The following is a 144179-nucleotide window of genomic DNA, read 5'->3' as shown; positions in this document are numbered from 1 at the left end:
GCTATTGAGTTTGGTTGTATGAAATATCCCCTAACAACCGCCTTCCCAGCATCCCACACTGTTTTAACATCTGTCCCTTTCCTCCAATTGTTTTCAAAATATTCCTTCATCAACTTCCTGGCTCCTTGTATTACTTTTTCGTTTTTTAATAAGAAAACATTCATTCTCCACATTTTTTCCCCTTTCTCCTCTTTTCCTTTAAGAGTTAATGATACTGGATTGTGATCTGTAAGTGTTTTTGGCAATATTTCGGCATTCTCTGCTTCAATTGTCATATCCTTAGTAATCCATATACTGTCGATTCGACTATACGAGTTTTTTGGTTCTGAGAAATATGTGAACTCCTTTTCAACAGGATGTTTATATCTCCATATATCCACTAAATCAAAAATCTTTACCATTTCCATAAAGCTTTTTGGCAGCTTCCCTTCATTCCCCCCCCCCCAAAAGACCCACCATTACCCTCCCCACCGAAAGCAGCGACAAATGGCTGTATTTGCAAAAGACAAAATTCCTCGCTGGACTCAATAACAGAACTAGAATGACTAAATGCTGTTAACCAGCCACCAACTCAAAAACGGATTCTACGCTTACTGTCCTGGAATATTGCAGGGTGGGGAAACAAAGGCGGAGACCCAGACCTAATGAACTTCTTCAAAGATTTTGAATTAATACTTCTACAAGAAACATGGTCAACTAGAGATATTAAAATTAATGGATTCACCTCCTATACGAAACCCGCTTTGAAAACAAACACGAAGGGCCGGCCGAAAGCAGGGTTCTGTTGTATGATCAAAGACAACTCAGGGTTTGAGATCAAGCAGCTAGAAAAATGCTTTCCACTTGCACAAGCTCTACTTTTAACACAAAAAGACGATACCTTGCTACTTGTAAACGTCTACATCCCCCCAACCAAAAACAACAGCAGCAGTGAAAATTGGTCACAGCTAACCTTCTATATAGAAAATTTGACCGATAAATACCCAAATGCTTCACTGATAATAGCAGGTGATTTTAATGCAAGAGTGGGAACCAACAATGAACAACTATGTAGCAAATTAAATTGGAATACTGATAATGATATCGCACATGCCCTGAAAATAGGACGTTTCTCCAGAGATAGGGTTGTAAACAACGAAGGCTTACGCCTACTCGAATTATGTAACAACTTTAATTTGCAGATTGTGAACGGCTCAACAGAAGGCGATAGAAGCGGGGAGTTTACATACTTCTCCCCCCGAGGATGCAGTGTCATTGACTATATTCTTGCCCCTTATAATATTATAAATTCGATCATGGACCTCAAAATTGGAACGCGTACTGAAAGCGACCATCAGCCACTATCGCTGTCTATAAACTTAAAGAACGAAACCAAAATAACTAAGTACAATATCATAGAACCTTCTCAATACAAACAAATGACTCAATTAAAATGGTCTCAGGAAATGAGTGCAGCAGTGGGGCAAAAACTCACAGCCAACCTGAGAAAACAAGTATTATCCAATTTAAAGACCACTAATCCCTGCAGTGATATTCTGAAAACTTATAATGAAATCTTCCAAATGTTTGTAGAGCTTAGTACTCCACTTAAAGGTTGGATACTTAAACATAGCGCTAGCCCCTGGTTTGACGATGAATGTTTCCAGCTAAAAAGAAAACTGCGTCAAACATTTAAAAATAATCGCATTAAACTAGAGCCCTCTTATCTCGATGAAAAAAGAAAATATCATTACATTCTGGCCGAAAAGAAACAGAAATATGCAACCCAAAAATGGCTACAACTATTTGACTCAATTCAGAGTAAAAACAACAAAGCGTTCTGGAACCTAGTGTACGGAGGACTGAAAGCCGAAAATCAACTAACCCAACCACCAATTGCAGAATCCAAATGGTCCCAATACTTTACATCTGTATTTAACAATCTACACAGTGAACTTAAAGGAAATGAGACCGCTATAAATAAAATCAATAAACTCCAGGAGTGGCCAAGGGTAGAAGAAGTGGAAATTAGAGAGATAGTTAAAAATTTCAAATCGGGGAAATCGCCTGGGCCAGACGGTCTACCAATAGAATTATTTAAGACCTATATAGATTGGTGGGCAGAACCCCTAGCTCAATTGTTTACTCTCATAGACAAAGATGGGATCATACCGGAGATATGGTTAAGATCAATAATTATCCCAATCTTTAAAAATGGCGACCCAAAAGAACCAAAGAATTACAGACCGATAAGCTTACTATCAGTGATAGGGAAAATCTACGCTAAGCACCTCCTATCCAAACTCCTTATATGGATGAAAAATTTAAATTTACCAGGGAAAGAACAAATAGGTTTCTCTAAAGGTTGCTCTACATTAGACCACTGCCTTATACTTATGCATTTGGTTGAAAAATATAGATCTCAAAGGCAATCTAAGATATATGCTGCTTTTGTAGATTTTCGTGGTGCATTCGACTCAATTGACCGCCCAAAGCTGTGGAGGAAACTCGCAGAACTAAAAATTGATCAGCGCTTATTGATTCTAATACAAAATCTATACTCTTCCAATGTCTGTCAAGTCAAACTTAACACCATAGGTCATCTTTCATCAGACATCCCAATCTCGAAATGGGTAAAACAAGGATGTATTCTTGCCCCCTTTCTATTTAACTTATTCTTATCAGACTTGCCAGATCACCTTCAAAAAATAGAATCACATGCCCCTAAACTTAATCAGAAACCAGTTCCTCTCTTATTATACGCAGACGATGCAGTCCTACTATCATTAACGAGCTTGGGTCTGAAACGTCTTATATCTTCTCTGACCCTTTACTGCGAATGTAATAAACTCTCTATAAATTACGAGAAGACAAAAATTTTGGTCTTCTCAAATGGTTGGAAACTAGAGAAATGGAAAATAAGAGGGCAAGAAATCCAACAAGTAAAAATCTATAGGTATCTGGGAATCTTATTCCAGAGCAATCTAGGGTGGGCAAGTCATCGCACAAATGCCATAAAACAGGCAAAGTGCACCTCATCAGCAGTTGCCCGTTTTTATTATCAGAAAGGTAATCAATTTATTCCTGCGGCCAATCAGATTTTCCAAACAAAAGTGCAAGCCCAGATATTCTATGGAATCCCGCTATGGATTCAAGCATATAACAGTGATTTAAATAAGATTCACTCCAGCTTTCTGAGACGTATTCTTGGACTCCCAGCTGCGATCAAATATGAAACAATGTGTGCAGAAATAGGCATACACACAATGGAATACTGGGCCTGGTCCACCTCAATAAAGTACTGGTTACGCTGCCATTTTCGCTGCTCTCCATCAAGCCTGCTCGCTGATCTGCTCAAAGACTCCTATAAATCAAGATGGTATCAGTACCTCGAAAAAAAGATTGAATCTTTAGGCATCGAGCTGGAGCCCCTGTATAATTCTAATGAGCAATACATTTTCCATAATATCCTAGCTAGACTAAAGGATGTGGAGAGACAAAATATTATGGCAGCTGTAAACAAAACTTGCTCCCCCATATTCTATGATTTAAATATCTTAGATAGCAGAGTCAATTACGTCACTAAATTAATAATCCCAGCCCAACGTAGGGCTTTTATGCTGGCCCGGTTGAACGTCTTTCCCTCAGCATTTGTCTGGGGAAGATATCAAAACATCCCTAGAAACAAGAGATTCTGCAGATGCTCTATGAATGTCCCGGACACTGTAGAGCATATTCTCTTTCATTGCCCATTGTACAGTACGCTCCGTCAACGCGTGCTGTCCCCTCTTTTGGGTGGTCTGGAACCCCAGCAAGGTGAATGTGTGGGATTCTGCCTATCCGACGTTGACCAAAGGGTAACGGCGGGGGTAGCCGAGTTTTTGGCTGCAGTCCTCCAAGGAGCAGGTTAACAAGGAAAACCACTGATTTTATATGTATATATATATATATATATATATATGATTGTAACCAACTGCTGCCTTTTTATATATATTTCAAGGCTTTTACATGTTATTTTCTTTCTTACGGTTTTTATTTGCATAATGCCTAATAAAGGTTTGATTTCAACATTTTGACTATTATAATCCTCCCCTCTTTGTCTTCATATATCAATTCCGGTTCATATTTGCTTTTAACATACATTACAACCCCCCTCTTTTTTCTTACATCAGATGCGATGAATTCTTCCCCTAACTTTGGTTTTACCAATAGTCTTTTATGCTTAGTATTGATGTGGGTTTCTTGTAAGCAAGCAAGGTCCCACTTCTGCCTCTCTAAGATACGTTCTATTTTCTGCCTCTTCCTCCTATTATTTAGACCATTCACGTTCCATGATAACAATTTAAATTTCATTATTTATTAGTTAAAAAATTCTAAAGTTAATGGAAAGAGTTTACGTTATCTGCAGTGGTAAAGGAGAGGGGTTTTGTAATAGTTATTGGTCTGATTGCCAATATCAAACCACTGGCGTAGTTCTTTATCCTTCCACCCTTTGCTGAGCTTTTTCTTCTTCTTCCGCCTCATCCGATAGCTCTCCCTTTCTTCCTTCCTCATTTCTTACTTCACTTTTCCCACCTCCTAATTCTCCTCGATACTTCCTCCAAAACATATCTGCTTCCTCAAATGTCTCAAATCGTCTTCTTTTTCCTTTGAAGTTGAAGGAAATCCCCACTGGGTATTCCCATCTGAAAGATATTGCTTTGGCCTTTAATGCTTTTGTTAGAAATTGGAATTGCTGTCTCTTTTTTATCAGCCTAGGTGGGACTTCTCGTAAAATTATTATTTCCTTTCCATCTATGGTTAATTTGTTCTTACTCTTTAGTTGGAGGATCTTATCTCTCATCCAATTCGATGTGAATACAATGATGCAGTCTGCCGGCCATTTGTTCATTTTTGCTTTTCTTGAGTTCACTCTGAAGATTTTCTCTGTCTGTTCTATTATGTCTTTTTCCTGTAAATGTAGCCACTTTGCTAAAGTTTCAATCATCTTCTTCCAAATATCCTCCTTCTCCTCTTCTGGAACATTTCTGAATCTCAAAGTCTTCTCTTTAATCTGCATCTGTATCATTGCTAGCGCGTCCCTTCCTTTCTTCAATAGAAAATTCTATTGTCTCCTTTAATGTAAACACCTCTGTAGACAAAATACTATTTCAGTTTTGCAGCTTTCCCAGAAGATAACAAGTCCTGTACGAATCCAAGAGTATTTTTCCACTTACGACCGTTTTTGTAATGTCCCGAAACCCCTCTAGGGGAATTGTAATAACTTTGTATCCTCTAATCCAAAAGTCAAATTGTTGTTCCTTATTTTCCGACAGTTTATATCCATATTGTATCAAATTGTAACAAAATTAACCAGCAAAGTCCTCCTAACAAAGTCCTCTTTATATTCTCCAACTTTGACAGCTACTTTGACAGCTGTCAAAGTCTCCGTCTCTCTTCGCCAGGCTCTGCGAATCGCCCCGGTTCCCAGGGGGGGTTACATTTTCCTTCTCACCCTCCACTCTTCTCCTCCAGCACAGTTCTTGTAATTTCCCATCGTGGAATTAATGATTTTTGTCAAGAGTATGCTTCTCTTTCGACCTTGGTTACCCAGTCCTTGTTTTAGAATGTTTACAGTAGGGGGGGGGACTGACTTCCTTTTTAGATCACCCCCGCTCGTGCCGAATCCGAAAAAAAATTCTTTTTTTCTCCTTTTGAACCCGGTTTCCCAATTACTCACGGGTTGTTGTTAATAGTCCGAATTTCCAATGGAAGAAGTCAGCGCTCTCCGTCGAATGGCATGCGGCTTCGCTCGGCAGGGAAAGCAGAGGACTCAAAGCACCACGCCGCTCCCCGGCACCCGATCCGAAGCCTTTAAAAAGGCTCCTTCACGAGTCGGGAGGGCGCTAACGGTGCCAGCCGAGTCACCCATGTCCACGGGCTCCGTGCCCGTGGTTTTTAAGGGTCCCCGCGTCGCCGGCGCGGTAGGACCCAGCCCCTGCCGAGCAGACCCCCTCCGGAGCTCGGAGGGAGTCCGCCATGCGGCGATGGCGACAACCCGGAAGTCTATAGGTGTCATCATTTTTAACGCTCCAAAGGATGACGGTTTGACATTTCTGACACAGGTCACCTATGTTTTGGCTACCCCCTTGTCTCTCACACCTCTCCCCTCTGCATTGACCCTTTTCGCAGATGGAACAAGAAGTAGAGGGGGTAGTGACATGGGAGGAGGGAGGACAATGGAAATGTTTATTTACCCCCCCCCCACAGTCTTCTGCTCAGCAAGCTGAGCTAGCGGCTGTGATTCTTGCATTTCAATCCTTTCCTACTCAACCTTTCAATCTTATTGTGGATACTCAGTATGTATATCACCTTTTTGCTATTTTACCAATATCTTATATAACTCCTTCCTTGGATTCTGACTTGTTTTCCTTGTTTCTTGCCCTGCAGGCCTTACTTCAGCACAGAGAGTTCCCTTATTATGTTGCACATCTTCGCTCCCACACATCGCACCCATGGTATTTAGCAGAGGGCAATGCAAGAGCAGATGCGGCTTTGGGGGACATTTCTGCCTTTTCTCTCTTTTCTGATCCTATACTATGTCATAACACCTTTCACCTTCCTGCGAAAGCATTGGCAAAACAGTTTTCTATTCCCTTGGCCCAAGCAAGGGATATAGTTTCCCAATGTGCTTCTTGTTCTAAATCTCAGCTGGCCATTCATAGAATCATAGAATCATAGAGTTGGAAGAGACCACAAAGGCCATCGAGTCCAACCCCCTGCCAAGCAGGAAACACCATCAGAGCACTCCTGACATATGGTTGTCAAGCCTCTGCTTAAAGACCTCCAAAGAAGGAGACTCCACCACACTCCTTGGCAGCAAATTCCACTGTTGAACAGCTCTTACTGTCATTCCTTTTGATGCTGTCTGGGGGCTGCAGCAGGTTGCTCCGCCACTCACTGTGGGTGAGGACCAGGTCCAAGATAGATGATTCCCTTGTTGCTTCTTCCAACTTCTGGGAAATGAAATTGTCAGCTAGATAATGGAGGAATACAGTGGTGCCTCGCAAGACGAAAATAATCCGTTCTGCGAGTCTCTTCGTCTAGCGGTTTTTTCGTCTTGCGAAGCAACCCTATTAGCGGCTTAGCGGATTAGCGCTATTAGCGGTTTAGCGGCTATTAAAGGCTTAGCGGCTTAGCGGCTAAAAGGCTATTAGCGGCTTAGCGGCTTAGGAAAAGGGGGGGGAGTGAAAAAAATTGCAAGACTCGCAAGACGTTTTCGTCTTGCGAAGCAAGCCCATAGGGAAATTCGTCTTGCGAAGCGCATTGAAAAACGGAAAACCCTTTCGTCTAGCGGGTTTTTCGTCTTGCGAGGCATTCGTCTTGCGGGGCACCACTGTATGTTGGACCTTACATGAAACCCATCTGCAATCCATTTTCCCCAAGCTCACAAACTTCAAATGCAGAAAACAACACCTTAAACTTTTTCAGACCTGGAACCCATGCTTATTTCTTTATAAGAATATTTTTAAACTACCAACTCATTTTTAGAAATTGATGTGGTATAGCTTCCATTCAAACATGAATTTGTGGACTCTCCTCTTAGCTGGTCCCAGGACAGTTGTTGTGAGCCACCTTCTGTCAGCTGTGGCCGCAGACCCACCCACTGAAGATCCAAGCTTTGGCCCAAGTCTTCTGGAAAGCCATTTCCGAGCTAGAGAGGAGAGGGGGTTGCGGGCTAACCCCTCCCACACACTCCACTCGCGTGGGCTGGCCTTCTGCCCCCACGAGAGCAGGGGAATCCCCGGGCGTGCCGGCAACCCTGCCCGCCAATCGGCGGGGCTGGGGGGGGGCATGGCCTAGCCCATTTAAGGCCAGGCACGTCCGGGGACCGCCCTCTTTTGCCCCATTCAGCTGAAGGTATTGGCGGCGAGCTTTGCTCAAGTGGCGGTTAGGCATTGGCAGGGGTTATTGTTAGGCAAATGAATGGGGGGGGAAGGGAGCGCCATCACCTTCCCCCAATGAAAATGGGTAGTCCGGTAGAGGACTCCGGGGGGCATTGCCTTGTCCGAAACCTAGGGAGGTAAGGGCCTCCGGCACGGCCCCGAGCAGTGACACCCGTGGGATCCTAGTTGGCGTACTCCAACAGGACCCCCCCATGGCTTGTGGTTAACCCTTCCCAGTCTCCATGCCGGGTAGTCGATAGGAGCCAATGCCTAAGGCCAATACCTTCCAATTCTGTAATCAATACAGTTGTGGCCTTTTTATGCCCATTAACCTTAAATAATGTGTCACGTGTCTTTATTTCAATTGGGGGAGGGGACTTGCCACGCAAAGCCATTTCCGAGCTAGAGAGGAGAGGGGGTTGCGGGCTAACCCCTCCCACACACTCCACTCGCGGGGGCTGGCCTTCTGCCCCCGCGAGAGCAGGGGAATCCCCGGGCGTGCCGGCAACCCTGCCCACCAATCGGCGGGGCCGGGGGGCGTGGCCTAGCCCATTTAAGGCCAGGCACGTCCGGGGGCCGCCCTCTTTTGCCCCGTTCAGCTGACCGGTTTTCCCACCCCACCCACCCTTTAGGTTTAGGTAGGTTTGACCTTGCTATGGACTTCGGTTGGTCGCCGCAAGGGGCCTGGTAGGAATTTTTGCAACTTGGTGCACTTCCAGCCTTTTGGTTTTTTCGCCTACCTCATAGCAAACGTCACAACTTCTCGGTTTTGGCGGTTAGGCATTGGCAGGGGTTATTGTTAGGCAAATGAATGGGGGGGGGAAGGGAGCGCCATCACCTTCCCCCAATGAAAATGGGTAGTCCGGTAGAGGACTCCGGTGTTGTAATTGCAGAGTCCTGTACACAGCGGAATGATGAGCAGTACGTGCCACATGCTTAACTTTGCTTTATTTTCATTTCAATGTTGAGAGATTACAAACATGCAATCATCCTTTTCCTCGGAACAAAGAACACCGAGAGAAACAGTGAAAAACAGGAAACCAGTGTACATCACATCCAGTCTCCCATTCCCGTGGGAAACCCAACAGTACTCTGACCGTGGAATGCAAAACATTGTCCCGTGACTAGCACTTCGCTGCACAGTGAAGAAAGCAGAAACCAACATCCTCCCCCTTTCTGTGAACATCACTGGGCAGCGTGTTCGTACAATATCAGTACAAACCCAACTTCTGTACATAGGTACAGTGTTGATCCCTTGATACAATCTTGGACAATACATCAGCAGGAATTTCATTACCTGGCATATAGGACACCGTTACGAGTCCCTTCTGAATATGTTCCCTAGCATGTTGCAACTTCAATTGCAAGTGCTTCGTGCTTTGCTTACAACCTTCCGAATTCAGCAAAGCCAAACATGCTTTGCTGTCCTGGTAAACCTGGATTGGACATTTGACAGGAATTCTCATGTCTTTGCACAATTGTAACAACCATTCACAATCCTTAAGTGAATAAGACAGTGCATTCAGTTCAGCTTCACAAGTACTTAAGCTAATTGTTGTTTGCTTCTTGCATGACCAATCAAATAGACCCTGATTGTACATGTAGCAAACTCCAGACGTACTTTTCCTGTCTGTTGTGTCACTTCCCAAACTTGCATCTGCAAAAATCTCAAGACCACCAGACTTCTGATTGTTAAATCTCAGTCTGTAATGCATAGTGCCTTTCAAATAGCGTGCTATGCATTTCAGAGCTTTCCAATCCTTAACGGTGGGATTGTTAACTTGTCTGCTTAGCAAATTACAGCTAACAGCAATGTCAGGTCTTGAACATCTGGCAATGAAGTTTAGCTTGCCTAGCACACTTCTGTACAGTGTAGTGTCAGAAAATGCTTCTTCAGTGTCTTCTACCTGATAACCTGTTGTCATCGGTGTGTCTACAGGGTTAGCATCCATCAGGTTTAGTTTGCTTAACACATCAGCAATTTTTCGTGACTGGTGTACTAGAATGTTACCACTTTGATCTCTCTCTATTTCCAGAGATAGGTAGTTGTTTACCTCACCAAGATCTTTCATGTCAAAGTGCTCTTTCAGTTGAGCTAGGGCGTTATTGTACATTGTGACATCTTTCCAAAAGAATAAAATATCATCAACATAAAACAAACAATACAGCTTCTTTTGCCCCTCCTCTTTGACAAATACACATGGATCAGCTTTCCCTTGCTGAAAACCTAGAGAAAACAATGTCTCAGTGAGTTTTGTGTGCCAACACCGTGCACTTTGTTTGAGACCATAAAGGGACTTCTTTAGAGCACAAACAAATCCCTGTTTTACCTGTACACCATCAGGTGGAAGCATATAAAGTGATTCACCTAGAGATCCGTACAAAAATGCTGTATTCACATCGTGGTGACTAACGTGTAGATTCTCCTCTGCAGCTAGCTTGAGCATAAGCCTAATGCTCTCATATCTCACTGTGGGTGAGTAGGTCTGGTGATAGTCTTCACCTGGTACCTGTGCAAAACCTCTGGCTACCAATCTGGCTTTGTGTCTGACTATCTTGCCATTTTGATCAGTCTTCACTTTGAAGACCCATTTGCTTCCAAGCAGTTTCATTCCTGGAACTAGAATCATAGAATCATAGAATCATAGAATCCAACCAAGCAGTCTTTAAGCAGAGGTTTGACAACCATATGTCAGGAGTGCTCTGATGGTGTTTCCTGCTTGGCAGGGGGTTGGACTGGATGGCCCTTGTGGTCTCTTCCAACTCTATGATTCTGAACGGGGCAAAAGAGGGCGGTCCCCGGACGTGCCTGGCCTTAAATGGGCTAGGCCACGCCCCCCGGCCCCGCCGATTGGCGGGCAGGGTTGCCGGCACGCCCGGGGATTCCCCTGCTCTCGCGGGGGCAGAAGGCCAGCCCCCGTGAGTGGAGTGTGTGGGAGGGGTTAGCCCGCAACCCCCTCTCCTCTCTAGCTCGGAAATGGCTTTGCGTGGCAAGTCCCCTCCCCCAATTGAAATAAAGACACGTGACACATTATTTAAGGTTAATGGGCATAAAAAGGCCACAACTGTATTGATTACAGAATTGGAAGGTATTGGCCTTAGGCATTGGCTCCTATCGACTACCCGGCATGGAGACTGGGAAGGGTTAACCACAAGCCATGGGGGGGTCCTGTTGGAGTACGCCAACTAGGATCCCACGGGTGTCACTGCTCGGGGCCGTGCCGGAGGCCCTTACCTCCCTAGGTTTCGGACAAGGCAATGCCCCCCGGAGTCCTCTACCGGACTACCCATTTTCATTGGGGGAAGGTGATGGCGCTCCCTTCCCCCCCATTCATTTGCCTAACAATAACCCCTGCCAATGCCTAACCGCCACTTGAGCAAAGCTCGCCGCCAATACCTTCAGCTGAATGGGGCAAAAGAGGGCGGTCCCCGGACGTGCCTGGCCTTAAATGGGCTAGGCCATGCCCCCCCCAGCCCCGCCGATTGGCGGGCAGGGTTGCCGGCACGCCCGGGGATTCCCCTGCTCTCGTGGGGGCAGAAGGCCAGCCCCCGCGAGTGGAGTGTGTGGGAGGGGTTAGCCCGCAACCCCCTCTCCTCTCTAGCTCGGAAATGGCTTTCCAGAAGACTTGGGCCAAAGCTTGGATCTTCAGTGGGTGGGTCTGCGGCCACAGCTGACAGAAGGTGGCTCACAACAACTGTCCTGGGACCAGCTAAGAGGAGAGTCCACAAATTCATGTTTGAATGGAAGCTATACCACATCAATTTCTAAAAATGAGTTGGTAGTTTAAAAATATTCTTATAAAGAAATAAGCATGGGTTCCAGGTCTGAAAAAGTTTAAGGTGTTGTTTTCTGCATTTGAAGTTTGTGAGCTTGGGGAAAATGGATTGCAGATGGGTTTCATGTAAGGTCCAACATACAGTGGTGCCCCGCAAGACGAATGCCTCGCAAGACGAAAAACCCGCTAGACGAAAGGGTTTTCCGTTTTTCAATGCGCTTCGCAAGACGAATTTCCCTATGGGCTTGCTTCGCAAGACGAAAACGTCTTGCGAGTCTTGCAATTTTTTTCACTCCCCCCCCTTTTCCTAAGCCGCTAAGCCGCTAATAGCCTTTTAGCCGCTAAGCCGCTAAGCCTTTAATAGCCGCTAAACCGCTAATAGCGCTAATCCGCTAAGCCGCTAATAGGGTTGCTTCGCAAGACGAAAAAACCGCTAGACGAAGAGACTCGCAGAACGGATTATTTTCGTCTTGCGAGGCACCACTGTATTCCTCCATTATCTAGCTGACAATTTCATTTCCCAGAAGTTGGAAGAAGCAACAAGGGAATCATCTATCTTGGACCTGGTCCTCACCCACAGTGAGTGGCGGAGCAACCTGCTGCAGCCCCCAGACAGCATCAAAAGGAATGACAGTAAGAGCTGTTCAACAGTGGAATTTGCTGCCAAGGAGTGTGGTGGAGTCTCCTTCTTTGGAGGTCTTTAAGCAGAGGCTTGACAACCATATGTCAGGAGTGCTCTGATGGTGTTTCCTGCTTGGCAGGGGGTTGGACTCGATGGCCTTTGTGGTCTCTTCCAACTCTATGATTCTATGATTCTATGAATGGCCAGCTGAGATTTAGAACAAGAAGCACATTGGGAAACTATATCCCTTGCTTGGGCCAAGGGAATAGAAAACTGTTTTGCCAATGCTTTCGCAGGAAGGTGAAAGGTGTTATGACATAGTATAGGATCAGAAAAGAGAGAAAAGGCAGAAATGTCCCCCAAAGCCGCATCTGCTCTTGCATTGCCCTCTGCTAAATACCATGGGTGCGATGTGTGGGAGCGAAGATGTGCAACATAATAAGGGAACTCTCTGTGCTGAAGTAAGGCCTGCAGGGCAAGAAACAAGGAAAACAAGTCAGAATCCAAGGAAGGAGTTATATAAGATATTGGTAAAATAGCAAAAAGGTGATATACATACTGAGTATCCACAATAAGATTGAAAGGTTGAGTAGGAAAGGATTGAAATGCAAGAATCACAGCCGCTAGCTCAGCTTGCTGAGCAGAAGACTGTGGGGGGGGGGTAAATAAACATTTCCATTGTCCTCCCTCCTCCCATGTCACTACCCCCTCTACTTCTTGTTCCATCTGCGAAAAGGGTCAATGCAGAGGGGAGAGGTGTGAGAGACAAGGGGGTAGCCAAAACATAGGTGACCTGTGTCAGAAATGTCAAACCGTCATCCTTTGGAGCGTTAAAAATGATGACACCTATAGACTTCCGGGTTGTCGCCATCGCCGCATGGCGGACTCCCTCCGAGCTCCGGAGGGGGTCTGCTCGGCAGGGGCTGGGTCCTACCGCGCCGGCGACGCGGGGACCCTTAAAAACCACGGGCACGGAGCCCGTGGACATGGGTGACTCGGCTGGCACCGTTAGCGCCCTCCCGACTCGTGAAGGAGCCTTTTTAAAGGCTTCGGATCGGGTGCCGGGGAGCGGCGTGGTGCTTTGAGTCCTCTGCTTTCCCTGCCGAGCGAAGCCGCATGCCATTCGACGGAGAGCGCTGACTTCTTCCATTGGAAATTCGGACTATTAACAACAACCCGTGAGTAATTGGGAAACCGGGTTCAAAAGGAGAAAAAAAGAATTTTTTTTCGGATTCGGCACGAGCGGGGGTGATCTAAAAAGGAAGTCAGTCCCCCCCCCTACTGTAAACATTCTAAAACAAGGACTGGGTAACCAAGGTCGAAAGAGAAGCATACTCTTGACAAAAATCATTAATTCCACGATGGGAAATTACAAGAACTGTGCTGGAGGAGAAGAGTGGAGGGTGAGAAGGAAAATGTAACCCCCCCTGGGAACCGGGGCGATTCGCAGAGCCTGGCGAAGAGAGACGGAGACTTTGACAGCTGTCAAAGTAGCTGTCAAAGTTGGAGAATATAAAGAGGACTTTGTTAGGAGGACTTTGCTGGTTAATTTTGTTACAATTTGATACAATATGGATATAAACTGTCGGAAAATAAGGAACAACAATTTGACTTTTGGATTAGAGGATACAAAGTTATTACAATTCCCCTAGAGGGGTTTCGGGACATTACAAAAACGGTCGTAAGTGGAAAAATACTCTTGGATTCGTACAGGACTTGTTATCTTCTGGGAAAGCTGCAAAACTGAAATAGTATTTTGTCTACAGAGGTGTTTACATTAAAGGAGACAATAGAATTTTCTATTGAAGAAAGGAAGGGACGCGCTAGCAATGATACAGATGCAGATTAAAGAGAAGACTTTGAGATTCAGAAATGTTCCAGAAGAGGAGAAGGAGGATATTTGGAAGAAGATGATTGAAACTTTAGCAAAGTGGCTACATTTACAGGAAAAAGACATAATAGAACAGACAGAGAAAATCTTCAGAGTGAACTCAAGAAAAGCAAAAATGAACAAATGGCCGGCAGACTGCATCATTGTATTCACATCGAATTGGATGAGAGATAAGATCCTCCAACTAAAGAGTAAGAACAAATTAACCATAGATGGAAAGGAAATAATAATTTTACGAGAAGTCCCACCTAGGCTGATAAAAAAGAGACAGCAATTCCAATTTCTAACAAAAGCATTAAAGGCCAAAGCAATATCTTTCAGATGGGAATACCCAGTGGGGATTTCCTTCAACTTCAAAGGAAAAAGAAGACGATTTGAGACATTTGAGGAAGCAGATATGTTTTGGAGGAAGTATCGAGGAGAATTAGGAGGTGGGAAAAGTGAAGTAAGAAATGAGGAAGGAAGAAAGGGAGAGCTATCGGATGAGGCGGAAGAAGAAGAAAAAGCTCAGCAAAGGGTGGAAGGATAAAGAACTACGCCAGTGGTTTGATATTGGCAATCAGACCAATAACTATTACAAAACCCCTCTCCTTTACCACTGCAGATAACGTAAACTCTTTCCATTAACTTTAGAATTTTTTAACTAATAAATAATGAAATTTAAATTGTTATCATGGAACGTGAATGGTCTAAATAATAGGAGGAAGAGGCAGAAAATAGAACGTATCTTAGAGAGGCAGAAGTGGGACCTTGCTTGCTTACAAGAAACCCACATCAATACTAAGCATAAAAGACTATTGGTAAAACCAAAGTTAGGGGAAGAATTCATCGCATCTGATGTAAGAAAAAAGAGGGGGGTTGTAATGTATGTTAAAAGCAAATATGAACCGGAATTGATATATGAAGACAAAGAGGGGAGGATTATAATAGTCAAAATGTTGAAATCAAACCTTTATTAGGCATTATGCAAATAAAAACCGTAAGAAAGAAAATAACATGTAAAAGCCTTGAAATATATATAAAAAGGCAGCAGTTGGTTACAATCATATATATATATATATATATATATACATATAAAATCAGTGGTTTTCCTTGTTAACCTGCTCCTTGGAGGACTGCAGCCAAAAACTCGGCTACCCCCGCCGTTACCCTTTGGTCAACGTCGGATAGGCAGAATCCCACACATTCACCTTGCTGGGGTTCCAGACCACCCAAAAGAGGGGACAGCACGCGTTGACGGAGCGTACTGTACAATGGGCAATGAAAGAGAATATGCTCTACAGTGTCCGGGACATTCATAGAGCATCTGCAGAATCTCTTGTTTCTAGGGATGTTTTGATATCTTCCCCAGACAAATGCTGAGGGAAAGACGTTCAACCGGGCCAGCATAAAAGCCCTACGTTGGGCTGGGATTATTAATTTAGTGACGTAATTGACTCTGCTATCTAAGATATTTAAATCATAGAATATGGGGGAGCAAGTTTTGTTTACAGCTGCCATAATATTTTGTCTCTCCACATCCTTTAGTCTAGCTAGGATATTATGGAAAATGTATTGCTCATTAGAATTATACAGGGGCTCCAGCTCGATGCCTAAAGATTCAATCTTTTTTTCGAGGTACTGATACCATCTTGATTTATAGGAGTCTTTGAGCAGATCAGCGAGCAGGCTTGATGGAGAGCAGCGAAAATGGCAGCGTAACCAGTACTTTATTGAGGTGGACCAGGCCCAGTATTCCATTGTGTGTATGCCTATTTCTGCACACATTGTTTCATATTTGATCGCAGCTGGGAGTCCAAGAATACGTCTCAGAAAGCTGGAGTGAATCTTATTTAAATCACTGTTATATGCTTGAATCCATAGCGGGATTCCATAGAATATCTGGGCTTGCACTTTTGTTTGGAAAATCTGATTGGCCGCAGGAATAAATTGATTACCTTTCTGATAATAAAAACGGGCAACTGCTGATGAGGTGCACTTTGCCTGTTTTATGGCATTTGTGCGATGACTTGCCCACCCTAGATTGCTCTGGAATAAGATTCCCAGATACCTATAGATTTTTACTTGTTGGATTTCTTGCCCTCTTATTTTCCATTTCTCTAGTTTCCAACCATTTGAGAAGACCAAAATTTTTGTCTTCTCGTAATTTATAGAGAGTTTATTACATTCGCAGTAAAGGGTCAGAGAAGATATAAGACGTTTCAGACCCAAGCTCGTTAATGATAGTAGGACTGCATCGTCTGCGTATAATAAGAGAGGAACTGGTTTCTGATTAAGTTTAGGGGCATGTGATTCTATTTTTTGAAGGTGATCTGGCAAGTCTGATAAGAATAAGTTAAATAGAAAGGGGGCAAGAATACATCCTTGTTTTACCCATTTCGAGATTGGGATGTCTGATGAAAGATGACCTATGGTGTTAAGTTTGACTTGACAGACATTGGAAGAGTATAGATTTTGTATTAGAATCAATAAGCGCTGATCAATTTTTAGTTCTGCGAGTTTCCTCCACAGCTTTGGGCGGTCAATTGAGTCGAATGCACCACGAAAATCTACAAAAGCAGCATATATCTTAGATTGCCTTTGAGATCTATATTTTTCAACCAAATGCATAAGTATAAGGCAGTGGTCTAATGTAGAGCAACCTTTAGAGAAACCTATTTGTTCTTTCCCTGGTAAATTTAAATTTTTCATCCATATAAGGAGTTTGGATAGGAGGTGCTTAGCGTAGATTTTCCCTATCACTGATAGTAAGCTTATCGGTCTGTAATTCTTTGGTTCTTTTGGGTCGCCATTTTTAAAGATTGGGATAATTATTGATCTTAACCATATCTCCGGTATGATCCCATCTTTGTCTATGAGAGTAAACAATTGAGCTAGGGGTTCTGCCCACCAATCTATATAGGTCTTAAATAATTCTATTGGTAGACCGTCTGGCCCAGGCGATTTCCCCGATTTGAAATTTTTAACTATCTCTCTAATTTCCACTTCTTCTACCCTTGGCCACTCCTGGAGTTTATTGATTTTATTTATAGCGGTCTCATTTCCTTTAAGTTCACTGTGTAGATTGTTAAATACAGATGTAAAGTATTGGGACCATTTGGATTCTGCAATTGGTGGTTGGGTTAGTTGATTTTCGGCTTTCAGTCCTCCGTACACTAGGTTCCAGAACGCTTTGTTGTTTTTACTCTGAATTGAGTCAAATAGTTGTAGCCATTTTTGGGTTGCATATTTCTGTTTCTTTTCGGCCAGAATGTAATGATATTTTCTTTTTTCATCGAGATAAGAGGGCTCTAGTTTAATGCGATTATTTTTAAATGTTTGACGCAGTTTTCTTTTTAGCTGGAAACATTCATCGTCAAACCAGGGGCTAGCGCTATGTTTAAGTATCCAACCTTTAAGTGGAGTACTAAGCTCTACAAACATTTGGAAGATTTCATTATAAGTTTTCAGAATATCACTGCAGGGATTAGTGGTCTTTAAATTGGATAATACTTGTTTTCTCAGGTTGGCTGTGAGTTTTTGCCCCACTGCTGCACTCATTTCCTGAGACCATTTTAATTGAGTCATTTGTTTGTATTGAGAAGGTTCTATGATATTGTACTTAGTTATTTTGGTTTCGTTCTTTAAGTTTATAGACAGCGATAGTGGCTGATGGTCGCTTTCAGTACGCGTTCCAATTTTGAGGTCCATGATCGAATTTATAATATTATAAGGGGCAAGAATATAGTCAATGACACTGCATCCTCGGGGGGAGAAGTATGTAAACTCCCCGCTTCTATCGCCTTCTGTTGAGCCGTTCACAATCTGCAAATTAAAGTTGTTACATAATTCGAGTAGGCGTAAGCCTTCGTTGTTTACAACCCTATCTCTGGAGAAACGTCCTATTTTCAGGGCATGTGCGATATCATTATCAGTATTCCAATTTAATTTGCTACATAGTTGTTCATTGTTGGTTCCCACTCTTGCATTAAAATCACCTGCTATTATCAGTGAAGCATTTGGGTATTTATCGGTCAAATTTTCTATATAGAAGGTTAGCTGTGACCAATTTTCACTGCTGCTGTTGTTTTTGGTTGGGGGGATGTAGACGTTTACAAGTAGCAAGGTATCGTCTTTTTGTGTTAAAAGTAGAGCTTGTGCAAGTGGAAAGCATTTTTCTAGCTGCTTGATCTCAAACCCTGAGTTGTCTTTGATCATACAACAGAACCCTGCTTTCGGCCGGCCCTTCGTGTTTGTTTTCAAAGCGGGTTTCGTATAGGAGGTGAATCCATTAATTTTAATATCTCTAGTTGACCATGTTTCTTGTAGAAGTATTAATTCAAAATCTTTGAAGAAGTTCATTAGGTCTGGGTCTCCGCCTTTGTTTCCCCACCCTGCAATATTCCAGGACAGTAAGCGTAGAATCCGTTTTTGAGTTGGTGGCTGGTTAACAGCATTTAGTCATTCTAGTTCTGTTATTGAGTCCAGCGAGGAATTTTGTCTTTTGCAAATACAGCCATTTGTCGCTGCTTTCGGTGGGGAGGGTAATGGTGGGTCTTTTAGGGGGGGGGGAATGAAGGGAAGCTGCCAAAAAGCTTTATGGAAATGGTAAAGATTTTTGATTTAGTGGATATATGGAGATATAAACTTCCTGTTGAAAAGGAGTTCACATATTTCTCAGAACCAAAAAACTCGTATAGTCGAATCAACAGTATATGGATTACTAAGGATATGACAATTGAAGCAGAGAATGCCGAAATATTGCCAAAAACACTTACAGATCACAATCCAGTATCATTAACTCTTAAAGGAAAAGAGGAGAAAGGGGAAAAAATGTGGAGAATGAATGTTTTCTTATTAAAAAACGAAAAAGTAATACAAGGAGCCAGGAAGTTGATGAAGGAATATTTTGAAAACAATTGGAGGAAAGGGACAGATGTTAAAACAGTGTGGGATGCTGGGAAGGCGGTTGTTAGGGGATATTTCATACAACCAAACTCAATAGCATATAAGAATAAAGAAAAAAAGAAAAGGGGGCTTTTAGAAGAAATTAAAAGGAAGGAAAAATTGGCCTATGCAAGCAAAAATAAAGAGAGATTAAATCAAGAAATTAAATTACTGAGAGTAGAATATAATAAAATTATAGAACAGGAGGTAGAACAAGAAATCAAATTTTGGAAATATAAAAATTTTGAATGGGCAAATAAGCCAGGCAAGATCCTTGCCTGGCAGCTAAAGAAACAAAGAAATGAAAAATTAATAAATAAAATAAAAGTAGAAGAGAGGACAATAAGGGATATGACAGAAATTAAAAAAGAATTTGAAAAATATTACAAAAAATTATATCAAAAAGATGAAGTGCCAATAGAAGAAATAGAGGAATATATAAAGAAAAATAAATTAATAGAGATAGCAGAAGAAGACCATAAATTATTAAATGAACCAATATCAACCGTAGAAATTAAGGAATCAATTCAAAAATTAAAAATAGGGAAATCCCCAGGTCCAGATGGCATACCAGCAGAATATTACAAAGAAATGTTAAATGAATTAATTGACCCACTAAAAGAAGTAATAGAGGAAGCAGTAGAGAAGGGGAATATTCCAGACTCTTGGACTCAAGGGTATATAACGCTCCTGCCAAAACAAGGTACGGATTTGGAATCGGTCTCAAATTATAGACCCATTTCATTGTTAAATTCCGATTATAAAATTTACGCAGGATTATTGGCTAATAGGTTGAAAAAAATTATAGGAAAAATAGTACATAAAAATCAGGCTGGATTTGTGGAAGGTAGACAAATAAAGGATAATATCAGAAATATAATAGACATAATGGAATATCTACAAGTAAGAAGAGACAAACAAGCAGCCCTGATTTCAATCGATGCGGAGAAGGCTTTCGACAAAATCTCATGGGAATTTATGAAAAAACTATTAAAAGAATTGTGTCTAGGTGAAAAATTCCAAAAAGGTATAAATGCAATATATAACCAACAGAAAGCAAAAATTATTATTAATGGAGAGTTTGGAGAAGAAATCAACATCTTTAAAGGTACAAGACAAGGATGCCCCCTATCCCCAATGTTATTTATAATAGTATTAGAGGTTCTATTAAAGAAAATAAGGCAGGACAACCAAATAAGAGGAATAGCAGTTGGTGAAAAAAGATATAAGTTAAGAGCCTTTGCAGACGATGTTATGATCACAACAGAAAATCCCCTACAATGTACACCTAGAATATTGGAATGCATAAACGAATATGGCAGATTAGCAGGATTCAAATTAAACTATGGGAAAACCAAAATACTAGTGAAAAATATGGAAGAAAAGGATAAAGTGAAATTACAAGAAATTACAGGATTGGAAATTAAAAAGAAAATAAGGTATCTTGGAATAAATTTAACAACAAATACTATAGACTTAAGTAATGAGAACTATGGGAAAACATGGAATGAAATAAAAAATGACTTGCAAGTATGGGGAAAATTAAATCTTTCCTTACTAGGGAAAATGTCGGTAATAAAGATGAACATATTACCAAGGATGATGTTTTTATTTCAAAGTATCCCAATACTAGGAGGAGATAAATGTTTTAATAACTGGAAAAGAGATTTGGCTAAATTCATATGGTCAGGGAAAAAGCCAAGAATAAAACACAAAATAATGATAGATAAGAAGGAGAGAGGAGGATTTGGTCTCCCAGATATGGAGTTATATCACGATGCGGTGGGTCTGACCTGGCTAAAGGAATGGATCAAATTAGATGACTCGGATGTATTGGATTTAGAGGGAGTAGAGACGAGATTTGGATGGCATGCCTATTTAATAGATGAAAAAGTGAGAGTACATAAAGGCTTCCTAGGGCATATAATCAGAAAATCTATATATAAAATATGGGAGAAATATAAGAGACTCTTAGAACTGAAAACTCCCTGGTGGGCATCGCCAGCAGAAATTGTCGCAGTGAAAAAATTAAATATGAAAGAAAATTGGGCTACCTATAAAACTGTATTAAAGGAAGAAAACGGAGAATTGGAATTAAAGGACTACACAGAGATTAAAGCTCATATTAGTGATTGGTTCCAATATATTCAAATTAAGTATAGATTAGCAAAAGACAAAAAGTTAGGATTTGAAAAAGAAATATCAAAATTCGATAAATATTTAATACAAGAAAAATCAAAAAATATATCTAAATTGTATAATCTGATTTTAGAGTGGGAAACAAAGGATGAATTGGTTAAAGCATCAATGATTAAATGGGCGCAAGATATTGGGAAAAATATTATGTTTGAACAATGGGAAAAATTGTGGAAAGAAGATATGAAATTCACCATGTGTTATATACTGAAAGAAAATTACCTTAAAATGCAACATAGATGGTATTTAACACCTGAAAGAATAGCAAAAATGAATAAAAACTGTAGCGATATCTGCTGGCGATGTAACACGGGAAAAGGTACCATGATACATATATGGTGGAATTGTTTAAACATCAAACAATTTTGGGAAATAATATATAATGAAATGAAAAAAATGTTTAGATACTCATTTAGGAAAACGCCAGAAGGTTTTCTATTGGGAATTGTACCAGGAAGCCTAAGGGAAGAAGGTAAGACCTTATATTTATACGCAACAGTAGCAGCAAGGCTATTGATTGCGAAAAACTGGAAAAGTGGTATAATACCGACAAAAACAGAGTGGCTTGCCAAATTATTGGAGTATTACAATATATCCAAAACAATGGAAGAAATTGGAAGGATTTCAAAAGAAAAGATAGATAGGGACTGGAAGGTGTTTAAAAGATACTTGCAAAATCATATCGAAAAATCAGAACTCCTATTAGAATAAACAAGTTCCGTTTCAAATACTGATATATCAAATAAGATGGAAAACAATGTGTAATAGAAAAAGAAGTATGAAATTAGGGTAAAGGTGTGTGAAAGAAAGTAATAGAAGTGGAAAGAAATTGTAATTGAGTAGATTGGAAGTCAAACACAAAGGTGGGGTGAAGGGTTGGTGGATGGTGATGGGGAAAGGAACTATTTGTGGGATTGAGTGTAAGTATGTTTGAACATTTTTAAGGATTGTAAGAAATGTATGTTTGTATGCTTGTATATGTATATTAATGATGAATTTAAATTAAAAAAAAAAAGGAAGGGACTGGACGTAAGTTTTTGTTCCTGAACAACAAACCTCTGTAGAGATACCAGATTTCCGAATTAGAACGTTTTCGCAGCTGAACAGGACAAGAAACCTGAGAAAGTGAGGAATAAAAAGAACAAAGGACTGATTACGACATGGAAAGAAAAAAGGGAGGAGCGGTAAAGACCAAGGAAATTAAAGGCCTTTTTTAGATTGGACGTTTGAAGTTAAACATTATTAAAATAAATAAATTAAAAGAAAACCGGCAAGGTGGAACTGGGGAGAAATCTGGCCATGGATTTCGAGACCTCCAGGCTGACAACATACAGACTGATGGACATAGGGAATCTAAACCGGGGAAGGGGGGGGGGAGATTTGGAATCCAAAGGCTGTGCAACTATTTTTTGAATCTTTTTATATCTTTTATCTTTTATATCTTTATATAACTCTTGTATATCATTTCATTTTGATTGGACATGTTTTTTTAAAAAAAAGGGAATTCGTGGAAGGAAACTGGGGTGGATCTGGGGGAAAAATCTTTTTTTTCTATTTTTGTAAATGATATGGGAGGGAGGTAAGATTGTGTAATTTAAATTGGATAGTGGGTTAAACAAATTAAGTTTTAAATGGGGAGTGAGAGATTGTAGAACTAAATTCATGAAAGGGGAATACAGCTGGGAGGGGGAAGGGGGAGTCCCAGAAAGTTGGTATTGAAAGTAAGGCTTTAAGTGTATTTTATCTTTGTATTTCTATATTTTTTGGAAACTTTAATAAATATGATTTTTTTTTTAAAGTGATGACACCTATAAAATCAGCCAAGGCAATTTGCACGGCAGCATTTGTTATGAATAAATGCTGCTGTTCAGTCTGTGAGAAGGGCAGATATATTGATGCAACATCAGAACCGCTCAAAGCTATAGCACGTGAACGTCCTTTGATAACAATGTCTGATGTGGATTCAACAACGGAATAAATGTTTTTAGGTGGGGTGTGTGGTAAATGTAGCCATTCTATAATGCAGATTGTCTTCTTCTTTTCTGTCTGAGCATATAAATTCCTGTTGGCAACAATGGTGTAGCAAACACTGCCAGATGCAGCTTGTGTGCAGCACCTCTAGGTGGTGCATGCGGAAAGGTTTCAATGCTTCACCCACAAAATGTTGACAAAGTGTAGGGGAGTTCCGCATGCCTTGAGGCAGGACAACCCACTGATATCACTGGGTGGGCTGCGAATTGTTATATACTGGCAATGTAAAAGCAAACCGTTCCCTGTCTGCTGGAGCCAGTGGGATGAAGATGGTTCAATGTGGCCGAAAGTCAATTGTTCAGAAATAAGCTGTTCAGAAACAGCTGGTGCCGCTGCTGCTGATTTTTCTTTTGGTAGAGGCCACTGTTCTACCCCCACTGGGGTATCAGTGATCCTGGTTTGCCACACTGGAAACAAGTTGTATCGGTGGCTACAGGCTGGTTTTCATTTAGCGCTGCTGCCAGCAGATGAGCCTTGTGGGTGGTTGTACCAACAGACTGACAAATGCGAAGCATGGCTGCTGTGTCTGTGGCAGGATTGTGTATCATCGGTTGTAACGCAACCTTACAATCCTCATTGGCATTTTCAAAGGCCAATTGTTTGATAATTATTTGTTTGGCTTCAGGATTTTCAATTTGACGACTCACTGCTGTAAGCAGCCTGTCCATAAAGGAAGAATATGATTCTCTTGCCTCTTGCCTGATTGAACCCCACCTTGATTGAATACTGGTGGGTTCTGGGATTTTTCTCATTGCTTGTTTAGCAGCAAGAGCAGTGTCCCTCAATAAGATTTGCAGCAGTGTGGCTTGCACTGAAGCTTGAGTGAAAGGACCACGCCCCATCATGGCATCTATGACGTCTGCAAGGGTAATATTTGGATTATTTCCCCTGATTTGTTGAAACAAAGCTGGAGCATAAGCACGGCAGGCAGTTTCCCATTCGTGGGCAAACAAAACACCTGCTGATTGGGGTAACACTGTACGTGCCAAAAGCTTGATGTCATCTGGAACCAAAAGCTGGGCTAATGTGGCTTCCAAAAGAGCCTGTGTAAATGGGGCTTGAAGTCCATTTGTCCTTACTGACAATTGCAGCTCTTTCAAGATTTTAAAGTCAAAAGGTTGGTGTGTCACTGAAAGTAGCTGGAGTGAGTGCCAAGCCAGGAATCATGCTTCTTTTCAAACCATGTTCTGAAGTTTGTTTCATGATCAGAACAATCCTCTCAAGTGATTGTTTTCACCCTGCTTTAAAAGCAACACTTCAAAGAACGGCTCAAAAAAATAAATACACAAAAAAAACCTTAGCAAAACAGGATTCCCAATGAAATGGTCTGCCTCACAGCCAGAGGCTCTACTCCAAGGAAGCACTGAGGAGGAGTGTGACAGTTTGGAGCTTTGCTGTGTGTTCTCTGATCTGGTGACACATGCTGTCTGTTGAAGTTGAATGGGGAGGGGCCCTTAGATGTCTGAAAGAGTTCTGGGACTTGCTGGTTAATGGGATTTTCTGCCGTCCTCAGCGGATGCTCAGCCCTTCTGTCTATTCCAGCTGTAGTGTTTCAGAAAGTTGCTTTGAGCCAAACACACTCCCCTTTGAAAGTTTCAAGATCTCAAGTCTCAAATGTTTGGTAGCCAAGAGCATGGCTTAATTAGAATTGGAAACACTATTGAAAAGGTTTACTTTTCAAATACATTTAAGTAGGAATTACTCAGCCTTGGAGAAGCCCCTTCCTTGGGTCTCTGTCACTCACCTGTCAGTCACTCATCCATTCTGAATGGGTAGAAAGAAGCACAGAGCTATGACATACAGAGAGGCGTCAGGCAACCTCACTGGAGGAGGACTGGTGATTCTGGCCATGTATCTGAGTCAGTAATCACAACGCAGAGAATTGCCAGAGTTAGAATTAATCATCCTAGCAGAGACTGCTTAGAAGTATGGAATTCAACAACAATCAATCATGCAGAGATGCAACGGAGAACATTTTCTGAAATTAGAAAAAGCTGCCCAGTGCTGGGGAATGACCCCAGTCATGTCCAGTGTGGGAGAGACATGGCAGGATTAACCACCCTGTGCTCTTTCAGCAACTTTCTCTGTGGTCAAGAGCTGTAGGTGCTCATCAAATGGAAGCCCTACTTCCATCTACTGCTCTGAAGTAGGGTCATCTCTGCCTCCAGGTTTTCAACTTTTATGTACATCTTCTGAAAATGCACAAACCTTTTCTCTTGTATGAATGATGCCAGGTTTTAGCTCACTGGTTCCTTTATTTTATCCAGTTTTCTGTTTGGAATCTTAATGGCTCCCCCTTTGTATTTTTTTTAAAATAATTTTTATTAACTGGCTAATCACATCAAATTAAATCACATCATATAAATTCCAAATTACAAAGCCAAATTTTTAAATTTTGTTGGGGGAACCCATACTTCAAGATCCAAAGGGGGATTCAGATCATCTTCTTTACTGCGTTAATGTCCAAATCAGTCCCAATCAGTCCAAACAAAGTTCATAATTCTATCCAGTCTTATCTTGGTGTTTCCACATCATATCTTATTCATATAATTTCTCTTTTTCCTTTACGATCTCTTCTGTTGGTCTCCTTAAGCCGATAGCAAGTATAATAATCCTGTGTGGATTTCCCGTTCCTCCACTAAGTCCAGATGGTTTCCATATATCTCCTTAGTAGATAACCTCGTTCTTTCCATCATAAATTTTGGCATTTGTCGCTCTTAAGTCCCACCGAGGAGTTGATCCACGATATGTAAACAACTCTATTTCTCTCTTTCTCCTCCCAGACCCAAGAGCTCCAACAATGCCTCCCAAAATGGCGACGGCATTTTTAACTGCGTCATTCCAGAACTCTTAGCTTTCCAGCTTCATCTTGAAACATTGCTTTGGATCGAAAGTTTATCTCCACACAGCCTTAAATCCACAGCTTAAGTCCTTAGTTTCTGACTCATTAGGGGAGGGGATTCTTGTTAAATCACATAAAAAAAGGAAGGCAGGTTTTCTCCCCCCTCCCCCATTTGTCATACCATATCTTGACGTATCTTCTCATATTTTATTCTTGTCTTGTTATCAGAGATCTCTTCTGTCAGCAGTCTTTACTCCCCTTTTTCCTTGAAGCATGTGCAATTAATCTTGTCCAAATTGTTTCTTTTAAAGATCATTTGCAACTAGCGGCGCGAATCAGGAACGGCGTCCAGGAGAGCCGGAAATCCCACAGGAGGGCTTTGTGCCTAGTGCCCCCACCCCCATAAATTCGGGGGTGGTATAGGGCACAGCAGGCAAGGGCCGTCCCCCGCACAATTCTGCACCTCCTCCCAATTGCTTAGCCCAGCCATACTGAATTCTGTCTGTTGATCACACTCAAACACAACAAGGGACTAGGGATGGAGGAGAAATGTGATTCAATTTGCATTTAAAGGCAAACCTACTTAATTTGCACTTCCCAAAACAAAATGAGTACTGAAGTGCAGCCATTGTTTGAAATCCACACTTGCTGAATTTTGCAAGGTTGTCCTCCAGTCAAGCCATGTGTCCAGAAATGCATGTATTAGGGAAATAACATACAGAAATGTATTACATTAATTTAAATTGTTTTACAAAAATACATTAGGCAAGTTATACATACAAACTATGTGCATGTTATGAGAAATTTGCACTAAAAATGCTGGTGATTTTTTCTTTTAATTGCAAACTGATGTGGGAATGTGGCAAAATATTTTTAAGGTGACATGGAAATGAGGAGAGCTAAGCTTAAGACATGGGTATAGCCAAGGAGGGGCAGATCCAAAAATATTATTGAAAAGCATTGAAAGTACTCAATTATCTGAGGTTCTGCTCCCCCTCAGCAGAAGCCTGGCCCCCACAATGTCTTATTTATGGTGTATTTTTGCCTGTGACTTAAGAAACTGAAACTGAAAGATTCTACCGTCCTTACAAGGGAAGTAACCTAGGCACTATCTCTCATTCAGTTCTGTAGCTTGGGGGTTCCTTCTACTGGACCCTTCGCCAACCTGGGGCTGGAAGCTTGAGCTTGGGTCCTGCTTATGGGTTTCCCTTTGGGGCATTCACTGTGGGAGCAGGATCCTGAATTAGATGGGCCATTGGCCTGACCCAGCAGGTTTTTCTTAGTTTCCTATGTTCACATGCTGGTTTAAGAATAATCAATGTAGGTGATGTATTTTGGAGAGGTTCTGGCCCTATCGGGTTCTTTATAAGGGTGCTTTGTATGCTGCCATTCTTTCTGAAGGCACCTTGGTATCTCTGGTCCCAGCCCATGCCCTCATGCCATAGACCTGGCTGTTCCTTTCTCTCCTTGCAGGCTGAAGAGAAGCAGAAGGCCTCAGCTGCATTTGCTCAGCTCCACACTGCCATGGAGATCCTGGGAATTGTGGTGGAGGAGCAGAAGGCCATCTGGCGAGTTTTGGCCGCCATCTGCCACCTGGGTGCTGCAGGGGCTTGCAAAGGTAAGACTAACGGCTGGCAAAGGTGGCATTTTGGGCTGGGTGGTTCTACAAGGAGACTGCTGTGCTGGATCCATCTGCTGCAGCCTGAGAAAGGAGATGATGGAGATGTCCCTGCTTTGCAGGCTGCATGGTGCAGCATTTCAGAAAATCAAGCCATCTGCTTGGGCTCATTTGTCTGAATTCCCTGCCCCCTTTTAGCCTATCCTTCTAGGAGCATTACAGAAAGTCAATGGATCTCAGTTCAGCCTCTCTGCTTGAGAGGCTGCTGTTTTCATATAATGCTGGTCTTGCACAAGGCCTGCTCTTGGAGATCCCTGGAGTGGGAGGAGAGCCAGAGAAAGTGCAAGACCCTCCAATATGTGTTCTGTCTGAGCCAGCAAGCAGAGTGTGCCACCCACTGCAGAGTTGGCAAAATGTTAAGCCACTTGCTATCTTACATAGAACCATAGAATTGTAGAGGGCTGCCTCATGGAAACAAGCCTGTTTTTTGCTGCTCCAGAGAGTGGTACCCAAACCAACAGATTCAAATAACAAAAGAGGAGATTCTGATTAAACTGGGAAGAACGTTCTGAAGATAAGAGCCATTTAACGGTGGAACAGACTCCTTGGAGGCTTTTAAGCAGAGGTTGGATGGCCATCTGGCATGGATACTTCAGTTGAGATTCCTGCATTGCAGGGGGTTGGACTAGATGACCCTTGGGGAGGCCCTTCCAACTTTACAATGCTATGATTTCCTCAACACCCCTCAGCCTCCCGGGCTGCTCACACGTCCTGATCTGAATATGCCTCCTAGTAGGAGTTGCCTTATTGTGGCGTTCCCTGGGCTTTGAAGAGTGGTTGCCTAGGAAAGCTGCAGAATGCAAATCCCTGGGGTGATAATTTTAGAATGAGACAAGGGACTCTCACAGCCACCCCTTGGCTCCCTTAAAATTAAAATGTGGGCTAAATGTTCAGCACAACAGTAGTCCAAGAGGATAGCAAAATCATACAAGGATCATGAAAGTGTATTATCAGAGATGGCTACAAGCAATGCTTCTGTTCCAGAGTCATAGAATCATAGAATCATAGAGTTGTTATAGACCACAAGGGCCATCGAGTCCAACCCCCTGCCAAGCAGGAAACACCATCAGAGCACTCCTGACATATGGTTGTCAAGCCTCTGCTTAAAGACCTCCAAAGTAGGAGACTCCACCACACTCCCTGGCAGCAAATTCCACTGTCAAACAGCTCTTACTGTCAGGAAGTTCTTCCTAATGTTTAGGTGGAATCTTCTTTCTTGTAGTTTGGATCCATTGCTCCGTGTCCGCTTCTCTGGAGCAGCAGAAAACAACCTTTCTCCCTCCTCTATGTGACATCCTTTTATATATTTGAACATTGCTATCATATCACCCCTTAACCTCCTCTTCTCCAGGCTAAACATGCCCAGCTCCCTTAACCGTTCCTCATAAGGCATCGTTTCCAGGCCTTTGACCATTTTGGTTGCCCTCCTCTGGACACGTTCCAGTTTGTCAGTGTCCTTCTTGAACTGACATGTGCTGCCTATGCACTGGTGGAGGAAGAGGGGACGGGCGGAGCGCACCACCCCCGGCAGAGCAATCCCAGTGGGGTTCCATCGTGGTTGCCCCCCCCCCCGCCCACACTGGGCGTCCCACCCCCACAGGCGGCATACCGCGCCCCCAGGACGCGTGCCAGCCCTGCCCCCGCCTGCTCTCTGCCCTCAGTGCCGGAGCATGAAGCTCTGCCACTGTGCCTATGCACTTGTTTATCCATCTGGCTCCATTTTGAATTTGCACCCTCAGCCTTCATTACCATTTTATTATGGTAATGAACAGAGTTGAGTCTGATACTGCTGGCTCCTCTATCAGCTCCTACCCATCAGTCTCCCAGGTGCCATCAACACTGCCTGGCTTTGCAACTGTATTTTATTTTCTTCTGATTATGATTTGGTGTTGCTGTGTCTGAATTATAGCAAGAAGAATCTTCATCTCTGTAGCATGTCACAGCACCATTAATCAACTATAATTATTTTAAAATTTGGAAAGTTCACTGCTTAGGATGATGTCCTTCACCTGCCAAATGCTTAATACCAGAGTTTCCTGTAGATAGTATGAAATATCCAGGAATTTTAGTGAGGCTCTGGGTTCAGTTCTGGAATCAAGCCTTTGATACCCTGTCTAAGGCAACATCCCTCCCTTTTGACAGCAGTGGCTTGTTGATTTCTAAACAGAGGATCACTTCATTGCCCTGTAATGCTTCATTCCAGATTTTTGAAGATTACTTGGGAATTGCAAAGAGTGTGATTGCATCCCCATGTTCCTGCTTTTTTATTGCTGCAATTGTCACATGATAGTTTGGTGATTATGGGTGACACACTGCATGGAGATTTCCCTTGCATTTTGAATAGTTGGAGCTTGGTTTCCAATAGTAAAATTACCACTAAAGTTCATGGGTTATTACTAAGGTGGTGGTTGCTACTGCGGCTTCTGCTTCTTCTCCAGCTCATTGCACACAGCTCTTTACAACAAAAGTCTTATCAGTGGCAACCTGCCCATTCTGTCCATGGCCAATGCTTAGGCCACATTCAAGTCATACCTTTAAAGCACTATGATACCTCTTTAAACAGTCATGTTTTCCCCAAAGGATTATGGGAGCTGTAGTCTGTTAAGGGTGCTGAGCATTGTTAGGAGCCCCCTATACCCCTCCCAGAACTACAGTTCTCAGAGTTTCCTGGGAAGAGGGATTGATTGTATAGCTACTCTGGGAACTGTAGCTCTGGGAGGGTAGGGGAGGAAGTTTCAGACATACGTAGGTGAGTTCATCTCTGTTATAATCTTTTCCAGCAAGGTCACATCAGGAAAAGTTTGGTTCTCACGAAAGTAGCTTGACTAGGCCAGATACTTCCTAGTTTATATCTTCACCATATTGCGGGCAACGGAAGGGTGTTGTCTCTGCAAACTAATGAAGTTCTGTGAGGGGGCTACGAATCTCCTGACAGCTCTCAGCATCCTCAACAAACTACAGCTCCCAGGAAGCCATGACTGTCTGGAGTGGTGTCATAGTGCTTTATAAGTGTATGCCGTGGGCACAGGAGCTGAGTAGACCTTTGCTCCCCAAAAGATTCCTTGTGATTGTGCCTTCTGGCAGCCAAGCAAGTACCTGTGTTGCAGCTCTGAGCTTCCCATCAGGGTCCACTGCCATCTCCTGAGGTCCGGAGAGGGAGCATCAGGGATCAAAAGAGGGCTCAGAATGTGGTCAGGGTGGTTTTCGGTGGTGGTAAGAACAGCCAAGGCGGTTCAGGTTGCCTTGTGGGGCTTCTGAAGGTTCTTCCAGGTCCTCATTTGTTCTCTGTGGGGTTTCTTGCCTCTTTCATATAGGAGGTCTCCATGAGATCTGGGCTAGGCAGAATCTTGGCCTGTTTGGAAGAACTGAATACCAGGCTGCTTCAAGACCAGCTATTTAGTGAGGCACATCCTGCTTCATTCAATCACTTTACAGGGCATCCACATGTCTGCACAAAATCTGACATTTTTCAGGGGTTTGGGAGTGGAAAAATAAATAGCTCTCCTTTCAGCAGCTCACCCTTTGCTCCAAAAATCGATTCTGTTGCCAAAGGGAATCAAAGGACTCACAGATTTAAAAATGGATCAAAGTAAAATAGAAGTGGACTAAGAAAGAAAAAGATGAATTAGTTCCTATAACTCCAGTCCTCTGCTCTTCCTGCATTCAGTGGTAGGGGGAGGAATCCGAAGGTAAAATGAGCGATGACAGCGGCCCGAGATCTCCGAGTCTTTCCAGTGAGTCGGAAGATTCACAGAAAGGGGCGCCAGTGGTCAGAGCAAGGGGGGCGCCTAGGGGGACACCCCAGGTAGAAGGGACCAGAGGGGACTCAGAGAGCAGCAGTTGGAAATCGGGACCAGCTTCCCCACCAGAGCGCAGTAGGGGGGAGGGGTCCCAGGTATCGGGATCTGGCGGCTCACCGCAAGCGGGAGGGCAGGAGTCAGGATTGGCCACACCTCCATCGGGGAGCGAGGAAACGGTCAAGAGGAAGGTTGAAGGCTGCGCGCGCGCGCCAAGTTCAAATTCACAGGAAAGCGGCACAGTAAGCAGCCCGGATAGGGAGCCAGGTCCTAAAGCCCGCCGCAAGGAGGGAGAAGAGTCGGGGGGGTCAGCGTCAGAAGAGTCCAGGAAGGAAGAGACCACGGGGGGTAGAGGGACCCAGAGGAGAAAGGAAAGACGGAAGAGGTGGAGTAAGGCTAGAGTATTAAGTTGGTGTACAGGAGGCGGAGACTCAGACGGAGCTTCGCCGGTCTAGCTTCTAAGACGTAGAGCTGCGCGCTGCGGCTTGAAAATGGAAACTGTAACTCAATAAAGAAGTTTGTACAATACTGCCGGCTAGCGTGGTCCTCTGTGAGCTGGGACCTGGAAGCGGCTCTGACAGTAAGCTCCGTCCCAAGATTTTGCACCAAAAGCCTCGCAGCGTGAGTGGGCGCAGCGAGGGGTGGAGATTGGTGCTTCGCAAGCTCACGAAAGTCGGAAGAGATGAATACTGAACAGCAGATAGCAGCCCTGCAAAATGCAGTGTCACATCTAAACACCGAGATACTAGCCTCCAGGAAGAGGGAGGAGGAAGCGGCTGCCGCCTACAAGGATCTCCAAGTCAGGTTGGAAGTGCTTACTAAGCAGGGGCAACCGGGACCCAAATCAGAGGGAATTGGGCTGGGGAGAAGAGGAGGCAGCCTTGTATCTCATTTCGATGGGAATTTACAGCAGTACCCCAACTTCCGAGCAGATGTGCAGTTTGCGCTGCAACTGCTGGATAAAGACTTTAGAGATGAGCAAGAGAAGGTGGGGTTTATTTTATCCCATCTGCATGGAGACGCTAAAGCGTGGCTGCGCAATCTATGGAGAGATAAGGATCCGGCGCTCCGAAGTGCGGATGCCTTCATTAAAGCGATGGATTCGTGTTTTCTATCAAATATAGACGTTGATATCGCCAGAAAAGAGATACATGGGCTGAAACAAGGGAGGGCCAGTGTGAGGCAGTATCATTCCCGCTTTTTTGCACTGGTCAGTGCCCTGGAATGGGACAAGGATTCAGCTCCAGTCAGAGACCTGTTCTGGGAAGGGTTGAACAGTGCGGTAAAAGACGAAATTGCGAGGGGGGAGAGGCCCCGGAGCACTCAGGAGATCGTTCAGAGGGCGCTGACGATTGGAGTGCGTCTAGAAGAACGTCCATGGAGCAGAGATGAAGGGCGTGGAGGACGCGAGTCGGCGAGAGCGCCTTCCTTCTTTCCCAGGGATGCAGCGCGTGCGCTCTCCACGCCTCCGCCAGGAGGAGGAGGGGAACCTATGGAGGTTGGAGGTGCCAGGGCTCAGTCAGCAACCAGAGCCCTAGCACCGGGAGCAGTCAAGGCGAAGCCTCCTAGAGGGAACAGGAAGTGCTACCTCTGTGACAGTCCTCAGCACATGGCGAAAGAGTGTCCCCAGAGGCTCCACAAGCACACTGCAGCCTCCGCGACGGTAACAGAAGCAACTCAGCAGAGAGAACCACAGCAGGGAAACGACGGAGTCTGGCTGGAAACAGAGGCACTGGGGCCCAGCCAGACGAGTCAGTGAAGCAGTCCCCAGGGATGTTGCAGCCCACAGACCCCCTCCCGCCCAAACCAGTAGTGCAGCTCACCGCATCGCTTCAGCTACCCAACGGACTTACAATGGAAGTGCCAATTACCATTGACTCTGGTAGCAACGCGGATTTTATAGGGCAGGATTTCATCGAGCAGCACAAGATAACGCTACTGCCAGCCACGCTGCCCCTGAAGGTTGTCACGGTGGATGGCAGAGAATTGCTAGGGGGGCAAGTGGTGAAGCAAACGCCACCGATGGTGATGCAAATTGGAAATCACAGGGAAGTCATCAGCTTTAATGTCACCCAACTGTCGGACACGCCTGTAGTATTGGGCATGAGTTGGCTGGACAGGCACAGTCCGACGTTGGCTTGGTACCAGCGGCAACTAACTTTCGGCTCCTCTTACTGTGCAGAACACTGCATCCTACCCAGACTGGAGGGGGAAGAAGAGGACGCACAGCTGCAATTGGGCACGCTGCAAGCAGTGCCCCACAAGTACGCAGAATTTTTGGAGGTTTTCTGCGAGAAGGAAGCGGACAAGCTACCTCCACACAGGCCCTATGACTGCAAGATTGACCTTCTGCCAGGGGCGACGCTGCCGACAGGGAACCTATATTCCATGTCTGAAGATGAACTACAGGAACTCAGGGAGTTCATAGATCATAATTTGAAGCGCGGGTTCATCCGGGAGTCCCAGGCAGTGGGGGGCAGTCCCGTATTCTTTGTGAAGAAGAAGGACACGCCCCAAAAAAGGCTGGTGGTGGACTATCGCATTTTGAACTCGAAAACCAAGCCCACGGCTTTCCCCATGCCCAAGATCGACGACCTCCTCACGACGATGCGCAAAGGACGCGTGTTCACCAAGTTGGATCTGCAAGGGGCGTACAATCTTATTCGCATACGGGAGGGCGACGAGTGGAAGACAGCCATGTTCACGCCCCTGGGCACCTACGAATACAGAGTTATGCCCTTTGGATTACAAAATGGCTCCCACTGTTTTCAAGCTTTCATGCATCACGTGTTAGCGGGGCTCCTCTATAAGAAGTGTGTCTGCTTCCTGGACGACATCCTGATATTTTCAGAATCGCAGGAGGTTAACGACAGAGACGTCAAGGAAGTTCTGCAAAGGCTACAGGAGCATAGACTGTACGCCAAGCTGGAGAAGTGTCAGTTCGACATGACGGAGGTGGATTTCCTGGGCTACAAATTGTCGGACAAGGGGCTCGCCATGGACAGCGCCAAGGTTCGCGCAGTGTTGGACTGGAAGAGCCCGCGCAACCGGAAGGAGGTCCAGCGGTTTGTCGGCTTTGCTAACTTCTATCGAAAGTTCATCAAGGGGTTCGCGATGCAGACGGCGGCCATTACCGACACGCTCAGCTCCAAGAAGAAGAAGTTCATCTGGACGGAGCAGGCGGAGCAGTCCTTTCAGAAACTCAAGCGTCTCTTCTCGTCCGAAGAGCAGCTGCTGCATGTAAATCCTAGCAAACCGATGAGGGTTGAGACAGACGCCTCAGACAGGGCCGTGGGAGCAGTCCCGTTGCAGCAAGATCCGCATGGGGATTGGAGGCCGTGCGCCTTCTACTCCAGGAAGCTCAGCAAGTCGGAGCAGAACTACACCATCTGGGACAGGGAGTTGCTTGCCATTCACGCAGCATTCAAGGCGTGGAGGCACTTCCTGATCGGAGCCAAACAGACAGTGCAGGTCCGCACGGACCATAAGAATCTGGAGTACTGGTGCACGGCGAGGTTCCTGAACCAGAGGCACTTACGTTGGGCGGAGTTCTTTGCGGACTTCAACTTCAGGATAGAGTACGTCCCAGGTGACACCAACATCATGGCGGATGCACTGTCCAGGAAGCCGCAATACCTCGAGGAGGCAACGCCAGCGGCGGTCAAGCACATTTTCGCACCAGAAGCGTGGGCGTGCGCTTCGGCAACCGTCGACCTGGATGCGGTACGTCGCGCGCTGCAGGACGACTCTTTCGCACGAGCGAAGATGGAGGAGGTGCACAGGGGCACGGCGAAGGGCGGCGAGTTCCAGATACGCAAAGGGTTGCTCATGCGCAAAGGGGCCCTCTACGTGCCGGGAGACGAACTCCGCGCTAAGGTACTGCAGCAGTTGCACGACGCACCCACCGCCGGGCACTTTGGCACAGAGAAGACGATAGAATTAGTCGCCAGAGACTTCTGGTGGCCCAAGATGCGGGGGGAAGTCGCGGATTACGTCGCGAGGTGCGACACCTGCCAGAGGGCTAAGCCAGTGCACAAACCGCCGGCGGGACTGCTGGAACCGCTGCAAACTCCGCTCGAACCGTGGGAGAGAGTGGCCCTGGACTTTGTCACGGATCTGCCCAGCTCGAGGGGCAAGACAGCAGTGCTAGTGGTGGTGGACTTGTTAACCAAAATGGCACATTTCATTCCGTGTGCGAAGGTGGCCACGGCGGAACAGACAGCCAAACTGTTCATAGATCACGTGTTCAAGGTTCACGGTCTGCCACGGTCTATACTGTCCGACCGGGGGCGGCAGTTCATCTCGAACTTCTGGCAGAAGCTGATGGGCATCCTGAACGTCAAGATCAACCTAGCGTCGGCGAGACACCCGCAGACCAACGGGCAAGCGGAGCAGGTCAATGCCATCATGCAGCAGTACCTGAGATGTTACGCAAATCAGCAGCCTGCAACGTGGGTGGACTACCTGCCACTCGCCGAGTTCGTCTACAACAACACGAAGCACGTGTCCACGGGGGTGACGCCGTTCTTCGCCAACAATGGGAGGCATCCCAGAACCTTCCCGGGATTAGAGAGAGTGGGGGAGGGGGAGCCACAGACAGCGGACGCCTTCGCGTCAGAGTTGCAGGAGGTCCACGAACAGCTTCGAAGGCAGTTAGAGCTAGCTAAGCACGCATACAAACTGCAGGCTGACAGACACAGGAGGGTTGGGGAAGAAATACAGGTGGGAGACTGGGTTTGGTTGGCAGCCCAGGCAGTGCCGGCCAGATCGTTAGCGCAAAAGAAGCTCGGCCATAAGCAGCTAGGGCCCTACCAAGTCGAGGCACAGGTCAACCCGGTGGCTTTCCGGCTGACACTTCCGGAGGGATCCAGGATGCATCCGGTTTTCCATAGATCAGTGCTCACTCCCTACAAGGCACCGCACAGATTTCAGGAGCCAGGGACGGCACCAAGCCCGCTCAGGGAAAGGACCACGCAGGGGGGGTCACCAGAGGGGGAGCCCATCAACGAGGTCACAGAGATTTTAGACTCAAGATGGGGGGAAGACGGAGTGGAATACCTTCTCGCCAGAGAAGGCACCCCAGTCAGTGCCAACAGCTGGGTGCCGGGCTACGCTTTGGAAGAACGTCTGCTAAAAGACGAGTTTCATGCCCTCTTCCCACACAGGCCCATGCCAGCCGAGTTTTTCGACGACTGGCTTTTCACACCCACGCTTTCAGCCAGCACGTTCCAGGGGTTCGACTCGGATGAGGAACCGACACTGAACACACGTTCCCCAGAGGGGTCACCCTCGGGATCTGCCTCAGAACCCTCGTATTGGTGGGATGACCGACCAGAGGAGCAGTGGCGCAGGAAGTGGCTGGAGGGTCCCGGGCGAGCAACGTCCCCAGAAGGGACCGAGGGAGAGATGGACATGGACGTGTTCGGGGAGGACCTTGGGTTCGAGCACGGCGGCACAGAGATGGAAGCAGAGGAGATCGATGTCGGCGAGTGCAAGGAGGAAGAGCCAGACTTATCCAGTTGGATGTACGCCACGGGGAATGAACTGTATCCGGCACTCACCCCCATATCAACGGAGCACCCAGCACCCACGCCTGAAGGAGGGGAGGGGGAAGGGGGGGCTTCGAGGGGGGGATGGATGTCAGGGGTTCAGGAGCAGAGGCACAGGAAAGGGAGGAAACAGAGAGCGAGGGGGGGGGGAATCCGAAGGTAAAATGAGCGATGACAGCGGCCCGAGATCTCCGAGTCTTTCCAGTGAGTCGGAAGATTCACAGAAAGGGGCGCCAGTGGTCAGAGCAAGGGGGGCGCCTAGGGGGACACCCCAGGTAGAAGGGACCAGAGGGGACTCAGAGAGCAGCAGTTGGAAATCGGGACCAGCTTCCCCACCAGAGCGCAGTAGGGGGGAGGGGTCCCAGGTATCGGGATCTGGCGGCTCGCCGCAAGCGGGAGGGCAGGAGTTAGGATTGGCCACACCTCCATCGGGGAGCGAGGAAACGGTCAAGAGGAAGGTTGAAGGCTGCGCGCGCGCGCCAAGTTCAAATGCACAGGAAGGCGGCACAGTAAGCAGCCCGGATAGGGAGCCAGGTCCTAAAGCCCGCCGCAAGGAGGGAGAAGAGTCGGGGGGGTCAGCGTCAGAAGAGTCCAGGAAGGAAGAGACCACGGGGGGTAGAGGGACCCAGAGGAGAAAGGAAAGACGGAAGAGGTGGAGTAAGGCTAGAGTATTAAGTTGGTGTACAGGAGGCGGAGACTCAGACGGAGCTTCGCCGGTCTAGCTTCTAAGACGTAGAGCTGCGCGCTGCGGCTTGAAAATGGAAACTGTAACTCAATAAAGAAGTTTGTACAATACTGCCGGCTAGCGTGGTCCTCTGTGAGCTGGGACCTGGAAGCGGCTCTGACACTTGGGTATTTGGATCACCCCCAAGAACATAAACTTATTTCAGGATAATTACGCCAAAACTTGGTTAGAGATTAGAAAAAACTTTGTAACCTGGAGTAAACTAAAATTAACATTTCTGGGTAGGATTTCCATTATAAAGATGAATGTGCTTCCAAAATTCATCTTTTTATTTCAAATGATTCCAATACTGGGCGAAGCAGGTTGTCTCAAGATATGGCAAAGAGAAATTTCCAAATTCCTGTGGGAAGGGAAGAAACCTAGGATTAAACACCTGATCTTAATAGACATAAAAGAGAGAGGAGGCTTTTCTCTACCCGACCTAAAACTTTACTACGAGGCAGCCTGTTTCACCTGGCTAAAAGATTGGTGCACGTTGCAGGATTCGGACCTCCTGGAAGGTTTTGACAACTGTTGGGGATGGCACGCCTACCTGATATATGGAAAAGCGAAAATTCATTAAAAAATTACCAACCATATAATAAGAAAGTCACTCTTTGCTGTATGGGAAAAATATAAAGACCTGATGGAGCCTAAAGTCCCGTGGTGGACTTCTCCAATAGAAGCCATAGCAGTAAAACGGAAAAAAAAACCAGGAAAGCTGGCCAACATATAAAACACTTCTAAAAAATGGAGATTACCAAATAAAATTTAAAAACTTTGAGGAAATAAGAGAACACATCTCAGACTGGTTTCAATACCATCAGTTATTTGAAAAAATTAAATCTGACAAACAAAAGGGGTTCTCAACAGAAATTTCCCGATTCGAATCTGATCTGGTAAATTCTAAAAGAAAAACTCTTTCCAAAACTTATCGACTCCTCCTTGACTGGACAGTCAAGGAGGAGGAGGTAACAGTGGCAATGGTGAGGTGGTCCCAGAATTTTGGCCATTCAATAACCATGGCACAATGGGAAAATTTATGGAAGATCAATTGGAAATTCACAAATTGTTACACGATTAGAGAGAACTTTCAAAAAATGCAACATCGATGGTATTCTAACACCATGGAAACTTTCAAAAATGTATAAAAATGTGTCAAGTAATTGTTGGCAATGCGGGGACTCAGGAACATTCTACCATATGTGGTGGATATGTAGGAAAATACAGGTATTCTGGGAGAGTATACATGCAGAACTGCAAAAAATGATAAAGATCTCTTTCAATAAAAAAACAGAGGCCTACCTCCTGGGAATAACAGATTTAGATATTCCACAAAAGAGGAAGGGTATCTTTTTATATGTGACAGCAGCAGCAAGAGTTTTGATCGCAGCAAAATGGAAGAGTAATGAAATCCCCTCTATACAAGATTGGATTCAAAAGCTGACAGAATATGCCGAATTAGATGGTTTATCAGAAAAAATAAAGAATAAATCAAAACAGGAATTTGTTTCAAAATGGAAGGTTTTCAAAGAATATCTGAAAAATAAATATAGTAGTTTAAATTCTGTTGCAGCATTCGAGTAATAGTTGCAAGGTAGATATAAGAAATTATATTTACCGTATTTTTCGCCCCATAGGACGCACCGGCCCATAGGACGCATCAAGTTTTTTTTGGGGGGGGAAATAAAGGGGGGGAAAATTATTTCCCCCCCAGGCGCTTGTGGGGCCGGCAGCAGGGAGAAGCGCTCTTCTCCCCGCTGCCCGCCTTCAGATCAGGTCCGGGGACAGCGGGATGACGCGCTGCGCCTCCCCGCTGTCCCCGGAGCTTGCGGGGCTGGCGGCGGGGTCTCCCCGCCGTCAGCCTCCAAACCACTTCGGGAGACAGCAGGATGGCGGCGTTCCGCCTCCCTCTGTCCCCCGACCTTGTGGGGCTGGCGCTGGGGCTCTCCTGAAGTCTGGAGAGCGAGAGGGGTCGGCGCGCACCGACCCCTCTCGCTCTCCAGGCTTCAGCGAAAGCCTGCATTCGCCCCATAGGACGCACACACATTTCCCCTTCATTTTTGGAGGGGAAAAAGTGCATCCTATAGGGCAAAAAATACGGTATTAAGAATAAGTTTAATTATGATAAAAGTGTGTATTGGCAATAAGTAATATGAATTTGAAATATGGAATAGAAGGGAGGTTGGTTCTTTAGTGTTAAGACCAATAGATGTTTTATTATTTGCTAAGAAAATTATGTGTCTATGGTTATTCTTGTGCGTAATTTGGTACTTGTGTTCTTTTTCTTTTTTCTTGTTGTACCAATAAACTTTATTAAAAAAGAAAAGAAAAGAAAAGAAGTAGAAATGTGAGAAGCAGAAGAAATACCACCAGAAACCCCCGACAAGAGGGGAAAAGTAAATTGCGCAGAAACCCCAAAGCCAGTTAAACCTTAGTTTTGCATGGTGTGGGGGTGATTTCGCTTTTGCGTGGCTATTCCCCCCCCCCCCACAGGTGGAATAAAGACAGACTATGGACACAGCGTTTTAGGTTAATGGGCGAAAATGGCCACAACTTTATTGATTACAGGAAATGAAGGGTATTGGCTTTAGGCATTGGCCCCTAACCGACTATCCGGTCTGACCGGGAAGGGTTAAACACCAACAGGGGGAGCCACCCGAGATGCGTATCCCTAGGCGCTCCCCGAGGGGTTACCGCTCGGGGGCGCGCTTTAGGCCCTAGCCTCCATAGGTTTCGGACGAGGCGTCGCCCCTCGGAGTCCTTTAACGAACTACCCTTCAAGCATTGGGGGAGGTGATGGCGTTCCTCCCCCCCAACCTCATCTGCATGACAATACCCCGCGCAATGCCTACCGCCAAAACCGAGGGAGTTGTGACGATTTGCTACGAGGTAGGCGAAAAAACCAAGTGGCTCACAAAACCAGCCAATTAGCCAAATGGAAAAACTCCTACCAGGCCCCTTGCGGCGACCAGCCAAAGCCCATAGCAAGGTCAGTGGCAAAACCTAGAGGGCGGGTGGGTGGGAAACCGCGTCGTCTCCAGGGTGAAAAGGGGCAAGCCGAGGGCTGCCCCGACCTTAAGTGGCCTTTCTAAGGCCCGCCCCTGCCACCAGCCGATTGGCTGGCGCCACAGGGGATGCTAATTGGGGGAATCCCTGTCTCCCGCGAGGCTGGCGCCAGCCTCGCGAGAGCGAGTGTGGGCGGGGTCGTGATCCCGCAACCCCGCCTCCTCCTGACGATCGGAAGGGGCATTGTGTGGCTATTCCCTCCCCCCCCACAGGTGGAATAAATAAAGACAACGGACACAGCGTTTTAGGTTAATGGGCGAAAATGGCCACAACTTTATTGATTACAGGAAATGAAGGGTATTGGCTTTAGGCATTGGCCCCTAACCGACTATCCGGTCTGACCGGGAAGGGTTAAACACCAACAGGGGGAGCCACCTGAGATGCGTATCCCTAGGCGCTCCCCGAGGGGTTACCGCTCGGGGGCGCGCTTTAGGCCCTAGCCTCCGTAGGTTTCGGACGAGGCGTCGCCCCTCGGAGTCCTTTAACGAACTACCCTTCAAGCATTGGGGGAGGTGATGGCGTTCCTCCCCCCCCAACCTCATCTGCATGACAATACCCCGGCCAATGCCTACCGCCACCGAGCCTCAAGCCGGCTCGCCGCCAATACCCTCAGACCTGTAACCAATCCCTAACACCTTGAAAAATATCAGCCAACCAAATATCATTTCCCGCATCAGATAGATGCACGCCATCCCAGCGATAAAGCATTTCCTTGTCAAACCGTATGCATGGGTGCTGAATGACCCGACCGCCCCATGCGGCCACTCTACGTGCCACCGTGCGCTCCACAATCCTCCTAGCTTTATTCACAGCAATGGGTTTCTCTGCATCCCGCCAACATCGCCTTTCCAGCAAAGATGACCAAATTATTGTAATGTTTTCATGGGATGCCCTCAACAATTCCAAGTCATTGATAATGTTCCACATCAAGTTCACCCCTTTCCTATACGCCAAGTCGTTCTCGCCCAGCTGGACGACCAAGGCACTGGGTGGGCCCTCGGCAGCGATTTTTTTGGATACAACTGGGAAAAACTCTTCCCAACGCATACCCCTCCTAGTGATCCATGATAGTTTGACCCAGCTGGGTAGCCGTAGCTCTTTAACCCAGCCCCTTTGTTCGGCGCGCCGCTTTGCCCAATATACGATGCTGTGGCCGAGGATCCACAGTCGAACCACACCAGTACCTGAAAAGAGAGAATCGGAGAACCGGATCAGGAGGAGTGCCCAGGGGGAAAGCTGAGGGGAATTTAGAAGGTCTACCGTATATAACCCTGGAATGCGTTGGATTTCCAGCGCCCCATGTCCATAATTCTTTCAGCCGGTAAGCCCATATGGGCGGCGGTGGTCGCCGCCCCAATGGGAAAGGAGTGCACGGCATACTCCTCTTGGGGAAGCCCGATGGCGGCAATTGCTTTGCGCATGACCCTCGTGAACTGCTGCTTTGAGAGGGAGGAACCGTCGGAATGCAAGAAAAAGGGGCCACTAGATTCTGGTCTTACACACAGGTATTTTCTAGCATCCTTTACAGGGCAAGGGCCCGCCTTTTGAGTCGCCTGGAGGCGAACCAAGGCTCCCTTGCCAAGCTGATCAGTCTTCGAACTACGGATTCTTAACATTACATGCGCACTGCCCACAGTTACGTCCTCAAGTAGTAGCCCCCTGGACGCTGCGCGGTCCTCACAAACCACTTCGCCTATGCGTAGGGCGCCAAAAAATGCGAAAGAAAACGCTGCTGAAAATAATCTGGCTTCATATCTTGACCAACACAGGGCCCTCAGCTTCCTACGGATTTGGGTGAGTATATCTAAAGTTATTGGCCTTCTCCTGTCCCGGCCGTGAGGCCTGGACCTGTGCCAGCCCTCAAGCATCTTACACACAACGAAATGCGAACAGGGATCCACAGAAAATAAAGTTTTAGAAAAGAAGGATATAGCTGCTGAATGAATATTGAGGGTTTTGGGGGCCCGGCCAAGATCTCTAAGGTAGACCGGGCCCTCGGTCTTCTCGCTTGCCAGAGGGACACCCAGTTCCCTAGCTAAGGACTCGAAGGCCAGGAGGAGGGACCTGCACTCCCCAGCGTCACTTGCCACCAAAATAAAATCATCGAGATAATGACCCACCCCCAGAGAGCCAGTTCTAAACTTTAGGGCCCATTCCAAGAATGTGCTGAAGGTCTCGAACGCAGCACAGGCAACAGAACAACCCATGGGCATAGCTTTGTCAATGAAGTAAGCTCCCTGGAATTTGAAACCCAACCAGTGGTAGTCTTCCGGATGAACCGGGAGTAGGCGAAATGCTGACTCGATGTCGCATTTTGCCAAAAAGGCGCCCCTGCCGAAGCTCCGCACCAACCGCACAGCTTGATCGAAAGACGAATACTTCACCGTGCACATCTCTTGGGGAATGGCGTCATTAACCGAGGATCCTTTGGGATAGGACAGGTTGTGTATCATTCTAAATTCACCGGGGGCCTTCTTTGGGACAATACCAAGGGGGGAGATATGAAGCCCTTCGATAGGCGGAGTTGCGAATGGACCGGCCACCCTGCCGGCTGTAATCTCCTTCTGTATCTTTTTAAACGCGATGTCGGGCCTTTCTAATACTGATTTCTGGTTAGGGGGGCAACTGGAATTGGGTGTGAAGGCAACCGGAATTCTAAAACCTTCAGAAAACCCTTCATCCAGTAGGTGGGCTGCACGTCTATTTGGATAGAACTTTAACAATGCTCTCAAGGGCTCCAATTTTATCGGAGAGCACGCAAGGCCTAGGGAGATGTTAGTAACGAGCCCCAGTTGGCCCTTGGGAGGGGGCTGCAGGTCCGGCGGGGCCACCCCTGTTTCCCCGGGAGAGGTGACCCCTGCCTCCCCGAAAGGGCTGCTGCCTCCCTTTGAAGCAGTTGACTGCTGGGTGGCTGCCTAGGCACCTATCGCATTCGTGCAAGTACTTTCAAGTAACGCGCTGACAGGTACCCTTGTTGAAGTCCCAGCACTGCCTACGGCGTTGGGTCTCCACCTTGCCAGATTTTGGCTGTTGAGCGGCTTTCTTCTCAATATTGGGCCCCACATGTTCAAACCAGCAATTGTTGTCCTTTTGGTCCCAGCGCGTTGAAGACAGCAGCGAGGCATTCCTCCGAAAGTCTTCATCATACGCCAAAGCAGCTTCATCTCCTGCCATCTCCCGTGCCCTCCTGACGTGTGCCAGGTAGGACACGAGGTGCGCGCCCCTCTTGGGATAGCAACTTGACACCACAGCCATAAACACTTGATAGCCATTAAGCCAATTCTCGAACGTTCGCTCTACCCGGGGTACCCTGTACCTCCTTTTCCCATAGTACTTAATTTTTTCCCCTTTTCCCTTGACCTGAGCTGGGGGCAGCAAGGAAAACATATCTACATAATTGCCATTCAATATCTTATTCCTCTTCCTCTTAGAGAGGTGGTTCCCCAGAATAAAGTCAGTGGCAGCGTTGGTTGAGACTTTAACGTCTGGAACCAGAGCCCCATCCTTCCAATCAAGCGTGCCGTTAAATGTCTTCCTGTGTGAGTTTGCCCTCCGCTCATGCACCCACTGGGGTGCTCCAGTGTCCTCCCCCTCCCCCAATATGCCTCCATTGGGGCGTCACTATCCCCATCTGATGAAGAGGTACCTGTTTCCTCCTCGGAGTCCGAAGTGTCCCTCTTCTTGCTTTTCTTCGACCGGTGTTTCTTCTTCGCCTTCCGCTTTCCGCCCCGTGGAGCATCGTCATGGGGGGCCGGGTCGCTGGCAGCGGCCACCTGCTGAGGGGGCAGCTCCTCCTCAGAAGATGACTCCTCCGATGTGCTTGGTTGCCTAGGGTTATCCTGGAAAACACTGGGAACATCAATCACCTCCTGGCGCGGGGCTGATGTAGAGGCCACCGCCGGCCTGGCCTTTTGTCCGCTCGCCCTAGGTTTTTTAGCTGGTGCCTTGCCTTTCAGTGGACCTGACTTAGATTTTTGAGTTCTAGCAGCTTGTAGGCGCGTCCGTGGCCTGCTGGGGGCCTGCTCAACCACGTTAGCTGCACTAGTGGAGGGACCATCCTGACCCTGCTGACTGGGGGGGGGTGTCTGGTATGCAATCTTGTGACACCTCGACAATGTTCGGAGAGGGAGTGATAGGTGCCCTGCACTGCGCGTAGAATGATTGCAGCGCGGAAAAAAGCTGGGCCAAGGCCTGAGGGTTACAAGGGCCTGTTGGCATTAGGGCGTTGCCACGCTGAGATTGTTGGGGGTTGCTGCTGCCCTCCATGACCAAGCTGAAAGCAGTGCCTCGGGGGGGTGGGCGCAAGTCAAGTCAAGTTAGTAAGCAAATCGAGTGTCTATTTTATTTATTTATTGTTTACCTATTTGTTTATTTATATGTTTGCTTGTTTTTTAATTTAATTTTATTTATTTTATTATTATTATTTATTTATTTATTTATTTATTATTTATTTATTTATACTTGTTTTTCTATTTATTTATTTATTTATGTATATATATATGTGATTACTTATTTATAATTATTTATGTAACTGGGGCTATATCACTATCAGTCTAACCTGCTAAATGAATTTCCAGGCAGAGGCGGCCTGGATAAGCAACGAAACACAGCAGGAATTGCGGTCAATGGGGTCAGGTAGCCCTTGTCAACCAAGCAAGATATTCTGTATTAATATATTAGCAACCAGTACAATTGACAACCACTTTGGGAATAGCCTTATAAACCACCAAATGTCCTTTTAAATACAACGCGTAAGGCTATCAAATACAAAATCAGCTCAAATTAATTTAGCGCCAACCACCAAATAATTATAAATAATTGTAAATGCTGGGAAAGCGGCCGGAAAAACCGGCTAGGTTATAGCCTATACAACCTCAAATATAATTCAGTACCAGCTAAATCACTATGACTGCGAATGCTTTCCTCAAACCAGGCTAGGTAGCAGATCTAGTTTAAAAAGGCCGCCCCCAGGCCACGTGGGCGGAGGCAAATTAAATTAAATTAAAGAGGGACTTCTCAGCCAGGTAAGAAGGGAAGCACTAAGCCTCTATGCACTCCCAACTAGAGATGCCTCTACTAAAATGGCCGCTTCTAAAGCCACGTGGTTCAATCAAAATGGCGACCGTTGGCTAGGCAACCAGGACGCTGCAATCTGCAACAGTCGCTGCAAAAGCCCCCCGCGTACCCGCAAAAGGACTCTCCGGCCCTGAGGCTTCGTGGCCGCTACCCCTCACCACGCTCCCCAATAGCCTCCCATTCCCCCTTGTAACCTTCAGTGAGCGCTGCAGCTGCTCACTATGGCGATCCGTCCAGGGAGGGTCAAACAAAGCGGCGCGGCACCAGCGATGTGCCAATGGCTCGTGGGTAAGATGCGGACAGTGGCGCTTCGGCGGCGTGGCTCGTAAGCCTTGAGCGCGGTGGCTGCTCGCACCCGAGAGACCAGCACGGAGGTAGATTCAAGCAGGGGCGCGTCGCTCCGATCCGCTGCCGGAGGATCAGCTGATGGGCGGCCGCTTGCTGGCAGGCTGCTGAGAGGCTGAAGGCGCTCCCTTTCGCTGCCGCAGCTCAGCTGATGAGCGGCCGCTTGTTGGCGAGCTGCTGATCGGCTGCCGGCACGACGATCCCGGGCGCAGCTGACGAGCGGTAGCTGGCGATCCGAAGCTCAGCTGATGAGCGGGCGCTTGCTTGCGAGCTGCTGGGATGCTGCCGGCACGGCGATCTAGTGCACAGCTGAAGAGCGGTAGATCCGATCAGCTGATGAGCGCTGCCAGCGCGGCGATCCGAGCGCTGAAATCCGAACCACGAGGAGCGGCAAGTCTGGAAGACGACGAACCTCACGGCGACCCAGCAAACCGCGTCGTCTCCAGGGTGAAAAGGGGCAAGCCGAGGGCTGCCCCGACCTTAAGTGGCCTTTCTAAGGCCCGCCCCTGCCGCCAGCCGATTGGCTGGCGCCACAGGGGATGCTAATTGGGGGAATCCCTGCCTCCCGCGAGGCTGGCGCCAGCCTCGCGAGAGCGAGTGTGGGCGGGGTCGTGATCCCGCAACCCCCCCTTCTCCTGACGATCGGAAGGGGCATTCCCTGAGATGTTTACTGTGTGGGTTTCTTGTGGTTCTATTCCATTGGTTTTCTCATCTTTGGTGGATGTGGTTTGTTTCTGTTGTTTCTGGTTCGTTTTTGGGCTTATGTTGAATTTGTTTCTTTTAGGGCGGTTTTCGTTTCATGGGTTCTTTTATATAAATTACGATTGTGAGATATACTTGGGGTCCTGTATGTATTTCATGCTCTTTATTGCCCCCCCCCAACAACCTCAGGCTTTTATATACATTATTTACACAATGAGTCCCGTCTGACTGGCTAATTCTGGTTTTTTTAAAAAAAATATATTTTTTATTGGTTTTACAAATTTTTTTATAGACAATACAAACAAATAAAGAAACAAACAAACATGTATAATTTCATATCCTTTTTTTCATAAACCTCACTTCTCTGACTCCCCCAAACCTCCCCTTTCTACATCCCAATTTCCAAAATTATTTCAGCAAATCCTAAACTTAGTTTTATCAAATTTGTCCCTTATTTATTCTTTTCTTTTACTTAATCTTATGTCGCTGTAATCTCATTTTCTTTCTAAAAACCTCAACATTTTAGCATTCATCAATTTTGTAATATTTCTTGAGATAAATTTTAAATTTCTTCCAATCTTCATCCGCCGTCTCTTTCCCCTGATCACGGATTCTGCCGGTCATTTCAGCCAATGTCATATAGTCTATCACCTTCATCTGCCATTCTTCCAGGGTGGGTAGATCTTGAGTCTTCCAATGCTTTGCAATGAGTATTCTTGCTGCTGTAGTAGCATACATAAAAAAGTTCTGTCTTTCTTTGACACCAATTGGCCGACAATGCCCAAGAGAAAGGCCTCTGGTTTCTTAGGGAAAGCTGACTGGCTAATTCTGCTTCCCTCCTGGCGCCTGAATGGCCGGGAGGAAAAGACCAATCAGTTGTTGCATTCTAGGATCCTACTTGCCTATTTTTCTAGGATCCAAGGTTAGTACATAACAGATTGCTTCATTTCTAGGTTTTTGGGGGTTTGCACCTTTGAGTATATTAATTTTTATGAGATCTGATAATCCCCCCCCCCCAAGAAAGGAAAACCACCAGAAATGAAGCAAAACCACCAGAAATGTCTAATGACCATTCCAACAATGAAGTCAACCACTAAAAACACAAGAACCTATTGAAAAGAAGCAGAAGAAACATGTAAAAGCAACATCAATGGAAACTGACAAAGAAGCCAACCAACCCCAAGCAAAGCAGATTCACCAGAAACCCCCAAAGCATTCAAAAGTATTACCACCAGAATGCAAAAACAAGAAAACTTCTCAAAGGAAGCAATAAAGCAAAAGTCCAAAAAACAAGCCAAACCAATGGAAAAGAAATGAAGCCAGCCGCAAATGAAGCACATTCACCAGAAACCCAAGACTAAGTGAAAACTACCGTATTTTTGGCCCTATAGGACGCACTTTTTCCCTTTCAAAAATGAAGGGGAAATGCGTGTGCGTCCTCTGGGGCGAATGCAGGCTTTCGCTGAAGCCTGGAGAGCGAGAGGGACGAACTGGCCGCCACAGGAGACAGGAAAGTGTTTTCTCCTCGTGTATCTTGTCGTGCCAGAAATGGGGTGGCCATGTTACACGGAAACCAAATTCCCTGCTGGGTCTGAGCCCACCCAGGGGCAGCAGCCTGTGCAGCACTAAAATCCAGCACCCTCTGCTTTGAGCATGTCCTGCTTTACAACGTCACAGAATGATAGCATGGTAGAGCTGGATGGCACACCCAGGGTCATCTAATAATAATAATAATAATAAATTTTATTTATATCCCGCCCTCCCCAGCCGAAGCCGGGCTCAGGGCGGCTAACAACAATAAAACAGTACAAAAGTACAACATAAACAACATTCTAAAATCATTCATTATAAAAATTAATTAATTCAAGCCACTGGCAACCATTGGGCCAGAGCTCTGCGAAGATTGCCGAGGGAGGGAGTCAGGCTGTGCCCTGGCCAAAGGCCTGGTGGAACAGCTCTGTCTTGCAGGCCCTGCGGAAAGATGTCAAGTCCCGCAAGGCCCTGGTCTCTTGTGACAGAGCGTTCCACCAGATCGGAGCCACAGCCGAAAAAGCCCTGGCTCTAGTTGAGGCCAGCCTAACCTCTCTGAGGCCTGGGACCTTCAAGATGTTTTTATTTGAAGACCGTAGGTTTCTCTGTGGGGCATACCAGGAGAGGCGGTCCCGTAGGTACGAGGGTCCTAGGCCATATAGGGCTTTAAAGGTTAAAACCAGCACCTTAAACCTGATCCTGTACTCCACCGGGAGCCAGTGCAGCTGGTATAGCACCGGGTGAATGTGATCTCGCAGCGAAGACCTCGTAAGGAGTCTCGCTGCAGCATTCTGCACCCGCTGGAGTTTCTGGGTCAGTCTCAAGGGCAGCCCCACGTAGAGCGAGTTACAATAATCCAGTCTGGAGGTGACCGTCGCGTGGATCACAGTGGCTAGGTCAGGGCGAGAGAGGTAAGGAGCCAACTGCTTAGCTTGGCGGAGATGGAAAAATGCCGCCTTTGTTATAGCTGCAATCTGCGCCTCCATAGAGAGGGAGGTGTCGAAGATTACACCCAAACTCTTAACGGACGGTGCTGGCACTAATTGCGCCCCCGCAAGAGATGGGAGTTGCCCCCCCAATCCCATATCGCCCCGTCCCAGCCACAGGACCTCTGTCTTCGAAGGATTTAGCTTCAACCGGCTCCCACGTAACCATCCAGCCACAGCTTCCAAACATCTGGTCAGTGTGTCTGGGGCCGAGTCAGGATGGCCATCCATCAACAGATAGAGTTGGGTGTCATCGGCATACTGATGACAACCCAGCCCAAAACTCCGAACAAGCTGGGCGAGGGGGCGCATAAAGATGTTGAAAAGCATCGGGGAGAGTATCGCACCCTGAGGTACTCCACACACCAAGGAGTGGCGCGGTGGGTGCTGGGAGTCAAGGAACGGCTCCAGATCCCACCAGCCCTTGTCCTTTCCTAGGAGCTGGCCCCACCAGGTGGGCGTGGCGGGGTGGCACCTTGGAACAAGGTCTGCTTGACGACCACACCCTGGGCACACCGGAGGGTGAGTGGTGCCTTGCGGCAGGTTGGACTGGATGACCCCCAGGGTTTCCAATCCAGAAGAAGATCTAACTGGAACACATCTCTTCCCTTCCCCATGGCACTACATGGTTGCCGACACCAGCACTGGCTCTCTGGTGTCAGGTCAAGCAGCGGCACTGCGGATGGGGATATACCCGCTGCTTGGGGGCACCCAATGCATCGGCTTCTGGTACTACCTGAGCTCAGGGTGGGCTGGACGGCCCACAGAGTTCCCTCTTGCCTCCAAGCTAGAGGACCCCAGTGACTTCCACCGCCCCAAGTCCTTCATCCATTCAGCTGAGAGTCCCAAATGCATTGCTGTGCTGGTGGCCCCAATCCGAAAGGAGTTGGCCGCGAATTCAGCTGGGGGTAAACCACAGGCAGCAATCGCCCTTCGCATAGCGCGCATGAACTGATGCCGTGCAAGGTAGGAGCCATCCAAATGTATGAGGAATGGGCCTGAGACGGTTGGTCTCACGTACATGAAATGTCTAGTACTCTTTACTGGGCATGGCCCATTGTGACTAGTTGCTCGGAGCCGAATAAGGGCCCCCTTTCCCTGCTGATCAGTTTTGGAACATCGGACATGCAGGACTAAATTGGATCTGGACAAGGTCAGGTCTCTCAAACTTCCCCAAGCAGCGGAATCTTGTTGGCCCTCACAAACCACTTCGCCAATGCGCAGAGCGCCAAAGGAGGCAATGGTGTAGCCTTATTAGACTTTACTGATTGGTGGGCTCTGCGTTGCTCCTGGACAGGAGGAAGGAAGTCAAATGACACCAAGGTTGGTTCAAAGAAAGAGTTTATTCTGCTCTCCAGATAGCAGAAGGCACTTGTGTGGTGAGTCCACAGCAAGTCCAAAGAAATGAGAAATTTCATGCAGTATATATATCCTCCAGGCACCCTCTCCCTCCTTCCCCAGGAATCCAACCACATCAGCCTATACACGCAGGTTGACATCACATGTGTTCCTGCTCCGGTATTCTTAACCATAAAAGGATATTCGTTCCTGCACTTCTGACCATAAAAGGGTATTCCTGTTCCTACTCTTATCTTGGAGCAAGAGGTCACCAACTCCAAGAACACACTCTGGCACTGTTCCCGGACTAGGTCTATGCGTCAGGACGTAAGATAAGACCTAGACATTGTTGGGATACTGCCAGGGAGAAAAAGGCCATGATGACCCCACGTCGATTCCGGACGATCCATCGATCTCCCGTAGACATGCAGTATCATTCAATTAGTGACACGAGCTCCAGAAATAGCTTGCCACATTCCAGAGCTGGTGCACGCTCTATCAGCAGAATTTGCACAGCGAAAGATGCACGCAGGAGAGCATTATTTACAACTTTATTCAGTGTTGGTCAGAACAAAGAAAACATGACTGCCTGTGTTGATGTCTCGGGCACATAGAGAGAAACGAAAGCAATAGACAAACAGAAACTTCCTGTGAGCAGGAAATACATAGGCTGTGACTCACAACAGCCTGTCCCCTTTTTAAGGTGGAACGGAAATATCCTAACACCCTCCCCCTTTCCGTGTAACCTGTAGTACCTGTGGTTCAACCCAACTGCAACCTCTGTACATAAACCTTAGGTTGTTCTCTGTTAACAACCTTAGACAACAGATCAGCAGGAATTTCATTTCCTGGCATGTAGGACACCTAAATGAGTCCTTTCTGAATACACTCTCTTGCACGATGTAGCTTAATCTGCAAGTACCATATTTTTCGCTCTATAGGACGCACTTTTCCCCCTTCAAAAATGAAGGGGAAATGTGTGTGCGTCCTATGGAGCGAAGACGCCATAGCCCCGCGACCCTCTCCCGGCTGGAGAGGTGATGCGCGGCTATGGCAGGAACCTCTACAGCCCCGTGTCACCTCTCCAGCCGGGAGAGCACGCGCGGGCGGGGCTAAAGAAGCACCCCGCGACCCCCTCCCGGCTGGAGAGGTGACACGCGGCTATGGCAGGAGCCTCTATAGCCACGCGTCACCTCTCCAGCCGGGAGAGCACGCGCGGGACTAAAGCAGCCCCCCGTGACCCTCTCCCGGCTGGAGAGGTGACGCGCAGCTATGGCAGGAGCCTCTCCCTGCGCCTTTCCGTTGCTCCCTGACCTGCTCTTTGGGACTGGTGGTGGGCTTCCCCGTGCCAGCCCCAAAGAGCAGGTCAAAAGGAACCTGAAGCCTGGAGAGCGAGAGGGGTCAGTGCACACCGACCCCTCTCGCTCTCCAGGCTTCCAAGGTAGCCGCCTGAACGCACCTTAAATGGCACCTTGTTTTAGAGCGGGAAAACAAGAGGGGGAAAGTTCTCCCCCTCTCTGTGCAGCGCCTCCTGCCGCTTCACTGAAGGGGTGCTGGGCAGAGAGGGGGAGAATTTTTTTTTCTTGTTCTCCCCCCTCTAAAACAAAGTGCGTCCTATTGTCCGGTGTGTCCTATGGTGAGAAAAATACGGTACTTGGTTCTTTGCTTGCAACTCTGAGTTCACCAAAACCAAACAGGATCTATTGTCTTGATACACTTGTATAGGACATTTCACAGAAACTCTGATGTCCTTAAACAGTTGCATCAACCATTCACAATCCATGAGTGAAAATGACAGAGCATTGAGTTCTGCTTCACAGGAACTTAGGCTCACTGTTGTCTGCTGCTTGCACAGCCAGTCAAACAGACAGTGGTTGTACATGTAGCATACTCCAGAAGTGCTTGTACCATCTGTGGTGTCACTTCCAAAACTAGCATCTGCAAAGATTTCAAGACCTCCAGTCTTCTGACTGGTGAACCTCAGCCTGTAGTGCAAAGTCCCTTTCAAATAGCAGGCTATGCGTTTCAGAGCTTTCCAATCCTGAACAGTAGGATTGTTGGCATGTCTGCTAAGCAGGTTACAGCTTACAGCTATGTCAGGTCTTGAACATCTAGCAATGAAATTCAGCTTGCCTAGAATGCATCTGTACAGCGTAGTGTCAGAAAACGCTTCAGCAGTACTATCTACCTGGTAACCTGTCACCATCGGTGTGCCTGCTGGGTTTGCATCAACCAAATTCAACCTAGTTAATACATCAGCAATTTTCTGTGTTTGGTGTACCAGAAAATTACCTGCTTGGTCCCTCTCCACCTGCAGAGAAAGATAGTTGGATACCTCACCAAGATCCTTCATGTCAAAGTGCTCCTTCAGCTGAGCTAGGGTGCTTTGGTACAAAGCCTGATTCTTCCAAAACATCAGAAGATCATCAACAAAACATAAACAATACAGTTTGTTTTGCCCCTCCTCCTTGACAAACACACATGGATCAGCTTTGCCCTGGTGAAAACCTAGAGAAAGCAATGTCTCAGTGAGTTTTGTGTTCCAACACCTGGCACTCTGCTTGAGACCATATAAGGATTTCCGAAGTTTACAGACCATTCCCTTCTGTATCTGCATCCTGTCAGGTGGAAGCATAAACAGCTCCTCCCCAAAACCCCGTACAAAAAAGCTGTATTAATGTCGTGATGGGAAACATGCAGTTTCTCCTCTGCAGCAATCTTGAGCATTAGCCGAATGCTCTCATACGTGACGGTGGGTGAGTAGGTCTCGTGGTAATGCTGTCCTGGTACCTGTGAAAAACCTCTGGCATCCAGTCTGGCTTTGTGTCTGACAACCTTGCCATTCTGGTCTGTCTTGGCCTTGAAGACCCATTTGCTGCCAACCAGTCTCATTCCTGGGACTACTGGTACCAGCTCCCAAGTTTGGTTCCTGTTCAAGGAATCAACTTCAGCCTTCATGGCATTAAGCCAAGGCTCAGCATCTTTAGAGGTTAACTCCTGAACCTCTTTGAAGCTTGAAGGTTCCCACACCTTCTCTGAGCTACTAAGAACAGCAGTTGCTATCTTAGCAAACTCATCAGCAAATCTCTTTGGAGCTTTGCCTTTCGTGGCCCTTTCAGATCTGCGTACTAGACGCAAGTCTTCTGCACTCACCTCCTCCTTCTTAGGAGAAAAGTGACCAATGGTGAACAGTGGTTCTTCCAGTTCATTGTCAGACGCATCAGATGGTCTGACTGAGGCCTTTGCGCTCTTGTAGTCTGCTGTGTCATCACTGTCGCTGACATCAGCAGCAGCGCTGCCCACTGAGCTGGAATCCGAACTCTGATCATCATCATCATCCTCAGCTTCCTCTTCTACCTCAACATTATCTGCTTTTTTCACATCACCTTCATCTTCCTCTGGGTAACTCTGGAAAATCCCCACATTCCCCCCCCCCCCACTTAGGATTGTACGCAACACTCTTTGTGAACTTAATGGACTTAGAATCAGTCATCCATACCCTGTATGCACCTTTTTCTTACCCCATGAACAAACCATGTGCCCCACGCTTCCCAAGCTTGTTGCTCTGTGGGGTGTGTACCCACATGTCAGAACCAAAGATTCTCATGTGCTTGACGTAAGGTTTCTTACCAAACATCTTTTCATAGGGAGTACAACCAATAGGTGATGACAGTCTCCTGTTATAGGAATAAACCAACGTTGATAAAGCCTCCCCCCAATACTTCCCAGGGAGATTGGCATCATGCAACAAGGTTTTTAGGCCTTGAAGCAATGTCTGGTTTGCTCGCTCCGCAAGTCCATTCATCCATGGCAATCTAAACATTTACAAGTCATGCTGTATTCCCTTCTCAGTCAGGAAAGCTTCAAACTGCTGAGAAATGAATTCCCCGCCCTGATCAGTAAAGAGACAGCCAATACGTTTACTGTGAACATTCTCCAACCAAGCACAGAATGCCTTGAACCTAGGAAACGCTTCCGATTTCTGCTGCAGCATAAACACATGAATGTACCTGGAAAAAGAATCAATTAGAATCATGAAGTACCTTGCTCCACCCAAAGAGGGCGCAAGTGGACCAACCAGGTCTGCGTGGACTAGCTGGTAGGGTTTGGAAGCCTGCCTGCTAGACTCCTTGCCTTTTGGAGCAACCTTCACCTTGTTCTCTGCACAAGATACACATTTCATGTGATACTTACAGGGCTTGATGTTCAAACCCTGAACCAACTCCGGCATCTTGGCCAGTGCCTGCCAAGACATGTGAGCAAACCTTCTGTGTGCCTTGTGAATGCATCCTGCATGAAGAACTTTGTTAGTTTGTGCAACACAACAAGAATCAACATTTGACACAGCAGCACCATTGTCATCATAAGTTATACAGAATAAGCCATCCATAAACTTTGCATGCAAAATGTCCTATTTGCCTTTCCTGATGACACAGATGCTCCTCTTGAAGGAAATCTCAAAGCCACACCCAGTCAGCTGTGGGACACTGAGCAAATTGTCTGCAGCACCTGGAACATAAAGTACATCTTTGATGGTAGTGTGCAGACTTGCAAGTCTCACAGTCCCTTCTCCTGCGATTCACAACGTCTTTCCATCAGCCTGGTGGATCTCTCCGTCTTGAGGTGTGAAGGAGATAAACAGATGCTTATCTTTTGCCAGATGGTGGGTGCATCCCGAATCAACAATAAATCTGGCTTTGGCCTTTGGAGCAGCTTTTACAGCAAGCAAAACCTTGTTTTCCACCGGCGTGGGCTTTTGCTGCTTGCCCCCCTGCTCCTGGCCATCAAACAGGCATCTGTCTCTGTTTACTTCTGGCCTTCTGGCCTCTGCAAAGACGATGACCTTGGCTCTCATGGGAATCAGAGCTCTCAGCTGCTGACTCCTTGGCTCCCCCTGGAGGCTGGAATGCTGCCTGGGATGACATCACAGTCAGCTCCCCCTGCAGCTTGCAACCGGTGCCCTCAGCATCCCTGCATTCACTCGCATTCTGGGAAACAGCCAGGACCTCCGATGCAGTCAAACTCTGGGCTGGGATGACCGGCAGATGAGCTACTTTCAAAGCATTCCACATCTGACGTGCTGTCGTATTGCCAGCTAGCGTAGCAATTTCCTCCAGAGAGACGGACAAGACAATTACGTCTATGGCCCTTGAATCTTGGGCCCTCCATCTATCTGTCAGAGGAACTAGTGGGGCTTCACACACAGTATGCCACACTCCAAACTGATGAAGTAGACTCTCACAGCAACTTGCCCAAGTCTCATAATTGTGCCTGTAACTTTGGGCACTCAGTGCCTTCAGAGGCTTGGAAAAACTCCATTCCAGGCTTTTACTTGAGCCGTGAGCCTTTATGCCTTCAAAAACTTCTTATCTCGGCAGCTCATAAATCATGAAGTGCGGCTCCCAGGTCAATTAAGCCAGCCGGACATCAAAGTCACTCTGCCTCGGCAATTTTTCCACATAACTCACAGCAGTCTGTCGCAGTCTTACTCTCCTGTAAGTGCTGTGAATCTGGAACCATAACCTGTTGTTGGGATACTGCCAGGGAGACAAAGGCCATCATGACCCCACGTTGATTCCGGACGATCCATCGATCTCCCGTAGACACGCAGTATCATTCAATTAGCAACACGAGCTCCAGAAATAGCTTGCCACATTCCAGAGCTGGTGCACGCTCTATCAGCAGAATTTGCACAGCGAAAGATGCACGCAGGAGAGCATTATTTACAACTTTATTCAGCATTGGTCAGAACAAAGAAAACATGACTGCCTGCGTTGATGTCTCGGGCACATAGAGAGAAACGAAAGCAATAGACAAACAGAAACTTCCTGTGAGCAGGAAATACGTAGGTTGTGAATCACAACAGCCTGTCCCCTTTTTAAGGTGGAACAGAAATATCCTAACAGACATGTCATCCCTACTCCACTAGAACAGCCAAGGTCATCCTTGCCGTCACAAACTGATAAAGGAGAGGGCTCTGAGCACTTGTTTATACAGCTGGGTTTTGGCTCAAGAGCTCAAGTTAAAGCATTCTAGAAATGCTCCCTTGGAAACAGAAAAAAGTGGATTTTGGGTCCCTGCACAGAAACCCATTCCTTCAATGGCGTATGCAGCCAAAAAATAACCGGGCCTTGTACTTGGACCAACAGATACTTCTTAACTTTTATTTTTGTTGTTGTTGTTGTTTGGATTTGGCATAGAATGTCATATGTTATGGGCCTTCTACCATCACTGCTGGGAGGCAGCAGCCTGCGCCAGCCCCCCAGTGCCCTTCACACTAAGAAATCCGCACAAGGGTCTATGGAGTAAATAGCCTTACAGAAGGAGGAGATTGCAGCTGACTGGATGTTATAGAGTCTTTGCTGCGCGACCCAGCTCCCTAAAATGTACCAAGTATTGCAGAACCTCAGCCTTGGTAGGGGGTGTGTCAAGCCTAGCATTTTTTAATTTGCCTTGAAACTCCATAAAGTCCAACCAAGCCTTTTTATGATGTCTAAGCGTGGATGGGACTACTAAAGCCAATACTCACTTCAGGACATCATGTTCCAAAGGTGCTCCAGGAATGGCTGTGGCAATTGCTGCGCCTCTGGTGCTAATGAGCGGAAACAGTCCATCTGAAAACGAGACAGAGCATGCGCGATGTCATTGTTAACCCTAGGTGTAAATTTGGCAGAGAAATAGGTGATTAATTCTAAGCACAAAAGGACAAAGCACCGGAGCACGTTTGCCACCCTAGGAGAGTGTGATGATTGTTTAGACAGGACACTGACAACCGCTTGATTGTCAGTCCAGAAGCATACCTGGTGATTCCTGAACTCATCAGCCCACAAGTGCACCAGAACTACGATAGGAAAATTCTAAGAAGGTGAGGTCACGCGTGATAGGTTTTCCTTGCCAGCTGGTAGGCCAACGCTGAGCACACCAGCATCCCCTAAAGTAGACACCAAACCCCAGGGAACCAACTGCATCAGACTGTACCTGAAAGTCTGAACGCAGCATCAAATTGTCCTGCCACAAAGAATTCCCCTGTACTTATCCAGGAACTTTAACCAAACCTCCAGGCCTTACTTGATCACTTTAGAGAGGCGCACTCTGTGTTGAGGAGCATGCAGTCCCGCTGACAGCTTAGCCAATTTCCTACAAAAGGGGCAGCCAGGGGGCACTACCCGGCATGCAAAGTTGAGGTGACCCAAGAGTGATCGACTCTGCCTAAGGGTGACCTTCTTGAGAGGAAGAAGTTACAGAATTAATTCCTTAAGTGCTGCTAGCTTCTCCCTTGGTAGGCTGATGTCTGTGCGATTGTGTCCAATTCAATACCCAAAATAGGTTATGGTCGAAACTGGACCCTCTGTTTTGTCTGCCACCAAAGGTACCCCAAGCTCCTCAGCCAGGGAGGTGAAAGCCTCTAAAGAGAAGCGCAATCAGGGCTATTACTAGTGATGAGAGAAAAGTTATCGAGGTAATGGGTCACCCTTTCAGAACCAGTTCTAAAACAAAGGGCCCAGTCTAAAATTGTACTAAATGACTCAAAAGCTGCACAAGCTACTGAGCACCCTATTGGCATAAATTTGTCTATGAATAAGCCCTAAACCTAAAACCTAGCCACAGAAAGTCCTCTGGGTGAATTGGCAGGAGGCAAAAGGCTGACTCAATGACACACTTAGCCAAGAGTGCTCCCCTGCTGAACCTGCGAATAAGCTTTTATAGCCTGATCAAAGGAGGCATATTTCACAGAACAAGGCTCCTGTGGATCATTGACTGAGCCACCTCTAGGGTAGGATGGGTTGTGGCTCATACGATACTCTCCTGGAGTCTTTTTAGGGACGATGCCTAAAGGTGAAATGTGTAAAGCCAGTATAGGCGGCTCCCTGAAGGGGCCAGCCACCCTCCCAGCCAGAATTTATTTGTTTATTTTCTTTTTGCAATAGCTAGCATTTCCCTAACTGGTTTGTTTGTTTGTTTGTTTGGTTGGTTGGTTTAGGGGGTCCCCTGAGTTAGGAGGGATCTAAGAGGTGAGAGCTTAACAGAAGAGAACGCCAAAACCATGGGCCAAATTAATACCGGTTTGCGGCTGAATTAATACCGGTTTGTGGCTGTTCTTTGGGCTGGTCTGTGAGCATTTCAAGACCCCTGGTGGAAATGCCCCCTACCGCCCAGAAAGGGCTGTTTACCTTTAAAACATGAGGACGCCGGGTAGTTACCTAGGCACTTTTCACATTCATGTGCATACTTACAATTTGGCCCCTGGCACACACCCAGCAAACCTCACGGTGAGGGACTCGCTTAGCTTTGAATTTCCAAACTTAGAGGGATCTGGCTGCTTCTTTTCCACATAGGGACCCACGTGCTCCATCCAGTAATTCTGGTAGCTCAGGTCCCAGCAGGTGGTGGGCAGCAGGGAAGCATTTCTGAATTGTCCTCGGAATCAGAAGGCTTACTTCTCTTGCTCTTCTTGGCCGAATGCTTCTTCTTACTTAGACTTCTTTCTCCCTTGCCCATCATTGGAGACTGGTGCTGTTCTGCAGCCGCTGACACTTCCTGTTGCCCCTGCATCTCTTCCTCCGATGATGTTTCGGAGCCCCCTTCCGTAGTAAGGTTGTGAATCCTGTAGAATACTGGGAAAGTCTGGGGTATAGTGAGAGGCAGAAAGGTTATAATTGGTGGGTTTCTGGATGAAAAATCGGCTCTGGATCCATTCCAGTCCGGCTTCCGCGCTGGTCATGGGACCGAGACGGCTTTGGTCGCCCTAACAGATGATCTCCGCAGGCAGCTGGATCGAGGCGGGTCGGGGATGCTGATTCTTCTAGACCTGTCAGCAGCCTTCGACATGGTTGATCATGAACTTCTGGACCACCGCCTTGCCGACGTGGGGGTCCAGGGCACAGTCCTTCAATGGCTGCGCTCATTTCCCTCCGGTCGGGGACAGAGGGTGGCGCTTGGGGGGGAATTGTCATCGCGCCACTCCTTGGTGTGTGCGATTCTCTCCCCGATGCTTTTTAACATCTTTATGCGCCCCCTCGCCCAGCTTGTCCGGAGTTTTGGGCTGGGCTGCCATCAGTATGCTGATGACACCCAACTCTATCTGTTGATGGATGGCCATCCTGACTCGGCCCCAGACACACTGATCAGATGTTTGGAAGCTGTGGCTGGATGGTTACGTGGGAGCCGGTTGAAGTTAAATCCTTCGAAGACAGAGGTCCTCTGGCTGGGACGGAGCGATATGGGATTGAGGGGGCAACTCCCATCTCTTGCGGGGGTGCAATTAGTGCCAGCACCGTCCGTTAAGAGTTTGGGTGTAATCTTTGACACCTCCCTTTCCATGGAGGTCAGATTGCATAACAAAGGCGGCATTTTTTCATCTCCGGCAAGCTAAGCAGTTGGCTCCTTACCTCTCTCGCCCTGACCTAGCCACTGTGATCCACACAACGGTCACCTCCAGACTGGATTATTGTAACTCACTCTACATGGGGCTCTGGTCCATGGGGTCACGAAGAGTCGGACACGACTAAACGACTAAACAACAACAAGCACAACTGGGAAAGGAAACATCTATGCTCCTATCATGTACTAAGGAAGAGGAAAATAAAAATACCCAACTTTACACAGAACCCTTTTAGCAGATCTTGAGATAGTTTGAGTGAGTTTGCTTCCTTAGACTAAAGAATGCAAGTTCCTAGAGAAATGATCTTTAAAGGAAAATTGAAGTGAACAGTTTTTTCCTAAGATAGGGAGAGGATCTTTTATTAAGCATAGTTAATTCAATTGACATAATCACTCACAAATGATTAAAAGAGCCATAGAATTAATCAATTAAAATAAAATTAAAATTAAAAGGAATACAAAAGTGAACATTTTTTCTGAACTTGCCTAGGAACAGTAAGCCTAATTAAGATTTTTTAAAACAACCACACATAGGAAAGTGAGATTCAAGGTACCTTTAGAAAAGATTGCCCCCCCTCCCCGTAGTTTCCTTTTAAAGGAAGCTTACTCAGGAGTAAATTTACCTGGCACAGAAGTAAGAAGGGGGAAAAAACTGAAAGAGACTGATACAGGGGGGGGGGGCATTTTCCAAGAAAAGAGGCCAGGAAGTCTTATAGAGGCTGGTATCAGGGCTCAGATAGACAATTGCTGGCTATGGAAGCTTCTCCCTTTTAATAACAATTTTCTTAGAAGGAACACCATATTTTCATAGGCATATGCTTAATGAAATACGTACACTGCATATTAGCTTGAGAGAGCAGTTGGCTCAACTAGGCTTTTGCAGCAGAAACATTAGTTTCTTCACAGCACATTTCAAAATACTGGAAAAAAAGACTGGAACACGGATGTAGGCTCACAAACTCAAAAGTTGCAACAAAACATCATTTACCGTCAACTTAAAATCATAATCCTCACTTAAGCTACTCGGAGGAAGACTCTTTGGAGCCTCTCTCAAATAACAAACATTTGCACGTTTCATTCTCATTTTTGTCCTGTTTAAGATTGCTAAGGCCCTTATATTTAAAAATTTTGAAGCAAGCTTGCAATTTTAAAACTATGTGCATTTAAGAACAGTCTGTGGATGCCAAAGCCAATGTAAACACAAACCCTTTAAATATTTCTAAATCTTTGAGTACATCTCTTATTCATTTTTTTTAGAGAAACTAAGATCTCTAATGCGTGGGCTCTCAGGCTGGGCTGTTATTATATCTACTGCCTTCTGAGCACCATTAAGTTTACGGTTTCACATTCTAGCTTTAGGTTATAGTTTATAGTTTAACAACACAAATTTGATGTGTTCAGCTCTCCCTAAGGGTTCACACCCTGATTTTGTTGAAGGATCTCTGAGGTGGCCGCTGTGCCCTGGGTTCCAGGTGGTGGGCCTAAGCCACCCACTAAAAGTTACAACGGTCTCGCAATTTGTACTTGGAAAGACCATTTTGCCCCTTTATTTTATTTCATTTTATTTTTCCCAGTTGCAGATGACAAACTGGAGGGGCGTATCAGAATCCTCTCTGGGGCAAAAAGGCTTCATGGAAGCTTTGTTGCCAGGAGGAGTCCAGCTAGGGTGTTTAGAAGAGTGAGCTCCCATTTTCCCTCTAATACTGAGGGGGGGTTGCTCAGTAGATTACACTAGGAGATAGAAAAACAAGCACAAGAAAGGGACAGAGAAGGGGGGGGGTAGAGAGAAGAATATTCTATCAGTACTTGATTTTTTTTTTCTTCAACTAAAAGGCAATCCCTGCCTACCAGAAAACCACAGGCACTAGCCTGGAAACCACGGGTCTCTCTAACCCGGTAAAAACCATGGATTCGGAATTTATTCAGCGCTGCTTACAAGACTAATACTCCGAGGGAAGACGTGGGGGAAAGAGGAAAGGAGACTTTCCACGGTTTCCCCGGTCAGGCTCCGAGAGGGAAATCGGGAAAGAGAAAAGGAGAGAAAGAGTTTAGGACGTTTCTGGGCGACTCCGAGGAAAAACGTCAGAAAAACAGCAAAAGTTCTGCGGTTTCCCCGGTCCGAGAGGGAAATCGGGGGAGGGAAGGATAGAGTTTAGGACGCTTCCAGGCGACTCCGAGGGAAGACGTCAGAGATGGAAAGAAGAAAAGCCCAGCTGTCGTGGAGACGTTACTTTCCCACCCCCTCCCAATGTATTAACTTCAAACCATACTCACATTCGTAGATGTCCCTCGTGGATCCCGGGATCCTTTCTCTTTAGCCAGCTTGACCTTGCCTTTGCTCCCCCTGGCTGGGCTTTTGGTGACGATTGATTACCGCCCGCAAAGAGGAGGTAGGGAGAGGAAAAGGGGATCCCTGGGCTAAGGTTGCCCAGTGGCACCCGATCCCCTCCATCTCCCCCCTCACCTTCACAGGAGGACCAAGTGTCCCTGAGCATGGTCGCCAAACTGTTACCGGAAAAATCTGAGGGCTCCCTTGGACAAAACAAAGACACCAACCAGGATAACTTGGAGCAAAACAGCAGCCTGTAGGGTTGGCCTTTATTGAACTGTTGCAACAGGGTGTTCCCCTCACTTGCAAGAGAGAGAAAAGACACAGAAAAATGGTGTGCAAGGCCTTATAAAAACTTTTGAAATTCTCATCCTGTAGGTCAAGCCCACCCCCAGAAACATCATGCATACATCACAGAAAGGAGGGGTTGAGGGAGGGGTGGTGGTGGTAATCTGAGTGTCCTGTCACCTGGCTGGTTCCCTTCTCCCCCTCCCCATGAGTCATTAACCAGGTGACAGAGGGGACTTTGCAGTTTCCTGCCCCCAGAGGGAAGAGCTGATTATTGTCCTTTGTTCCAGTCTGTGCCAAATCCACTCCCATATGCAAGTTCTTGTGATCTTGATTGTCTTCTGTCTGGGACCATCAGGGTTATAGAATCATAGAATCATAGAGCTGGAAGAGACCAAAAGGGCCATCGAGTCCAACCCCCTGCCAAGCAGGAAACACCATCAGAGCACTCCTGACATATGGTTGTCAAGCCTCTGCTTAAAGACCTCCAAAGTAGGAGACTCCACCACACTCCTTGGAAGCAAATTCCACTGTCGAACAGCTCTTACTGTCAGGAAGTTCTTCCTAATGTTTAGGTGGAATCTTCTTTCTTGTAGTTTGGATCCATTGCTCCGTATCTGCTTCTCTGGAGCAGCAGAAAACAACCTTTCTCCCTCCTCTATGTGACATCCTTTTATATATTTGAACATGGCTATCATATCACCCCTTAACCTCCTCTTCTCCAGGCTAAACATGCCCAGCTCCCTTAGCCGTTCCTCATAAGGCATCGTTTCCAGGCCTTTGACCATTTTGGTTGCCCTCCTCTGGACACGTTCCAGTTTGTCAGTGTCCTTCTTGAATTGTGGTGCCCGGAACTGGACACAGTACTCCAGGTGAGGTCTGACCAGAGCAGAATACAGTGGCACTATTACTTCCCTTGATCTAGATGTTATACTCCTATTGATGCAGCCCAGAATTGCATTGGCTTTTTTAGCTGCCGCGTCACACTGTTGGCTCATGTCAAGTTTATGGTCAACCAAGACTCCTAGATCCTTTTCACATGTACTGCTCTCAAGCCAGGTGTCCCTCATCTTGTATTTGTGCCTCTCATTTTTTTTGCCCAAGTGCAATACTTTACATTTCTCCCTGTTAAAATTCATCTTGTTTGTTTTTGCCCAGTTCTCTAATCTGTCAAGATCGTTTTGAAGTGTGATCCTGTCCTCTGGGGTGTTAGCCACCCCTCCCAGTTTGGTGTCATCTGCAAATTTGATCAGGATGCCCTTGAGTCCATCATCCAAGTCGTTGATAAAGATGTTGAATAAGACCAGGCCCAAGACAGAACCCTGTGGCACCCCACTAGTCACTCTTCCCCAGGATGAAGAGGAACCATTGATGAGCACCCTTTGGGTTCGGTCAGTCAGCCAGTTACAAATCCACTGAGTGGTAGCAGAGTCAAGACCGCATTTTACCAGCTTCTTTACAAGAATATCATGGGGCACCTTGTCGAATGCCTTGCTGAAATCAAGGTAGGCTACATCCACTGCGTTCCCTTCATCTACCAGGCTTGTAATTCTGTCAAAAAACGAGATCAGGTTAGTCTGACATGACTTATTTTTAAGAAATCCATGCTGACTATTGGTGATCACAGCATTCCTTTCTAGGTGCTCACAGACTGTTTGCTTCATGATCTGCTCCAGAATCTTCCCTGCTATTGATGTCAGACTGACTGGGCGGTAATTATTTGGGTCCTCTCTTTTCCCCTTTTTGAAAATAGGGACAACATTTGCCCTCCTCCAGTCTGCCGGGACTTCGCCTGTTCTCCAGGAATTCTCAAAGATGACTGCCAGTGGTTCTGAGATCACATCTGCCAGTTCTTTTAATACTCTTGGATGCAGTTCATCTGGCCCTGGAGACTTGAATACATCTAAACTAGCCAAGTATTCTTGTACTATCTCCTTAGTTATTCTGGGCTGTGTTTCCTTTGCTGAATCATTTGCTCCAAATTCTTCAGGTCGGGCATTGTTTTCTTTATCGGAGAAGACTGAGGCAAAGAAGGCATTGAGGAGTTCAGCCCTTTCTGTGTCCCCTGTTTGCATTTCACCATCTTCTCCTCTGAGTGGCCCCACTGTTTCTTTGTTCTTCCTTTTGCTACGAACATACCCATAAAAGCCTTTTTTGTTGCTTTTAACCTCTCTAGCCAGCCTGAGTTCATTCTGTGCTTTTGCTTTTCTGACTTTGTGTCTACACGTGCTGGCTATTTGTTTGAATTCCTCTTTGGTGGTTTCCCCCCTTTTCCATTTTTTGTACACATCCTTTTTTAATCTTAACTCAGTTAAAAGTTCTTTAGATAGCCACCCTGGCTTCTTTAAGCACCTTCCATGTTTCCGTCTCATTGGTATTGCCTGACGTTGTGCTTTTACTATCTCCCTCTTAACAAACTCCCAGCCATCATGAACTCCCTTTCCTTTTAGTATTACTGTCCATGGGATCTCACCCAGCACTCCCCTAAGTTTTATGAAGTCGGCTTTCTTAAAGTCAAGAAATTGAGTCCTAGTATGCTTGGCTGCTCCTTTCCGCTGTATGGTAAACTTCAGAAGAGCATGATCACTCGCGCCTAATGATCCTTCCACTTCTACCCCACTAACCAGGTCATCAACATTGGTTAGGACCAGATCTAAAATGGCTGTTCCTCTTGTTGCTTCTCCCACTTTCTGGACAATGAAGTTGTCTGCAAGGCCAGTGAGGAATCTGTTTGATCTTATGCTCTTGGCTGAGTTTGACATCCAACAAATATCCGGGTAATTGAAGTCCCCCATTACTACTATCTCCCTTCCTTTTGCATGCTTGGCCATCTGTTCCAGGAAGGCATCATCTATGTCCTCCGTTTGGCTTGGGGATCTATAGTAAACTCCCACAATGAGATCTCTGTTATTCTTCTCTCCCTTAATTTTGACCCAAATGCTCTCACTTTGGCTTTGAGGTTCTAAATCTTGGATCTCTTCACAGGTATACACATCCCTGACATATAACGCCACTCCTCCTCCTTTCTTGTCTGGTCTGTTTCTCTGAAATAGATTGTATCCCCCCATTATTACATTCCAATCGTGGGACTTATCCCACCAGGTTTCAGTGATGCCTATTATGTCATATGTAGTTTGCTGTACCAAGAGCTCAAGCTCATCTTGTTTATTTCCCATGCTTTGCGCATTAGTGTACAGACATTGAAGTCCATTAATCATTCCCCCGTGTCTCTTATTTAAGGATTTTTTCCTCCCACCACTAGGTCTGCGTGCTGTTTGCTCCATTTGGTCTATGACATTTGGATGATCATCTTCATCAATTGATAGACTCCTACCTTCAGGAGCACTGTCTCCCTCCCCCACATTAGTCAGTTTAAAGCCCTCCTGATGAGGTTTCTGAGATTTTTGGCAAAAACATTTCTCCCAACCGTTGTGAGGTGCAGCCCATCGCTTGCCAGAAGTCCATCTTCAAGAAACTGCAGTCCGTGATCTAAGAATCCAAACCGTTCCTGTTTTCACCATTTGCGAAGCCAGCTGTTCACTTCCACGATTTTTCCCTCTCTCCCTGGGCCACGTCGTTCAACTGGGAGGACAGATGAGATGACAATTTGTGCATTTAGTTGCTTCAATTTCCTGCCGAGAGCCTCGTAGTCTCTTTTGATCTTCTGGAGGCTATTGCTTGCAGTGTCATTGGTTCCCACATGAACCAAGAGGAAGGGGTATTTGTCAGTGGGTTTTATAATTCCTTGCAGTCGTTCAGTTACATCTTGGATCTTAGCCCCGGGGAGACAGCACACTTCCCGAGACATCTTGTCAGGCCCACAGATCACTGCTTCTGTTCCCCTCAGTAGGGAATCCCCTATCACCACTACACGCCTCCTCTTAGGTTTGGTCGGGGTTCTTCCGTGAGCTGTCCGTTCCAAGGTCGCCTGCACATTCCCTGAGGACTGACTTTGCTGCTCGTCTTCATATACCTGATCGACTGTAATGAGGGAGAGATCCTCAAATGGAGTCTGCTCTTCGTCTTCCATGCTAGGGGAGAGGACTAGGGGAGAAATATGCCTCGATGCCGGAATTGGAGGCTTCCATTATTCTAAGCCCAATACGCAATCAAGATCCACAGCTTTTGTCAAATTTTGACCCGCTAGCAGTACCGACGCAAGATGCAGCTGTTGACCTGCTACCTGTACAGCCTATACGGGTCTGCAAAACCCTTGCTCTGCAAAAACCAGCTGAACATCATGATACAGCAGCTGAACAACATGATATTTGTAACAGTGTCATTGAAGATCCTCTGGGCCAAATCAACCTATTGGCCCCTCAGTTAAAGCTATCACACCTACCTAGGGACCAGCGACCTCAAACCTGGAACCACCAAGCAGGGCAGAAAGAGGAGGAGCCCAGCTCAGGAGCCTCAAACCACCGGAAAAGAGATTGACTGCCACTATTTCCACCATCACCCTATTTCCACATCCTTTCTTGGAATGTGGCGGGATGGCTATCTAAGCAGGGTGATGTCGACCTTCTGGATTTCCTTACAAAATTTCAGATTATATGTCTACAGGAGACATGGTGTCTAGATCTCCATGTCCCTTCTTTACAGGGATACGAAGCCTTTGCTACCCCTGCGATAAAACCAAATTCCCGAGGCCGACCTAGTGGTGGTTTAGTCACTTTTGTTTCTACCAAGCTAAAGTGCAAGGCCCGGCAACAGCAGTGGGTGAAGAGCAACAATTTACAAATCTTACTTATTTCTAGCAGTGAAGGAGGAGATTTCCTTTGCTTTAATATATATATCCCTCCCATAGGCACCCCTCCCCAGTCGTTACAAATCTGGGAAGATTTAGAGCTATGTTTGGAGAAGGCTGAATTAGAATTCCCTGGCATGGATATCCTGCTGGCAGGTGATTTCAACGCCAGGATAGGAAATGACATTAATACGTACTGCTCTAAATCCCAGTTCCTGCCAGAGGCAGATTGGTTTATTCCCTGGTCCTCTGACGATAAGGTCTTGAATAAGGCAGGCATTACATTAATGGAGACTGCCTTCAAACATAATTTGTATAATTTGCATGGTACCCATATGGACAGGTCAGGGGGTTTCTTTTCTTTTCTTGGACCTAGAGGTGCGAGCGTTATTGATTATATCCTGGTCTCCCCAAAACTCTTGGAGAGGTCACAGGGCTTCAGGACTTTCAATAGAATTGAGAGTGATCATCTTCCTATATCAGTTTCACTAATTCCCCGTGGTTTGGAGGATCCGCAATACCGCAATCACTGTGCAGACCCACCTCCAACTCTGGCCCTTCGTAGGCGTAAATGGAACAGCGACCTGGAATCTAAAATCAAACTACACCTGCATTCATCAGACTTACTGGCCTTGAGAGACCAGTGTATCTCATCTAATTCTGACCCCTTTTCAACATTTCAGCAGGTCTCAGAGTCGCTCTTCCCACTACTCACGAATTCCAACCCTCCCAAACAACAAAACAACTCGAGGGCCTGGTTCAACAAAGACTGTAGGAATCTAAGATCTTTGCTTAGGAAATTACAAAATAAGGTAAAACAGGAAGGGACCCTGTCCTCAGTGGAAAACCTGCACAGGTGGCGTTCTCATTATAAAAATACTCTAAAATTTAAGAAATCCCTCTACAGAAAGGAACAATGGGAGGCACTTGACAAAGCGATCAAATTGTGGGACGACAAAAAGTTCTGGGAAATAATTGCTCAGGGAGTTTCACCCAAAGGGAAAATTGTAACCAACAGTATTTCATCTAACTTATGGTACCAACATTTTTCCCGGCTATATACAGCTCCAAACATTGCTAAACCGAGCCAGTTTCCTCCTCTTAAAAACGATCTATTAATGGGCTGGGATCCTGTTACCAAATCAGAATGTTTACAGCTAATTAAAGCACTCAAGAATGGCAAAGCTCCCGGTGAAGATATGATTCCTCCTGAGGTGCTTAAATTAAATGCCTAGTGGTGGGCTGCTATTTTGGCCCAACTTTTTACAGCAATAAATGATACATGCAAAATCCCAGAAAACTGGAAACTGAGCCTGGTAGCCCCCATCTATAAGAAGGGAGACCCCCAAGACCCCTCAAACTATCGCCCCATAAGTCTCCCGGACATTGTGTATAAACTTTATACTCGATACCTGCTAAATAAACTGGTTGACTGGGCTGACCACTCTAACTTGCTTAATCCGGAACAGGCAGGGTTTAGAAAGGGCCATAGTACAACAGGCCATTGTTTGGTACTACAGACAATGATAGATAAGTATACAAAGGTACAGAAGAGCAAACTTTTTGTGGCTTTTGTAGATCTCACATCCGCTTTAGATTCAATCTGTAGGGACAAATTATGGCAAAAACTATATGAAACAGATATTGATAGACGACTTCTTATCAGAGTTTGCAGGGCAGCGGCGCGCGAAGTTATACGCATCTTTTAGAATTAGGGGAGCTAGTCTCAAACGTTTGTTGGGGGAGACCTAGGGTTTTTTTGTGGGGGAAGTTATTTGTCCTGTCTTCAAGCTTTTTATGATGGAGGACCTCTGTAGCCACCCCCAACGACACGATCTCAAGATGGAAGGGGAGGGAACAGCTGCAGTCACCTGCGATTCCTGCGCAATGTTTGCCATCTTGCCAAAGGTTGCAGAGGACAGGGTCACACTTCAAAACGACCTTGACAGATTAGAGAACTGGGCAAAAACAAACAAAATGAATTTTAACAGGGAGAAATGTAAAGTATTGCACTTGGGCAAAAAAAATGAGAGGCACAAATACAAGATGGGTGACACCTGGCTTGAGAGCAGTACATGTGAAAAGGATCTAGGAGTCTTGGTTGACCACAAACTTGACATGAGCCAACAGTGTGACGCGGCAGCTAAAAAAGCCAATGCAATTCTGGGCTGCATCAATAGGAGTATAGCATCTAGATCAAGGGAAGTAATAGTGCCACTGTATTCTGCTCTGGTCAGACCACACCTGGAGTACTGTGTCCAGTTCTGGGCACCACAATTCAAGAAGGACACTGACAAACTGGAACGTGTCCAGAGGAGGGCAACCAAAATGGTCAAAGGCCTGGAAACGATGCCTTATGAGGAACGGCTAAGGGAGCTGGGCATGTTTAGCCTGGAGAAGAGGAGGTTAAGGGGTGATATGATAGCCATGTTCAAATATATAAAAGGATGTCACATAGAGGAGGGAGAAAGGTTGTTTACTGCTGCTCCGAGAAGCGGACACGGAGCAATGGATCCAAACTACAAGAAAGAAGATTCCACCTAAACATTAGGAAGAACTTCCTGACAGTAAGAGCTGTTCGACAGTGGAATTTGCTGCCAAGGAGTGTGGTGGAGTCTCCTACTTTGGAGGTCTTCAAGCAGAGGCTTGACAACCATATGTCAGGAGTGCTCTGATGGTGTTTCCTGCTTGGCAGGGGGTTGGACTCGATGGCCCTTGTGGTCTCTTCCAACTCTATGATTCTATGATTCTATGATTCTATGATTCTCAAAATACTTAGAGAGTTACATTCAGACACCACAGTTAAAATCAGAACTGGGATGTCAGGCAACTATACTGACCCATGTGGTAGCGGTTTTTGTGATGAAGGCCATGAAAGCCAGGGAAAGATTTATGGATGACAATGTAAAGACCCCTTCATCGTCTGTTTAACTCATTGCTGGTTTTCCCTCTCTTTCTATTTTGTGGGATGAAGGTTTTGTTGGCATAGTATGTAATGAATTTTAATATTTTTAACTATTGTTGTGTTGATGTTTGTGTACAGGCATGGTCCTCACAATAAACGGATTTGTTGTTGTTGTTGTTGGTTTAGGGTTACGGTTAGGATTATGGTTAGGGTTTGGGTTGGGGTTAGCATTAGGGTTAGGGTTAGGGTTGGGGTTGGGGTGAATGACCACCGAAAGAACAATCCAAGCTTATTCGTCCTCTTCCTATTCAGATGGAACCCAAACACCTATGCTTGATTTGGGCTGATAAAAAACATTTCACTCTGCGATTTTTGAGTGAATGTGCATTCTAACCCCCAAAACAGCAATTTGAAATAAGCCCAATCAGGCCTTTCTCATCTTCTTTTTATGCAGATGGAACCCAAAGCACCTTTTTGCTGTGGTTGGGGGTGATTCTGGTCCACACCCCAAAAACACCATGCGAATTGAAATAAGACCAATCAAAGCTTATTCGTCTTCTGTATACACATATGGAAGCCAGGAGACTGTGTTGTTTTATTTTGGTCTCATTACACACACTTTGCGATTTCAGGGTCAATGTGCATTAACACCAAAGAACACGACATGAAATAAGCGAAATCCAAGATTCTTCTTTCTATGTAGCTGGAACCCAAAACAACCTGTTTGGCATTGTTTAGGCTTATTTTACTTCGCTTTGCTATTGTTAGTGTTAGTGTTAGTGTTAGTGTTAGTGTTAGTGTTAGGGTTAGGGTTAGGGTTAGGGTTAGGGTTAGGGTTAGGGTTAGGGTTAGGGTTAGGGTCAGGGTGAATGACCACTGAAAGAACAACCCAAGCTTATTTGTCCTCCTTCAATAGAGATGGAACCAAAACACCTATCCTTGATTTCTGCTGATAAGAAACATGTCATTCTGCGATCTTTGGGTGAATGTGCATTCTAACCCCAAAAACACCAATTTGAAATAACCCAATCACAGCTTTATCATCTTCTTTTTATGTAGATGGAACCCAAAGGACCTTTTTGCTTTGGTTGGGGGTGATTCTGGTGCACACCCAAAAAACACCATGTGAATTGAAATAAGACCAATCAAAGCTTATTCGTCTTCTCTCTACGCATATTGAAGCAAAAAGACGGTGTTGTGTTATTTTGGTTTCATTACACACACTTTGCGATTTCTGGGTCAATGTGCATTAACACCAAAGAAAACGACTTGAAATAAGCGAAATCCAAGATTCTTCTTTCTATGTAGTTGGAACACAAAACAACCTGTTTGGCTTTGTTTAGGTTTATTACACTTCGCTTTCCTAGGGTTAGTGTTAGTGTTAGTGTTAGGGTTACGTTTAGGTTTAGGGTTGGGGTTGGGGTTGGGGTTGGGGTTGGGGTTGGGGTTAGGGTTAGGGTTAGGGTTAGGGTTAGGGTTAGGGTTAGGGTTAGGGTTAGGGTCAGGGTGAATGACCACCGAAAGAACAATCCAAGTTTATTCGTCCTCCTTCTATTGAGATAGAACCGAAACACCTATGGTTGATTTCGGCTGATAACAAACATGTCACTCTGCGATTTTTGAGTGAATGTGCATTCTAACCCTAAAAACACCAATTTGAAATAAGCCCAATAAGGACTTTATCATCTTCTTTTTATGTAGGTGGAACCCAAAACACCTTTTTGCTTTGGTTGGGGGTGATTCTGGTGCACACCCAAAAAACACCATGCGAATTGTAATAAGCCCAATCAAAGCTTATTCGTCTTCTCTCTACGCATAGTGAAGCAAAAAGACAGTGTTGTGTTATTTTGGGCTCATTACACACACTTTGCGATTTCTAGGTAAATGTGCAGTAACACCAAAGAAAACGCCTTGAAATAAGCGAAATCCAAGATTCTTCTTTCTATGTAGGTGTAACACACAACAACCTGTTTGGCTTTGTTTAGGCTTATTACACTTCGCTTTGCTAGGGTTAGTGTTAGTGTTAGGGTTAGGGTTACGTTTAGGTTTAGGGTTGGGGTTGGGGTTGGGGTTGGGGTTGGGGTTGGGGTTGGGGTTGGGGTTAGGGTTAGGGTTAGGTTCGGGGTGAATGACCACCGAAAGAACAATCCAAGCTTATTCGTCCTCTTTCTGTTCAGATGGAACCAAAACACCTATACTTGATTTGGGCTGATAAAAAACATGTCACTCTGCAATTTTTGGGTGAATGTGCATTCCAACCCCAAAAACACCAATTTGAAATAAGCCCAATCAGAGCTATATCATCTTCTTTTTATGTAGATTGAACCCAAAACACCTTTTAGCTTTGGTCGGGGGTGATTCTGGTACACACCCAAAAAACACCATGCGAATTGAAATAAGCCCAATCAAAGCTTATTCGTCTTCTTAATACGCATATGGAAGCGGAAAGACGGTGTTGTGTTATTTTGGTCTCATTACACACACTTTGCGATTTCTGGGTCAATGTGCATTAACACCAAAGAACACGACTCGAAATAACCGAATTCCAATATTATTCTTTCTATGTAGCTGGAACCCAAAACAACCTGTTTGGCTTTTTTTGCCTTATTGATAAAGCTCTGATTGGGCTAATTTCAAATCCAAGATTCTTCTTTCTATGTAGCTGGAACCCAAAACAACCTGTTTGGCTTTGTTTAGCCTTATTACATTTCTCTTTGCTAGGGTTGGGGTTATGCTTAGGGTTAGGGTTACTGTTAGGGTTAGGGTTAAGGTTAAGGTTAAGGTTAAGGTTAAGGTTAAGGTTCGGGTTCGGGTTCGGGTTCGGGTTCGGGTGAATAACCACCGAAAGAACAATCCAAGTTTATTCGTCCTCCTTCTTTTTTATATATATAAATTTTTTATTGGTTTTACAAAATTTTTCAAACAATACAAACAAATAAAAAGACATACAAACATGTATAATTTCATAGCCCTTTTTTCATATCCCTTACTTCTCGGACTCCCCCATACCTCCCCTTCGTGCATCCCAATGTCCAAATTTCTTTCAGCAACTTCTAAATAATTTTATCAAATATATGTCTTGCTAATCTTTTCTTCAACTTAATCTTATGTCGCTGTAAAGAAAGGAGGAGGAGTGGCGTTATATGTCAGGGATGTGTATACCTGTGAAGAGATCCAAGATTTAGAACCTCAAAGCCAAAGTGAGAGCATTTGGGTCAAAATTAAGGAAAAGAAGAATAACAGAGACCTCATTGTGGGAGTTTACTATAGATCCCCAAGCCAAACGGAGGACATAGATGATGCCTTCCTGGAACAGATGGCCAAGCATGCAAAAGGAAGGGAGATAGTAGTAATGGGGGACTTCAATTACCCGGATATTTGTTGGACGTCAAACTCAGCCAAGAGCATAAGGTCAAACAGATTCCTCACTGGCCTTGCAGACAACTTCATTGTCCAGAAAGTGGGAGAAGCAACAAGAGGAACCGTCATTTTAGATCTGGTCCTAACCAATGTTGATGACCTGGTTAGTGGGGTAGATGTGGATGGATCATTAGGCGCGAGTGATCATGCTCTTCTGAAGTTTACTATACAGCGGAAAGGAGCAGCCAAGCATACTAGGACTCAATTTCTTGACTTTAAGAAAGCCGACTTCATAAAACTTAGGGAAGTGCTGAGTGAGATCCCATGGACAGCAATACTAAAAAGAAAGGGAGTTCATGGTGGCTGGGAGTTTGTTAAGAGGGAGATAGTAAAAGCACAACGTCAGGCAATACCAATGAGACGGAAACATGGAAGGTGCCTAAAGAAGCCAGGGTGGCTATCTAAAGAACTTTTAACTGAGTTAAGATTAAAAAAGGATGTGTACAAAAAATGGAAAAGGGGGGAAACCACCAAAGAGGAATTCAAACAAATAGCCAGCACGTGTAGACACAAAGTCAGAAAAGCTAAAGCACAGAATGAACTCAGGCTTGCTAGAGAGGTTAAAAGCAACAAAAAAGGCTTTTATGGGTATGTTCGTAGCAAAAGGAAGAACAAAGAAACAGTGGGGTCACTCAGAGGAGAAGATGGTGAAATGCAAACAGGGGACACAGAAAGGGCTGAACTCCTCAATGCCTTCTTTGCCTCAGTCTTCTCCGATAAAGAAAACAATGCCCAACCTGAAGAATTTGAAGCAAATGATTCAGCAAAGGAAACACAGCCCAGAATAACTAAGGAGATAGTACAAGAATACTTGGCTAGTTTAGATGTATTCAAGTCTCCAGGGCCAGATGAACTGCATCCAAGAGTATTAAAAGAACTGGCAGATGTGATCTCAGAACCACTGGCAGTCATCTTTGAGAATTCCTGGAGAACAGGCGAAGTCCCGGCAGACTGGAGGAGGGCAAATGTTGTCCCTATTTTCAAAAAGGGGAAAGGAGAGGACCCAAATAATTACCGCCCAGTCAGTCTGACATCAATAGCAGGGAAGATTCTGGAGCAGATCATTAAGCAAACAGTCTGTGAGCACCTAGAAAGGAATGCTGTGATCACCAATAGTCAGCATGGATTTCTTAAAAATAAGTCATGTCAGACTAACCTGATCTCGTTTTTTGACAGAATTACAAGCCTGGTAGATGAAGGGAACACAGTGGATGTAGCCTACCTTGATTTCAGCAAGGCATTTGACAAGGTGCCCCATGATATTCTTGTAAAGAAGCTGGTAAAATGCGGTCTTGACTATGCTACCACTCAGTGGATTTGTAACTGGCTGACTGACCGAACCCAAAGGGTTCTCATCAATGGTTCCTCTTCATCCTGGAGAAGAGTGACTAGTGGGGTGCCACAGGGTTCTGTCTTGGGCCCGGTCTTATTCAACATCTTTATCAACGACTTGGATGATGGACTCAAGGGCATCCTGATCAAATTTGCAGATGACACCAAACTGGGAGGGGTGGCTAACACCCCAGAGGACAGGATCACACTTCAAAACGACCTTGACAGATTAGAGAACTGGGCCAAAACAAACAAGATGAACTTTAACAGGGAGAAATGTAAAGTATTGCACTTGGGCAAAAAAAATGAGAGGCACAAATACAAGATGGGTGACACCTGGCTTGAGAGCAGTACATGTGAAAAGGATCTAGGAGTCTTGGTTGACCACAAACTTGACATGAGCCAACAGTGTGACGCGGCAGCTAAAAAAGCCAATGCAATTCTGGGCTGCATCAATAGGAGTATAGCATCTAGATCAAGGGAAGTAATAGTGCCACTGTATTCTGCTCTGGTCAGACCACACCTGGAGTACTGTGTCCAGTTCTGGGCACCACAATTCAAGAAGGACACTGACAAACTGGAACGTGTCCAGAGGAGGGCAACCAAAATGGTCAAAGGCCTGGAAACGATGCCTTATGAGGAACGGCTAAGGGAGCTGGGCATGTTTAGCCTGGAGAAGAGGAGGTTAAGGGGTGATATGATAGCCATGTTCAAATATATAAAAGGATGTCACATAGAGGAGGGAGAAAGGTTGTTTTCTGCTGCTCCAGAGAAGCGGACACGGAGCAATGGATCCAAACTACAAGAAAGAAGATTCCACCTAAACATTAGGAAGAACTTCCTGACAGTAAGAGCTGTTCGACAGTGGAATTTGCTGCCAAGGAGTGTGGTGGAGTCTCCTACTTTGGAGGTCTTTAAACAGAGGCTTGACAACCATATGTCAGGAGTGCTCTGATGGTGTTTCCTGCTTGGCAGGGGGTTGGACTCGATGGCCCTTGTGGTCTCTTCCAACTCTATGATTCTATGATTCTATGATTCTATGATTCTATGATTCTATGATTCTTTTTCTTTCTCAAAACCTCGCCATTTTAGCATTCATCTATTTTATAATAGTTCTTAAGATAGATTTTAAATTTCTTCCAATCCTTTTCCGCCGTCTCTTTCCCCTGGTCACGGATTCTGCCAGCCATCTCAGCCAGTGTCATGTAGTCCATCACTTTCATCTGCCATTCTTCCAGAGTGGGTAGATCTTGTGTCTTCCAATACTTTGCGATGAGTATTCTTGCTGCTGTCGTAGCATACATAAAGAAAGTTCTATCTTTTTTTAACACCAATTGGCCGACAATGCCCAAGAGAAAGGCCTCTGGTTTCTTAGGGAAGGTACATTTAAGTACCTTTTTCATTTCGTTATATATCATCTCCCAAAAGGCCTTAATCTTCGGGCACGTCCACCAAAGGTGATAGAAAGTACCTTCAGTTTCTTTACATTTCCAACACTTAAAGTGTTGGTGTTGACCTTTAAAGCCCTAAACGGCTTCGGCCCAGTATACCTGAAGGAGCGTCTCCACCCCCATCGTTCTGCCCGGACACTGAGGTCCAGCGCCGAGGGCCTTCTGGCGGTTCCCTCATTGCGAGAAGCGAAGCTACAGGGAACCAGGCAGAGGGCCTTTTCGGTGGTGGCGCCCGCCCTGTGGAATGCCCTCCCATCGGATGTCAAGGTGATGGACAACTACCTGACATTCAGAAAACATCTGAAGCTTTTAATGTATGATATTTTAGTGTTTTTTGGTTTCTGTGGAAGCCGCCCAGAGTGGCTGGGGAGGCCCAGCCAGATGGGCGGGGTACAAATAATAAATTATTATTATTATTATTATTATTATTATCAGGCAAATGGTAAATTTTTGCTAGCTTGACTGGGGTCGTGTACCACCTGTAAATCATTTTCATAATATTTTCCTTTAAGGCATTACATGCCGTGAATTTTATCCCGGTGTTCCACAACCATTCCCAGCCAGCAAACATAATGTTATAACCAATGTCCTGTGGCCACTTAATCATAGCTGATTTAACTGTTTCATCTTGTGTATTCCATTTCAGCAGCAAATTATACATTCTTGACAGATTCTTAGTATTGGGTTCTAACAGTTCAATTTCTAATTTTGATTTCTCCACCTGGTAGCCAATTTTCCTGTCTTGTTTATACACCTCCATTATTTGATAATAATGGAGCCAGTCTCGTACTTTGGGTTTCAATTTCTCGTGACTCTGTAACTTCAACTTATCTCTATCTTGTTCCAAAATTTCCCAATACTTTGGCCATTCCGCTTCCATATTAAGTTTTTTCAACGCCTTAGCCTCCAAGGGTGACAACCATCTAGGGGTTTTGTTTTCCAACAGATCTTTATATCTTATCCAAACATTATATAAAGCTTTTCTGACAATATGATTTTTAAAGGCCTTATGCACCTTAATTTTATCATACCATAGATATGCGTGCCAACCAAATGCATTATTAAAACCTTCCAAATCCAAGATGTCTGTATTCTAGAGGAGCATCCACTCTTTCAGCCAGCAAAACGCAGCTGCTTCGTAGTACAGTTTTAAGTCCGGCAGGGCAAATCCCCCTCTTTCTTTTGCGTCCGTCAGTATTTTAAATTTTATTCTGGGCTTTTTGCCCTGCCAGACAAATTTCGAGATATCCTTCTGCCACCTCTTGAAACAATCCATCTTGTCAAGAATTTGCAATGTTTGAAACAGAAATAACATTCTGGGCAATACATTCATCTTAATAACTGCAATTCGGCCTAACATGGACAATTTCAAATTTGACCATATTTCTAGATCTTTTTTAATTTCTGACCAGCATTTTTCATAGTTATCTTTATACAAGTTCAAATTCTTAGATGTCAAATGAACCCCTAGATATTTCACCTTCTTAACCACTGTCAAACCTGTTTCATTCTGGAACCTCTCCCTCTCCATGACTGTTAAATTTTTTTCCCAAAACTTTAGTCTTTTGTTTGTTCAGTTTAAATCCGGCTACTTGACCAAATTCTTGAATTAACTCCAACACCCTTTTTGTACTAGCATCTGGCTCTTGTAAAGTAAGTACTAAATCATCTGCAAAGGCCCTTAACTTATAATGTACACCTTTAACCTGCTGGTCATCTCTAATCATATTTAGCAACACCTCCAGAACAGAAATAAAAAGTAATGGGGAAATTGGGCACCCCTGTCGTGTCCCTTTTTCTATCTTAAATTCTTCAGTTATCACATTATTTACAATCAACTTGGCTTTTTGTTCAGAGTATATCGCACCCATACCATTCTCAAATCCTTGGCCTACCCCCATCCCATGAAGATTCTTTTTCATAAAACTCCAAGAAATATTGTCAAAGGCTTTCTCCGCATCTACAAAGATCAGAACTGCTTTAGTGTTTATATTCACCTCCAATAGTTCCAAAATGTCAATTATGTTCCTCACGTTATCTGATAAATGCCTTTTTGGGAGAAAGCCTGCTTGGTCCCTATGAATCTTCTCCATCAACACTCTTTTCAGTCTTTTTGCCAAAATGTCTGCAAAAATTTTGTAATCCACATTAAGTAATGATATTGGGCGGTAGTTCTTAAGTTGAGTCTTTTCAGTCTCTGTCTTTGGTATGAGTGTAATATACGCTTCCTTCCACGATTCTGGCGCCCTTTTCCCCTTTAAGATCTCATTGCAGACTTCCTTTAACGGTTGTACCAAGCACTCCTTTAAAGCTTTATAGTATCTGGAAGTCAGTCCATCTGGTCCTGGAGATTTGCCCAGTTGCATGTTCTGAATGGCACCCTCTATCTCTTGTTCTGTTATTCTCTGGTTTAGATCCACCTTACTTTGATGAGAGATTTTTTGTAATCCATATTTTTTAAGGAATTCATCTATATCCTCTTCCTTCTGCGGTCCTTGTGAATATAATTTTTTAAAATAACTCAAAAAACAGTTTCTAATCTCATTGGGTTTAGATATATTCTTTCCATCCACTTCTAGGTTTGTAACTGTATTTAGTTTCTGTCTTTTCTTCAATTGCCAAGCCAGAAGCTTACCACATTTGTCTGCAGATTCGAATGTCTTTTGTCTCATTTGCTTTATCTTCCATTCAATCTCTTGGTTCATCAGTTCCATATATTGTGTCTGATATAGCTTAATCTCTCTCAAAATCTCCTGGGACTTTGGTTTTGATCTCAATTTCTTCTCTCCTTCTTTTATCTTTTCCAGGATCTTTTCCTTCTTCTCATTTTGCTTTCTCTTTTTTACTGAATTTTGTTGAATTAAAAATCCTCGCATCACAGCTTTACTTGCGTCCCAGATCACTCTTTTTTCTACATCATTTTTTAAATTTATTTCGAAATAGTCCTTTAAAGTTTTTTGGGCCTTTCTGTGGATCTCCTCATCTCGAAACAGGGTGTCATTCATCCTCCATCTAAATTGACCAGTTGTTGTAGGTTTCATCTCCATCTTCACGGCGTTATGGTCGGAGCAAGTCTTTGGGCAGATTTCCACTTTCTTGATCTTCGGAGCCAGCCCACTAGTAATCCAAATTTGGTCAATTCTGGTCCAAGTCATCATTGCTTGAGAGAAAAAAGTTCCCTCTCGAGAGAGAGGGTTCCTTGTTCTCCAAATATCTATTAAGTCCATATTTTCAGTCATTTCAAAAAAGGTCTTTGGAAGTCTCCCTTCCTTGGAGATTGTCTGTCTTTGTGCCTTGTCCATATTTGTAGAAACCACACCATTCATGTCTCCCATGATTACCACATTGTAGTCCAAATAGTCCATCAGAGTTTCATGCAACTTCTTAAAAAATTCCGCCTTCCCTTCATTTGGTGCATAGATTCCAACTATTAACAGTTTTTCTCCTTGTATTTGTATTTCAATTGCCAGGTATCTTCCTTGTTCATCTTTAAACATCATTTTTGGGGCCAATTTCTCCTTTGCATAAATCACCACTCCTCTTTTCTTAACTTTATCCGATGAGATGAATTCCTGTCCTAATCTTTTGTTTATAAGTAGTTTCCTGTGTACCCTGGTCACATGAGTTTCTTGTAAACAGATCAAATCCAATTGTTCTCTTTTCAAAATATGAAAAACTTGGCGTCTTTTCGTAGGAATGTTCAGCCCATTACAATTCCAACTAAGGAATTGCAGGGCCATCTTGTTATTTGTCTTCTACTCCTCCAACCGCTCCAAGTTGCTGCTCTTCCTCTGACGGTGGTTTAAGTCCAAACGATAAATTCAGAATGTCCACTGCTCCTTTTACCTCTAAAATTGGGTCTACCGTTCCCTTCTGCAAATCCTCGTGGTTTCTCTCCAAAAACTTCTCTTTGTCTTGAACTGTTTTTATTTTCACCTTCTTTCCCTTGTAGTTGAAGGACAGTCCTTGTGGAAACTCCCACCTAAAAGGTATGTTGTTCCTTTTCAGCAGGTAGACCAGGGGCAGAGGGGAGAAAAAGTGACTTTATTAACCTGCATGACTTATTGAGAGAAAAAAGTTTTCCGCTGCCTTAATCTCCTGAAACGGACTGCCAAAGTAAAGTACCAGGACAGTGATCTGCATTTAGAAACTTGTTACAAAGTTACATAGTTGGAGTGCTACTTGATACAAAGTTTTGGGGCTTTGCTGCAACAATTTATTGGACAGTGTTGATAGAGAAACTATATAGAAAAAGTGTTGCAGCATTTATACAGAGGATTCCTGGTTTCTTTGTTCTTTATTCTTTGTCTTTTTCAGTTGGACATTTTGGATTGCTCCCTCTAGAGGGTTGAGGAGTAACAATTGCAGAGCAACGGAATAGGACAGTGGGATTTTCCATCAGGAAACTGCTCCTGTGAGAAAGTCCTTGGGATATGAGTGGCCCAGCAGACGAGATAACAACTAGAGCTAAAGCAAAACAAGCACAAAAGAAAAGGGGCTCAATATCAAGTGTAACACCAGCAGGAGCAGCCGGGCAAGAAAAAGTGACAGCTGCTTCCATGGATTCAATGACACAGGCGTTACTCAAGATAAACCAATCTTTAGAAGCCTTGACAAAGCAGAGTACAGAAAACTCACAAAAATTAACCGAATTAACATCAAGGCTGGACTTGAATACGAAAAGTGTGACATCTAACACAGAATCTATAAATAAGTTGATTGAAGAAAATTCTGCAACACTCAAGATTGCAGAGGACGCCAGAAATATTGCTGAAGAGACACAGGGAAAATTAGAACCGATCTCCAAAAAAGTGAATGAACATGATGCGGCCTTGTCTTTGCTGGAATTACAGAGAAAGGAGAGAAATTTGAAATTAAGATTAGTTCCTGAAAGTGAAGGGGACAGCCTTGTGGAGTTCCTTACACAAGAGTTTTCTGACTTTTGGCAGGAAGAATTGGAGGAAGAATTCAAGATAACAACAGCATTCAGACTGGGCAGGAGACAGAATAGAAAGACCCCGAGGGATTGTCTGATTACTTTCAGATCCAAGGAAGAAAGAGACAAAATACTAAACCTACATTACCAAAAGGCCTTGGAAATTGAAAATTCTCATATACAAATCTTTAAGGACATCCCTAAATACATCCTGGAGGTGAGAGCCTTCTATAAAGATCTGGTCTACCTGCTGAAAAGGAACAACATACCTTTTAGGTGGGAGTTTCCACAAGGACTGTCCTTCAACTACAAGGGAAAGAAGGTGAAAATAAAAACAGTTCAAGAAAGGGAGCGCCTTCAGCCTCTCAGCAGCCTGCCAGCAAGCGGCCGCCCATCAGCTGATCCTCCGGCAGCGGATCGGAGCGACGCGCCCCTGCCTGAATCTACCTCCGTGCTGGTCTCTCGGGTGCGAGCAGCCACCGCGCTCAAGGCTTACGAGCCGCGCCGCCGAAGCGCCACTGTCCGCATCTTCCCCACGAGCCATCGGCACATCGCTGGTGCCGCGCCGCTTTGTTTGACCCTCCCTGGACGGATCGCCATAGTGAGCAGCTGCAGCGCTCACTGAAGGTTACAAGGGGGAACGGGAGGCTATTGGGGAGCGTGGTGAGGGGTAGCGGCCACGAAGCCTCAGGGCCGGAGAGTCCTTTTGCGGGTACGCGGGGGGCTTTTGCAGCGACTGTTGCAGATTGCAGCGTCCTGGTTGCCTAGCCAACGGTCGCCATTTTGATTGAACCACGTGGCTTTAGAAGCGGCCATTTTAGTAGAGGCATCTCTAGTTGGGAGCGCATAGAGGCTTAGTGCTTCCCTTCTTACCTGGCTGAGAAGTCCCTCTTTAATTTAATTTAATTTGCCTCCGCCCACGTGGCCTGGGGGCGGCCTTTTTAAACTAGATCTGCTACCTAGCCTGGTTTGAGGAAAGCATTCGCAGTCATAGTGATTTAGCTGGTACTGAATTATATTTGAGGTTGTATAGGCTATAACCTAGCCGGTTTTTCCGGCCGCTTTCCCAGCATTTACAATTATTTATAATTATTTGGTGGTTGGCGCTAAATTAATTTGAGCTGATTTAGTATTTGATAGCCTTACGCGTTGTATTTAAAAGGACATTTGGTGGTTTATAAGGCTATTCCCAAAGTGGTTGTCAATTGTACTGGTTGCTAATATATTAATACAGAATATCTTGCTTGGTTGACAAGGGCTACCTGACCCCATTGACCGCAATTCCTGCTGTGTTTCGTTGCTTATCCAGGCCGCCTCTGCCTGGAAATTCATTTAGCAGGTTAGACTGATAGTGATATAGCCCCAGTTACATAAATAATTATAAATAAGTAATCACATATATATATACATAAATAAATAAATAAATAGAAATCAAGCATAAATAAATAAATAATAAATAAATAAATAAATAATAATAATAAAATAAATAAAATTAAATTAAAAAACAAGCAAACATATAAATAAACAAATAGGTAAACAATAAATAAATAAAATAGACACTCGATTTGCTTACTAACTTGACTTGACTTGCGCCCCCCCCCCGAGGCACTGCTTTCAGCTTGGTCATGGAGGGCAGCAGCAACCCCCAACAATCTCAGCGTGGCAACGCCCTAATGCCAACAGGCCCTTGTAACCCTCAGGCCTTGGCCCAGCTTTTTTCCGCGCTGCAATCATTCTACGCGCAGTGCAGGGCACCTATCACTCCCTCTCCGAACATTGTCGAGGTGTCACAAGATTGCATACCAGACACCCCCCCAGTCAGCAGGGTCAGGATGGTCCCTCCACTAGTGCAGCTAACGTGGTTGAGCAGGCCCCCAGCAGGCCACGGACGCGCCTACAAGCTGCTAGAACTGAAATATCTAAGTCAGGTCCACTGAAAGGCAAGGCACCAGCTAAAAAACCTAGGGCGAGCAGACAAAAGGCCAGGCCGGCGGTGGCCTCTACATCAGCCCCGCGCCAGGAGGTGATTGATGTTCCCAGTGTTTTCCAGGATAACCCTAGGCAACCAAGCACATCGGAGGAGTCATCTTCTGAGGAGGAGCTGCCCCCTCAGCAGGTGGCCGCTGCCAGCGACCCGGCCCCCCGTGACAACGCTCCACGGGGCGGAAAGCGGAAGGCGAAGAAGAAACACCGGTCGAAGAAAAGCAAGAAGAGGGACACTTCGGACTCCGAGGAGGAAACAGGTACCTCTTCATCAGATGGGGATAGTGACGCCCCAATGGAGGCATATTGGGGGGAGGGGGAGGACACTGGAGCACCCCAGTGGGTGCATGAGCGGAGGGCAAACTCACACAGGAAGACATTTAACGGCACGCTTGATTGGAAGGATGGGGCTCTGGTTCCAGACGTTAAAGTCTCAACCAACGCTGCCACTGACTTTATTCTGGGGAACCACCTCTCTAAGAGGAAGAGGAATAAGATATTGAATGGCAATTATGTAGATATGTTTTCCTTGCTGCCCCCAGCTCAGGTCAAGGGAAAAGGGGAAAAAATTAAGTACTATGGGAAAAGGAGGTACAGGGTACCCCGGGTAGAGCGAACGTTCGAGAATTGGCTTAATGGCTATCAAGTGTTTATGGCTGTGGTGTCAAGTTGCTATCCCAAGAGGGGCGCGCACCTCGTGTCCTACCTGGCACACGTCAGGAGGGCACGGGAGATGGCAGGAGCTGCTTTGGCGTATGATGAAGACTTTCGGAGGAATGCCTCGCTGCTGTCTTCAACGCGCTGGGACCAAAAGGACAACAATTGCTGGTTTGAACATGTGGGGCCCAATATTGAGAAGAAAGCCGCTCAACAGCCAAAATCTGGTAAGGTGGAGACCCAACGCCGTAGGCAGTGCTGGGACTTCAACAAGGGTACCTGTCAGTGCGTTACTTGTAAGTACTTGCACGAATGCGATAGGTGCCTAGGCAGCCACCCAGCAGTCAACTGCTTCAAAGGGAGGCAGCAGCCCTTTCGGGGAGGCAGGGGTCACCTCTCCTGGGGAAACAGGGGTGGCCCCGCCGGACCTGCAGCCCCCTCCCAAGGGCCAACTGGGGCTCGTTACTAACATCTCCCTAGGCCTTGCGTGCTCTCCGATAAAATTGGAGCCCTTGAGAGCATTGTTAAAGTTCTATCCAAATAGACGTGCAGCCCACCTACTGGATGAAGGGTTTTCTGAAGGTTTTAGAATTCCGGTTGCCTTCACACCCAATTCCAGTTGCCCCCCTAACCAGAAATCAGTATTAGAAAGGCCCGACATCGCGTTTAAAAAGATACAGAAGGAGATTACAGCCGGCAGGGTGGCCGGTCCATTCGCAACTCCGCCTATCGAAGGGCTTCATATCTCCCCCCTTGGTATTGTCCCAAAGAAGGCCCCCGGTGAATTTAGAATGATACACAACCTGTCCTATCCCAAAGGATCCTCGGTTAATGACGCCATTCCCCAAGAGATTTGCACGGTGAAGTATTCGTCTTTCGATCAAGCTGTGCGGTTGGTGCGGAGCTTCGGCAGGGGCGCCTTTTTGGCAAAATGCGACATCGAGTCAGCATTTCGCCTACTCCCGGTTCATCCGGAAGACTACCACTGGTTGGGTTTCAAATTCCAGGGAGCTTACTTCATTGACAAAGCTATGCCCATGGGTTGTTCTGTTGCCTGTGCTGCGTTCGAGACCTTCAGCACATTCTTGGAATGGGCCCTAAAGTTTAGAACTGGCTCTCTGGGGGTGGGTCATTATCTCGATGATTTTATTTTGGTGGCAAGTGACGCTGGGGAGTGCAGGTCCCTCCTCCTGGCCTTCGAGTCCTTAGCTAGGGAACTGGGTGTCCCTCTGGCAAGCGAGAAGACCGAGGGCCCGGTCACTACCATGACCTACCTGGGCATTGAACTTGACACCGTTGCCCAAACCTCGCGATTACCGGCTAAAAAATTGGTTGCCTTAAGAGAGCTTATCGGCCAAATACTGCCCCTAAAGAAGGTCACCTTGAGGCAAATTCAATCCCTCCTGGGGCACCTCAACTTCGCCTGCCGTGTAATTTCCCCCGGTCGTCCGTTCTGTGGCCGCCTAGCAAAGCTGTCCACGGGCTTACGGTCACCCCATCATAGGGTACGCTTATCCAAGGCAGTAAAGGCGGACCTCCTTGTTTGGTTGCAATTCCTGGGTGGTTTCAACGGCATATCGCTTTGGCAGGATAGTTTGGTGCTGCAGTCTGATTTCCAAGTACATTCGGATGCGGCCGGGTCCTTAGGTTTTGGGGTCTACTTCAGGGGCCAGTGGTGTGCCCAGCACTGGCCTCCCTCCTGGCAAGGTAAACCAATACTACGTGACTTGACATTCTTAGAATTCTTTCCCATCGTGGTTGCAATTCACTTATGGGAAGACCAGTTCAAGAACCATAGGGTCTGTTTCTGGACGGACAATCTAGCGGTCGTGTCAGTTTTGAATAAACAATCGTCACGCTCACCCAGAGTAGCGTCCCTTTTACGGTACTTTGTCCTCTCCTGCCTGCGGTTGAACCTTCACGCTTCAGCCAAGTTCGTCCCTGGTATTGATAATAACATCGCGGATGCTCTATCTCGTTTCCAGATGGAACGCTTTCGCTCATTGGCGCTGGATGCGCAGCAGCAGCCGCAACCATTCCCGGAGCACCTCTGGAATATTGGCAACGAGAAGCAATAAAGGAGTATTGTCTGCGCTAGCGCCTTCTACCCTGAGATCGTATAATAAGGCGTGGCTAGACTTCACATCCTTCCGCATCAAAAAGGGACGGTCCAAGCCAGGCAGGCCACCGTCCAAGTCTGAAGTCATAGAGTACTTGGTCCACCTTAGAGATCTTGGCCGGGCCCCCAAAACCCTCAATATTCATTCAGCAGCTATATCCTTCTTTTCTAAAACTTTATTTTCTGTGGATCCCTGTTCGCATTTCGTTGTGTGTAAGATGCTTGAGGGCTGGCGCAGGTCCAGGCCTCATGGCCGGGACAGGAGAAGGCCAATAACTTTAGATATACTCACCCAAATCCGTAGGAAGCTGAGGGCCCTGTGTTGGTCAAGATATGAAGCCAGATTATTTTCAGCAGCGTTTTCTTTCGCATTTTTTGGCGCCCTACGCATAGGCGAAGTGGTTTGTGAGGACCGCGCAGCGTCCAGGGGGCTACTACTTGAGGACGTAACTGTGGGCAGTGCTCATGTAATGTTAAGAATCCGTAGTTCGAAGACTGATCAGCTTGGCAAGGGAGCCTTGGTTCGCCTCCAGGCGACTCAAAAGGCGGGCCCTTGCCCTGTAAAGGATGCTAGAAAATACCTGTGTGTAAGACCAGAATCTAGTGGCCCCTTTTTCTTGCATTCCGACGGTTCCTCCCTCTCAAAGCAGCAGTTCACGAGGGTCATGCGCAAAGCAATTGCCGCCATCGGGCTTCCCCAAGAGGAGTACGCCGCGCACTCCTTTTGCATTGGGGCGGTGACCACCGCCGCCCATATGGGCTTACCGGCTGAAAGAATTATGGACATGGGGCGCTGGAAATCCAACGCATTCCAGGGTTATATACGGTAGACCTTCTAAATTCCCCTCAGCTTTCCCCCCGGGCACTCCTCCTGATCCGGTTCTCCGATTCTCTCTTTTCAGGTACTGGTGTGGTTCGACTGTGGATCCTCGGCCACAGCATCGTATATTGGGCAAAGCGGCGCGCCGAACAAAGGGGCTGGGTTAAAGAGCTACGGCTACCCAGCTGGGTCAAACTATCATGGATCACTAGGAGGGGTATGCGTTGGGAAGAGTTTTTCCCAGTTGTATCCAAAAAAATCGCTGCCGAGGGCCCACCCAGTGCCTTGGTCGTCCAGCTGGGCGAGAACGACTTGGCGTATAGGAAAGGGGTGAACTTGATGTGGAACATTATCAATGACTTGGAATTGTTGAGGGCATCCCATGAAAACATTACAATAATTTGGTCATCTTTGCTGGAAAGGCGATGTTGGCGGGATGCAGAGAAACCCGTGGCTGTGAATAAAGCTAGGAGGATTGTGGAGCGCACGGTGGCACGTAGAGTGGCCGCATGGGGCGGTCGGGTCATTCAGCACCCATGCATACGGTTTGACAAGGAAATGCTTTATCGCTGGGATGGCGTGCATCTATCTGATGCGGGAAATGATATTTGGTTGGCTGATATTTTTCAAGGTGTTAGGGATTGGTTACAGGTCTGAGGGTATTGGCGGCGAGCCGGCTTGAGGCTCGGTGGCGGTAGGCATTGGCCGGGGTATTGTCATGCAGATGAGGTTGGGGGGGAGGAACGCCATCACCCCCCCAATGCTTGAAGGGTAGTTCGTTAAAGGACTCCGAGGGGCGACGCCTCGTCCGAAACCTACGGAGGCTAGGGCCTAAAGCGCGCCCCCGAGCGGTAACCCCTCGGGGAGCGCCTAGGGATACGCATCTCAGGTGGCTCCCCCTGTTGGTGTTTAACCCTTCCCGGTCAGACCGGATAGTCGGTTAGGGGCCAATGCCTAAAGCCAATACCCTTCATTTCCTGTAATCAATAAAGTTGTGGCCATTTTCGCCCATTAACCTAAAACGCTGTGTCCGTTGTCTTTATTTATTCCACCTGTGGGGGGGGGGGAGGGAATAGCCACGCAATGCCCCTTCCGATCGTCAGGAGGAGGGGGGGTTGCGGGATCACGACCCCGCCCACACTCGCTCTCGCGAGGCTGGCGCCAGCCTCGCGGGAGACAGGGATTCCCCCAATTAGCATCCCCTGTGGCGCCAGCCAATCGGCTGGCGGCAGGGGCGGGCCTTAGAAAGGCCACTTAAGGTCGGGGCAGCCCTCGGCTTGCCCCTTTTCACCCTGGAGACGACGCGGTTTCCCACCCACCCGCCCTCTAGGTTTTGCCACTGACCTTGCTATGGGCTTTGGCTGGTCGCCGCAAGGGGCCTGGTAGGAGTTTTTCCATTTGGCTAATTGGCTGGTTTTGTGAGCCACTTGGTTTTTTCGCCTACCTCATAGCAAATCGTCACAACTCCCTCGGTTTTGGCGGTAGGCATTGGCCGGGGTATTGTCATGCAGATGAGGTTGGGGGGGAGGAACGCCATCACCTCCCCCAATGCCCCAAAGCCAATACCCTTCATTTCCGGTAATCAATAAAGTTGTGGCCATTTTCGCCCATTAACCTAAAACGCTGTGTCCGTTGTCTTTATTTATTCCACCTGTGGGGGGGGGGGAGGGAATAGCCACGCAAAAGCGAAATCACCCCCACACCATGCAAAACTAAGGTTTAACTGGCTTTGGGGTTTCTGCGCAATTTACTTTTCCCCTCTTGTCGGGGGTTTCTGGTGGTATTTCTTCTGCTTCTCACATTTCTACTTCTTTTCTTTTCTTTTCTTTTTTAATAAAGTTTATTGGTACAACAAGAAAAAAGAAAAAGAACACAAGTACCAAATTACGCACAAGAATAACCATAGACACATAATTTTCTTAGCAAATAATAAAACATCTATTGGTCTTAACACTAAAGAACCAACCTCCCTTCTATTCCATATTTCAAATTCATATTACTTATTGCCAATACACACTTTTATCATAATTAAACTTATTCTTAATACCGTATTTTTTGCCCTATAGGATGCACTTTTTCCCCTCCAAAAATGAAGGGGAAATGTGTGTGCGTCCTATGGGGCGAATGCAGGCTTTCGCTGAAGCCTGGAGAGCGAGAGGGGGTCGGTGCGCGCCGACCCCTCTCGCTCTCCAGACTTCAGGAGAGCCCCAGCGCCAGCCCCACAAGGTTGGGGGACAGAGGGAGGCGGAACGCCGCCATCCTGCTGTCTCCCGAAGTGGTTTGGAGGCTGACAGCGGGGAGACCCCACTGCCAGCCCCGCAAGCTCCGGGGACAGCGGGGAGGCGCAGCGCGTCATCCCGCTGTCCCCGGACCTGATCTGAAGGCGGGCAGCGGGGAGAAGAGCGCTTCTCCCTGCTGCCGGCCCCACAAGCGCCTGGGGGAAAAATAATTTCCCCCCCCTTTATTTCCCCCCCAAAAAAACTTGATGCGTCCTATGGGCCGGTGCGTCCTATGGGGCGAAAAATACGGTAAATATAATTTCTTATATCTACCTTGCAACTATTACTCGAATGCTGCAACAGAATTTAAACTACTATATTTATTTTTCAGATATTCTTTGAAAACCTTCCATTTTGAAACAAATTCCTGTTTTGATTTATTCTTTATTTTTTCTGATAAACCATCTAATTCGGCATATTCTGTCAGCTTTTGAATCCAATCTTGTATAGAGAGGATTTCATTACTCTTCCATTTTGCTGCGATCAAAACTCTTGCTGCTGCTGTCACATATAAAAAGATACCCTTCCTCTTTTGTGGAATATCTAAATCTGTTATTCCCAGGAGGTAGGCCTCTGTTTTTTTATTGAAAGAGATCTTTATCATTTTTTTGCAGTTCTGCATGTATACTCTCCCAGAATACCTGTATTTTCCTACATATCCACCACATATGGTAGAATGTTCCTGAGTCCCCGCATTGCCAACAATTACTTGACACATTTTTATACATTTTTGAAAGTTTCCATGGTGTTAGAATACCATCGATGTTGCATTTTTTGAAAGTTCTCTCTAATCGTGTAACAATTTGTGAATTTCCAATTGATCTTCCATAAATTTTCCCATTGTGCCATGGTTATTGAATGGCCAAAATTCTGGAACCACCTCACCATTGCCACTGTTACCTCCTCCTCCTTGACTGTCCAGTCAAGGAGGAGTCGATAAGTTTTGGAAAGAGTTTTTCTTTTAGAATTTACCAGATCAGATTCGAATCGGGAAATTTCTGTTGAGAACCCCTTTTGTTTGTCAGATTTAATTTTTTCAAATAACTGATGGTATTGAAACCAGTCTGAGATGTGTTCTCTTATTTCCTCAAAGTTTTTAAATTTTATTTGGTAATCTCCATTTTTTAGAAGTGTTTTATATGTTGGCCAGCTTTCCTGGTTTTTTTTTCCGTTTTACTGCTATGGCTTCTATTGGAGAAGTCCACCACGGGACTTTAGGCTCCATCAGGTCTTTATATTTTTCCCATACAGCAAAGAGTGACTTTCTTATTATATGGTTGGTAATTTTTTAATGAATTTTCGCTTTTCCATATATCAGGTAGGCGTGCCATCCCCAACAGTTGTCAAAACCTTCCAGGAGGTCCGAATCCTGCAACGTGCACCAATCTTTTAGCCAGGTGAAACAGGCTGCCTCGTAGTAAAGTTTTAGGTCGGGTAGAGAAAAGCCTCCTCTCTCTTTTATGTCTATTAAGATCAGGTGTTTAATCCTAGGTTTCTTCCCTTCCCACAGGAATTTGGAAATTTCTCTTTGCCATATCTTGAGACAACCTGCTTCGCCCAGTATTGGAATCATTTGAAATAAAAAGATGAATTTTGGAAGCACATTCATCTTTATAATGGAAATCCTACCCAGAAATGTTAATTTTAGTTTACTCCAGGTTACAAAGTTTTTTCTAATCTCTAACCAAGTTTTGGTGTAATTATCCTGAAATAAGTTTATGTTCTTGGGGGTGATCCAAATACCCAAGTGTCAGAGCCGCTTCCAGGTCCCAGCTCACAGAGGACCACGCTAGCCGGCAGTATTGTACAAACTTCTTTATTGAGTTACAGTTTCCATTTTCAAGCCGCAGCGCGCAGCTCTACGTCTTAGAAGCTAGACCGGCAAAGCTCCGTCTGAGTCTCCGCCTCCTGTACACCAACTTAATACTCTAGCCTTACTCCACCTCTTCCGTCTTTCCTTTCTCCTCTGGGTCCCTCTACCCCCCGTGGTCTCTTCCTTCCTGGACTCTTCTGACGCTGACCCCCCCGACTCTTCTCCCTCCTTGCGGCGGGCTTTAGGACCTGGCTCCCTGTCCGGGCTGCTTACTGTGCCGCCTTCCTGTGCATTTGAACTTGGCGCGCGCGCGCAGCCTTCAACCTTCCTCTTGACTGTTTCCTCGCTCCCCGATGGAGGTGTGGCCAATCCTAACTCCTGCCCTCCCGCTTGCGGCGAGCCGCCAGATCCCGATACCTGGGACCCCTCCCCCCTACTGCGCTCTGGTGGGGAAGCTGGTCCCGATTTCCAACTGCTGCTCTCTGAGTCCCCTCTGGTCCCTTCTACCTGGGGTGTCCCCCTAGGCGCCCCCCTTGCTCTGACCACTGGCGCCCCTTTCTGTGAATCTTCCGACTCACTGGAAAGACTTGGAGATCTCGGGCCGCTGTCATCGCTCATTTTACCTTCGGATTCCTCCCCCTCGCTCTCTGTTTCCTCCCTTTCCTGTGCCTCTGCTCCTGAACCCCTGACATCCATCCCCCCTCGAAGCCCCCCCTTCCCCCTCCCCTCCTTCAGGCGTGGGTGCTGGGTGCTCCGTTGATATGGGGGTGAGTGCCGGATACAGTTCATTCCCCGTGGCGTACATCCAACTGGATAAGTCCGGCTCTTCCTCCTTGCACTCGCCGACATCGATCTCCTCTGCTTCCATCTCTGTGCCGCCGTGCTCGAACCCAAGGTCCTCCCCGAACACGTCCATGTCCGTCTCTCCCTCGGTCCCTTCTGGGGACGTTGCTCGCCCGGGACCCTCCAGCCACTTCCTGCGCCACTGCTCCTCTGGTCGGTCATCCCACCAATACGAGGGTTCTGAGGCAGATCCCGAGGGTGACCCCTCCGGGGAACGTGTGTTCAGTGTCGGTTCCTCGTCCGAGTCGAACCCCTGGAACGTGCTGGCTGAAAGCGTGGGTGTGAAAAGCCAGTCGTCGAAAAACTCGGCTGGCATGGGCCTGTGTGGGAAGAGGGCATGAAACTCGTCTTTTAGCAGAGGTTCTTCCAAAGCGTAGCCCAGCACCCAGCTGTTGGCACTGACTGGGGTGCCTTCTCTGGCGAGAAGGTATTCCACTCCGTCTTCCCCCCATCTTGAGTCTAAAATCTCTGTGACCTCGTTGATGGGCTCCCCCTCTGGTGACCCCCCCTGCGTGGTCCTTTCCCTGAGCGGGCTTGGTGCCGTCCCTGGCTCCTGAAATCTGTGCGGTGCCTTGTAGGGAGTGAGCACTGATCTATGGAAAACCGGATGCATCCTGGATCCCTCCGGAAGTGTCAGCCGGAAAGCCACCGGGTTGACCTGTGCCTCGACTTGGTAGGGCCCTAGCTGCTTATGGCCGAGCTTCTTTTTCGCTAACGATCTGGCCGGCACTGCCTGGGCTGCCAACCAAACCCAGTCTCCCACCTGTATTTCTTCCCCAACCCTCCTGTGTCTGTCAGCCTGCAGTTTGTATGCGTGCTTAGCTAGCTCTAACTGCCTTCGAAGCTGTTCGTGGACCTCCTGCAACTCTGACGCGAAGGCGTCCGCTGTCTGTGGCTCCCCCTCCCCCACTCTCTCTAATCCTGGGAAGGTTCTGGGATGCCTCCCATTGTTGGCGAAGAACGGCGTCACCCCCGTGGACACGTGCTTCGTGTTGTTGTAGACGAACTCGGCGAGTGGCAGGTAGTCCACCCACGTTGCAGGCTGCTGATTTGCGTAACATCTCAGGTACTGCTGCATGATGGCATTGACCCGCTCCGCTTGCCCGTTGGTCTGCGGGTGTCTCGCCGACGCTAGGTTGATCTTGACGTTCAGGATGCCCATCAGCTTCTGCCAGAAGTTCGAGATGAACTGCCGCCCCCGGTCGGACAGTATAGACCGTGGCAGACCGTGAACCTTGAACACGTGATCTATGAACAGTTTGGCTGTCTGTTCCGCCGTGGCCACCTTCGCACACGGAATGAAATGTGCCATTTTGGTTAACAAGTCCACCACCACTAGCACTGCTGTCTTGCCCCTCGAGCTGGGCAGATCCGTGACAAAGTCCAGGGCCACTCTCTCCCACGGTTCGAGCGGAGTTTGCAGCGGTTCCAGCAGTCCCGCCGGCGGTTTGTGCACTGGCTTAGCCCTCTGGCAGGTGTCGCACCTCGCGACGTAATCCGCGACTTCCCCCTGCATCTTGGGCCACCAGAAGTCTCTGGCGACTAATTCTATCGTCTTCTCTGTGCCAAAGTGCCCGGCGGTGGGTGCGTCGTGCAACTGCTGCAGTACCTTAGCGCGGAGTTCGTCTCCCGGCACGTAGAGGGCCCCTTTGCGCATGAGCAACCCTTCGCGTATCTGGAACTCGCCGCCCTTCGCCGTGCCCCTGTGCACCTCCTCCATCTTCGCTCGTGCGAAAGAGTCGTCCTGCAGCGCGCGACATACCACATCCAGGTCGACGGTTGCGGAAGCGCACGCCCACGTTTCTGGTGCGAAAATGTGCTTGGCCGCCGCTGGCGTTGCCTCCTCGAGGTATTGCGGCTTCCTGGACAGTGCATCCGCCATGATGTTGGTGTCACCTGGGACGTACTCTATCCTGAAGTTGAAGTCCGCAAAGAACTCCGCCCAACGTAAGTGCCTCTGGTTCAGGAACCTCGCCGTGCGCCAGTACTCCAGATTCTTATGGTCCGTGCGGACCTGCACTGTCTGTTTGGCTCCGATCAGGAAGTGCCTCCACGCCTTGAATGCTGCATGAATGGCAAGCAACTCCCTGTCACAGATGGTGTAGTTCTGCTCCGAATTGCTGAGCTTCCTGGAGTAGAAGGCGCACGGCCTCCAATCCCCATGTGGATCTTGCTGCAACAGGACTGCTCCCACGGCCCTGTCTGAGGCGTCTGTCTCAACCCTCATCGGTTTGCTAGGATTTACATGCAGCAGCTGCTCTTCGGACGAGAAGAGACACTTGAGTTTCTGAAAGGACTGCTCCGCCTGCTCCGTCCAGATGAACTTCTTCTTCTTGGAGCTGAGCGTGTCGGTAATGGCCGCCGTCTGCATCGCGAACCCCTTGATGAACTTTCGATAGAAGTTAGCAAAGCCGACAAACCGCTGGACCTCCTTCCGGTTGCGCGGGCTCTTCCAGTCCAACACTGCGCGAACCTTGGCGCTGTCCATGGCGAGCCCCTTGTCCGACAATTTGTAGCCCAGGAAATCCACCTCCGTCATGTCGAACTGACACTTCTCCAGCTTGGCGTACAGTCTATGCTCCTGTAGCCTTTGCAGAACTTCCTTGACGTCTCTGTCGTGAACCTCCTGCGATTCTGAAAATATCAGGATGTCGTCCAGGAAGCAGACACACTTCTTGTAAAGGAGCCCCGCTAACACGTGATGCATGAAAGCTTGAAAACAGTGGGAGCCATTTTGTAATCCAAAGGGCATAACTCTGTATTCGTAGGTGCCCAGGGGCATGAACATGGCCGTCTTCCACTCGTCGCCCTCCCGTATGCGAATAAGATTGTACGCCCCTTGCAGATCCAACTTGGTGAACACGCGTCCTTTGCGCACCGTCGCGAGGAGGTCGTCGATCTTGGGCATGGGGAAAGCCGTGGGCTTGGTTTTCGAGTTCAAAATGCGATAGTCCACCACCAGCCTTTTTGGGGGCGTGTCCTTCTTCTTCACAAAGAATACGGGACTGCCCCCCACTGCCTGGGACTCCCGGATGAACCCGCGCTTCAAATTATGATCTATGAACTCCCTGAGTTCCTGTAGTTCATCTTCAGACATGGAATACAGGTTCCCTGTCGGCAGCGTCGCCCCTGGCAGAAGGTCAATCTTGCAGTCATAGGGCCTGTGTGGAGGTAGCTTGTCCGCTTCCTTCTCGCAGAAAACCTCCAAAAATTCTGCGTACTTGTGGGGCACTGCTTGCAGCATGCCCAATTGCAGCTGTGTGTCCTCTTCTTCCCCCTCCAGTCTGGGTAGGATGCAGTGTTCTGCACAGTAAGAGGAGCCGAAAGTTAGTTGCTGCTGGTACCAAGCCAACGTCGGACTGTGCCTGTCCAGCCAACTCATGCCCAATACTACAGGCGTGTCCGACAGTTGGGTGACATTAAAGCTGATGACTTCCCTGTGATTTCCAATTTGCATCACCATCGGTGGCGTTTGCTTCACCACTTGCCCCCCTAGCAATTCTCTGCCATCCACCGTGACAACCTTCAGGGGCAGCGTGGCTGGCAGTAGCGTTATCTTGTGCTGCTCGATGAAATCCTGCCCTATAAAATCCGCGTTGCTACCAGAGTCAATGGTAATTGGCACTTCCATTGTAAGTCCGTTGGGTAGCTGAAGCGATGCGGTGAGCTGCACTACTGGTTTGGGCGGGAGGGGGTCTGTGGGCTGCAACATCCCTGGGGACTGCTTCACTGACTCGTCTGGCTGGGCCCCAGTGCCTCTGTTTCCAGCCAGACTCCGTCGTTTCCCTGCTGTGGTTCTCTCTGCTGAGTTGCTTCTGTTACCGTCGCGGAGGCTGCAGTGTGCTTGTGGAGCCTCTGGGGACACTCTTTCGCCATGTGCTGAGGACTGTCACAGAGGTAGCACTTCCTGTTCCCTCTAGGAGGCTTCGCCTTGACTGCTCCCGGTGCTAGGGCTCTGGTTGCTGACTGAGCCCTGGCACCTCCAACCTCCATAGGTTCCCCTCCTCCTCCTGGCGGAGGCGTGGAGAGCGCACGCGCTGCATCCCTGGGAAAGAAGGAAGGCGCTCTCGCCGACTCGCGTCCTCCACGCCCTTCATCTCTGCTCCATGGACGTTCTTCTAGACGCACTCCAATCGTCAGCGCCCTCTGAACGATCTCCTGAGTGCTCCGGGGCCTCTCCCCCCTCGCAATTTCGTCTTTTACCGCACTGTTCAACCCTTCCCAGAACAGGTCTCTGACTGGAGCTGAATCCTTGTCCCATTCCAGGGCACTGACCAGTGCAAAAAAGCGGGAATGATACTGCCTCACACTGGCCCTCCCTTGTTTCAGCCCATGTATCTCTTTTCTGGTGATATCAACGTCTATATTTGATAGAAAACACGAATCCATCGCTTTAATGAAGGCATCCGCACTTCGGAGCGCCGGATCCTTATCTCTCCATAGATTGCGCAGCCACGCTTTAGCGTCTCCATGCAGATGGGATAAAATAAACCCCACCTTCTCTTGCTCATCTCTAAAGTCTTTATCCAGCAGTTGCAGCGCAAACTGCACATCTGCTCGGAAGTTGGGGTACTGCTGTAAATTCCCATCGAAATGAGATACAAGGCTGCCTCCTCTTCTCCCCAGCCCAATTCCCTCCGATTTGGGTCCCGGTTGCCCCTGCTTAGTAAGCACTTCCAACCTGACTTGGAGATCCTTGTAGGCGGCAGCCGCTTCCTCCTCCCTCTTCCTGGAGGCTAGTATCTCGGTGTTTAGATGTGACACTGTATTTTGCAGGGCTGCTATCTGCTGTTCAGTATTCATCTCTTCCGACTTTCGTGAGCTTGTGAAGCACCAATCTCCACGCCTCGCTGCGCCCACTCACGCTGCGAGGCTTTTGGTGCAAAATCTTGGGACGGAGCTTACTGTCAGAGCCGCTTCCAGGTCCCAGCTCACAGAGGACCACGCTAGCCGGCAGTATTGTACAAACTTCTTTATTGAGTTACAGTTTCCATTTTCAAGCCGCAGCGCGCAGCTCTACGTCTTAGAAGCTAGACCGGCGAAGCTCCGTCTGAGTCTCCGCCTCCTGTACACCAACTTAATACTCTAGCCTTACTCCACCTCTTCCGTCTTTCCTTTCTCCTCTGGGTCCCTCTACCCCCCGTGGTCTCTTCCTTCCTGGACTCTTCTGACGCTGACCCCCCCGACTCTTCTCCCTCCTTGCGGCGGGCTTTAGGACCTGGCTCCCTATCCGGGCTGCTTACTGTGCCGCCTTCCTGTGCATTTGAACTTGGCGCGCGCGCGCAGCCTTCAACCTTCCTCTTGACCGTTTCCTCGCTCCCCGATGGAGGTGTGGCCAATCCTAACTCCTGCCCTCCCGCTTGCGGCGAGCCGCCAGATCCCGATACCTGGGACCCCTCCCCCCTACTGCGCTCTGGTGGGGAAGCTGGTCCCGATTTCCAACTGCTGCTCTCTGAGTCCCCTCTGGTCCCTTCTACCTGGGGTGTCCCCCTAGGCGCCCCCTTGCTCTGACCACTGGCGCCCCTTTCTGTGAATCTTCCGACTCACTGGAAAGACTCGGAGATCTCGGGCCGCTGTCATCGCTCATTTTACCTTCGGATTCCTCCCCCTCGCTCTCTGTTTCCTCCCTTTCCTGTGCCTCTGCTCCTGAACCCCTGACACCAAGTATTTCACTTTTGAGGAGATTTTAAGGCCCAATATTTTTTCTAAGTCATCCTTTTCTTCCGTGGTTACATTTTTAACAAGCATTTTTGTTTTTGTTACCGTATTTTTCGCACTATAGGACGCACTTTTTCCCCTCCAAAAATGAAGGGGAAATGTGTGTGCGTCCTATGGTGCGAATGCAGGCTTTTGCTGAAGCCTGGAGAGCGAGAGAGGTCCGTGCGCACCGACCCCTCTCGCTCTCCAGGCTTCAGGAAGCTATCCCAAGTCTTGCAAGCCCCGCGGTATGTCCCGCGGGCTTGCAAGGCTTGCGGGCAGCAGCCTGCACCCAAAAGCTGGGGACAGCGGGGAGGCGCAGAGCCGCCACCCCGCTATTCCCCGACCTGATCTGGAGGCTGGCGGGGGGAGAAGCAAGCCTGCTTCTCCCCCCCACCATCCCCACAACCTCCAGATCAGGTCGGGGGAAAGCGGGATGGCGGCGCTCCGCCATCCCGCTTTTCCCCGACCTGATCTGGAGGCTGGGGGAGGGAGAAGCAAGCCTGCTTCTCCCCCCCACCAGCCCCACAACCTCCAGATCAGGTCGGGGAAAAGCGGGATGGCGGCGCTCCGCCATCCCGCTTTTTCCCGACCTGATCTGGAGGCTGGGGGAGGGAGAAGCAAGCCTGCTTCTCCCCCCCACCATCCCCACAACCTCCAGATCAGGTCGGGGGAAAGCGGGATGGCGGCGCTCCGCCATCCCGCTTTTCCCCGACCTGATCTGGAGGCTGGGGGAGGGAGAAGCAAGCCCCACAACCTCCAGATCAGGTCGGGGAAAAGCGGGATGGCGGCGCTCCGCCATCCCGCTTTTCCCCGACCTGATCTGGAGGCTGGGGGAGGGAGAAGCAAGCCTGCTTCTCCCCCCCACCATCCCCACAACCTCCAGATCAGGTCGGGGGAAAGCGGGATGGCGGCGCTCCGCCATCCCGCTTTTCCCCGACCTGATCTGGAGGCTGGGGGAGGGAGAAGCAAGCCTGCTTCTCCCCCCCACCAGCCCCACAACCTCCAGGCTTCAGGAGAGCCTCACCGCCAGCCCCACAAGCTCGGGGGACAGCGGGAGAGGCGCAGCGCGCCATCCCGCTGTCTCCCGACATGGTTTGGAGGCTGGCGGAAGGCTTCCTCCTCCCCCAGCCCCGCAAGTTCCCAGAGCGATGCCAAAGTTGCGCGCAGCTTTGGCATGGCTCTGGGTCCCGTTCTGGGGGAGGGGGAAGCTCGGGCTTCCCCGCCCCAGCCCCGCGCCTGGCAGGGGGGGATAAATTTTTTTTTGCCTCTATTTCCCCCCCCCCCCAAATCTAGGTGCGTCCTATGGACCGGTGCGTCCAATAGTCCGAAAAATACGGTATATTCAGCTTAAAGCCTGCCACTTCTCCAAATTCTTTAATCAATTCCAGCACTCTTTTCAGACTTTCTTTAGGGTTTTCAGTCATAACAAGTAAATCATCCGCAAAAGCTTTAATTTTATATGTTTTGTTTCCCAGAGTGATGCCTTTAACAAGCTGATCCTTTCTTACCTGATTGTTCAAGACTTCCATCACCAAGATAAATATCAGTGGTGACAGTGGGCAGCCCTGTCTGGTTCCCTTGTTTATTTTGCACTCCTCAGTAATTCTTCCGTTGATGATTAATTTTGCATATTGTTCTGAATAGATGGCATTTATTCCTTTACAAATATTTTCTCCTGATTTCTTCCATTAATTTTTTCATAAACTTTCAGGACACGTTGTCAAAAGCTTTTTCAGCGTCCACCAACATAATAGCTGCTGGTTTATCAATGTTAATATCCAAATATTCTAATACATTAATCACACATTGTCAGCTTGCCAGCTGCACACGTTGCTGCACTTAGCAGAAAAACACTCCCGGCAGCCAGCCATAAATTCCTTTCTTTATTTTCTTCAGACAAGATTACATGCCGAATAAACAAAGTGACCCCTCCCTCGAGACCAACAGAGCCAACGGCTCAGCCCCTTCCGTTTCCCCCTGTGACGTGGATCCCCATCTCTCTGAAGCACCCCTTCCTCCCCAGACTCATCCTCTTCTCTGTCTTCTGAGGAGGACTCAGTACTGAGCAGTGGAGATCGTTCCCTGTATCCTCTAATTCTTTCCTCCCTCGCTGCCTGCAGTTCCCTGACACACATCTAATATTGGATTGCATAAATCGTCCGGGAAGAAATCTGGTTTGATCTTTATGAATTATCTCTTTCGGCACCATTTTTAATCTATTTGCAAGAATGTCTGCAAATATCTTGTAATCGTTATTTAGCAGTGCAATGGGTCTGTAATTGGCCATGTTTGAGGCATCTGTTCCCTGTTGGTGGATAAGAGTAATAAAGCTGTCCTTCCAGGTTTTCGGTAGCTTTCATTAGGTCTTTCATGGGAAGAAATAATGCTTGTTCTAACTTTTTATAGTAATTAGCTGGGAGACCATCTGGGCCTTTCCTAATTTTGATCTCTGTATAGCTTGTTGCACCTCCATAGCTGTTATTGGTGAGTTCAAAATTTCAATTTTTTCCTTAGGTTAGGTAGTTTATTTTTGCCCAAATAATCAATTATTTTCTCTAGAGTCTCTGGACCTTCTTTATATAGTTTTCCCAAAAAAACTAGCAAAGTTTTTACTAATTTCCTTCGGTTCTTGGATCCATTTGTCTTCAGTTTTAATTTTATTGATAATTCTATCTTCCTTTTTCTTCTTTAATTGCCGGGCCAGAAGTTTGCCAGGTTTATTTGCAAACTCAAAATTTCTATGTCTCAACCATTTTATCTTCCATTCTATCTCTTCGTTTATTATCATGGAGAATTGCATCTGTAAAATTTTTATACTTTGCTTAATTAGTTCATCATCTGGTTTTTGGGAAAGGGTCCTTTCCTTTTTTCTAATTTCCTCCCAGATCTCCATTTTCTTCTCCTCCTTTATTTTCCTTTGGAATGCGTTTTGTTGGATAAAGAAGCCTCTTATGACGGCTTTACCCGCGTCCCAAACTTTCTCTAGATCTACTCCTTGATTTAAATAAACTTAAAATATTATTCTAAGATTTGCTTGGCCTTCTGTACAGTTTTTTCATCATTTAACATACTCTCATTAAGTTGCCACCTTTTAACCTTTTCTTCTTTTCCTTTAAAGAGTTAAAAGAGACTAAACAGTCAGCCGGACAGTTATTTGCTTTTGCTGCATTAGATTTGACTCTGAATGCTTTTTCTATTTTTTGTGCTACTTCTGCTTCTTCTAGGTCTAACCAAGCTGCTAGCTCTTTTGAGTTTTTTTCCCCAGTTATTTCTTCTGCGTCCTCTGTTAGTCCTCTGAATCTTAGGGTATTCTCCCTTCTCTGCATTTGCAACATCGCAACAGAGTCCAGAGTTGAATCCTGCTGCGCTTTCAGATCTGCTGTTTCTTTCCTTATCTTATCACATTCCCTTTTCGACTCTCTATTTTCATTTTGTAATTTTTTCTGAGCTTCCTCTAGGTTCTGTGTTTTACCTTTAAGGTCTAGCACTATTTTCGTCAGTTCTGAATTTTTTTGTACTAAATTGTTGACCTAAGTTGATAACTCAGCTGTTGTTTTCACATTTTCATCTATTTTAACACCCATTGAAATAAATTTTTCTTCTGTTGCTTTTGCCTTTTCATTTACATTATTTTTTAAATCTTGGATATCTTTCTTCAAACTTAAAATTAATTCTCTCATAATGAAGCAACGGATAAGGATCAGCCAGACGCAGCAATGGAGAATAAGAAGGTGAAGTTTATTGCCAGGCAATAAGGACCCAGTTGGAATCTCTTCCAAAGAACTGGGACCCCGATTGACAGAAATACAGGGGTCTTTATACCTGAGCAAATCACAGCAAATCATAGATCATAAGACAATCATGAAGGACTCATAACTTGGTCAGCAAAATATCAGCCAATCAGCAAGCAGTTGTCACGCTCCTAGCTACTGGTATAGCACTGGTCCAGCACAGGGTTCAAGTTCCGCTTTCCAATGCTCCCAGTGACGCTCAGTCTAACCTTTCCCCTAATTATGACAGGACAGGGAGCTTGGACATTCTGCGGTTTTGCTCTTCCTGTTCTGAGGATTAATTTAGCCCGTTCCTGATGGGGAATTTGTACCAGAATCTCTGATTCATGTCTTGTCCGGGGTTCACAGATGTTTCTAGGGGAAAGGTCGGTTCCTACTTGCTGTTCCAAGCAGTTTGCATTTTTAGCTAAGGCACAGCTTCCCTTTTTGATTCAAGTGGATTTATAAAATACTGTAATCCTTGATTCGTGTAAGCATATATATTGAATATATTGATTATTGATAACTGGTTATATGAATAATATAGGGGTAGCCCTTCCTTCCTTGCCTCATTCCCCCCTTTTCAAGCTCAGAGAGAAGATTCATCTGACTCCTGAGCTTGAACACCACTCAGGACATCAGAGTAAACCGTTGCTTCCTGCAATGGGGCTTGTTCCTGCACTGGGACTTGTTCCTGCACTGGGACCTGTTCCCCAGGCATTGGGACGCGTTCCCTATGCATTCGCTCGTAACCATCGTCTTCCTCTGGCTCCTCTGGCACTGGGGGCAAAGCTCTGTATATTGCCATAATGTGAGGGTCAGTGAGATGCTTAACATTGCGGGCTATCATTCCCCTAAGCAAAGACAAACAACAAGGAATTACAGAAAGAAACAACAGAAAAACCATTCCTCCTATGGCTAGGACAGTCAGAATGCCATGCACCCACCCCTCTCCTGGTATCCACGACCATACCTTTTCCCAGGGATTCTGGGTGGGTGTGTTGTCAGCTACCAGAGACTGCAGTTTTTGCAATTGGTCCTCAATTGTTTTGTTGAGGTCGTGGAATTTAACCTGGCACCGACCTTTTGGGACAATTTTACAAAACCCGCCTGCTCGTGCAAGGAGGTAGTCCAAAACCATTCTATGGGTCATTGTCAGCTGGTTCAAATCCTCAACCTCTGACTGTAAGGAGCGCAAGACATGGGTGGTGGCATTGATAGTTTTCTCCAGCCTGCATGTAAGAGCAAACAGTGCCTTTCTATTTTGCTCAGCAACTATTCCTGGGTAAATCCCCATTGAGAGGAATCCTATAAATCCACCCCCAACGCTCCCTACAGAATTTGTCAGATAAATTTCATCTTCACAGTGGTCGCCCAGGGCCCCCCTTTTCCGTCTGCTTGCAAGGTGAGGTACCTTGTGATTGATCTCCACTGCAACCGGAAAGGTAAATGCCCCTACGCCAACACACTGGTATTTTCCTGGGTGGAAATTTGTTGCCAATCCATCATATAAAAACCAGAGGTTAGGATCTTTAATCATCCAACCAGAACAAATGGACCCTTGTCCAGTGAAATTAACCGAGTATTGAGGAAAGTATGGGTATAGATCTGAAGAGGTAGTATTGCCCTGGTAGGAGGCATTGTGGGATCCCCAAAGCCAAAATTTATCTGAGCATTGGGTATAATTTCCCAGCCATCCTTTGTCCATGTGGTACTTAACTTGGGGCCAATACTTCCATTTAGAATTCCATACTCCGGTGGCATGACAGCAAAAACATAGACCTTTTGTGGTTCTGGTATACCTGAGATATCTGTAGGGGATGTCATTCATTTCAATAGGTGGGGCTGCAAAGAGACCACTCTGATTGTAAAGTAGGCCTGCCAACACGACATCAGGATCCTTGATTAATCCTGGTATAAGGGACATGTCTGCTACCTTCCTTGGGTGTTCATAATATAGGGTAGCATTTTCCCCATATATCTGGAACATGTGTTCAGCATGGTGTATAAAAACATTACCTACTACCATTGGGCCTCTCTGGAGCCACAAGCACATCAAACTCAACAGGAGCTTCATTTTCATTTTCATCTTCCCCACGTATACCTTCAAGGTTGAATCTTATTAGTTCTGGCTCTAGGTTGATGTTTATACGGTGATCCTTCTTATATACACAATATACAATGATTAGGACCAGAAGGAGTGAAATTGCAACAATTATATAAGGTAGCAGGTACCAGAACATACCCTTCAGTGAGATGTAGCCCCCCGCTCGGCCGCACCTAGTGGACTTATTGGTGGTCCCCAGGTTCTGGTCGAACTGGTGAGGTCAACTCACACCGTATACACTCTGCAACTGCTACCTTGAAGGGACCTATGGGTGGTGGAGAAAAAACAACTACAGTGACCAGTATAGCACCGGGAAATGCTCCTTGGGGAGGTGGGTAGGAAAAGCAACGTATGGCCCTCCTAGGTTCCCCTGGCATGTACTTTCCCTTGTATGTGAACTATTGTTGTGGACCTGCTTGTGCCCAATCTGGTATGTAGAATTCCCAAAGAAAGAAAGGAATGTAACAACCGTAAGCAGTTACCCAATCCACCCACTTGTCAATAAGGACCCCCCTTTTGTTCACCCTTGTTATTGTTATTTTAACTAAGGGTTTATGAGCAAAGTCTGGCTGGAATCTGGGATTGACTGAAATTTTAACTGGTAGGGGTCCTCCCATACGCCGGCGCAGCTCCTCAATCTTCCGGTGTGCGTAGACTCACTGGCTTCCGGGGTGCAGTGAGAGCAGACCTGTAGTCCCGTTGCCCGTGCTCCTGCCCGCCTCCGGTGGGGCTAGGTGCAGGGGTTCCTGGTGAGCTTCAACTTCAGAGGGTTAGATGGGTTCAGCTCACAGTTCCAATGACCCTCAGACCGCTTCAGACGAGAATGATGAATCCACGGGGTTACTTCCGCAACTTTCACCGCAGTTGGTGTGGCCAGCAGAACCGTGTAGGGACCTTTCCACCGAGCCATCAGCGGTTCGTCTTTCCAATCTCGAACCCAAACTCGGTCTCCTGGCCGAAATGGATGTACTGGCTCGGATAGGCAGATGGGAATGCGTTGGAGACACCACCTGTTTAAATCAAGAAAAATACGAGAAAGAGCCTGGATTTGATCTGCAGTTATTTGCCCCCCCACTTGAGTCAAGTCTGCTGTTTTCCCCCTTGCTATTGGAGGTGGTCTCCCATACAAAAGTTCAAACGGAGAAAGCTTCAGTCTCTTTGTTGGTGAACATCTGATTCTAAACAAAGCAATAGGCAACATGTCTACCCATTTACAATGAGTTTCCTGGCACAATTTTGCTAACTGCGCTTTAAGAGTCCGATTCATCCTTTCTGTTTTCCCTGAGCTTTGAGGTCTATAGGCCGCATGTAGTTTCCATTGTATGTGCAAGGCTTTGCATACACCATCCACTATTGATGCGATGAAAGCTGGACCATTGTCACTGCCTATACCTCTTGGTAGACCAAACCTTGGAATGATTTCCGTTAAGAGGCGTTTTATAACCTCCTGTGCTTTTTCTGTTCTAGTAGGATATACTTCAGGCCAACCTGTAAGAGAACACGTGAAGACCAAGAGAGCCTTGTACCCCTTTGCCTTTGGCATTTCTGTAAAATCCACTATTAAATTTTCCATTGGCATTAAGCCTGTTTGCTGTATTCCTGGTGGAGGAACTGGGCCTTGCTTGGGGTTGTTTTTTGCGCACAGAAGGCATGCACGTGATACTGCTTCTGCCAGCTGGGAAATCCTTGTTATGTAGAATTGCCTATTTAGGCTTTCCCGCAATGCTGTGGCACCATAGTGAGTGGACTCATGATATTGTTTCACTATGTTCCTGCCTAAGGCTTCTGGAACAAATACTCGTTGGTCTGGAAGGATAAACCATCCATCCTGTGGTGGCATTCTGTATCCCCCTTCCTGCTGTGCCCATTCCTGTTCTGCCTCCGTGTAGATGGGCTTTATTTGCTCTAAATCAACTGCTGTAGGAAGAAGAGATGCTGTTATAGAGGCAGGTGGCGGTGGCAGTAAAGCTGCCCGTTTTGCAGCCAGATCCGCCAATTGATTTCCCTTTGCTGCTTTTGTGGTTCCCTTGCTGTGGCCTCGGCAATGTATGACTGCAACCTTCCTCGGAGCCCACACAGCTTCCAAAAGCGTTTCCAATTCTGGGCCATATTTCAGTGCTTTCCCTTCTGCCCCTATGAGCCCCCTCTCTTTCCACAAAGCTCCGTGGGCATGTAGAGTTAAAAAAGCAAACTTTGAGTCTGTGTAGATATTTACACTGCAGCCAGCTGCTAGCTGAAGGGCTCTGGTTAAAGCCACAAGTTCCGCTTTCTGCGCTGAGGACGAAATTGGTAGAGGCTGTGCTTCAATGACATCAGTCAGTGTAACCACAGAATATCCAGCCCTCCTTTGCCCCTCCTTCACAAAGCTGCTCCCGTCCGTAAAATATTCTATATCTGGGTTCTTTAACGGTTCATCCTGCAAATCTGGACGGCTAGAATAAATTGAGTCCATTACTTGAATGCAATCATGGGGTTCATGATCCACTGACTCAGGAAGGGGTAACAAGGAAGCGGGGTTCAAGGTGTTTACAACTTGCAAATGTACTTGTGGGTTACCACACAAAAGCCCTTGGTAATTTGCCATGCGCTCGTTGGAAAGCCAATAACTTCCTTTGTATTCCATTAATGTCAACACAGCATGAGGCACATTCACATAAATCTCCTGTCCAAAGGTGAATTTAAATGCCTTTTTGACCAATACTGCTGTTGCAGCTACTGATCGCATACAAGGTGGCCATCCTTTTGCCACTGCATCCAGCTGTTCTGACAAATAAGCTACAGGTCTTTTCCAACTCCCCAACACCTGAGTCAAGACCCCTGCTGCAATTCCAGATTTCTCATGAACAAAAAGAAAAAAAGCTTTTTCTGGGTTTGGCAAAGCCAAGGCTGGAGCCTGCATCAGTTTAGACTTTAATGTATTGAAAGCTTTCCTTTGCTCTGCCTGCCATTCAAAATGAGCATTTTCTCTGCCTTTTGTACTTTCATAGAGAGGCTTTGCTAGGGTGCTAAAATCAGGGATCCAAATTCGGCAAAAGCTTGCAGCCCCCAAAAATCCCCGCAATTGCCTGCGGCTTGTGGGTTCCTTAATGACACAAATGGCTTCCTTCCTTTCGGATCCTAACGCCCTTTGCTGGTGAGAAATGTGAAAACCCAAATATTTCACTGTCTCTTGGCAAATTTGTGCCTTTTTCCGAGACACCTTGTATCCTGCCTCCCAAAGGAGATGAAGCAAATCCTCTGTGGCCTTTTTACAAGTCTCATAGGTATCACAACTAATCAATAAATCGTCCAGAAATTGAAGAAGAATTGTTTTCCCTGGCACTGAAGGGAATTTAGACAAATCCTGGGCAAGGGCTGTTCCAAAAAGTGTTGGCGAATTCTTGTAGCCCTGGGGCAATCTTGTCCACGTTAATTGGGTTTTTGTCCCCTTGTAAGGATCCTCCCATTGAAATGCAAATATTGGCTGACTCTGGGAGGCAATCCGACAACAGAAAAATGCATCTTTTAAGTCCAATACTGTAAACACAGTTGCCTCCGATGGAATTAATCCTAGGAGATTGTAAGGATTGGGCAAACATGGATGCACCGTTTGAATTAAATTGTTAATCCTTTTCAGATCCTGGACTGGGCGAAATTGATCTGAATTGGGCTTGCGCACAGGGAAAAGTGGAGAATTCCAGCTGGACTGGCACTTTACCAAAAGCCCATATTGCAAAAACTTGTCTATATGCTTCTGCATTCCCTCTGCTGCTTGTCTTGGAATAGGGTATTGCCTGGTTGCTATTGGCTTTGCCCCTGGCTTTAGGTTTATTATGAATGGGGCACGAGGAAGAGGAAGAGGAAGGGCAAAGAAAGCGGAACTTGAACCCTGTGCTGGACCAGTGCTATACCAGTAGCTAGGAGCGTGACAACTGCTTGCTGATTGGCTGATATTTTGCTGACCAAGTTATGAGTCCTTCATGATTGTCTTATGATCTATGATTTGCTGTGATTTGCTCAGGTATAAAGACCCCTGTATTTCTGTCAATCGGGGTCCCAGTTCTTTGGAAGAGATTCCAACTGGGTCCTTATTGCCTGGCAATAAACTTCACCTTCTTATTCTCCATTGCTGCGTCTGGCTGATCCTTATCCGTTGCTTCATTTGGTGCCGTGACTCGGATCACACAGGCCAGTGGGGTTTTTTTTACCCAAAAAGAGCCGGCCTCCGGTTCTCGAGGGGAGGGCGCCCCGAGGGTTTTGGCTTCGTTCCAGGCGCCAATCGGACATCATTTCCGAAGGAGGAAGGCAATCGCCTTCGGCGCGGACTCCCGGCGAGACGGAGGCAAGGACCGAACCAGGAGAATCTGAAGGGGGGCCAAAAGGAAAGGCGCGCCACGACAGGAACTCACGGTGAGTTGAGATAAAAGGAGTGCTGATCAACACTCAGGGTGACCCACCAGTAACCTCCCGTTAAAGGGAAAGGATCACCAAAAGGGTGAGGGAGGAGAAGCTGAGTCAACCAAGGATATAGGATAGGAAGAGGTTCTGCAGGAAAAGTTGGGGAAAAACAGCTGTGGGGGGGGAGAGAGAAAAAAAGGGTAAAAAACGCTGTATGAAAGAGTGTGCTTTTCTGCCAAGTTGTTTGCCGCAGGCAAGGGGGGAGAAAGGGCTGTGTTGTCTGTGTGAAAGTCCCGGGACGCCGAGTGAATGTGTAAGAACTGAGTTGAAAAAAGGAAGTGTGCTGTGGTTTTCCCTTGCTCTATTTTTGAAACTGCCTAGCTGAAAGTGTTTGTCTGGCGAAGAAGGAAGGTTTTTTTTGCAGAACTATGGGGGGGAAATGCTCAAAACCAATTCAAGCCTGTACACCCCTAGACTGCATGTTAGAAAATTTTAAAATGGTTTTTCCAGAAGAACCAGGGGGGGTCAGACCAAGTAAGGAAGTTTTAAAGAAATATTGTCAACGGTTGTGGCCCCAGCAGGTCAAATCCTGGCCACAAATTGGCTCCTTCAGCATTGAGAAATGTCAGGCAGTTATGGACTCAATAATGAAGCAACGGATAAGGATCAGCCAGACGCAGCAATGGAGAATAAGAAGGTGAAGTTTATTGCCAGGCAATAAGGACCCAGTTGGAATCTCTTCCAAAGAACTGGGACCCCGATTGACAGAAATACAGGGGTCTTTATACCTGAGCAAATCACAGCAAATCATAGATCATAAGACAATCATGAAGGACTCATAACTTGGTCAGCAAAATATCAGCCAATCAGCAAGCAGTTGTCACGCTCCTAGCTACTGGTATAGCACTGGTCCAGCACAGGGTTCAAGTTCCGCTTTCCAATGCTCCCAGTGACGCTCAGTCTAACCTTTCCCCTAATTATGACAGGACAGGGAGCTTGGACATTCTGCGGTTTTGCTCTTCCTGTTCTGAGGATTAATTTAGCCCGTTCCTGATGGGGAATTTGTACCAGAATCTCTGATTCATGTCTTGTCCGGGGTTCACAGATGTTTCTAGGGGAAAGGTCGGTTCCTACTTGCTGTTCCAAGCAGTTTGCATTTTTAGCTAAGGCACAGCTTCCCTTTTTGATTCAAGTGGATTTATAAAATACTGTAATCCTTGATTCGTGTAAGCATATATATTGAATATATTGATTATTGATAACTGGTTATATGAATAATATAGGGGTAGCCCTTCCTTCCTTGCCTCATTCCCAACTTTTCCTGCAGAAAATGATGAAAAATCCGGATTTATATAAGGAGCAGTACTATTACATTTCAAGGTGGACTGCTATTTGTTTAAAAAATCCAGATTGGATGAGAAGAGGAAGTGACAGCTGCGAGATTTTCGCTGTAAGGCAGGAAGCCAGAAAACCCTTAACAGTTTCTGCAGCTGACAGGAAAATTTATGTTGGTCCTTCAGAGGAGGATGGAATCCCTCCCCCGCCATACAACTATAGCAGCAGTAATCAAGCAATACAGCCGCCTTCAAGGCAAGCATTGCCAGATCAAAATGCAGTGGCAGGACAATCCCAAACCCAACGGACCCCTATGCCCAGCCAATCTCAGTCAGAATTGAATAAAGCCCCGCAAGCCACAAATGGTGCTTCGCAGGCAGCCCCACCTTCTCAAGCATCACTGGATGTGCCTAGCCTTCCAGAATTGCCTTCCCAGCCAAAACAAACAGCAGCTCTAGATCAAAGCACGTTACCCTCCCCTCCCGAGGAAAAATACAACCAGGACATGTCAGCCTTGCAAACACAGACGGAGGGAGCAGGAGGGGAAACCAGCGCATTTCAAATGTCTGGAGCATGGGGGGAACAAATTAATTCACTGAGAACCCCAGAAAACCATGACAGTTCAAAATTATGGAAATTGATGGATGCAATTACAGATTCGGGACAAAAGTTGGTCCTTAAAATGAGAGAAAGTGATTTACCCAGTACATCTCAAAGCCCAGCCTCGCCTAAGCTTGCAAAAGGAGGTTATTACTTACGTAATAACAAAGGGGCACCAGCGCCAATGCTTCCCCTAAGGGCTGTTTTGGGGCCCCAAGAGCCACGGCCAGTGGATGGAAATGGGAGACCAACGGGTCCTTGGCCTTCCAGGGCAGTTACACTTCAATATGTGCCCTTTACAACCACAGATTTATTGAATTGGAAAACGCATACAATACCCTTTTCAGAAAAACCTCAGGCCATGCTGGATTTGGTTGCTTCCATTATGGTAACTCATCTGCCTACATGGCAAGATTGCAGGCATCTTTTGATGACTCTTTTCACCTCTGAGGAAAGGAGAAGGATAGATACAACTGCAGACAACATCTTAAAGCTCAGGTGCCAAACTCAGAAAACAATCCAGATGCTTGGGTCCGTGCCAGATATCCACTCACAGATCCAGGGTGGGACCCAGAAAGGGATAAGGACGCCTTGGACAATTATCGGCAGGAAGTTATAAAGGCTATAAAAGGTGCTGCTAGAAAGCCCACAAACATCTCTAGGGTAGCTGAGGTTCTTCAACTCCCAGATGAATCTCCTTCTAATTATTTGGAACGCTTAATGGAGGCTTATAGAATTTACACCCCCTTTGATCCAGAAGCCCCAGAAAGCAAGCAAATGGTGAACGCGGCATTTGTGGCTCAAAGTGCTACGGACATTAAGCGGAAATTGCAAAAGTTAGACGCTTTTGAAACATTGCAGATGGATCAGCTCCTAGCAATCGCTCAAAAGGTTTATTTGAACAGAGAGAATGAGGTTAAGAAGGACAGAGTTCGGGAAATGAAACAAAAGGCAGTGTTTTTGGCTGCAGCCATCAGCCAGGGCTCAGCATTTGATACGGGTGCCCAAGGGAGAGGTTCCAGTAGGGCACGAGGGGAGAGGTTCCAGTAGGGCACTCCTCCGTCTCGCCGGGAGTCCGCGCCGAAGGCGATTGCCTTCCTCCTTCGGAAATGATGTCCGATTGGCGCCTGGAACGAAGCCAAAACCCTCGGGGCGCCCTCCCCTCGAGAACCGGAGGCCGGCTCTTTTTGGGTAAAAAAAACCCCACTGGCCTGTGTGATCCGATCGCGGCACCAAATGAAGCAACGGATAAGGATCAGCCAGACGCAGCAATGGAGAATAAGAAGGTGAAGTTTATTGCCAGGCAATAAGGACCCAGTTGGAATCTCTTCCAAAGAACTGGGACCCCGATTGACAGAAATACAGGGGTCTTTATACCTGAGCAAATCACAGCAAATCATAGATCATAAGACAATCATGAAGGACTCATAACTTGGTCAGCAAAATATCAGCCAATCAGCAAGCAGTTGTCACGCTCCTAGCTACTGGTATAGCACTGGTCCAGCACAGGGTTCAAGTTCCGCTTTCCAATGCTCCCAGTGACGCTCAGTCTAACCTTTCCCCTAATTATGACAGGACAGGGAGCTTGGACATTCTGCGGTTTTGCTCTTCCTGTTCTGAGGATTAATTTAGCCCGTTCCTGATGGGGAATTTGTACCAGAATCTCTGATTCATGTCTTGTCCGGGGTTCACAGATGTTTCTAGGGGAAAGGTCGGTTCCTACTTGCTGTTCCAAGCAGTTTGCATTTTTAGCTAAGGCACAGCTTCCCTTTTTGATTCAAGTGGATTTATAAAATACTGTAATCCTTGATTCGTGTAAGCATATATATTGAATATATTGATTATTGATAACTGGTTATATGAATAATATAGGGGTAGCCCTTCCTTCCTTGCCTCAATATCTAGTGGTTGATCCATGTCAATTACAGAAGTTCTCCTGTTTTGTGAGACTGAAACTGCCACAGAACCTGACACAGTTGTTTTTTTACCAGACATCACTAAGAAATTCAATTAGCTCACAAGGTAATTTGTTCTCTTTCTTTCTGTCTTACAGACTGAATATCAATAAAATTCAATCTTAATGCAATCGTGACAATATTTCCAATGTGATAATTAATGAATGTCAATTAAATTCAATCTTTCTTAATGCAATCACGACAGTTTTACCAATCTGATAATAATCTCTGGCCTATGTATCCACTAATTCTTTATATTCACCAGTTTCACTAAATATATTTAAAATTGATTATGGACAATTATCTAATTAGTGACAGCCAATCATCAATACAGAACTATCACAAATTCATCAGCTCAAATAAATATAATAAATGATTGCAATCCTTGCGTTCACTTACTCATTCAGGGTGATAGATCATATATACAAATCTTTAAACAGGTTAGCGGTTCAGTTAATCAGCACCTTACAACAAAACTAATGACATCTGATGCTAATATCAGCTGCATTAGCTACCAATAGATGGCAAAAGGCAAAGCAAATAAAAACAGAAAAAACAGCAACAAAAAACAAAAAACACACACAAGACAAAACCACACAAAAACACAACCAGAAAAACAACAGAAGTGAAACAGAGAAACAAAACAAAACAAAAACTACCCCCCCAAAAAAAATACAAAAGAAAGAAACAAAGAAAAGATGGGAGGGTAAGAGAGAAATAAAGCAAGAGAAAGTAATAATAATAATGCTATTTATAATTTATAATTTGTAAAGGAATAAAGAGGGGGAAGAAAATATGAAAAGTATATATAAATAATAAGAAAGGAGCTGGTGAGTATTTTCAATTAATAATGTACAATGCAATAATATTAGGTACTATTCTCTCTAGATGTTACTCTTCCAGAGGCAACAGGAATGCTATTCCAGTAATGGGGTATAAGGTCTATAAAATTTTATGAAACCTTTTCTCTTTCAGCAGATTATGATGCAGTGCTTTGGTATCTTCACTAGTTGCTGATCTTGCAAAAATCCCTGTAATTGATCTTATAAGTCTTGTTAGAGGAACGTCTTTTTCGAAAGAGTGCAAAATTTTTATTCACCAGCTGATGTCGCTGTTTGAGTCACTCCCTCTCTGCAATTTCCAACCCTCTTCTCAATCTATGTCAGTCTATGTCAGTCTTATACAATCCATTTCCGTTCCTCAAACCAGGAAAATGTTGGTCTAAGAAAATGTCAGAGCACGTGAGTCAGCAGAAGTACTCTTAGCCGTTGTAAAATTGATTTATACTCCGTTGAGCGTCCATGGTAGTCCACAGCCAACGACAAACAGAAATCCCCGGAAAGGAAAGATAGCAACACTTCGTGGGAGAGGGGAGGCTATGCAAAGTTGATTACAAAGTTATAAATCTGCTTCTTTTCAATTGGTTTTGGGATTCTGGTGAATTTGGTAATGATTTGATTGAAGTCTCTGTCTGGCAATTTTCCTTTTTCATGAATTCCTTCCTTCTTGGGTTTCTGGTATCTCACTTTTGGTTTTCACATTTCTCTTCGTTTTGCTACGTTTCAGGTAGTTTGCTTACTTTTTGGAATTATCGAGTCTCATAAAAATGAAGCAATATCATTAGAAGCTTAAAAAGCATGAAAAAAAAAAAAAACCCAGGCACTAACCCTAACCCTGAACGTCCACCTATCCCCTCCCTAACCCTAATCCTGATATTCTGGTCATCCATCTTGGGGATAACAATCTGGTGAGGTAAATTCAGTTGAGATCACTAAATATCAGCTGTGCTTCCTCATCCCTGAGTTTATCATAGTTTGGTTTGGAATGTTGTAGAGGTGCTTATGGAGTGGGGGCAGCCTTCCTAAGAAGGTGGATGGGCAAGACATAAAGCTAATCATTCTACAACGATGTTTGTGTTTGAGAATGTGGGTGCTTATATCCCTCATGGCAGAATTATGTTCTGTGCCCCACAGTTGTATAGACCTGGTGGTATGCATCTTTCTGATTTGGGTTGTGACATGATTCTTAAGGATCTGCAAAGAGCTCTGTTTGAGCACTTGCGTGTTTGTGGGTGGAGGTGAACAAGCACACCTGCCCAGACTTAATTTGATTTGGTTTCATTGGTCAAATCTGACTAGTTTTGCTGATCCTCAAGTTGTTATATTTAATAAATACAACCTATTTATCCACTTTTGGTTGTCTGGACTCTTCCTCCTGATGTGCTAGGAACCACTCCGTTTGTGGGGCACTGCAAAATGTGTGGTTTTTACTGCAAACATTTTGCCAGACTTTGGCCCTGATTTGGAGTGAGTCAGACGACATTGGGTTTTTGGGTGACCTCATGACCCCTGTCAGTTACTTGGTTTGTGGGGTGCTGCAAAATGCTACAAAACTTTTGCCAGACTTTGGCACCAGTGTGGAGTGAATTGGACAATGTTTGGTTTTGGATATTAATTATGAACCCCAGTTTGATGTATCAATTACTCTGTTTGTGGGGTGTTACAAAATGTGGGGGTTTTGCTGCAAAACTTTTGCCAAGCATCAGTTTTGATGGGATCCCAGATTTGGGGGTTTGTAGTTAAATGAAGCGTTCTTTCAGTGCTTCTTGGGAAATGTGCAGTTTCCGTCAGATCAAACTAATACTACTGGATAAAATTATATGGTTGTTGATTATCAGACAATTCTCCCATTTATCAAGGAAAACGTCTGTTATGGGTGGCTTTTGCTTGGTGTGTGTGACTGTTGACAGACAGATTTGAAAAGGAACACAGCTTCCTCTGTTTGTCTCACAGTAACTTACTGGCTTTTTTGATTATGCAGTCGGCTCGCCCAACACTTCCAGCTGGATTCCGAGGACAGGAAATGATTCTGCTAAAGGCTTTCTGTGAATATAATTCCAGTTGATTTGTTTTAATGGTCACATAAAGGCACTTTCTTTGGTTATAAAATGATGTTGTGAGTCTTATATCTGAGCAGTCAATAAACTCCCTCCCCCACAGAAACGCTTGTCTTACTTCTTCTTCTGCTTAGCATCCATACTTACATGTTTGTTTAAAGAAAGACTAACCCCACCCCGAACCCCACCTCCAGCTTTCATCTTATTATTCTAGTGACTAGTCAGTGTTCATAGCAACAGTTGCTTTTGTTCCTAGACAAACTGCCCTGAAAGACAGTTACTATGAACTACATGTGTCTTCTTGATATATAAAGTTGTTGCTGGTTTCTGCAAAACACTTCTTTATCTTTCAACAAGAAATAAATGAATAGGAGGCTGCCCTAAGGAAGAAGTGTGATTGCATCTGGAATATCAGACTCTCTGTATTTTTATTTATTTACTTGATTTAGGGGTGGCCACTTCACCCCCTGGCTATGCCCATGTCCCCAACTAACTGAGCTTCTTGGGATCATCCTGCCATGCTGTGAGCTACTACATTATCCTGCACTTTACAGAACCTTCCTTAGAGAATAAAAAACTGAGGCAAATTTCCAGCCTAAACAGGCTACACAAAAAGAAACAGCAGCGATTCTTTATGTTTGACTTAGAATCATAGAATCCTAGAGTTGGAAGAGACCACCAGGGCCATCGAGTCCAACCCCCTGCCAAGCAGGAAACACCATCAGAGCACTCCTGGCATATGGTTGTCAAGCCTCTGCTTAAAGACCTCCAAAGTAGGAGACTCCACCACACTCCTTGGCAGCAAATTCCACTGTCAAACAGCTCTTACTGTCAGGAAGTTCTTCCTAATGTTTAGGTGGAATCTTGTGCTTGAGCGCCTGATATCTCAGAAAATCAACATCCGTGTTGGGGTGGGTGGGTCAGGGCATTTCCAAAATGTTATGATAGATGGAGCCATGGATGTGGCCAAGGGGGGCCTACTAAATAAAAATAAATAAAAATACATAGCTAACTGAGGTTCTGACCCCCTAACAAAAGGCCTGCCCCCACTAACAAAAATGCTGGCTACGCCCATGGATGAAGCCAACTACAGTGTAGCATGTGTGGGCCGTGGGGGCACAAATTTGTGGCAGGGGGCACAAACAGGTGCCCCCAAAGCAGGCTCCCTCATTGGTGCCTGGCTCTGTGTGAGAAGGAGCTGACCTAAGCTGCTGTGCTTCTGCTGGCCAGAGTTCTGTCCTTAGGTTAGGCCTGACCCAGGGAAGAGAGCAGGAGGGTGGGTGGCCGCAGTGCACCTCGCTCCCAGTCACAGCAGCAGCTCCGCCTCCGGGTCACGTCTGACCTGGCGCACTCAAGGAGCCTGAGCAGCAGCTTCCCTGCCCCTCTCCTCCCCTGGACAGGGGCATGTGGGGCATGCCCCTCTCCCCTCGTTGAGTTCTGCAAAGGCAGCCTGAGACTGAGGAGGAAAGAGCTCACTGCTCATGCCAACCCTAGAGAGGATGTAAGAAAGAAGCAGGCTGTTGGAGGACAGCAGAGAAGCAATTGAGCTTGGTGGAGCAGTGCCCCAGTCCCCCTTAAGGATGAGCCTCCACTGACAGGGAGCAAGAAGGAATTTTAAATGGGGAACTGCAATATTGGCATGGGAACTACAATAGCTCAGTGTTGCAATTTGTCTACCCTACTTAATATTTACCATTAAGGAAAGTATAAAGTCATGGAGTAAATCCATTCAGCTTGTTGATAATAATAATAATAATAATAATAATTTATTATTTATACCCCGCCCATCTGGCTGGGCCTCCCCAGCCACTCTGGGCGGCTTCCATAAAAACCAAAAATACAATAAAATATCACACGTTAAAAACTTCCCTGAACAGGGCTGCCTTAAGATGTCTCCTGAATGTCAGATAGTTGTTTATCACTTTGACATCTGCTGGAAGGGCGTTCCACAGGGCGGGCGCCACTACCGAGAAGGCCCTCTGCCTGGTTCCCTGTAGCTTTGCTTCTCGCAATGAGGGAACCGCCAGAAGGCCCTCGGCGCTGTGAAACAGCAGGCCTCAATCTGATACTGCAAGTGTTATGGAATTATTGAATATTCAGAAGTATACCTCTCCACCACTCCTTAGTCAGGCTAGTTTTGGGCATTTATGGCAAGATTATCCCAAGTGGAAAGGAATAATATATTTTCACTGTTATGTATTCAGTGGTCTGTCTTTGCCTGAGCTTGAGCCTGGACTAAGGATTCTGAGCTCCTGTGATAATTTGATAAATTGATTTGATAAATGATGTCCAATCACAGAACATTTCAGGATTTGGGCCTCTGCCATTGGCCCTTGAACTCTGAGTCGTGATTTGCAGCTTGGAAGTTTAGATACATAAGCGTAATAGGCCATATAGTAACAATTGCAAAGCTATCTACTCGAAACCACTTTTCAAAAATTAGATACAGCTTCTTATAATGCCAAAATCAACATCGCATGCACAGTAGTCTCTGCTGCAATGCAGAGAACTACAATGCTAGATAGGTCAACACTTTTAAAAACCCACTCTGGGAAGGTGCCATTCAGAATATGCAGTTGGGCAAAGCTCCAGGGCCAGATGGTTTAACCTCAAAATATTATAGATCTTTGAAGGACTGGATAATACAACCACTAAAGGAGGTTTGTAATGAAATTTTGGAGGGGGAAAAAGCACCAGAGTCGTGGAAAGAAGCTTATATTACATTAATACCTAAAAATGAGTCTGAAAAGACGCAACTTAAGAATTAGCGCCCCATATCCTTGCTTAATGTGGATTACAAAATTTTTGCAGACATTTTGGCTAAAAGACTGAAAAAAGTCCTAGTAGAGGAGATACACAAGGACCAAGCGGGCTTTCTCCCGGGCAGACACTTGTCTGACAATATGAGAAATATAATTAATATTCTAGAGAAGCTGCAAGTGAATATTAACACTAAAGCTGTCTTAATCTTTGTAGATGCGGAGAAAGCCTTTGACAATATTTCTTGGAGTTTCATGAAGAAAAATCTTCAGGGGATGGGGGTTGGCCAAGGGTTTGAAAATGGTATAGGTGCAATTTATTCAGAGCAAAAGGCCAAACTAATAGTTAACAATGTGGTAACAGAGGGATTTAAGATAGAAAAAGGGACACGACAAGGCTGTCCAATTTCCCCATTGCTTTTCATTTCGGTCCTGGAGGTTTTGCTAAACATGATTAGAAGGGACCGTTTGATCAAGGGTATACAGGTCGGAGCTAAACAGTACAAATTGAAAGCTTTTGCAGATGACTTAGTATTGACGTTACAGGAGCCAGAATCTAGTACTAAAAGAGTATTAGAATTGGTTCAGGAATTTGGTCATGTGGCAGGATTTAAGCTGAATAAGTTAAAAACTAAGGTGCTTGAGAAAAATTTAACACCGATTGAGAAAGAGAGGTTTCAGAAGGAGACAGGTTTAACATTAGTCAAGAAAGTAAAATACCTGAGGGCATAGGCGCCGACTCCATGGGGCCTGAGGGGGCCCGAGCCCCCTCAAAAATTCGTTTGGGGGGGCTCTGCCCCCCCAATAATCTTGGGCGCCCCTCCAGCAGAGCGCCGCCGCCGATCGCGCAGCTCTGCTCCTCGGCTCAGCTTCCCTCTCGCCTTGATGTCACGGCGCCCAGCTATGGTCTGTCCACCCCCCCTCTCCACCGACACCACCCCCAAACACACACACACACAACCTGCCCAGCGTGCTCCTAACGAGCGCCCACCTGCTAGCCTCAGTGTGGCTTCTCTGGTTCCTATTATGAATGTGATTTCTGCCTCTCAGTGTATAGAAGGCATCGACAAGGGTGTGTGCCCCCTTTCTTTCTTTCTTTCTCTCTCCCTCTCCCCCCTTTCTCTCTCTCTCTCTCACACACACCACAGGGAAAGGCATGTGCTGGGAGGTGGGCGGGGGGGAGCGGGGGGTGAGGGGAGAGGCGGCAGCAGCAGCGGGGAGTAAGGGAGAATAGCGATATAAAATCAATTGCGGCTGGAGGGTGAGCGAGAGTTTCAGCTGGGCTGTAGGGCGGGCGGTGAGGGGGGGAGAGTGTGAATCTGTGGGGAAGGCGAGAAGGAAGGAGGGAGGGATAGGGGTGAGATTGAGAGAGGGGGAGGGAGGAGGGGTGGGGGAAGGAAGGAAGGAAGGGTTGGAGGAAAGGAAAGAAATGAATGAAACAGGAAGCAACGAGAAGAAGGAAGGATGGAAAGGGTTGGAGGAAAGGAAGGAAGGAAGGAAGGAAGGAAGGAAGGAAGGAAGGAAGGAAGGAAGGAAGGGAGAGAGAGAGGGGTGAGATTGAGGGAGGGGTGGAAAAGGAAGGAAGGAGGGAGGGAAAGAGAGAGAGGGAAGGAAGAAGGGAAAGAAAGAAAGAGCAGGGAAGGGTTGGAGGAAAGGAAAGGAATGAATGAAACAGGAAGCAATGAGAAGAAAGGAAGGAAGGAAAGGGTTGGAGCAAAGAAAGGAAGAAAGGAAGGAAAAAGGAAGGGAGGGAGGGAGGGTGAGATTGAGGGAGGGGGTGGAAAAGGAAGGAAGGAAGGAAGGAAGGAAGGAAGGAAGGAAGGAAGGAAGGAAGGAAGGAAAGAAAATGAATGAAATAAGGAGCAATTAGACGAAGGAAGGAAGGAAAGAAAAAGCAGGGAAGGGTTGCAGGAAAGGAAAGAAAGGAATGAAATAGGAAGGGAGAAAGGAAGGAGCATCGAAGGGTTGGAGGAATGGAAGAAAATGAATGAAATAAGAAGGAATGAGACGAAGGAAGGAAGGAAGGAAGGAAGGAAGGAAGGAAGGAAGGAAGGAAGGAAGGAAGAAAGAAAGAAAGAAAGAAAGAAAGAAAGAAAGAAAGAAAGAAAGAAAGAAAGAGGGGAGCAGTGGAAAGAGGGAGGGGAAAAACAGGAAGGAAGGAAGGAAGGAAGGAAGGAAGGAAGGAAGGAAGGAGTACTTAGGCTATGTCTCTTGGGACAGGTTAGCTGAGCTCCTGAGCAAGCGCCCCGTCCCCGCCTGCCCTCTTCGCCCCTCGGCCCCGTCTGCCTCCGCCCCCGACTGTATCAGGACCCCCGCCTCCTCCCCACCTGCTCCCTCGCCAGCCAGCCAGCCAGCCAGCCGCGCGCCCTAGCCGGAGAGCCCCGGCCGTCCCCGTCGCGCAATCGGCTGGATCTCCCTTCAGCAGGCCGTGCTCACAACTCGGCCCAGGGACCCCCCAGCAGCGGATCTCCGGCCCAGCTGAAGAATCCGGCAACAAGCCCCCTCCTCCCCAATCGCTCCACCAAAATACGCTCCAAAACCCCCCAGATAGGCCGCCGGCCGCCAAGTCTCGTGGCGCCCTGAGCGAGGGTCTCTCCCCAACACCGCCACCTCGAACTGCGTTCTCCCGGCTACCCGAGCGAACCAGCGGCAGGACCCCGGTATGGCCCCCCCCCAATATTTTTTATAAGTCGGCGCCCCTGCCTGAGGGTGAATATGACCGCTAAGAATTTAAACTTATTTAAAGATTTTTAAGTGCTGTCCATGAAGAAAGAATGGGCCATGATAAAGAGACTTAGTGGTTTTAATGGTAGGTGATGTTGCTGTGTTGTATTATATTATCTTTGTACATCGATTCATTTCTTGGAGTTAAGAATAGGACTAGGATAAATTGTGTTCGCTGAGCCCGTATTTTATACAGTCTGTATATGATGTTTGTTTGTTAATGTGTGGTGTGTTATGCCTAATAAAGGATTTTGAATTGAATTGAACTTATTTAAAGACAATTATGAGAAATGTTGGTCAGAAGTGAAAAAGGACTTAGAGATATGGTCAAACTTGAAGCTTTCTTTGTTAGGTCGAATTGCTGTTATAAAGATGAATGTATTGCCAAGAATGTTGTTTTTGTTTCAATCATTGCAAATTTTGGACAAAATGGACTGTTTCAAGAAGTGGCAGAGAGACATTTCTAGATTTGTCTGGCAGGGCAAGAAGCCCAGAATAAAATTTAAAATATTAACTGATGCAAAGGACAGAGGTGGATTTGCCCTGCCAGACCTTAAACTTTACTATGAGTCAGCAGCATTTTGCTGGCTGAAAGAATGGCTGCTTCTTGAGAACACAGACATTTTGGATCTAGAAGGTTTTAACAATGTTTTTGGGTGGCACAAGGTTAAAGCACATAAAGTATTTAAAAACCATATTGTCAGAAGAGCATTGTTTAATGTCTGGATAAGATATAAAGACTTACTTGAAAACAAACCCCCAAGGTGGCTATCACCAATGGAGGCGAGGGCTCAGAAAAAACTTAATATGGAGGTCAAATGGCCAAAATATTGGGAAATTTTGGAACAAGAAGGAGATAAATTGAAATTGCAGAGTTTTGAGAAATTAAAAGATAAAATGCGAGACTGGCTTCACTACTATCAGATAATGGAGGCATATAACTTGGATAAGAAAATTGGCTTCCAGGTGGAAAAATCAAAATTAGAAACAGAACTGTTAGAACCTAAAACTAAGACTTTGTCAAAGATGTATAACTTGCTGTTGAGATGGAATACTCAGGATGAAACTGTGAAATCTGCCATGATTAAATGGGCACAAGATGTTGGACATAGTATTATGTTTGCTGACTGGGAACAGTTGTGGACCACAGGTATGAAATTTACGGCATATAATGCCCTAAGAGAGAATATTATGAAAATGATATACAGGTGGTACATGACCCCAGTCAAGCTTGCAAAAATCTATCATTTGCCCGATAATAAATGTTGGAAATGTAAAGAAACTGAAGGTACATTTTTTCACCTTTGGTGGACGTGCCCAAGGATTAAGGCTTTCTGGGAGATGATTTATAATGAAATGAAAAAGGTATTTAAATATACCTTCCTGAAGAAACCAGAGGCCTTTCTCCTGGGCATGGTGCCAAAGAAGGATAGAACTTTCTTTATGTACGCCACAACAGCAGCAAGAATACTCATCGCAAAGTACTGGAAGACACAAGATCTACCAACCCTGGAAGAATGGCAGATGAAGGTGATGGACTATATGGAACTGGCAGAAATGACTGGCAGAATCCGAGACCAGGGAGAAGAGTTGGTGGAAGAAGATTGGAAAAAGTTTAAAGACTATTTACAGAAACACTGTAAAATTAATGAATGTTAGAATGATGGTGGATAGAAATTAAGTGGTCTTTTGCTGTAATGCTATAAGGGAATATGAGAAAATGGTTATTAATAGGTAAAAAAATAATAATGTTATATTTAAAAATTGAAGATTAAGATGAATGAAGAGGGGAGGGATTTGCTGAATTAACAATTGGAACTGGAATACAGAAAAGGAAGGTGTGAGGGGGTCCGGGAAATAAGCAAATGAAAAATATGTGATAGAAAGATTGAACTGTTTTTTAACTATTTTTATTTTGTATTTTTCTTTTTTCTTTTTCTTTTGTAATTTTTCTGAAAATCTTAATAAATATCTTATAAAAAAATAAAAAATAAAAACCCACTCTGATACCAACAAGAGTCATAGGAGGATTTATGTTTCCTTTGAGTACAACTATATGACAGCCAAAATTGAAAAAATAACAAGACGCCATTGGTATATTCTGAAAGAAATTCCTGGCTGTGAAGTCTTTCCCTGCCTCGCCAAACGACGTACTAGATCACTTAGGGATATGTTAGTACACACTGACTTAAAACACACATGTACACAGTAGACCTTGACAACAGGTTTTTTTCAAATGTGGACATTGCACCACATGTAGGTTTGCATTACTAGTAAAAGAATAGTTAAGACTTCAACTTTACCATACAGTCATGTGTGCCACAGCACAGGTTGTTTATATAATTAAGTGCCCTTGTGGCTTACTGTATGTTGGGCATAAGACCTATCAGGACCTATCAGAGCATCGCAGTAGGATCAGAAACAAAAACGTAGATGCACCTTTGGTACAGCACTTCATTCAGGAATCACATACTGAAGATGATCTAACATTTTTTGTTCTTTAGGCTTACCAGGGGCCTCTAGATCAAGCAAGGAAGGTTCTACAACAGAAAGAAAGTAGGCTTGTTTTCCTATGGAATATGCTTCATCCTTTATGGTTAAACACTGAATTCTGTAGCTTCGCCGTGCGCCAGTACTCTAGGTTCTTGTGGTCCGTGCGGACCTGCACGGTGTGCTTGGCTCCAATGAGGAAGTGCCTCCACGCCTTGAAAGCCGCGTGGATGGCCAGCAACTCCCTGTCCCAGATGGTGTAGTTCTGTTCCGACTTGCTGAGCTTCCGGGAGTAGAAAGCGCAGGGCCTCCAGTTCCCCTGCGGGTCTTCCTGTAAAAGGACGGCCCCCACCGCTCTGTCAGATGCGTCAGTCTCAACCCTCATGGGCCTGCCGGGATTCACGTGTAGCAGCTGTTCTTCGGACGCGAAGAGACTCTTAAGTCTCCTGAAGGACTGCTCTGCCTGGTCCGTCCAGGTGAACTTCTTCTTCTTGGAGCTGAGAGTGTCCGTGATAGCTGCCGTCTCCCTGGCGAAACCCCTGATGAACTTGCGGTAAAAGTTGGCGAAGCCGACGAACCTCTGGACCTCCTTCCGATTTCGCGGGCTTTTCCAGTCCAACACCGCGCGGACCTTGGCGCTGTCCATGGCTAGTCCCCTGTCGGACAGCCTATAGCCCAGAAAATCCACCTCCGTCACGTCGAATTGGCACTTCTCCAGCTTGGCGTAAAGCCTGTGCTCCCGTAGCCTCTGCAGGACCTCCTTAACGTCGCTCTCGTGAGCCTCCGGCGATTCCGAGAAGATCAGAATTTCGTCGAGGAAACATACGCACTTCTTGTAGAGGAGTCCCGCTAGCACGTGGTGCATAAAAGCTTGGAAATAGTGGGAGCCATTCTGGAGACCAAACGGCATAACTCTGTATTCGTAGGTGCCCAACGGCGTGAACATGGCCGTCTTCCACTCATCACCCTCTCGCACGCGTATGAGATTGTAAGCTCCGCGGAGATCCAACTTGGTGAAGATCTTCCCTTTCCGCACCGTCGCGAGCAGGTCGTCAATCTTGGGCATGGGAAAGGCCGCGGGCTTTGTCTTCGAGTTTATGAATCTAAAGTCTACGATCAGCCTCTTTTGGGGCGTGTCCTTCTTCTTCACGAAAAACACAGGACTGCCCCCTACAGCCTTTGATTCTCGGATGAATCCCCGCTGCAGGTTGTGATCTATGAACTCCCTGAGCTCCTGCAGCTCATCCTCGGACATGGAATACAGCTTCACAGGCGGCAGCGTTGTCCCTGGCAAGAGGTCAATTGCGCAATCGTAGGGCCGGTGGGGTGGCAACTGGTCAGCCTCCTTTTCGCAGAAGACCTCCAAAAACCCCTTGTACTTGAGGGGTACTGCTTGCGCCATGCTGAGACTTAGCTGCTGCCCCTCCTCTTGGCCCTCCTCCTCCTGACCGGTCTGGATGCAATGCTGCGCGCAATAGGACGAGCCGAAAGTGAGCTGCCGCTGGTACCACGCCATGGTTGGGCTGTGCCTATCCAGCCAACTCATGCCTAACACTATAGGTGTGTCTGACAGGCGGGTGACGTTGAAACTGATGACTTCTCGGTGATTGCCAATCTGCATTACCATGGGTGGCGTCTGTTGTACCACCTGCCCACCCAGCAGCTTCCTGCCATCCACTGTGACCACGTTCAATGGCAGCGTGGCTGGTAGGAGCTCTATGCGATGCTGCTTGACGAAGTGCACCCCCACGAAGTCTGCGTTGCTCCCACTGTCAATTGTAATGGGGACTTCCAGGGTGCGTCCATTAGGTAGCTGGAGAGTTGCAGTGAGCTGCACCACTGGCTTGGGTGGCAGGGGGTTTGTATGCTGCAAAAGCGCTGGGGACTGTCCTACTGACTCGCCTGGCTGTGCCCCAGCATTTCTGCTTCCAGCCAGGCATTGTCATTTCCCTGAAATTGCTCTTCAGGTAGTGCTGCTGCAGTTACTGTTGCTAAGGCTGCAGTGTGCTTTTGGAGCCTCTGGGGACACTCTTTGGCCATGTGCATCGCACTGTCACAGATGTAACACTTCCTGTTCCCTCTAGGAGGCTTCGTCTTGACTGCTCCGGACGCTGGGGCTCCGGCAGCTGACTGAGCCTGTGCACCACCAAGTTCCATTGGTTCCTCCCCTGCCTGCAGCTGAGGTGAGGGACGCGTACGTCCTAGATCCCTGGGAAGGAAAGGAGGCGCTCTAGAGGGTGTGTGAAGCTGGCGACCCTCCTCATTGCGCCAAGGGCGTTCTTCGTGGCGCACTCCAATGGCGAGCGCCCGCTGCACAAGTTCTGCTAGGGTTTGAGGTCTGACCCCCCTTGCCAATTCATCTTTTACAGGGCCAGACAACCCCTCCCAAAACAAGTCTCTTACTGCCAGGGAATCTTTCTCCCATTTCAGTACATTCAGCAAGGCAAAAAACCTAGCATGATACTGACGTACTGTAGCCTTGCCTTGCCTTAAACCATGCAGCTCCTTGCGTGCTATATCCACATCCACGGTAGATTGGAAGCAAGCGTCCATGGCTTTGATAAATTCATCTGAGTCCCTTCGAGCAGGACAATCTTCGCGCCACAGATTGCGCAGCCAAGCCCTCGCTTCCCCATGCAAGTGGGACACAATGAACCCCACCTTCTCCTCCTCATCTTTAAAGTCGTCGCGAAGCAAATGCAACGCATATTCGACGTCTGCTCGAAAACTGGGGTACTGCTTCAGGTTCCCATCAAAGTGGGCTACCAAGTTGCCTCCCCTTCTGCCCAGTCCTACGCCTGCAGATCTGGACCCCGGGAATCCCACTTGGCATGCATGATCCCACCTGGCTTGCAGATCCTGGCATCGCTTTTCCGCCTCTTCCCCCTTCTTCTGGGAGACCACTACCGCAGTGGTAAGCTGGGAGACTGCGTTGCGTAGATCAGCTATCTGCTCCTCCATACTCATGGCCGCCAAACTTCGTGAGCTTCGCAAAAAATTTTTTGCGTACTTTTGGGAGGGGACTTACTGTCAGGGCTGCCTCAGGTCTCAGCTCACAAAAGACCAACGCCAAGCTCTTCTTATATACAAGGGTGTTTATTGCAGTTCATTATGGGTTCCACAACCGAGGCGTGCAGCCCCGCGTCTCTTAGCCTAGACGTTTGAAGTCCCCTCTGAATCGGTCCCACCCCTACACCAGTTTAATAAGCTAACGCTGCCCCACCTCTTTCTCTCTTTCCTTTTCCGCAGGGTCTTTCTGCCCGTCGGGGTTCCTCCCCTCCTGCTTTCTCCTGAAGCGGAGTCTCCAGACTGCTCCTGCCCCCTCCTGTGGGCTTTGGGTCCTGGCCCCTCCTCCTCCGGGCTCCCTGTTCTCCCGCACGCCTCCTCATTTGAACTTGGCGCGCGCGCCCAACTTCTGACCTTCCTTTTGACAGTTATGCTACTCCCCTCACTGCTTTCCTCCCCTTCCGGGAGAACGGCTTGCTCTGATCCCTCCCCTTTCTCTGTCGCCGGAGCTGCTCCCTCTGACACACTGGAACCTCCCCCTCCCTCGCTGCGCTCTGGTGGGGAGGCTGGCCCTGATTCCCAGCTGCCACTTTGGGGTCCCCTGCTGGCCCCCCGCTCCTGACACTTTCCCCCCGGGGCTCCCCTTGCCCTTACCACAGGCGCCCCTTTCTGGGAATCCTCTGATTCGCTGGAGAGACTCATGGAATCCCCTGCGTCATTGCTATCCTCTTCCTCGCTCTCCTGGGATTCCTCTCCATCGCTCTCCATTTCCTGCCTTCCCTGTGCCTCTGTCCCTGTACCCCTGACAGGTGTCATCTGCAAATTTGATCAGGATGCGCTTGAGTCCATCATCCAAGTCGTTGATAAAGATGTTGAATAAGACCGGGCCCAAGACAGAACCCTGTGGCACCCCACTAGTCACTCTTCTCCAGGATGAAGAGGAAGCATTGATGAGCACCCTTTGGGTTCGGTCAGTCAGCCAGTTACAAATCCACTGAGTGGTAGCATAGTCAAGACCGCATTTTACCAGCTTCTTTACAAGAATATCATGGGGCACCTTGTCAAATGCCTTGCTGAAATCAAGGTAGGCTATATCCACTGAGTTCCCTTCATCTACCAGGCTTGTAATTCTGTCAAAAAACGAGATCAGGTTAGTCTGACATGACTTATTTTTCAGAAATCCATGCTGACTATTGGTGATCACAGCATTCCTTTCTAGGTGCTCACAGACTGTTTTCTTAATGATCTGCTCCAGAATCTTCCCTGGTATTGATGTCATCAGCTTCCTCCAGAATCTGGACGTGAACTGCCAGCCTCTGTCGGATAAAATCCTCAAAGGGGGGGGGATGCAACCTGAAAACATGCTCTACAAACAGCTTTGCTGTTTCTTCTGCAGTCACCGCATGCGAGCACGCAATAAAATGGCACATTTTGGTCATCAAGTCAACTACCACCATTACTGCCGTTCTCCCCCTAGCTTTGGGTAAATCCGTCATAAAATCAATTGCTACCACCTCCCATGGTCTCTCTGGTGTGGGTAAGGGCTCCAGTAACCCTGCAGGTGCTGTCCTCTCCCCCTTCGCTCTCTGGCAGCACTGGCACCCGCGTACATATTCCTTCACATCTTCCCTCACCCGTGGCCACCAAAACTGCCTGGTGACCAGTAGCATTGTCTTATGTTGGCCAAAATGTCCTGCCGTGGGGTTGTCATGCAGTTGTTTGAGTATTCTGCCCCTCAAATCCCCCTCAGGTATGTACAATGCACCCTTATAGTACAGTGCCCCGTCCTTTACTTCGAACCCCCCCCCCTGAGTTTCCCCAGTGATACCAATTTCCCGGATCTTGGTTTGTGCATCCTGATCATCCCTCGTCAGACCGGCCAGCTCTTGCGTCCCGACGAACACTCCCCCACACACCCATCTGTCCTCGGGAATGACATGTCGTGCTTCTGGTCCTCCCTCCCCTTCCTCGTATTCAGGCTTGCGAGAGAGGGCGTCTGCTCTGACATTTTCCTTCCCAGGCACGTACCTAATCTCAAAATTAAACTTGGAAAACTCTTGAGCCCCCCGCACCTGTCGTTGGTTGAGCACTCTTGCCGTTCTCCAATACTCCAGGTTCTTGTGGTCAGTACACACCTGGACTTTGTGCTGTGCGCCTATGAGAAAATGTCGCCACCGTCGAAAAGCCTCGTGAATTGCCAGCAGTTCTCGATCGTACACTGTGTAGTTTTGCTCTGACTTGTTCAGCTTCCTGGAAAAGAAGGCACACGGCTTCCACTGTTCCCCATTTTCCTGCTGGAGCAATATGCCCCCCACAGCTCTGTCTGGCGCGTCCGTCTCTAGCCTCATCGGCTTCTGCAGATCCACATGTAGGAGCTGCTCTTCCGACGCGAAAGCCCTCTTAAGCTTTTCAAAGGAACGCTGTGCCTCTTCTGTCCATTCGAACTTCTTCTTACTGCTGAGACAATCCGTTATGGGTGCCGTTAGATGGGCGAAGTTCTTGATGAACTTCCTGTAGAAATTTGCAAACCCCAAGAACCTCTGCACGTCCTTCCTGTTCTTGGGGGGCTTCCATTCTAGCACGGCCTGCACCTTGCCTGGGTCCATGGCCAAGCCCTTGTCTGACAACCTGTAGCCCAGGAACTCCACCTCTCGTGCATGGAATTGGCATTTCTCCAGTTTGACCCACAGCTGATGCTCCTGCAGCCTTTTCAGCACTTCCCTGACATCTTTCACATGCTGCTCCTCGTTCTCTGAGTAGATAAGTAAGTCGTCCAGGAAGGCCACACAATTCACAATTGGAGTCCGAAGGGCATAACTAAGTACTCAAAGGCTCCCAGAGGGGTGAACATGGTGGTTTTCCTTTCATCCCCCTCCCTCATCCTTATCAAGTTGTACGCCCCCCGAAGGTCCAGCTTGGTAAAAATCTTCCCCTTCCTTACCCTGGCCAAGATTTCATCAGTTCTGGGCATTGGGAAGGTCACTGCTTCCGACACCCTGTTCAACCCACGGTAGTCCACTACGAACCTGGGCTCATGGGAGTCTCGCTTGACCACAAAGAACACTGGACCACCCTCGATTCCCTTATGAACCCTCGCTTCAGGTTCTTGTCAATAAACTTCCGCAATTCCTGCATCTCCCTATCTGACATGGCGTACAGCTTGCCCACTGGCAGCTGAGCGTCTGGGAGCAAGTTGATCTGGCAGTCAAAGGGCTTGTGGGGGGGTAGCCGATCCGCCTCCTTCTCGCTGAAGACTTCTTCCAAGTCCGCATACTGAGGTGGTATCTTCCCTTTTCCCCCTACTGCCATCCCTGCCACCCTGGCTACTGCCATCCTCGAGGTTTCCCCTCCGTGGCAATGCTCTACGCAGTGGGCCGACCCAAAGGTGACTGTCCGCTGATGCCACCCTACTACTGGGTCGTGCAGTGCCAGCCAACTCATTCCCAGTATGATAGGTGGTCCTGCTAAGGTGGCTACGTGAAAGGCAATGGTCTCAGTGTGTCTGGAAACTGTCATTTTCATGGGCGGGGTCTGGTGGGTCACTTCCCCTCCCAAAAGTTCTCTCCCATCAATCGTGGTTACTTGTAGGGGATGTTCTAGAGGCACCACCTGTAGCTGGTGTTCTAGCGCAAAATCCTTGCTAAAGAAGTTGCAAGAGCTGCCTGAATCCAGCAGCGCCTTCACTTTGATGGGGTGTCCGTTTGGGAGTTCTAGCACCACCTCTATGACGATGGCTGCTCGGGGAGGGTCTGGTTTGGGCACTTCTACTGGTTGCTCGCCTGGCTGCTGTGCCCTCCTTCCTGCAGCCAAGCACGGCCGTTTCCCGGAGCCTCTTTTTTTTCCTCCTCACTCCCCACTGCCCCCACCATTCCTTGCCACGCCTTCTTCTGAGGGCATACTCTGGTAAAATGTCCCGGCTGCTGGCATAGGAAACACCTCTTACTGGTTTTCCCCTCCTTCTTACGCACCTCGCTGGAGTTTGAAAACCCGCACGCGCGCGCTCCTCCAATCTCCATTGGCTCCTCGGGTGGCACAGTAGACACTGGTATGTCTGGAATGCGGTTGTCATGCCAACGCTCTGCTCTCCCTTCCCGCCTTTCCAGCGTGCGCGTCTGTCAGGGGCTCAGGGACAGAGGCACAGGGGAGAGAGGAGATGGAGAGCGAAGGGGAAGAATCTGAGGGCAGCATAGGGGAGTATGACAGTGACCCGAGAGATTCCATGAGCTTCTCCAGCGAATCAGAAGATGCCCAGAAGGAGGCGCCGATGGTCAGGGTGAGGGAGGTCCCAGGGGGGACACACCAGAGACAGGGGGCCAGCGGGGACTCCCAAAGCAGCAGCTGGAGATCAGGACCAGCTTCCCCACCAGAGCAGAGTGGGGGGGAAGAGTCACAGGTGTCAGGTCCAGCTAGCCCCCCCCCCCCGAAGGGGGAAGCAGTGACAGGAGCAGTGAAACGGTCAGGAGGAAGGTTGCCGGCTGGGCGCGCGCGCCAAATTCAAATGTACAGGCGCGCGGGACAGCAGAAAGCCCAGATCGGGAACCAGGTCCTAAAGCCCGCCGGAGGCAGGGGGAAGACTCAGGGGATTCAGCGTCAGAAGAGTCTAGGAAGGGAGAAAACCCAGCTGACAGGCGGAGCCAGCGGAGGAAAGAGCAAAGGAAGAGGTGGAGCAAGGCTAGGGTCTTAAACTGGTGTATGGGGGGAGGAGACTCAGATGGAGCTTCAGCGGTCTAGAGTCTCAGACGTAGAGCTGCACGCTGCTGATGTGAAAGGGAAACTGAACTTCAATAAAGACTTTTGTATATAACAACGGACTGGCGTTGGTCCTTTGTGAGCTGGGACCTCGGGCAGCTCTGACAGCGTCTCTTGTCGGACTCCTACAGCGAGTGCCAACTTGGTCAGCTGGTCCATCGATTCCGGGTGGGGTGAGCGGGAAAGTTCGTCTCTCACCCAAGGGGATAAGCCCTCCTCAAATAACATTTGTACTGGTTCCGAACTCAGGTCCCACCCAAGTTTATGGATCAGCATAGCAAATCTCAACCAGTACTCTCTCACTGACTGGTTTCCTTGTTTGCACCCCATCAGTTCTTTGCGCGTCACGCTCAGTTCAACATCGCTCGAGAACATGTGATCCATCGCGCTAAAAAACTTTCTCAGGTCCCTCAAGGCCGCGTTCTCCGCTGCCATTAAGGGTCGAACCCAATCTCTGGCCCGCCCCTCCAGGTGCCCCACCACGAAAGCGACTCTTCCCCCATCGTGGGCAAAGTCATCGTACTACAGCTCCAGCGCATACTGCACTTCTGTCTTAAAAACGTTATAATCTCTGGGGTTGCCCCCAAACTTCTGCACAAGTCCCGGTACCTTTCTTGCGATGGGGGTAATCTTCCCCTGGGCATCATGTGTCCTCCTTTCATCCAGCCGCGCCGCTAGTAGAGCCAGTTGCTGCTCCAAGTCTCAGTTTCTCTCCTCCAGACTCTGTCCGCCTTTGGCCCCCTCTCCTGCGCCGGCTCCTCCGGTTTGACTCATGATTGTATCCCGGTCCTCTTGCACACAAGCAACGTAAGGGACTCACGGATTGCTGTCACGGGAATTGGGGTTGCTTGTGTGTAAACCTCTAGCTGTTCCAAACTGCTTAGTGTCGGTTGTGTCTTTCCCTGACTGAGCAGCCTTGGCGCTGCTGCTCAGTTGCTAGCAGAATCCGTGAGTGGGCGTCTCCTAAATTTCCTCCAGCATAAGAATTCCTTAACGGACAACATTCGCCTCGCCTCTCTGCGCGGAAGCCTTCTGCGCAGAGTGGGCGTGCCGAGTGGTGGTCCTCCACCCTCCCCACTGACTTCACTGGAAGAGTCTCGGAGCCTCGCCTCCGAGCTGCTCTCCGCCTCTCCCTTCTTCCTGGTGTCCCCTGGACTTCCTTCCCCAAATGACGTTCTCTCTCTTCCCTTACTAGTCCCCTCTCCTGCAGAATCTGGGAGCCTCGCCTCTCCACTATGCTCTGATGTCAGTTCCCTGACACACACACTTTGCGATTTCTGTGTCAATGTGCATTAACAGCAAAGAACACGACTTGAAGTAAGCGAAATCCAAGATTCTTCTCTCTATGTAGCTGGAACCCAAAACAACCTGTTTGGCTTTGTTTGGGGTTATTACACTTCGCTTTGCTATTTGTGGGTGAATGCACACCGAAAGGGCAATCGAAGCTTATTCGTCCTTTTTCTATTGAGATGGAACCAAAACACCTATGCTTGATTTGGGCTGATAACAAATATGTCATCTGCGATTTTTGGTTGAATGTGCATTCTAACCCCCAAAACACCAATTTGAAATAAGCCCAATCAGAGCTTTATCATCTTCTTTTTATGTAGATGGAACCCAAAACACCTTTTTGCTTTCGTTTGGGGTGACTCTAGCGCACACCCAAATAACACCATGCGAATTGAAAAAAGCCCAATCAAAGCTTATTCGTCTTCTTACTAGGCATATGGAAGCGAAAAGATGGTGTTGTGTTCTTTTGGTCTCATTGCACACTGTCAGTGGCTCAGGAACAGAGGTACAGGGGAGAGAGGAAATGGAGAGCGAAGGGGAAGAATCTGAGGGCAGCGTAGGGGAGTATGACAGCGACCCGAGAGATTCATAGAATCATAGAGTTGGAAGAGACCACAAGGGCCATCGAGTCCAACCCCCTGCCAAGCAGGAAACACCATCAGAGCACTCCTGACATATGGTTGTCAAGCCTCTGCTTAAAGACCTCCAAAGTAGGAGACTCCACCACACTCCTTGGCAGCAAATTCCACTGTCGAACAGCTCTTACTGTCAGGAAGTTCTTCCTAATGTTTAGGTGGAATCTTCTTTCTTGTAGTTTGGATCCATTGTAGTTTGGCTCCGTGTCTGCTTCTCTGGAGCAGCAGAAAACAACCTTTCTCCCTCCTCTATGTGACATCCTTTTATATATTTGAACATGGCTATCATATCACCCCTTAACCTCCTCTTCTCCAGGCTAAACATGCCCAACTCCCTTAGCCGTTCCTCATAAGGCATCGTTTCCAGGCCTTTGACCATTTTGGTTGCCCTCCTCTGGACACGTTCCAGTTTTTCAGTGTCCTTCTTGAATTGTGGTGCCTAGAACTGGACACAGTACTCCAGGTGAGGTCTGACTAGAGCAGAATACAGTGGCACTATTACTTCCCTTGATCTAGATGCTATACTCCTATTGATGCAGCCCAGAATTGCATTGGCTTTTTTAGCTGCCGCGTCACACTGTTGGCTCATGTCAAGTTTGTGGTCAACCAAGACTCCTAGATCCTTTTCACATGTACTGCTCTCAAGCCAGGTGTCACCCATCTTGTATTTGTGCCTCTCATTTTTTTTTGCCCAAGTGCAATACTTTATATTTCTCCCTGTTAAAATTCATCTTGTTTGTTTTGGCCCAGTTCTCTAATCTGTCAAGGTCATTTTGAAGTGTGATCCTGTCCTCTGGGGTGTTAGCCACCCCTCCCAGTTTGGTGTCATCTGCAAATTTGATCAGGATGCCCTTGAGTCCATAATCCAAGTCGTTGATAAAAATGTTGAATAAGACCGGGCCCAAGACAGAACCCTGTGGTACCCCACTAGTCACTCTTCTCCAGGATGAAGAGGAACCATTGATGAGCACTCTTCGGGTTCGGTCAGTCATATTCCATGAGCTTCTCCAGCGAATCAGAAGATTCCCAGAAGGAGGCGCCGATGGCCAGGGCAAGGGGGGTCCCAGGGGGAACACACCAGAAACAAGGGGCCAGCGGGGACTCCCAAAGCAGCAGCGGGAGATCAGGACCAGCTTCCCCACCAGAGCGTAGTGGGGGGAAGAGTCCCAGGTGTCAGGACCAGCGTCTCCCCCAGCAGGGAGAGAAGATGAGTCAGGGCTGACCATGCCTCTATCGGAGAGTGGTGGAACGGAGGGGAGGTCAGGTCCAGCTAGCCTCCCAGAAGGGGGAAGCAGTGACAGGTGGGAACGTTTGGGCAAAGAGGGGCTGCCAGGACCCAAGCCGGAGGGAGTTGGCCTCGGGAAGAGGGGGGGCAGCATCGTAGCCCACTTCGACGGGGACCTGCAGCAGTATCCTAACTTCAGGGCAGACATAGTTTTCACACTCAATTTGCTTCGGAAAGACTTTAGAGATGAGGAGGAAAAAGTAGGGTTCATAATCACTCATCTGCATGGGGAAGCTAAATCGTGGCTGCGCAATTTATGGCGTGAAAATGATCCCGCCCTCCAGGATTCAAACGCATTTATCAAAGCTATGGACGCTTGTCTTAAATCAACGGTAGATGTGGATGTGGCCAGGAGGGAAATGCACGGGCTGACGCAGGGCAAAGCCACGGTGAGACAATATCACTCCCGCTTTTTTGTGTTAGTAAATGTGCTGGGCTGGGAGAAGGACTCAGCTGACGTGAGGGATCTGTTCTGGGAGGGGCTAAATGGAGCCGTGAAAGATGAGCTGGCGAGGGGAGAGAGACCTACCAATACCACAGAAGTCGTCCAGAGGGCGCTGGCGATAGGGGTGCGCCTGGAAGAACGCCCTTGGAGCAGGGATGACAGACGGATGGCACGCACGCCAGCCAAACAACTCCCTTCCTTCCCAGAGAGCCAGGGCGCGCGCAATCCACGCCTCCACTGGGGGGGGGGGGAGAAGAGCCGATGGAGATAGGTGATGCCAGGGCTCAGACAGCGACCAGAGCCCAAACACCGGGAGCAGTCAAGACGAAGGCTCCTAGAGGGAGCAGGAAGTGTTATATCTGCAACAGTGCACTGCACATGACCAAAGAGTGTCCCCAGAGGATCCAGAAGCACACTGCAGCCTTAGCAACAGTACGGGGAGCAGTTCAGCAGGGGGAACAGCTGCAGGGAAACGACGAAGCCTGGCTGGAGGCAGAGGCACTGGGACCCAGCCAGGCGAGTCAGTGAAGCAGTCCCCAGAGATTTTGCAGCCCACAGACCCCCTCCCACCCAAACCAGTGGTGCAACTCACCGCATCACTCCAGCTGCCAAATGGAATCACCCTGGAAGTCCCTATTACCATTGACTCTGGTAGTAATGCAGACTTTATAGGAGTGGACTTCATCAGGCTACATTGCATAGCGCTCCTACCAGCCACGATGCCCCTAAACGTCGTCACGGTCGATGGCAGGAAGCTGCTGGGTGGACAGGTGGTGCAGCAAACACCGCCTCTGGTAATGCAAATTGGAAATCACCGCGAAGTCATCAGCTTCAATGTCACCCACCTGTCGGACACGCCCATAGTGTTGGGCATGAGTTGGCTGGATAGACACAGCCCGGCATTAGCATGGTACCAGCGGAACTTAACCTTCTGCTCCTCCTACTGCGCAGAACACTGCATCCGAACCAGCCAGGAAGAGGAGGGACAAGGGGATGAACCACAGCTACACCTAGGCATGGTGCAGGCGGTACCCAACAAGTACAAGGCGTTTTTGGAGGTCTTCTGCGAGAAGGAAGCGGACAAGCTGCCTCCCCACCGGCCCTACGACTGCGCGATTGACCTCCTACCGGGGGCGACGCTGCCGACTGGAAAACTGTATTCCATGTCTGAAGACGTACTGCCGGTCACCAAGATGGCGCACTTCATTCCTTGCGCGAAGGTGGCCACAGGGAAACAGACTGCGAAACTGTTCATAGACCACGAGTTCAAAGTTCACGGCTTACCACGGTCCATCCTGTCCTACCGGGGTCGCCAATTCGTCTCGAGCTTCTGGAAGAAGCTGCTGGGCATCCTGAACGTCAAGATCAACTTAGCGTCGGCACGACACCCGCAGACCAATGGGCAGGCGGAGAGGGTCAACGCCATCATGCAGCAGTACCTGCGATGCTACGCGAATCAACAGCCCTCGACCTGGGTGGACTACCTACCGCTGGTCGAGTTTGCCTACAACAACACGAAGCACGGGTCTACAGGGGTGACACCGTTCTTCGCCAACAATGGGCGGCATCCCAGAACCTTCCCGGGGTTAGAGACGAAGGGGGAGGGGGAGCCACGGGGTGCAGAGCACTTGGCAGCAGAGTTGCAGGAGATCCACGACCAACTCCGAAGGCACTTAGAACTAGCAAAACACGCCTACAAAATGCAGGCAGACAGGCACAGGAGAGTCGGGGAAGACATCCAGGTGGGGGACTGGGTCTGGTTAGCGGCCCAGGCAGTGCCGGCCAGAACGTTAACTAAGAAGAAGCTCAGACACAAGCAGCTAGGGCCTTACCAAGTCGAGGCACAAATCAACCCAGTGGCCTTCCGGTTAACACTCCCGGAGGGCTCCAGAATGCACCCGGTATTTCATAGGTCAGTGCTCACACCCTACAAAGAACCCCACAGGTTTCAGGCGCCAGGGACCGCACCACATCCACTCAGAAAATCACCAACGGGGGAGGAGTCCACGAGGGCGGCGCCACTCAACAAGGTCACGGAGATTTTAGACTCGAGATGGGGGGAAGAGGGAGTTGAATATCTCCTCGCCAGGGAAGGTACCCCGGCCAGCGCCAACAGGTGGGTACCGGACTATGCCTTGGAGGAGCACTACCTCAAAGACGACTTCCATGCACTCTTCCCACACAGACCTATGCCGGCAGATTATTTCGACGACTGGCTTTTCACACCCACACTTTCAGCCAGCACGTTCCAGGGGTTCTCATCAGCTGAGGAAACGGCGCCAGACACAAGCTCCCCGGAGGGATGACTCTCGGGGTCTGCCACGGACCGCTCTTATTGGTGGGACAATCAACCGGAGGTGGGGTGGAGCAGGGAATTGCTAAGGGGGCCCTGGCACGCAGCATCACCCGAGGTAACAGGGGGAGAGACGGACATGGACGTGTTGGAGGAGGACCTTGGGTTCGAACACGAATGCAGAGAGATGGAAGCAGAGGAGATCGACGTTGACGAGCCCATTACGGGCTGGCCAGATCCAGCTGGCTGGCTACACACCAGGGGGAAGGAACGGTATCCCGCACTCACCCCCACAGCACTGGAGCACCCGGAACCCGCACCCGAAGGGGAGGAGGGGGGAAGGGGGGCTTCGAGGGGGGGATGGATGTCAGGGGCTCAGGAACAGAGGTACAGGGGAGAGAGGAAATGGAGAGCGAAGGGGAAGAATCTGAGGGCAGCGTAGGGGAGTATGACAGCGACCCGAGAGATTCCATGAGCTTCTCCAGCGAATCAGAAGATTCCCAGAAGGAGGCGCCGATGGTCAGGGCAAGGGGGGGTCCCAGGGGGAACACACCAGAAACAAGGGGCCAGCGGGGACTCCCAAAGCAGCAGCGGGAGATCAGGACCAGCTTCCCCACCAGAGCGTAGTGGGGGGGAAGAGTCCCAGGTGTCAGGACCAGCGTCTCCTCCAGCAGGGATAGAAGATGAGTCAGGGCTGACCATGCCTCTATCGGAGAGTGGGGGAACGGAGGGGAGGTCAGGTCCAGCTAGCCTCCCAGAAGGGGGAAGCAGTGACAGGAGCAGTGTAACGGTCAGGAGGAAGGTTGCCGGCTGTGCGCGCGCGCCAAGTTCGAATGTACAGGCGCGGGGGACAGCAGAAAACCCGGATTGGGAGGCAGGTCCTAAAGCCCGCCGGAGGCAGGGGGAAGACTCAGGGGACTCAGCGTTAGATGAGTCTAGGAAGGGCGAGACCCCAGCTGACAGGCGGAGCCAGAGGAGGAAAGAGCAAAGGAAGAGGTGGAGCAAGGCTAGAGTCTTAAACTGGTGTCTGGGGGGAGGAGATTCAGACGGGGCTTCGACGGTCTAGAGTTTCAGACGTAGAGCTGCGCGCTACGGTTGTGAAGATGAAACTGAACTTCAATAAAGACTTTTGTATATAACAACGGACTGGTGTTGGTCCTTTGTGAGCTGGGACCTCGGGCAGCTCTGACACACACACTTTACGATTTCTGTGTCAATGTGCATTAACAGCAAAGAACACGACATGAAGTAAGCGCAAAGCCATTTCCGAGCTAGAGAGGAGAGGGGGTTGCGGGCTAACCCCTCCCACACACTCCACTCGCAGGTGCTTGCCTTTTGCCCCCGCGAGAACAGGGGAATCCCCGGGCGTGCCGGCAACTTTTAGCAGCGTCTTCACAGGCATTAGGGTGATTTATGCAAGGTGCCTGGCGCTCCAGGGCACTTTAATCCGGAAATCTAATTAATCAACAGATCTATTTAAACTAAAGCCCTGGATAAAACAAATTTAATTGAAGGTCACGTATAAATGAAAATATAATTAATTAACAGATCTATTAAGTGCCTGCCTTCGATCAGACAAAATTTAATTGAAGTGCTTTATTGGGCAGTTTAATTGACAAGTGATCTCATCTCTTTACCCCTTTAAATAATATTCTAATTTAACGCAGAGGCGATTTATGGGGTTTAGTAAAGGGTGAATTCAAATTATCTCATTCTGCTCGCGGGCTCTGCCTAGGCATTAAGTTTCATAATTTAGTATAGTCAATTCATAGTTGTTATAGATAAATAATAAATAGAGAAATAAACAATTATTTTCTTTGGTTCCTACCTGTGTAACTGGATTGCATTGTTTTGAGTATTGCCCATTGAAATGGGTTTGGTGATTCTGGCTCCCGCCTTTTGAGGAAAGGCTGCCCTGTTTTGTTTATTGCGTAGTGAGAGGTTAAATTCAAATAACACTGTGTTCATTTTAGAGCTAATTATATAGCCATTATTTTCATATAGACCAAATTAGGGCACACCGAGCCTTACTGAAATTAGGTTAGACCTAAGTCAGTGTGGTTAATACTGACTGAGACAGCGTGGTTAATACTGAACTAGGTTTAGCCAACCTCTTCAAGTTTAGTTAATAGCTAGGCCAGTGTTGATAATACTGAACTGGGTGCAATTAGCAATCCCATAATCAAGTGCAAGCTAGACAGCGTTGACAATACTGAGCTAGGTAATTCTTGGCAGTGTTGCTGATCACGGACAGTGGATTGCGATTGCATTTAAGTCAGCGCAGGTGATACTGAACGGGTAAGGGGGTACACGGACCTCCTAGGTAGGCAATTTTAAATTGCTAGGCGAATAACTTAGTGGTTCCAGTTCACGATTCAGTTTGAAATGGCTTCCGGTGGAGACCAGCAGGCATCCACTTCCGCCAATCAGCTGGCACCCCCCGCAGGCAATGGGGGCGCTCAAGTGCCGGCCATGCCTTGCGACCCTCAAGCCTTCGCCCAATTTTTCATGGCGTTTGAAACATTTTACAGACAGTGTAGGCCTAGGGGGGCTTTGGCGCTTCCAGCCCCGGAACTGTCACAGGAGGTGATACCCGACACTCCTTCTAGCTACCAAGTTCAACAGGACATCCCCGTCATTGCAGGGGGCAGCAACCAGTCAGAAACGGCGAATACAGGTCGCCCAAATACCCGTGCACAGGCAGCCATGGCTAAGAAAACAAACCAAAGCATAGGCAAAGGAAGGGCGCCGGCTAAGGGTCCCGGCAAGGGGAAGGCCACCGCCAAGGGTGCCAGCGGTAACGCCGTCTCACAAATTGTAGACATTCCTAGTGTGTTTCAGGAACAGCAGCCCCAGCACAGCTCTACCGAGGACAGCGCGGGTTCCGCCCTGGAGGATGAGCACATTGAACCTCCCACCCCTCAGCCAGCGGCAAGTGCGACCCCAGCCAACGTTGAGGTCCAAGGTGGGAAGAGGAAGTCCAAGAGGAAGCACACGTCCTCTAAGAAGAAGAGAAGTAAGCAGTCAGAGACCGAGGATGAGTCAGGTACGCCATCCTCTGATTCGGATAGCGAGGGCCCCATGGATAGCTACTGGGGCTTGGGGGAAGATAATCCCACTTTGGGCGCATGAAAGGAGGGCCAATTCCCATCGTAAGACCTTCAATGGTGTACTGGCATGGAAGGATGGGGCATTGGTGGAGGATGTAAAAGTTGCTACCAATCAATCCACTGATTTTATATTGGGGAACCATTTGTCCCAGAAGAAGAGGAATAAGATCCTCAATGGGGATTACGTGGACATGTTTACCCTTCTCCCTCCAACCAAATTGACAGGAAAACTAACTAATGTAGGGGAGGGAGACAGTGCTCCTGAAGGTAGGAGTCTATCAATTGATGAAGATGATCATCCAAATGTCATAGACCAAATGGAGCAAACAGCACGCAGACCTAGTGGTGGGAGGAAAAAATCCTTAAATAAGAGACACGGGGGAATGATTAATGGACTTCAATGTCTGTACACTAATGCGCAAAGCATGGGAAATAAACAAGATGAGCTTGAGCTCTTGGTACAGCAAACTAAATATGACATAATAGGCATCACTGAAACCTGGTGGGATAAGTCCCACGATTGGAATGTAAAAATGGGGGGATACAATCTATTTCAGAGAAACAGACCAAACAAGAAAGGAGGAGGAGTGGCGTTATATGTCAGGGATGTGTATACCTGTGAAGAGATCCAAGATTTAGAACCTCAAAGCCAAAGTGAGAGCATTTGGGTCAAAATTAAGGGAGAGAAGAATAACAGAGATCTCATTGTGGGAGTTTACTATAGATCCCCAAGCCAAACGGAGGACATAGATGATGCCTTCCTGGAACAGATGGCCAAGCATGCAAAAGGAAGGGAGATAGTAGTAATGGGGGACTTCAATTACCCGGATATTTGTTGGATGTCAAACTCAGCCAAGAGCATAAGGTCAACAGATTCCTCACTGGCCTTGCAGACAACTTCATTGTCCAGAAAGTGGGAGAAGCAACAAGAGGAACAGCCATTTTAGATCTGGTCCTAACCAATGTTGATGACCTGGTTAGTGGGGTAGAAGTGGAAGGATCATTAGGCGCGAGTGATCATGCTCTTCTGAAGTTTACTATACAGCGGAAAGGAGCAGCCAAGCATACTAGGACTCAATTTCTTGACTTTAAGAAAGCCGACTTCATAAAACTTAGGGAAGTGCTGGGTGAGATCCCATGGACAGTAATACTAAAAGGAAAGGGAGTTCATGATGGCTGGGAGTTTGTTAAGAGGAAGATAGTAAAAGCACAACGTCAGGAAATACCAATGAGACAGAAACATGGAAGGTGCTTAAAGAAGCCAGGGTGGCTATCTAAAGAACTTTTAACTGAGTTAAGATTAAAAAAGGATGTGTACAAAAAATGGAAAAGGGGGGAAACCACCAAAGAGGAATTCAAACAAATAGCCAGCACGTGTAGACACAAAGTCAGAAAAGCTAAAGCACAGAATGAACTCAGGCTTGCTAGAGAGGTTAAAAGCAAGAACAAAGGCTTTTATGGGTATGTTCGTAGCAAAAGGAAGAACAAAGAAACAGTGGGGTCACTCAGAGGAGAAGATGGTGAAATGCAAACAGGGGACACAGAAAGGGCTGAACTCCTCAATGCCTTCTTTGCCTCAGTCTTCTCCGATAAAGAAAACAATGCCCGACCTGAAGAATTTGGAGCAAATGATTCAGCAAAGGAAACACAGCCCAGAATAACTAAGGAGATAGTACAAGAATACTTGGCTAGTTTAGATGTATTCAAGTCTCCAGGGCCAGATGAACTTCATCCAAGAGTATTAAAAGAACTGGCAGATGCGATCTCAGAACCACTGGCAGTCATCTTTGAGAATTCCTGGAGAACAGGCGAAGTCCCGGCAGACTGGAGGAGGGCAAATGTTGTCCCTATTTTCAAAAAGGGGAAAAGAGAGGACCCAAATAATTACCGCCCAGTCAGTCTGACATCAATACCAGGGAAGATTCTGGAGCAGATCATTAAGCAAACAGTCTGTGAGCACCTAGAAAGGAATGCTGTGATCACCAATAGTCAGCATGGATTTCTGAAAAATAAGTCATGTCAGACTAACCTGATCTCATTTTTTGACAGAATTACAAGCCTGGTAGATGAAGGGAACGCAGTGGATGTAGCCTACCTTGATTTCAGCAAGGCATTTGACAAGGTGCCCCATGATATTCTTGTAAAGAAACTGGTAAAATGCGGTCTTGACTATGCTACCACTCAGTGGATTTGTAACTGGCTGACTGACCGAACCCAAAGGGTGCTCATCAATGGTTCCTCTTCATCCTGGAGAAGAGTGACTAGTGGGGTGCCACAGGGTTCTGTCTTGGGCCCGGTCTTATTCAACATCTTTATCAACGGCTTGGATGATGGACTCAAGGGCATCCTGATCAAATTTGCAGATGACACCAAACTGGGAGGGGTGGCTAACACCCCAGAGGACAGGATCACACTTCAAAACGACCTTGACAGATTAGAGAACTGGGCAAAAACAAACAAGATGAATTTTAACAGGGAGAAATGTAAAGTATTGCACTTGGGCAAAAAAAAAATGAGAGGCACAAATACAAGATGGGTGACACCTGGCTTGAGAGCAGTACATGTGAAAAGGATCTAGGAGTCTTGGTTGACCACAAACTTGACATGAGCCAACAGTGTGACGTGGCAGCTAAAAAAGCCAATGCAATTCTGGGCTGCATCAATAGGAGTATAGCATCTAGATCAAGGGAAGTAATAGTGCCACTGTATTCTGCTCTGGTCAGACCTCACCTAGAGTACTGTGTCCAGTTCTGGGCACCACAATTCAAGAAGGACACTGACAAACTGGAATGTGTCCAGAGGAGGGCAACTTAAATGTTCAAAGGCCTGGAAACGATGCCTTATGAGGAACGGCTAAGGGAGCTGGGCATGTTTAGCCTGGAGAAGAGGAGGTTAAGGGGTGATATGATAGCCATGTTAAAATATATAAAAGGATGTCACATAGAGGAGGGAGAAAGGTTGTTTTCTGCTGCTCCAGAGAAGCGGACACGGAGCAATGGATCCAAACTACAAGAAAGAAGATTCCACCTAAACATTAGGAAGAACTTCCTGACAGTAAGAGCTGTTCGACAGTGGAATTTGCTGCCAAGGAGTGTGGTGGAGTCTCCTTCTTTGGAGGTCTTTAAGCAGAGGCTTGACAACCATATGTCAGGAGTGCTCTGATGGTGTTTCCTGCTTGGCAGGGGGTTGGACTCGATGGCCCTTGTGGTCTCTTCCAACTCTATGATTCTTTGAGTCTATGATTCTAAAAGGGGAAAAGAGGCGGTCCTATGGTAAGCGGAGGTACAGGACGCCTAGGGCAGAGCGCACCTTTGAGAATTGGTTGGATGGGTACCAGGTTTTCATGGGAGTTGTGTGTGCAGCTTATCCTCGGCGCTCCATGGATTTGGTTGCTTATCTGGCTCACGTGAGGAGGGCACATGCTCTCGCGGGAGAAAATGCCGCTTTAACGTACAATGAGAATTTCCGTAGAAACGCTTCTCTCCTGCCTTCCACCCACTGGGATCTAACGGATCCTAATTACTGGGGCGAGGACGTCAATCCCTACATCGAAAAGAAAAATCAGGACTCATCCAAGGCGGGTAAGACAGAGGTGAAGCGGCGCCGTCAGTGCTGGGAGTACAACAGGGGTGTATGCTCGCGACCCTCCTGTAAGTATCTGCATGAATGTGAGCGGTGCTGGGGTAACCACCCCGCCTCTGCCTGCTTCAAGAACAAACAGTAGCCCTTTCGGGGGGCGGGGGTTCTTCCACAACAATAACAGGGGTGCCCCCGGATCCACCCGCCAGGGGCCTGGTAACCGCCAGTAACTTGCACCTGGGTTTAGCCTCCTCCCCCATCAAACTTCAGCCCCTCAAAACCTTACTGGACCAGTATCCCAATCGAACAGCTGCACAATACCTTTGGGAGGGGTTCTCCAAGGGGTTCAGAATCCCCGTGGCTTCCCCCCCAACACCGGGAACCCACAAAATCAAAAGTCTGTTAAGGAAAGACCAGAGATAGTTAGAAAAAAGATAGAGAAGGAAATCAAGGCAGGGAGGGTGGCAGGCCCCTTTGCCGAACCCCCCTTTGAAGGACTTCACCTATCCCCTCTGGGCATTGTACTAAAGAAGACCCCAGGGGAATTCCGCATGATACACAACCTTTCCCACCCAAGGGGAGGCTCTGTCAATGATGCGATCCCCCAGGAGCTTTGTACAGTAAAATACGCCTCCTTTGACCAAGCAGTGAAAATGATTCGGCGATTTGGGCAGGGGGCACTTCTAGCCAAATGCATCATCGAGTCGGCATTCCGCCTCCTTCCCGTCCACCCGGCTGATTTCCGTTGGTTGGGCTTTAGATTTGACGGAGCGTATTTCATTGACAAAA

This window comes from Podarcis bocagei (genome assembly GCF_964188305.1).
Source record: "Podarcis bocagei genome assembly, chromosome: W".
NCBI lineage: Eukaryota > Metazoa > Chordata > Lepidosauria > Squamata > Lacertidae > Podarcis > Podarcis bocagei.
This window is presented reverse-complemented; position numbering follows the sequence as displayed.